Raw genomic sequence first — 144,179 nt, 5'->3', positions numbered from 1 at the left:
TTAATCTAATGTTGTGTGTGTGCTCCTCTCCACTTCATGAGCTGCAAAGACTTCTGGCATTTCTGTAATTATGTGAAATTACAACTTGACTTCTCCTTTTGGCTCCAAACATATTGCCTAGAGATTCTTCTCTGACTCTTGCTTTGAAACTCAGTCCCCACATCCCCTAGACATCTCTCTTAAGGAATACCTACACTGTACTTTACAGAGCTAGCTTTGTCAGGGGTAAGTAAATACTGAGGGCCTGCTTTGTTTAATTTACCCTACTGAGAGGGCATGGCTTTAGTGTGTGCAAGAAATTCAGGATTCCTCCAAAGGGGGTGTAAACCTCCAAATACATGTTCTAATAGTATGGGGGTTGTGGTTAGTTATTCTTCTATCTAGCCTCTATCTGGCCCTTTGAGGCCAATCTGTGGATGGAGTCTATATATCCTATCATAGGTGAAAATTAACTTGCTACAGCAACTGCTCTGTTCAATAAGGATAACAGTCAAAATTATAGAAGAATCAAAATTTCATACACCAAAAAATTATTAGAGTTCAGCTACAAAAGCCACAAACAACTAAGACACTGTGGTCAAGGGCCTAACTTGTATCCTTAGTTACACAGATGCAACTATAAATCAGTTCAGAGGAGCTTGTATGCCTGTATTATTATTACTATTATTACTATTTATCAGAGGGAAGATTTTGCTAAAAACTACCTGTCAGGAAAATGCATACAAGCTGTGGAGCCCTTTGTATGGTACAAGTTCATTTTATACCAGCTTTTAATATGCTTGGCTAACAGGACTGAGTTCTGTTCATTCAGCAGATATACATTCATGCATCCATCTTATTTGCTTTTCTATCTAGGCAGTGGTCTCATACTGCTCTAGGCGATAGGGTGGCCAAAGGACATTCACCAGGAGTGCCACCAATAATTCAGGGATCTATTTTGTAGCCATGTTGGTCTAAGACAAAGAGAGATACAAATCTCTAGTCTAAAACTCTTGGTTTAGAGGTAATACCTTTTATTAGACCAACTGAAAAATAGCAAAAAAAAGTTATTTGCAAGCTTTTGGGCTCATGCACCCTTCTTCAGGCTGAGGAGAAATCAAAGATTGTAAAAGTCCTCTTACGTAGAACATGAACTTCATTTTGCACAGGGGAAGCTGAGGCTAGACATATGTTTCCCTGGGTCTGAGAGAGACCTTTTGTATGCATGACTCTGTGATGTGCAGATAAGGCTGTCCTCTTCCTTGGAGGTGTCAGATGTCAGAAAGGCAAGGAGGTGTAGAAATCTTTTTTTCTTGTTTAGCAGTGAAGTTGATCATATAACACAAAAAACAAGGAGAAAGTTGGCCTTCCTAACATAGCTAAGGGAACTTGTCCACACACTGATAAACAACAAGCAAACAAGCAGGCAAAACCAGGTATTATGGCTTGGTTAACAAATAATCAAGGGGTTATTTAAATTGCTAGCAAATGTGATAACCGAGTATTAACCACATTGTGTATGAGCTACTCCATGTTAGAAACTTGCCTGATTACAACTCTAGAAATTAGTAGCGCACAAGCTAGTATCCTGGTTAATCTCTGTTGCATTTAAAGTTAGTGCAAGAGGGAAAAAATATACCAAACTCTTAGATGTGAGGTTTGTTTATGACTTCTGAAGCCTTTGCTTTGCTTAATTTTGCTCAGGGGAAAAACAGCCATAAATCAACAAAAAAATGCCAAATCAAATACACAAGTTAAAAAGATGGTTGAGAAATGCAGCTATGTTTCATTTTGAATCCAACAGACAATGGAGGCAAGAGTGGAAGTAAATGCTTGGGTATCTCCAAGTGAGCTGGGAGAGGCAGAGGGAAAGGAGGGGGAGGGGAAGGAAGGCTGCTTTGAATCTCTGGTGACCAGCTCTTTGCAGCTATATTCAAGATTCAGCAAGAAAACAGATGGTACACTAGGGCATTGCTTCATGAAGAATAACAGATGAGTAGATAGAGCCTCTCAATCTCAGAGTAGCATACAGGGTGATCAGAATCCCAATCACAAGCATGCTATGATAAAAGACTTTGAATGAAGAATGAATTAAGTTGGTTTGCTGTGTTTTATCAATAAAAGTAATGGTAAGAGATATATTTCTTACAATTCTTAAGCAGAAGAAAGCTCACAAGAGTGATACATTTTGCTTATAAAGCAGTGTGAAGTGGGATAAATCATGCTGTCAATTTAATGGTTCTGTGTTTGCTGCCTCTGTATTATCAGCAAGATTATTCTTTGTATTCAAGCAAAATGGATAGGAATATATAAAACAGATCTAGACTAAATATTTTTTCCTGCTGGCATCTTTTGTCCCTTTGCCATGCAGGCTAGTGCAGGTTAGAAAACAAATTACTTGCTTTATGGTACACTCTTTTATTATTATGATACATTATAAACTTATGCAGGATTCTGTCATATAGAAATATTTGAACAAGGTTTCCATATTTGAAAAACAGTTTCTTGTCAAGGAGGTAATAACAAGTGAAATATCAATATAACTGGAATATTAGAGCAGCCTAAAAGTAACAGTATTGCAGCTTAAGTTATTTGAGGGAAATAGCTTAAATTATTCAGTACATAAATTGTTGCCACATGGTCAATGCGCTATATGCTGTACATATCACAATTTAAATTAATGTAATGACAAAGAGTGCTTATTATTTAATAATGCACAGTTACATAAATTACTGTAAACATATGTCAGATCTACAGAGAGAGCATCTTTCTATCTCCAACCTGCCCAACAGAACTTGATGCCAACTAGAACTGAGCAAACAATTCCTGACAAATATTCTATTTGCCTTTTTATCCAGTTTAGGAGTGGAGATTGGAATTGTCTCACATGTATTTGTTCAAAACTATTTAAGAAAATGTAGGCAAATTTAATTTACTTCATGCATCAGTATTCAATACCTAATATTCAAAAATGTGTTGCTCAGGACTTGTCTATATAAAAACAAAACCAATCAACCAAAAACGTGTTATATATAACAGTTGTAATGAAAGTAGTTCAATACCCTGCTGCGTGGTTGCAGTTTTTCCACTATAAGAGTGTGTATTTCCTATGTCCTAACTAAAAAGAGTTAAATGGACATCATAACTATATGTGGCCCAGACCTTAATTGTTACTGGTCACATAAATCATGTTGCTGTTTGTTACCTAATGGAATGAGTGCAACTCTCATAAGCCCCGATTCAACAAAACCTAACTTTAAGCATGCAAACAGTCCCAGTGAACCATGAATAAATGCTTTGTTGATGAGGGGAAGGATTTACTTATATGCCTAAAGTTACATATACCTATGTTTTTGCTGAAGTGGGATCTTACCTCTGTGAATCGTTTGGGAAAATAAATAAAAATGTATCTGCCTCTCTAATGCATGCAAGTATGCAAACATTTCCAGAGCATTCCTGGCAATGACCACTGAATACAAAAAATAGCAGTGAACAAAAGTGGGTATAAATGTAATAAAGCAAGTTCAGGTTTCAATTTTTAAGCATTTTCCATGTTCTTTTTTTGTTTGTTTTGCATTACTTCTCCAGCTCTGCTGCTAATAGTCTTGTTTCCCTGTCTGGTCAGAATTCCCCAAGGGCATCAGGAACTTGCCACATGGATCAGAAAGGAGAATTCTGTCCTAAATGATGTATGCTACAGAGATGTTAATCCCGAATTGCTTCCCTTCACAAATGATAGCTTCTAAATCAATCAATGTGACAACAACTATGCAAAGCTCTACAGTTTTATGAAAACCCATTTTCACATCAAATATTTCCCAAGGCCTCGACACATGACACATTTACAGAGCTGTAATTTTCATCAGTTTTGTAAAATGATATAAAGGACGTCAAGAGCTGGACACATTCATGGGTGGCCACGTGCAGCAGGTGCTGTTATAGAGTTTTACTATTATGTAGTGAGTTGCTGTGACAGCCTGTTGGCCTTGAACAAATGGCTATGTGTCTGTCTGTTACAAATGGAAGTAGACACATTACACTTACACTAGTATAGTTTTGCCTCTGAATTTCTACACAGTAACTCTACACTGGATTTAAGATGCTTCAGTATAGGCTGTATTTTGCGTGTCTACCCCCTGTTTATAATTTCACAGCATGTCTATACACATACTTTGGGATAGAGTGCGGGGGGGGGGGGGGGGGGGGCGCTTTAATTACAGCGGCTCTCAGAGCTGCTCATACACTGAGTGATGCGCTTTAAAGTGCCCCTGCTGCCATTTTGAAATGCAGGGACGCTGAATACACGTGATGTGAAGGGTGCAGTTAGCACACTTCAGCAGACTTGATTAATAAAGTCTGCTCCAGTATATGCTAATTACCCCATGTCAGAGCAGAGCTCTGTCATGTGTATAGGTGCCCATAAAAACTAACTACATTGGTGCAACTGTACTGTGTACACAAGCCCTCAATCACATTATCTACTGGCGTATCTGCCCTTGGTTGATTGTTGAGCCTATTATGCAGATTATCCCGGTCAGCTTAAAAACAATATAAAGGTGAATCTTATACATCAGGAGCTTGCATCAAAAGACAATATTAGCTAAATAACATGGAAGTCTTTATGGATTATCACACAGAGATCAAACAACAGAGATGGGCTCAACCTCATTCTATTCAAAGCACCTAGGTGGAAAAAATGTTCCTGTAGGACTTGTCTTTTTGCATAAGCCCTCTCATCTTTATTTTTATGTGTTTGTTTTCAACTATTGCAAATTGAAAGCATACCTGTTGAATGTCACCACCCGTGCAGAATTTCATCTCCTGATGTGGTGACATTACTGAGCTCCCGTCATACATTTTGATATTTCATTGTTTTGGCACCATTCCAAACTTGCCTCTTCATCTTTCATGAAGTATCAAAACCATGAGCCCATTAATCTTAGCAATTTATCATTGGGAAAAAAAGGAATAAAGTGGAAAGTGATGAGATGAAAAAGGCACTCCTGCAAAACAAGTTTATGTTACCTTTAGAGGTCAAGAGGCAGATATTTGATCTAAAACAGTGAAAATTTATCTCTGGATTTATAAAAAAAGAAAAAAGAAAACAACATTCAGAAGTTGTAGGTTAAAAAGGAATAGTTTAAAAAATAAAGATTTTGATATATTGTTTATACAGGTGTTCTCAGAGAGACAATTTAGAATAGATACTTGATATGCGTTCATGGCTACTTGGATTTTCCTGATCTCCAACCATGGTGCTTAACTGGGATTTCCCATTTTTCTTGAGACCTTTGTCTAAATGCACTCTGTGCTCATCAGGCATCCCTACCCTGTCTCTTTGAACTTCATGTAGTTTTACCTTTGGTCAGATTTATATGATATGCTTCCACATCTTCAAATAAACTCACAGGCAACAGAAAAGACCCCAAATGAAATATTCATGAAGTTTCATAGCATTCATTACCTTTTTATGATTCTTTTACTTGGCCTAACAACAATGCTTTCTAGCACACTGTTAAATCAGCTAGCAAACTTTATAAATCACTAGCTCAAGTACATCAACCTGTCGCTTTTTAATGTACTATCTGGGCACATGGCAAAATCATACTACTTACATAACTATGTTTGCCATCATTATTCAACATATTGATTTTTCTGGGTAAGCTTTGATTGTAATAGGTCTCTTTTCATGATGGACCTTCTGGGTTCAGTAGCTAGATAAGCAAGGAGACCAGTCAATTCTTCTGTATGAAAATCACAGGTGAGCATATGACATACAAGATCACAAAAAAATAAGTAAAAACTATAGCATTTTTTGTTTTCACATTGATAAAAATGTGCCCATAAGTGCACTGGATGCTATGGATGAATACAAGTGACATCAGTCAGTAAAATAAAGATGTTCTGGTCTATTTAAAGTAAAGTGCTGCTAATAGTGGGAGAGTCTCCTAGCTTAGCTTCAGTGCCATAAGACTTCTAGGGAGTGGCTCAAAGTCTATTGGGTAGACTTCTGTGGACATTACAACCATTGTGAATAGCAGCAGCAAAGAAAAATGATCGGAGTAGAAATTTTCGTGAGAGAAATGGTCCAGTCAAGATATGGGTCCATCAATATTTTCTCACTTCCTGTTTTAGGGCTTTCTCAATGGACATCTTAGTAGCTCCATATAGGAGATTTTCCACTCCTCTCTTCTCACACTAATAGACACTTCTATGCATACTGTTATTGCTGATTTTCTGCTCCTCCTGAATAAATAGTCCTTCTACATTCTGTTTCCAAATGCCACTGTGGTACAACACGTGTCTGGTCTGCTATCAAGCAAATCCAATTGGCTTAATTTTGCTCAAAGACTGTCCTGACTCTCTCTAAAACAGACTTCCAAGAAATTTCTTTTTGAATGACTCTTGCTAATGGTCATTCTAATTAGCCGAACAATGCAAGACACAAAGAGGAAAGCAAAACCCATGATTAAAAGGGGGTGGGGGGGAAGAAGGGACTCTAGGGTTATATAAAAATATATTTATTTTTAATTAATTGGATATTAATTGGATATAATTGTTTTATTCATTTCAGTAGTAGTTACATGAGTTACAAAATTCCAGTTTTCATATTGAAACTGAGATGGTTTTTCAGCTATTGAGGCACAATGCCTCTAAAGCACAGAGTTTTAAAGAGCAACATGACCTATCTAGGTTCTGAAGCTATGTATATTTAAAGAATAAAAGTGACTATTTACTCTCCATGAAAAAACATTGTCATATATGCAGTGGAAATCAAAGATAAAATACACTTGTACACATATAACAATAAAACCTCAACTGACAAAAGAGTAAGAATAAAAGTGAATAGACCACTCTCTATCCATAGATTTCATAGATTTCTAGAATCAGAAAGGACCTGGTAGATCATCAGGTCCAACCCCCTGCTCTAGGCAGGAAAGAGCGCTGGAGTTAGGTAACCCTAGCCAGATGCCTGTCTAATCTCCTCTTGAGCACCTCCTCCAAGGTAGGGGAAAGCACCACCTCCCTTGGAAGCCCATTCCATATTTTGGCAACTCTTACCATAAAGAATTTCTTCCTTATGTCCAATCTAAATCTGTTCTCCTTCAGTTTGTGGCCGTTATTCCCGGTAACCCTGAGGGGCACCCTGGTAAACGGTGTCCCCTACTCCCTGCTAGCCCCCCCCGCCCCCAATGAGTTTATAGGCAGCCGTAAGATTACCTCTCAGCCTTCTCTTGCAGAGGCTGAAGAGATTCAGATTCTTCAGTCTGTCTTCATAAGGTCTTACATGCAGGCCCCCAACCATACGAGTGGCCCTCCTCTGAACCCTCTCAAGATTATTCACATCCCTCTTGAAGTGCGGCACCCAAAACTGGATGCAGTACTCCATCTGTGGCCCCACCAATGCCGCATAGAGGGAAAATATCACTTCCCTAGACCTGCTTATGGTACTCCTGCTGATACAAGAAAGAGTGCATCTATTTCAATGCACTTATAAAGATTCAAATCCAACAAAGTATTTATGGCCATGTGTGCCTGTTTGAAATCAGGAGACTATTCACGTGATAAAGTTAAGTGCTTTGCTGGTTGGGATCCAAAGAATCTGCTACAATGCCTACTAAATCAGCGGAAGACTTCTACTAAATATAATGGCCTTTGGATCAGGCCCAAAGCACTTAAAGTGCCATTCAATTCCATGCATGTCTGGCAGATTATATTATGGAGGCACTGATTATAAAGTCAGAATTATAATCTTATCTATTTTACACAGGTATGTGGTAGACTTACCGATTCAGCCTAGCACATCCTGGGCTCAGAAAAATCTTCATTTTGATTGGTAGAACCCATCCACCAATCAGGTAAGAGGCTACCCCACCTTGCCTGGAAGCAAGGAGTCTCCCAGGCCTGAGTGAAGCCTGCATTTTGCAGGTCCAGCAAAACTTCAGGGGCAGAGCCTCCAAAGTGAATAAAAGGAGCCATGTGCCCAGCACACGGGAGACACATCAGAGGACAATGAACGAAGAAGGGGCTAAGAAGAGCTGGGGAAGAGCTGCCAGTGGGCAAAGAAACACCCAGAAGAGCCCCCCACCCTTGCAGGGACCAGTGCCTCAGCCCCAATGGTGCACGGAGTGGTGCACAGGGCTCAGACCTTGGGGCTGCTTGCAGCAGCCTGGGTTTGCATCCCAAGGCAGGGGGCCAGGGAGCAGTGCATGGATTGGTGCATGGAGTCCAGACCCTGAGAACCGCTTGAGGCAGCTCAGCTCTGCAACTCTGGCAGGGGTCAGGGAGCGGTGCATGGATCAGTGCATGGAGCCCAGACCCTGGTTGCCGCTCAAGGTGGCTCAGGTCTGAAACCCTAGCAGGTGGCCAAGAGCATGGTGCAGATATCTCTGCATGGAGGGTCAAAGTGCTGATTGGGACTCTGGGAGCTGTTTCAAGGCAGCTCCAACCCCTGACATGCAGCCAGGCTGTCATCACGGACGCACGCCCCAGTGAGTCCAGGAGCTGATTGAGCCCTGGTGTTGGATGAGGCAGCCCAGGCCTCCAACTGCAGCCATAGGGAGCTAGCTAAATGGTCCATGGGTCAGTGCACAGGGCCATGAGCAGGCCTCAGGATGGGAGAGAGCCCTGGAAAGTGGCCAGCCACCATGCCAGAAGAGGCACTTATCTCACAGAGCTGGAGTAGCCCCGCATCACCAGGGGGTCACAAGTGTTAGAAACAAGGATGTCCCACAAGGGAGGGAGCCCTCAGGAGGGAGCCAGCAGGGGCCTTTGTGAGGTAGGGCTCCCATCCCAGCCCACAAGGGATTGGAAGGGCCTGGAGAATTGTCCCATTTTCCCCTGGCAGAGCTGTGGCCAGGCTTCCCCTCATTGAATGGGGAGACCCTAGCATAGTAACACCTTCAGCACCTGGAAGGGTGAGCGGGCGCCTCATATTTTGTCACTTGCGCCATATATTTTGTCAGCTGAGGTTTTATTGTTATATGAGTACAAGTGTATTTTATCTTTGATTTCCACTGCATACATGACAATGTTTTTTCATGGACAGTAAATAGTTAATTGTGTTTATGCCTGTTGACCTGCTGTATTTACCTGTGTTTGTTTATACATACCGGTTCCAGATCCACTACTTGCCTGTGTGGGTTGAAGCTATATAGGAGGTATAAGTCATGTATGTAATATAGTCTTGTATCATTGAATAAGTGATTACTTATCTGTAGATATGTATATATATTTGTGTATATAACTTTATTTTATTAATTAATAAACCTGTATATAGTTAAGCAGTTGGGTCTTGACCTGACTATAGGGAACTGAGGGGAAAATGTATGCAGTTGACAGTTCCCTCCCACAGTACCTCTGCTGGCTGACAATCCCCTTCAGTTCAGAGAATGGGGGGTACATACCCTGTGTATGCCTGGGATACTGGTACATACAATACCTATGTATTTATTTGTTTTAAGACATATATCAAGGGTACCCAAAGCTATGGAGTTTTATGAGAAAAATACATAATACACTTCACACATTTTAACTGGTAGTATAAGAGCACTGGTTTAAATGTTATACGATTACATTTAAAATTATATCTCAAATTCAGAAAAAGACTATTTGTCTTTTTGTTACTACTTAAAGTTTCACATCTCTTTATATTTCTCAGTAGCATGTTGCAAATCACAGACAGTGCTTCAAAATAGATTCCAGGACATATAAAAAGACATATTAGTAGACCCTTTGCTTCATACAATCTGGCTGTGTTCAGTCTATGGACATAATGTGGATGAAAACATTGGGGATAAAAATATAATAGCACCACTGAAGACTTACCAAATCAGATTTACCAAAATCTGATGAACATAAATGGGGCTAGGATTTCATCATTGGTGCTTAAGTCCCAGTGTACTCATCACCAAAAATATTTTTAGCATTCATCTGTGGACTCTTTTCTGGATAGATATATATTCAAAATATAGGAGTACCAAGGATGAAAAATCTTGCATCCCTTTAGTATGGTCAGTTCTGATGACAAGTTATTTCGGAAGAATCAGTGATTCACTGGACGTATAGTAAATAAATCATTAATTACACGGTGACCATGATCTTGGGAAAGGTAAGTTCAATTCAAAACACAGTGAAATAACTGATTTTATTACCATAAATGTAGAATAAAAGTTGCTGAATTTAAAACAACCACCCTGTGATATACTGCACAGTGATGGCAGTATATCAATAAACTTTCTTTTGTAAATGGCTAGAAATTTTCCCTCAAAATGGAATATTAGGATTGTGATCAAACAAACATTTTTATTAAAGCACATTCTTTCTGCAAATGTCTAATTTTTCCTTTGAATAGTGAAAAGGTTTTAGGTTTTGCAGATTTAAAAAAAATAAGTCAAATAATTGCAAATTATAAGTCAAATAATAAATAATCAGTTCTTTAATATTTAAATATATTCAGTCAAACCCCTACTTACTTTAATATACTCCTTTGGATAGTAGCCACTTGATTATCAAAGATCCAATAATGTACTTGCAGTACAATGTTTAGATACTATTTAGATATTCATTTCAGTTTGTATGCTTTTTAGAATAGAATTTTTATATTGCTGTGCTAAGTAGTGAACCAGACTCCCCTGATACTTTATTACTTATGTCAAAGAGGTAGCAAAGCTTGTTTGACTAAAAATCTTGTTAGCTATTGTGTTGAATTGTTTTGTAAGGGTCTTTTCCTCTATACAGAATGATACATTGTGTATTTCATGCTTTTTATGTTCCTTTTTCTTAAGAAGGCTAGATACTTGCTAATACCTGTGGTATTTGCCTGGTATTGTGTGCTTGGTATTGTGCTGTTTGCAGCATACTTTTTCCTTTTGAGCTAAGGACATGTAAGTTAGAAAATTCTTCAAGGTGATATGTTGAGAACAAATTGGCTATAAAAAGGATCGTATAAAATCATATGATGAGGCTGCTCCAATTAAATTTCTTCAGCACCTCAACAGAAAAAGGATTGGTAGCATATATTTTATGTTATTGCATGGTTACGGTCTTTCAGAGCATAAATCAATAAACTAGTTATGTTAGATATTTTTTCACATTAAAATAACTAATAGTCAACAACAGGAATATGTCCAAAACATGGCAGGATACAAAAAATGCCGTATTTACTCAAATTCAACATGAGGTTTCTTTTCCCATTGAGCATGGGGATAATAGTCCCTCATCTTGGATTCAAGTGCAAAGTGAGGGAGTGGGGGAAAGTGGAGGGAGGTCAGGTGGCTGCAGCTACAGGCCTGGCTCCAGGTGTGACCCGGGTTTGGGTTCGAAGCTGTGGCTGTTCTCCCACTCGTCCACTGCCTCTGCTCCTCCATGCATCCTGCCCACTGCCTCTGCCTCTTCTGCTACTGCTTACCCTTCAGCATGGCTCCAGCTCCAGCTCCAGCTCCAGCCCTGCTATGGCAGGAGGCACTGGGCATAGAGCACATGGCTAGGGGCATAGTCAGGGCTGGAGCTGCCATCACTGCAACCATGGATGCCTGACTGGGCTGGGGCCAGAATGACCATGTACTTTGTGCCCCACGCTGGAGCGAGAGCCATGCAGAGAAAGACCAAATAGGGAGGTCAGGTATGGAGTGAGAGTAGATGCCAGGGGCAGCAGGGAAATTGTGGGTTGGGCACAGGTAGGAAGGATGTAAGCACTGTGGGGCAAGGTGTGTGTGTGGGGGTGCAGGCAGCAGGGTGGGCAGTTGCCAGGGGGCAGGTGCCAGGGAGTGCAGAGAGTTGTGTGGGGGCAGGTGCCAGTGGGGACATGTGCCACAGGGTGCAGCCATAGCAGAGGGGCAGATGTTGGGGTGCACAGGCACTGGTTGGGCAGGCATTGTTGGGTGGAAACTGGTGAGGGGGCACAGATGGCAGGGGGGGCACTTGATTCCCCCACCACTTGCCCCCCTATAGTGGTGCAAGGGATGAATTGAAGATGATGTTCCAATAATTAGATTCTATACATGGGAAGTTATAATAAATTTATACATTTTCCATGCACAGAATTTAAATAAATTCAAAGTTATTTTGGATTTGGGTAGATGCAGTAGTATTGTCTATAGCTGTCACTACAGAAGAGTGCAGTTTCGTTTTCCTTTATATACATAGGGTGACATCCTAGTTTTGCCAGGACATTCACAGATTTCATATGCCAGTCCCAGCCCATTGGTGAAGATAAAAATGAATGTCCTGGAATCACAGGAGCTTGAGGTACAATCTGGCAGAGAGGTTGGGTGGTACTGTGTGCCAGGAAGACAAGCAGGCAGACACTGATGCTCTGCAGCTGCCTGCCTGCCTGCCGCACCATTCTGCTCCACCTCTGCCTCTGCCTGCAGCAGCGCCATTGACTGGGCTTGGGGGGCGGAGGGAGCAGATGTCCCAGATGTCTTGTGGTTCCATATGGTTACGCTATATATAACGAAAGACAAAACCAGCAAAAACCAGCAACTGAAGTCCATTAACTGTAAAGTATATTCCTGCCTCCTTTGTACAGCACAAAACTGGTGCCATGACTTTATAGCTCCTCATGCTTTGTTCTCTTGGTGGGAAACCAACTGAGTATATTTTCAACCACTAAAGTAGTTGTAAATGCAGTATGGATGGTCTAATAAATGTAGTAAATGTCAGTTTTACAACTTTGTGTAAACATGCCATTCTTTGTAGATATCTAAATTCAGTTTCTGCCATTTGAATAAAATGTGAAGAACACTTTTACTTAGTTCAAGGGGTTTTATGTAAGTAATTTAATTTATTATTGATGCGATTTACTTGACAGTTTTGTAAACTGTCCATTATCCAGACTGACAACTCGATACAAATCACGATAGGCCAGAGCCATGGATGGTGTAAACCATGGGTTGGCAGCTTTTCAAAACAGTGGGCTAAACAAAGCAAGTTGGTCCAAAGGCAGGCTGCTGCTTTTGACCCAGCTACCACAGCTGCCCCAGCCACCAAATTTCCCGGCATGTCCCGACATACCTGCGCTCCGGCCCTCACTTCCTCTGCCACCTACTTCTTGCCAACATTCTTGCTTCTGGGCTGGATGGAATTGCTCAGTAGGCTGCATCTAGTCCATCAGCCATAGGTTGCTGACTATGGGTGTACCTTCCTAACTCCACTGAATTAAAATGAGCTCAGACTATTTGCAGAAGTTGAGAAGCTGGCACCAGCAGCTTAATTAAACAACATCAGAATTCTGACATTTCGCATTTGCGTTCCTAATGGTACCAAAAATGGTTGTGGTCTAAATAATTATATTTTTGTTGCTATGTGTAACATGGTGGAGTCTGAGGAATGGCCCTGATGCCCCCTGGTGTCTCTGTGACTGTGCACACCTGGTGTCTCTGTCCCTAGGGCACTCCTCCTGTTTTGGCTTTCATTCTGGGAAAAGCATGGCTCCCTGGGAGCTCCTCAGGCCTACGTCTTTCTGCAGGCAGGAAAGCAGTCTGATCAGTGCCCCTGGGTGCTTCTCCTGGGCAGGAGCTCCTAACCCAACAGCAAGCAGGGTTAGATTGGCTTGCCAGCTCAAACCCCAGGTTTATATGCACCCAGTGTGCTGCCTGCATCTGGTCATCTGACTGCCTGCAGGTGCTGGCTAATTATTTCATTATCCCAGCTGCCCCAGCAACCTGCAACTGCTGCCCCCTGCCTGCCTGCAGAGCTCCCTGGCTGGGCTGCTTTTCCGCTTAAGGTTTCACTGTGTCAGATAGAAAAGATTTTTGGATGTTTTCTTTGAATTATTTTTAACATCAACAATTATCTAAAGTAATTTTCTATTGAATGACATTTTTCTTTGTGGACTGCTCTTTTATTTTAAAATATACTTTTCTTATTTATAAAAGCATTATTTGTATGTTACCTTATTGGTTTCCTCTGCAAAGAACACCTTACAGTTGTTTCCAGGCAGTTAAATTTGATAAATGTGGAGCCTTATGATAATACTGTAGTGTACAAATTTCTATTGCAATAGTGAACGCATTTTTATGTAAAGAAATGGGGAGGCACCTACTGTACATCATTTATTATTCTTACTCCATATCATAGAATTGTATATAATATAATATAATATAATATAATATAATACCTTCTTTTTTACTGTAAGCTAGCTCTTTTCACTTCTGAAAAGAACTAGTTGCATAACTTGTATCTTGGTTATAGAATTAAATAGTAGAGTGAGATCATCATTCTAATGAGACTTTTCTATGTTAGAAACAGCTGCAATGGCAACTCCAGTTTGAAACATGGGGCCATTTTCCCTTCTTCAAGAATGACCTGTTGAAATATTTCTTTTGGTCTTTTCCTGCATTTTTTTACAACAAAATGATTGTCATGATTGTATGTTATGTATTCCTTTATGCATATTTACATAGCAGAGCTGTAAGGATAATTCTTACTCCCAGAAAACAAGTAGCCTTTAATGTATTATTTTCAGAGTAGTGTAAACCCCTGAAAATGGCCATCTCAGTCCAGAGGGGTCTAAGAGAAAAAAATTAAAACAACTTATAACAAGGACAAGGAATATATTGTACACTTGTGTTTTAATATTTCTGCATAGGGAAACTGCTGTGAAAGGGCTAGCATGGGAGGAAATTATAGCTTTCAGTGTACATATATTATGTTTCTACCAGGAAAATCGCTGCTCTCCCTGTACAAATGTACAAATGAATGTACAAATATTCACTCAATTTCTCTCAGGGAAAACATGCTCCTTTTGGGAGTAATATATTCCAGGTGTTAATCTGGAAAAGTTCCCTTATGAGAGAAACACTTTTGCAAGAGTGAACGCTGGTACACTCTCTTCCCATGCTGGTCCAGCGGAGAGTGAAGCACTTCCCAGATGCGGGAATGAGTGCAGGGCATTGCCTTGCTGCTCCTGTCCTCTCTTAGATCAGTCCTTGAGCAGCAGGGCAAAGCCTCCTATCCACTCCCCAAGCAGGGGTCTCTGCTCTGAGGAACAGGCAGGGGCTTTGCCTTGTGGGTCCCCTCCCCCTGGGGCTAGTTCGGGAAGGCATGGAGAACAATTTTCCTACCATCACACTCCCCTCAGGGACTGGAAGGAGTGGAGCAACCACTGCTCCACAAATCTTGTCACACCGGGATCACTCCAGTCTGGTGAATGCAGAGAGCAGGGAGTGGGGGCTGCTGCAGGTTGATGGCTGTACTGTTTCCTCTCCCAGGAAGTTTTATACCAGTGGAAATTTCCCAGAGATTTCTACTGGTAGACATGAATGCCTGGCTGTGGCCAGTAGCTAATACTATGTCCTTTGCAGCCTGTATTTCTGTATTTAAATACTGTGGCCCTAAATTTACACTCCCCTGAGCTACATTTCAGTTGTACATAAAAGTTACCTGTAACCTGTTTTTATCCTATAGTTTCACTAATTGTTCTATGACATGTTCCTTAGATGGTTTTGCATTCCTGCAAATAACAAGCAGCTTAGGGAACTGATTGAGGTTAGTTTTAAAATTAGTACTAATTTATCCTTGATATGTAAAGTATGCTTTATCTGGGGTGAAATCCCCAAATCAAATAATTCAGTATTATTCTTGGTGATCAGGCAAAGAGGACTTCATATATTCTCTTGGGCTAAAAAACTTCAATTCAGATTATGCTCTAATCTTATTTATTACCTATTGCATCTTTCAGCTTCTATGATAAAAATATTTTTAACCAAATGTGCATTCTATCACACTAAGTTAGGGGAGACTTTCCTAATTGGTTGCCACAAAGTCTCAGAGGTAAAAGATTACTTTCTCAAGAGCTAAATATATCAGGCCAAATTCTGTTCTTAGTTACTCTGGTATAGACCTGGAGTCATCAGAATAATTAATGAAATCACTCAAGGCTCATGTAATTGACCAGAATCAGACATTTAAAGATACCAAAATGGACTATTCAGGTGTTTTAAATAATATTTATAGGATATAATAATATAGGCTGCTTACAGATGTAAAACACCACACAAAAGCAGTGCTTTACTTTTAACTCGATGTGTCCCCAACCAAGTTGGTTTGTATAGATGGAGTACCTTCAGTTTGGCTTTTTTTGGTGCTTTTATCTAATAGCTGATTAAATCATCTATTAGATAAAAATGCCAAAAAGCTCAGCTGAAGCATGTAATCTATAGAGACATTGTGGAGCCGTGTCAAACTAATGTGCTGCCTCTTCTGGTAAAGTATGCTTTTTCACGTTTGTCAGCAGCCGTAATGATAAACAATAAGAAGCAAAGCAATAACATTCACGTTTTCTAATATTTTAGATTTAAGGAATCATAAATTTAGAAGAAGGCTATCAATTTGAAAGTTTGAGGGCTGAGAGACACTGTGGGACTCTGGAGAACTTCAGGAGAATTTAAATGAAATCTATAGTTGATTATAAAGAAAGGAAAGAGAAAATTTTTGGAAGATGCCATTTTTGCCCACTCTTTACGCTCTAATATGAGATAGGCCTTAGAGGATTGGGTAATCAGAATCAATAGTGAAAGAAGAATTTGAGCAAACAGGGATTGGAGGCAACTGGAAAGATAGGCTTTGGGAAGAACTTTGATTCTTTGGTTGTAGCTATGTTTGACAATATAATCCTCAGCTGAGCTCTGATACCTTTATTTTTCTCCGTTCATGGGGACAGTAATTGAGAAAAGTCTCTAATTTATATTTGCCTCAATGGCTCCTTAAAACCCATTCTGCTAGCTGTTAATGTTGAAGCATCTAGGTTACTCTGTTGACTCCAGTCTTGCCCTTTCTGAGCTCCAGAACGTACTGCCCCCAATATAACCAAATGGTAAAATGAGAAGAAAAGAACAGAAGGAAAGGGAGTGAAAGTTCAGTAACTCCATAAGAGCAGGGTTTGGTTTTTTTTAGGTACCTCACAGTGCATCAAGTGACCTTTAGCATGATTCTAGCTTACAGTTCAATCTTCTGCTTTGCAAACATGTTGAACAATATAAAGACTTTGAAGCTCTAAATTTCAGCAATCCACACACCCCTAAACTTGCAATTTTCATTATCTCATTTCCCTAGACATCTAAAATAAAAGCTATTTGACATATACAACACATAGGTTATAGACTGCAATGAATATTGATATTTTGGATAACAGTGAAACCTAACTGACTACAGCATAACCCTGGCTGGAAGATCCCTTATAAAAAAATGTTTCAGTTGCAGTTCTATTTCACTCTTTTGTGAAGTGAGCAATAAAGTGAAATTCAATTGTAGGTAGTGGGTTAACATTAGGACAAGGCATTAGCCAGCCCTATTAATGAAGATGTCAGTTTTTATTCTGCTGACTTCCTGAAGGCAAGTGAATTTCACTTACTGGGAACCTATACACAACCAGAGTCTGCTCTGGAGCGTGGCATTTGCTGCACTCCAGCAGCCTCCTGCATCTCATGCATCAGCATCCCCATGCTTAAAAATGGCAGTGGAGGTGCTTGAACTAAAGCTTATTGAACAAATTTTAGTTCAAGCACCCCTGCCACCCTTTTAAAGACGGGGATGTTGATGCACAAGATGCAGTGGTGTTTTAATTATTGCCACTCTAATTAAACTGCCACCCCCCTCCCACCTACAGAGCACATTTAAAAGTGCCCATTAATGCCAAAATCTGTTTTGGGATAAAATATATTGTATATCCCAATATACAGCAGCACGGGCAACTGGTGCCACCTTAGTTGCAGGGGGGCACATGCACCCACAGCAACCAGTCAGTGACCGGGGGCACCCTCCCATGGTCAATCTTGCCGACTGGGGAAGGCACTCCACCATGGCGAATCTCACTGACTGGGTGGGGGGTTTGCATGGAAGTGGTTGTGGGGCTTCATCCAGTGCTCTCACTCCCCAGCTGGTGCTTGCAGGGGGGGCTCTGGCGCTCCTGCCTTCCCCTCCACCTGTCACCTAAGTAGGAAGTGCGGCCTGTCAGGGGGTGCACCAGTGCTCTCAGGGGGTTCACATGCACCCCTGTGCACCTCCTACATGTCACCACTGTATAGCAGCTTTGGGCTGTGATTCCTACCTTACTGTATGGAGCTGAGATATGGACAACATACAGAAGACACTTCAAGTTGCTGGAGAAGTACCATTAACACTGCTTGAGGAGTATCCTTTGAATCCAGTGGGAAGACAGATGCACCAATATTAGTGTTGCCACACTAGGTGACTTGGCTCCCTGGTGGGTTTCCTCCCTGATGTACCCCTAGTGGAGAGGTAGCAGAGTCTAGCATGGTCTGACGGTTTACTTACCTTCTCCACAGCAGCATGAGCCAGAGATGCTGGGATGTATGCAGTGTCTCCAGCACACTTTAAGAGCATATTCTCCCTGCATGTGTGAGGGTGCACTGCCTGTGACATCATAAAAAGGCTTTCGGGACACAGGCAATCCCCAGACACTGGCTGGAGAGTTCAGGCAGCAAAGGCTGCAGGGAGCATCTCTGCAGACCCAACAGACCCAAGGGAAGGTGTCGGAAGAATCCACACGAGCTGGTTTGAGGGAGAGGCAAGAGCACCTTGGCCCCTTACCATCAGCAACGGACCCCCTGAGGGCGATTGGTGGACCCACCACCAGAGTGCTCCTACTGCTGGACTTCAGACATGTGAGTCCAAGACTGTGAGCATCAAGTTGGTAGTTGCCAGGGGACTTTTTAATTTCAGTCTTCTTTATATACAAAAAATTATTACGAATGAAGACAGGGTCACCCCAGGAGATTTTGCCCAGTATGACCCAAGAAAACCTGGCAGGAAGGGCCAGTAGTAACCAACTTTCCCTTTTAGAGAAGGCAGCAAAAGCAGAGCAGCTTTAGCTGGTCATGGCAGACACTGACACAGGGAAGAGATAGAGTTGTTACGAACACTATAGAAGAGTAAGAGACTAAATTGTAATTGAATTACTTCCAACACTGTTCTGTGCCATGGTGGTATTTTGATTGGTGAGTGGACAGGGTGTAGGGGAACTGGAGCCCAAAGTTACTCACTATTGCACCCAGTCAGCCAAAGGAAGAAGAACATTTTGTCTACAGAGGAACCTCCCACTCAGTTCTTAAAACTGTCAAGCTGTGGTAGGTGAGTAGGAGAGGGATCTAGTTCAGGCATTGAAATTTCGAGTGCCCATCAGACTCTCCGTGGGCACAGTCAGGATCCTCTTGTAAGCAAACACCACAAGCATCAAGGTAATCATCATCCAACATCAACTTCACTAGGCCAGCCACTTTATCCAGATGTCTGACTTGAGATACCTACAGCAAGTTTTATTCTCCCACCTCAGTCAAGGCATATTCTAGATTGTTCTCTATGCCTTGAAAAAATGCAACATTGACATCAACTTGTGGGAGACTATCTCCCAGGAACACCCCAAATGGAAGAAGAGTTTGCTACAAAAATCTCAGTACTTTGAAATCTGATGAGGACAACAGGAGATGGAAAAGTGGGAGTAGCAGAAACAGAGTGTCACAAACTGAATTAAGAATCCAGAGCCACCTACCCTGCACAGAAACGTGTGCCCAAGTTGCAGTAGAACCTGTTGATTCTGGATTGGCCTTGTCAGCCATCTTTGGACCCACAGATAAGGCAATCATGGAAGATGATCATCGCTGTGAGGGATTGCCAATGATGATGATGTGCGTGAGTGTGTGCATGTGTTTGTGTATAGAAAAGAGATCAAAATACGTATGTGTATGTGTGTAGTCTTTCAATAGAAAACAGATCAAACCAAATACCATATTTTCGTGCATATAGCCCATGGGTTATACACATTTTTACAAACTTGATGGATGGGTGTGGGCGATACAAGGGTGCGAGCTACGCAGAGTCTTTAGAACAGCATAGCCCATCCCCAGCTCTGGCTCTGGCGGCCATGCCCAGCAGAGTGTGGCTGGCGGTGGTGGTAGGGACCGGGATTTGCAGCTTGCAGCTCCTCATCCCTCCCCTCCCCTGCAGAGCCCGAAGCCCAGCAGAGCCCACACTTGTGGCCACGTCTCGAGGTGCGGGCAATACATGGGTGTGGGGAATACATGGAGTATTTTACAAAAACACAATTTTCTGTGGGTTATACATGGGTGTGGGTTATACATGAGTGTGAGCTATATGCGCGAAAATACGGTATATTTATCTCTATATACACATGTAATTGGTTTGATCACTTTTTATAGGAGGACTATACACATACATATTTAGTTTGGTTACTTTTCTATAGGAGGACTTGTTTTACCCCATGGACAGTGTAATGTAGTCCAACAAAGATATTTCCTGGATAAAAATGTGTATATATCTAATGAGGTTGAACAATCTTTAGAAAAAATATTAGTTTTTTAGGGGGAATATTCAAAATCATGATAAAAAGGAATGACATAATTGTTAGGAAATGGTAGAAAGGTGATCTGAATATAGGAGATGTGTGCAATTCGATGGCCAGATTCTGTTCTCATTCAAGAAAATCAGCACTATTTCTACTGAGAGTGGGAACAGGATTGCCCCCAGCAGGACTTAAACAGTGAGGAATTCAGGCACAGCTACTTCATATAGCATACAGAAATTGAAGGAGATAGCACACAGTATACTGTGTTCAAGAGCTTATGAGACACTGAGTACTGTGCTCATCACAGGCCTATCACAGCATGATCACATGCTTAAAGATTTGCTTATGTTCTTTGTGAGGTTATTTCCAGAGTGCATAGCAACACACTGGATTGAGTCCACAGTGAACAAAAGTACTTCACAATTTCCATCTAGAGGCTCGTTCCAACCAGTTGATGTATAAGAATCTTATTACAATGCCAGTTGCAGCAGTGACCAAAAGGCCCATCAAAAACAATTAAATCAATTCATATAATGTAAAATTAAAGCCATATCTCCTCTCCCTTGGTACTTGCAGTTTTATTGATTATGGCAGATTATGTTACATAGCCTTTGTAACATATGGTACTGTCCTCAAGGAACTGAACTGAAGCTAATTCTCTTTAATTTAAGGTGCTTGATCTTGGCTAACAGTTTGGTGGTTATAGTCAGTGATTTATGTTAGATGCTTACAAATAAATCACCTCTTTTAAAATATAAAAATTAAATAGATCTACTTCTAAAAATCAAGAGAACTATATTAACTATGTGTGGGGGGGAAAACATTACAGAGTCAAGAATTTGCTGTACATTTCCTTGCCCAGGTGTTCAGCAGATTTTTTAAAAAATCTATAAATAACTTATGTTCCTTGCCCTAATTTGAAAATACAAGGAAGTAAATGAAAACTGAGCATTACCTATATGAAATGAAGCAACTAGGGAAGTGAATGGAGAAAAATTAATACTGTCTCTCAGACAAATAGATCAAATGATATTAAACAAATACAATTAGTGTCTTTCATATTTTGGGACGTCTTCTAAATTCTCATTGCTAAATGGCTAAAAGGCAGAAGCATCTTGTACAAACTCAGGGTAGGAGATGGCACCTTTAAATTAGCTTCCTTATTCTCTGTAGAATGTGTTTATATTAATAAATAAGAGCAGTTTTTGTGGGATGAAAAATCCATTATGTGATGAGTAGGGGAACAAACAGAAACCAAAGGCTGATGGTTTCAAGACTTGACATGTACTAAAAAGTAACTCTGAGGAAACCACAATAACAAAATGTTAACCAGAACCATGAATATACCCTAAAAATGTTGAGGATAACATAGTACAGAAACAAAGTAAGAATGAAAAGCAAGACACTAAACATTTTTTGGGTGCTAGTGTCAGAACAACTCAGTAGCAAAATCACAACAAGCCATCAAAAGACGTAAATCTGTCTAATCCAGGTGCTGAAGTACTTTTTATAGCGACTCACATGCCAATATAGGCTGTCCCCCGGAATAAGTATCCTCTTATCAAGATAAAAACTTCTCTTTCCACTATGATTGCAACCACAGTAAGGTGCTACTTGGAAAATTAATGAAAGGAGAATATTTGATGTACTTTTCATCATCTAATACAATTTGATGGACAGAATATATAAGTTATATTGTTGCTGATATGTCAAACAGTTTCAGATTAACATTATATGACTGCATCATGAAAGTTGATTAGAAAGAAACTAAAGGTTATGATAGATGGATATTGGTCAGATAGGGGCTTTGGTGACTGGAAGAGATCTACGGATAAAACAGTGAAAGATAGTTTTCAGTTACGAATCAGTAAAGTTATTGGCATTTAAACCAACATTTTTATTTCAAACTTTGAAATGAATGGAACAATTCACACCACTGTCAGACAGGAGGCTTGGTTCCATTCTATTCATATTGTCAAAGATGTTCATTTCAGTAACAATTGTTCTTTTTTTTTGTTTGCAAAAACTAAGGCTAGATGTTGAAACATGATGCTGTAACAAATCTATACCTGCAATTCAGGAAATACATGGAGCCTTGCTTAATGCACTTAGAGTGCTTCAGTCTAAAACCCAGCTGTGAGCATAAAGTCTATTCTAGATGAGAGGAAAGGTTGATTTTCTCCTTGTCTATATTGGATGGGAAGTTTTTGTTATTTTCCTATCCACTAAAACATACCTGAGCACTTTACACAGACATTTAAACTGCAGATGGTAGTTCATGCAGAAATGTTGGGTATTCATGCTTGCACCCTTTTTTTGTTGTTCAGTGTTGTCCTCTGAGTTTGCATTTTAAAGAGATTTAAATCATTTCTATTAAAAAAATCAAATAAGACTTTTTTTCTTGAAACTTCACTTTTCAGCAATATTTTCATTGCTTCCATCACTCACACCAGCCTGTTCAGCTAGCTCCTGGCTGTGATCCAATCAGATTATTAGATACCTGAATGAACTCAGAGAAATGCTTTAGCAGTGTGAAGAATTGTGCTTAATCACTTGGGGAAAAATATTCCATTTTGATTCCTAGCTATACTACTTACATTAAATTACCCAGTCATGTGAAAGTATCATTTTACCATCTAGCCATGTATTTCTTTGAAGTTTTGCTAGACAACATACTTTGATTCATCAGCAGTACATAAGATCATCAACAACCACTTAAATGAAAATCATGCAGTACAGTAATACGCACTACGTTTCATTCTCAGTACTTCCACGTTAATACAAGTGAACAACTTATGTGTTCGATAAGACCTGTTTGGGATTTAGAAGTTTGTAACTATGGTTCCTTTCCACTCCCCAAATATCTCTGCATACAAATAATTCAGAACTCTTGGGAAAGTTGGATTCATATCTAAATTTCTTGACTTGGGATTTTCTCTGATCTTATAAGAATATTATGCATTCTTCTTTAGTTCCAAGGATGTAGCTAAATGCAGAAGAGATATTGTAGAAGCAGTTTATTAAGCAGTACAAGAATAATTTCCAAGAGACACACAAATACAAGGAGTCCAGAAGATCAGGTGTATATTTTAGGAACAAATAACATAAGACAACAATGAAAACAAATTAGAACACAGTTACTTTTACTTTTAAAGTTCTCTTAAAAATATAATTTTCTGAAACTTTGTCACCTTACTGTGACTAGCTCAAACCATATTACAGCTCTTACATGAAATGGCAAAAGTCAGTCTGTTGAAGTTTTTCATTTTCAATTGTAATAATTTATTCCTATTATATTTCTATTAAACCACCAGCCATCAGATGTGTTGTGAGCATGACTGTACTGCAAGCTATGGGCAAGAATTGTGAATGGTCACTTGGGGCTGTTTAGTGGCCTGGATATACCACAGGGAAGCTGACAGATCTAGTATTCTGGAAGTGTGTTCCAGGGATAGTTGAAATTGCAGTTTCCACCAATCTCACCTTATTCAGTCAGTGATTCACTTCCTGTGGGTATTAAGGACTAGGAGGGATTTGAAGGAGGAGAGGGGAATGGCTTGGCAGATCAAAACAGAGAGGGCATTCTATATACCACAAATAGTTGGAATAGTCTTGCTGATACTTGGGGAAAAAAAGAATAATCATCACAGCTGGACTCAGTGGCGCAGAGGGGATGGGACAGATGTGATAAGGGAAAGCATACGTGTAAAGGCTGTTATGCTAGCCAGAGAAATAAGCCAACTCCACATCCACATTTAAAGGCCCTCATCTCAGGATCTTCCCTGCTATTTACAATAGGCACAAAGGGGCTCCCCCCTTCTTAGTTGCTAACACTTATCATAATCATTAGGATTCTTGCTGTCAAGCAGCCATGGAGAAAGAGCACTTATCCTTAGACACTATGTGCTGTGCACACGCTGTCATATGATAACTAGGGATCTCTTAACTCTTCTGGGCTGCTACTTCTACTTTAACCCCATAGTCATTGATTGTGAAATGTAGCACTTCTTTATTAGCTTCCACCTAGATACCACTGGGTTTTTAAAGCTGATTTACAGAAAGTTGTAGGGCCTTGAGATTTTTTCAAGTTATTGCTGAAAGCTCTTGAAGAGGGAAACAGGGCAGGAAGACAAACTAATGGAAGAAATCAAATATTTAAATACCACATGTAAAAGACTTCAGGCCTCTTACATGGCATCTTAGGAAAGAGTCAATCATGAAGCATAGAAAGAATCTAATAATAGCCAAAGTAGGCCAAATGCAAACACTGTCATCCTAAAAAATATTTAAAAGGAGCTATACAAATAGCACTGAAGGAAGACAAATATGCAGACTCTGAACACACATACCCCAGAGTCTCTTTGCTGAATCACATGGTGAGAATTTGATCCAAGAAGCTTGGGGAATTCTGAATTCAGACACAACTGAATTTCACCTGGAAAGCCTGCCAGACCTTAGCACTAGCATACTCTAAAAGTACCAAAATAACTTAAGGAACGATTTGCTATTCACAATTTGAATTTCTTCCTTAGATGAACTTGCCTGCCCCTTTATCTTGGCTAAAAGGGTGATAATACAGAATATGGCATTGATAATATTATACTTAAAGCACAGGTAGCTAAAATAAGCAACAGAAAGCATCAGAATAGAATGTCACTGGAGGAGTCGCAAAGCAAGTTTCTGGTTTTCAGGGAGTACCTCTTTAAGCTTAAATTATTTTGTGAGTTTTGGAGACTGGGTTGATGTTTGCTGTCCAATTTCTGCTTGATCTGAAATTTCCTCTAGTAAGGTCACAACTGCAAATCTATGGAATATCAGGGAGAGAGAAGAAATATTTCAACTGAAGAGCAACAAATATATACTTACCACAAATTAAGCTGCAAATGAGTAAGGCTATATTTATCAGAGTGAAGTTCTACATCAGCCTTAAATTAGGATAGTAGGGGGTGAGTGTGGGGGGAATAAAAAAAACCCCTAATTAATTTCAGATGGAGCCAAGGAGTTCATGAGAGGAATTACATGATGTGGTGCCTACAGTAGGCAAGGACTGTGCTTAGTGACCCAGAAGATTCCTTCTAATCCTATATTCTTAGTAATTATTTTAATTTGAGTCCTATTCAGATTACTTTCTCTAAACACATTTTTCTTTTGCCAATAAAATAATATTTTGACTGGGTTATTATGAGCAGGTGGGTCATTTACAGTTAAAAGTTTTGTCAGAGAGGCTATGTCATTTAGGAGTATGGGTGGAAAAAAGGATTACATCTCTAACTGCCATAACTTTGTCAGCAAAGCCCTAGAAGTCCCTTTCCAATATAACTTATTTTGCTTGGCAAAGTGGTCTGAACTCTATTTGGCAGAATAATTCTATCAGAAAATCCTTTTCAGCACAGAAAAGCTCCTAGTTTTGTCTGGCAGCATCCATCACACCTAAAGGCAAACCCCCACCCCACCAAAAACCCCCAAACAAAAAAAAAACAACCCAGCAAAACACTGAAGATAGTAAATAAATGACATCAATATATTTGCCCATTGGATCACAAACCCCAAACACTTTAAGGAACTTATAGTTTTTTGAAAACCATTGGTTTGGGAATCTAGTAGTTTTTCTCTTTTTCTTCCATTTTTCAATCTTTTTTTAAATTAGGCAAATATATATGTGGTTTTAAAGAAATAAGCAGAATCAAATCCAAAGTATAATTGTAATAGTGTGTGGTATTGGCCAAGCTAATAACAGTACCCTTGGTATTATTCAATGATCACTCAATAAGATCTTAATTTCTATAATTAAAGTGTTGATGAAATAGTACAGTTTTGAAGGACAAAGTACTGTCAGTGAGAGACATCAGCTTTATTCATTGAATGATAACAAGTATTTGATAAATTTGTTTCAAAGTCCCATATATAGAGTAACTTGTGTTTGTTTTTGAGGGTACAACTTTGCCACCATTATTTATGCTGGTAAGTATTTTAATAGTCAGCATAGGTAAGAGTAGTAAAATGTCACCCTTAGTAAATATTTAATTGGCCACCAGCCCTTGATCCAGCAAATACTAACCAAGAATTACTTCAGCAGAAGTAAAGAGGTATGCAAATTTTTCCCATATCAGGGTTAAACTATGACAGTCCAGTCAATATATTTGTGCCAACCATGACAACACCAGCAACTTCAAGGATTTTTGTTTTCATTAAAAGGTTATTGACTCCATCATCTCAGCCAGTTCACTGACTTTAAATTTTGCTGAGTTGGGGGTCTGTATATCAAATATGGTGTGGTATGAGTTTTTGAACGGTTTAAGCTATTTGCTATACGCTATGACATAGTCTGAAAAACTTTGAATATAAAGTAAAGGTTATGGACATACCATTCCATTAAAAAGATAATGTTAGCGAAGGGCTCAAAAGTGTCTTTGCTATGTTGACTCTTTTCAGCCGTGCTGGTAAAGCCACCCCAGTCCATATCCCTGTCTGCTCTACCTCCCATCCCTGTGGGGGAAGTGGGGAGGGGGGACTGGAAAGCAGAGGTGCAGGTTACTGCAGCCTCTTTGAGTGCCTGCTAACTTGTGGCAGAGGAGGCTGCAGCATTGTGAAATGTATCAGCTGGGGGGCAGGACTTCTACCAGGACCAAATATATGTCCCCTGACTGAAATGTTTCCTTCTAAAAATGTTTCTTAGTGTGTTTCACTTGGAAGTGTTTCAGCTGGTACACCTGTCTGCATCCTCCCCTAAAGATTAACAATTTACCATTGTCCCTAGTCTGGAAGATACGTGAGCTAGCCCCTGTCAATTGATGGCAGACATACTGAAGCATTCCATGATACAGCAATTCCATAATCAACCAGAAGCTGTAGATTGGATATGGAGAGATTCCTCAAATCACCACATCTTGTCATTGTAGGAGTGAGTAAAAAGCATTCAGTTATTTTCAAGCATGGAAACAATGATAAAAACTACCCCCCCCCCGATGGTGAAAAAAAAAAGGCAAACTTTTAAAAGAGATGTGTCTTGCAGCATGAAAATGTATTTTGACTGCTGTAAGCATTTCAAAAGTACAACATTTCATCATAAGATAAAAAACAACTCTTGGGTGTAACTGCTAACATTCCACTGGCACCTCATATGTTGAATGGAAATTTCATATATGCTTATCTCTTAATGTTCAAGTAGATCTCACGTAGACTAGAGTTTCTGGTTCTGTTTTAAAAGGAGTTAATTTATTTTCAATTAAGTTGGGCTAGTTAACATGATAACCAACTATCTGAGCTCATGCTCCAAAAGAGTTAACAGACAGATAAGAAAAAGATGGGGTACAATAAAAAATAATATTCTCTCTCTTTTGTCTTCATTATCTCATTGTAACCTCATGAAAGGGAAGGCTGGAGTTTATAAGTTTAGTGAAGAAGTCTATTTAAAAGCAGTGTTTATGAAGGACAGTGTTGACTGAAAAAGTGGTTTCCAAGAGCAGAGTCTATAAGGGAGAAGGAAACGAAGGGATTGTTTTATAGGATTGGACAAAAGACGGCATCCAGAGGAATATGGATGAAGGAAATGAAATAGATTAAGCATGTCAGCTATGGGCAGGGGGGTTGGACCATATTTGAGAATATGAATTCCAGTCTTTGCACATTGCATTTGCTATTGCAGGCCAAGTGTGCAGTGATGATGTAGCAATGTGCTGTGTTTATTAAAACAAAGAGGGAATTTACTTGAACAGTTGTTTAAGAAATCAGTCAGACATCACTGTACTCATATTTGTCTGAAAGTCAACGTGATACAAGGTTGTAATTGTACAACAATGTCAGTAATTTAACATGCACAGCATTCTTATCAATTGCTCAAACATTTGTGGTATGATCTTGAGTGTGTTCTAAATTACACGGACAATTTTTTCTTCCCAGCTCACTGTCATGGACTACTATAGTTTGTAACAAAGCTTAATTTATCTTATGTATCTGCTTTCAATTATTTCTTACTTTTTAATGGCAATTTTTAGCTGTTAATATTTATCTAGTCCCTTCATTAACATACTACATAATTAGAATAATTCAAAGGGATCCTTTAGTCATTAATCACACCTGATACGCAGACACTACCACAAAGAACTGCAAAAATGGCCTCTTTTCTAAAAGCGGTATTATTCTGGAGATTTGTTTCATTTAGTATTGTCACTAATGGTCATATTCTCTGTTTAATCCATGCAGAGTTCCAATTAGTGTCAGAAAGAAGTAATCACACACAGAACAAGCCCCTCCTCCCATATTTGGTAGTATGTAAATGAGCATATAATTATGTTTCTTTTTAAACTTTGTCTTGTACTTAAACTTTTTTCTTAAACAATGTTAAACACAATTTGTCAAAGTAGGTGGTTTCCAGTTCCCAGTTAAAAATGAGGGGAGGAATAGGTGAAGTGCCATGTATAGCAACATATCAATTGTTGAACTCATTCTCTAACCAGTACCAAAAAAGTGATGACACTGACAATGTCACCAAGCACCTTAAAAATCTATGAGGGCTTGATCCTGCTAATCAAGTTTAACAGGGCAACTGTAACAAAGGTTTCTATAGTCTAAAGTAAGACAAATAACGCACGCAGATAATACACTTACTGATGAAAGAGTAGGACAGAAGTTTCATTTTTTGGTGATAGGGGTTGTGGAGAGAACTATTAAAATACTTTGCTGAAGAGCTTCATTGAAGTAGAGTATTAGGGTAGAAATATAACGCAAAGATCAGGAGGAAAATGTCTGTTAAGGGTTGATTAGAAAGACACAATTGTGGAAGAAAGATATGAAATAGTGGTGTGTGTGGGGAGGCACCAGGGGTGTGCAAAATGGGCTGTATTCAACTGGGATTCAGATTCGGCCCAAATCAGGGACAGTGATTTGATTTGTTGATTCGGATCACTGTCCCCAATTTGATTTGGCCGGATCCAGATCTGAAGATTTGATGCTAATTCAGAAAATCAGCAATTCAGCCATACACACAGCTTTAAATGTTTTTTCTACATACTTCCAGGTACTAGGCATGGCTCGTGAATGCTGTGATGGTGGGGTGGATGGAGCATCCCACAGTAGCATGGAGGGCCCCTCCACGTGCTCGGTTATAAATCCGGAAGTGGAGCAGAAGCGCTTTCAGTCCACTTCCAGGTTTGCCAGAGAGTGCACTGGGGAGCTCCCTCGCACTCCCCCAGCTCAGTGATCAGCATGGGTGCCCACCCAGACCCAGGAGGCACCAGTTGCTGAGCCAGGGGGTGGGGGGAGGCCCCCCAGCATGCTCCCCGATGGATCTGGAAGTGGACCAGAAGTGCTTCCGCACTTCTGGGTCTGCTGTTGAGTGTGCTGGAGACCCCCCTGCCCACTGCTGTGGGACGCTCCATCTGGCCCAGCATCTCAGCATTCATGAACTGCCTGGTATCTTGAGGTATGTAGAAAAAACATTTAAAGCTGTGTCTATATTCAAATCACTGAATCTTTCCAAATCTCTCCGAATCAGTTCAGAGAGATTAAACGTTCTCCTGATTCAATTTGGATTCAGAGATTTGGCCACTGAATTGGGCCGAGTCTACACTGAATTGAATCAGGGACTGAAGCTTTGCACAGCCCGAGGGGAAACCCAACTCTGATCCATTAAAGTAGGGAAATAATTTAAGACAGCAGAGGTAGAAGTTAATTTACCTGATGTCATTTTAGTTTGACACTTTACCCCCAACCTTTCAACCAAGGCTGCATTTGTTCCTTTCCTAGACTAGAGGTAAGACATTTTGTGCCCCAAATCTTGCCTAACCTCTCTCCCAGCTGTACAGTTGCTCCAATAAAAAGATATTACTTCACTTCACCAGTATTCCTGTTGGCTTATTCCCTGCACCACCATAGCAACACTACCACCACTTCTAGCAATTACTGATGCAGTTTCAGAACACACTGCATGTACTCCTTCAGTATTAGGGGAAAGGAAACACATTGTCCTGGTGTTTTTCCAGAGTAAGCCAGTCAAGGTTTGCACAGAGCAAATAACTTTTCCTTAGTCTTAAAAGACTTCTGTGTAGCACCCTTTGATTATGGCATAGCTCAGGAAATGTATTTTAGTTTCCAAAAGGACTCTAACATATATTTCTTCATCAAGAAATCACCACTTTTTAATGGTGCTGACAGCATCAACATACTAGCATTTGTTTTCTTTAATAGACACTTTTGTGGCTTGGTGATACTTGCAAATTAGTTTCACACAACCTTGTTTATGTTAAATGTCACAAGGAAACTGATAACTGTTGAAGTTAGAAGTTTTGATACTAGGGTGCAGCACATGTCACATTTATTCCTATCTAACTTACATTGGCTTGTATACTGATATAAGTTATAATGGTGGCAGGAATGGACAGACAACCATCTTTCCCTGGGTAGCTCCTTGCAATAAGCTGTATTATAGTGCCTCACCAGTATGTGGTAAGGGAATCAGTAACTGTTTGCGTTGAACAAAGGCCTATCCTGGGATAAATGTGACTGATGCTACAGACACATGTGTACACCTGTGTTATTCACACCAGTATCTAGTTACTACTAACTGCTCAATGAAGTAACTTACATTTTCTCAGATTGGAGTTACTTATTGTATGCCTGATATCTGCTCCACATATATGCTGTTGTGTAGGCAGATTACACCTTTACTCTTTACCTTCAAGATGTAAAGATACTGAGTATCTACACCTCCTATTGCAACTTTGCAACAGGTGGTCTGTAACAGGGAACCCTAGCCCTGTCACCAGAAAGCAGGCTAGAACTTTCTGGGCATAGGGTGCTGATAAGGAAGGGGTGAAATCCTGAGCCTGGCCAGCTAGTCAGCTGACGGGAAGGGGCAGGACTATAAAAACCCTGGGCAAAGTGGCAGTAAGGGGGGACAGCAGTGCCTCTGAAAGCTCCACAGAGAAGCTGGGTGAGCAATCCAAAGGCGGGAACTATGGAAGCCATTGGGAGATGGCAGCCGCACCACAGCAAGGACTGCAGTTGATGGAATGGAGCTGAGGCATGAACCCTGCAAACGTAAGCAGACCTGCTGCTTTGCTGGATCATATTGGTTGGTGACAGTTATTATTTTTTCCTTTGATTATTGAATAACACTGGTGGCTTGGGTGAGGTAGAGGCCTCATTTTGGGGACCCCAGCACAGGGGGGCCTGGCTTTTTGGGGGGCACAGACCCTGGCACCTGAAGGTGTGATCTTAAAAGGGCCAGGGAGGTCTGGTACACCTGGGGTGCAATTTTATTTCGTTTTTTTTTGGACTGAGAGGGTGTGACTTCAGGGTCATCCCCTGGTTTTGAACTTGCAACCCTCTAGCTGTGGGGCTGGAGCTTGGACCACTGGGCCAGGGCTCCAGATTGGAGTAGGAAGGGGGGCCATGAGTCTCAAGACACCAGAAAAGGCTAGAGCCTCAGAGTCAAACCCTGCTTAGTGGGTTTAGATGGGGAGGCCTAGCTAGAGAAAAACAGGGGTCAGGCCCAAATAGGTGAAAGGCCCCAAGTTGCATGATGCAATAGGCAGTCTCCCACTAGCAAGAACATCATCATAATAATTTCCATCAAGACATGGCAGGAGAGTATAGGGCAGGATATAAGAACTCCCAAGAAGGCTCCAAAGGTGCCCTACGTAAAACGTGGATTACTAGGGAAGTTGGTGCTGGGGAGGATGACTTGTTACATGGGCCAAATTAATAAAACTGCTTCAAAAATGGTGATTTCCTTCTCTGACTAGTAGGATTACAGAGAAGTAAAAAAACTTATTTTCAATACATGAGTAAGAGAAACTTTTTGTTAAGAAACCAATTGTATTTATACATACTACTTAATTATACTAGTCCTGATTAACTAGCTCTATACAAGGTAGTTCTGTGGAAATATCTGGACACCCCACAATCTCTAATGTATTTGTCTTTAGACCACTCTTTTGAAGTAGGGCATTTTACAAAAGTGAAATTGAGGAAAAGAGAGATGAATGGCTAGCTTCTCAAAAGGACATATATTGCAACACTGAGCAAGACGATACCTGGTTCCCATAGCAGAATCCATAGCACTGATTTAGGCACCTAAACTCCCTATACAATAGAAGGGTAGAGTCAGTAGCATTGAGGCAAGTGAGGCACCAGCCCCAGGTGTCAGTTTAGAGTGGGTACCATTCTGGTGCTCCCTACCATCCCTAAAGCAGCCTTGCACCACACAGCCAGAGGAGCTGGGCTGGAGCAGATCTGCACCATCCAGCTAGAGGATCTGCATGCTGAGAAAACCCGGGCAGGCAAGACCAGCCTCCTTTCCTTCTTCCACATAGGTGAGTTTTGCCCAAGATGCAAAACTCATTAGTCGCATCTCTGGGTAGGGTTAGACACTTCCTGAGCACAGATTAGTAACAGGTAGCCAATTTAGGCTCAGCTATTTAAGTGAGCCAGTGGAAGCTCTGAAGAAAAGCTGTGGCTTAAATCTTAACCACTGGGGAATTTGTAGACTAACTCAATTCAGGGCAATTCTGCCTTTTGAAAAGGATTCAGAGGAGGAGACAGTGCAGCCTTTCCCTTGTCTACATTTTATAAGTAGTTAGAGGACTCAACCATGGAAACTGGTAAAAAATGGGAGCCTATACATGTGCTCTGATGCGTTCTGATTAGAACATGTTGGAGCCAAGTCTGGTAATTAGAATGCTCCAGCGTGCTTCAGCGTATTGTGTATTCAGTGTCCCACATTTCAAAATGGTGGGAGGGGCACTTTAACTAAAGCTCATTGAACAAGCTTTAGTTAAAGTGTCCCCATGGCCATTTTGAAATGTAGAACACTGAATACACAAGACACTGCAGCATTTTAATTACAGTGGCTCTTAGTGGCTCTTCTGAGAGCCACTCAAATGAAAATGCCCCCCCACCCCCACCCCAGAGCATGTGTATAGGCACCCAATGCCTTCTTCAGACTGGGGTGATTCAAACTCGTATTTCCCTCCTTGCAGGAAAATATTTTAACCAACTGGCTGCTAGCTGTTCTGGAGTGCAGGCCTGTTCTGTTTCTCTTCTTGAATCGGTTCCATTCTGCAGCAAAGAATTCAAACTTCACTGGACAAGAAAGAGCAAGCAAGAGGGATCACAACTCACTAGCTCGATGGTTAGGGTAGGTTAGGTAAGGTTAGTACACTGTCTTGAGTTCTGGCTTCTGCTTACACATTTAACTTAGTCCTTGGTTAAAGTGTAATGATTACTAAGTAGAATAATGAGGGTGATAGTTCTAGTCCCAGATCTGGCACTGATTTGTGATATAAAAATTTGAGTTAGCCTGATTAGTTGAGTAGGTCCCAGGAATAAGTATATGTAGTATTTTTATATCCGTCTAACAAATTGATTAGTGAGCAATTTAACTTATATATGAGCAACTCATACTAAATATAATTTAGGAAACATAAGTACTAATATAGAAAAGAAAACTATTCCGGAGTCGGCTTGACCCAGCTGGAAAAAGGAAGACACCGAGGTCGGCTTGACCCAGCTGGAAAAAGGAGCATGCCCTTGTGATGGTTCCCATTGCAAGAGATAATTATAAACTAACAGAAATATTATGTTATGACTAATCTCATTGCGCGCGCAACTAAGCACGTGTAAAAGGAACCATATAAATATGGGAGTTACAAATTCCTCGGGGTAGCTCTTAAGGCAGGAGTCTGCCCTTCTGCAGAAGCAATAAATTTTCTACTGGCACTCCTGTGTCTCTTGACTTATATTATCACAGCTAGTGCCCATGATGCAGGACCAGACTTTCCTTTCCTGTTTGGGCAGCTAACTCGGGTTTTGCTGACAATTTTGGCGACCCAGATGGGACCCTAGCTCTCCAGGCCTCAGCCACCATCCCCTGCAGCAACACCCAAGCCAGCTACGGGATAAGTTTACCCTAGGGGTCTTGATAAGGGGGGTTGATGGCTCTGGCACGGAGGTAAGGTGATTCCAGATCAGAGACAGTAGAGGTGCCAGTCCTGGGCCTCGAGTACAGTGTTTCTCAGGCAATAATTGGAACAATGCTCACGCTAGTTTTGAAATATTTGATTTTGCTTTGTTATATGTGCTTGTTTGGTCTTGTCTGTGTGTTTTAGGCCCGTCTCTCTCTCAGTTCCTCACCCTGGTGACACAGGCAATCCTAGTGGGTTGTCCGTTTGACCCTTTTGGGCCGGGAAAGCTGTGTGGCGCAGTTTATGTTTCTATTCGCGCACTGAGGAACTGATTCCTATCTCTGCTCTTTCTCTGATAAGTCCCCTTTTCCATTTAGGGCACTGATTGAGTCTAGTTTGAAAGTCGACTCTGGTATTCTGGTTTAAAGGTATAAGGGGTACCCCACCGAGGGAGACAACATGGGACAAACAGAATCTGTCTCTGTCCCTTTAGAAAGTCCCCTCGGAACTGTTCTGTCAGATTGGGCTGAAATCCCAGGAACTAATCAGGTTAAAAAGTCTAAATTAATCCAATTATGCACAACGGCTTGGCCTTGATATACTTATCAGGACCCAAGTTGACAATGGCCTAGTCTTGGTTTATTTGAACAAGAAGTTTTAAGATATCTTAGAGGGTTTTTAGAGAGCTCTTGCCCTCGTCAGATGGATTTTTGGTATGTTTGGGCAAATGCGGCCATTATAAGGAAAAAAGATCGTAACAATAATAATTCAACAAAAACTCAAGGCCAGCACTTGGCACCTCTTCGAGTCAGTCCAGAGAACCCTTTTGGAGCTTTACCACCTCCATACGTCCCAACTGCTCCCTATTCTGAGGAGGATGAATGGCACCCAGCTGGATGGCTGCCTCGCCCTGTCCCAGATCTAGACTCAGACTCATCCCCGGAGTCATCGTCTTCCTCAATAAAGGAGAGTGACCTTAAAGTTATAAGCTCTCCAGTGGATATTCCTGCACCCTGAGCATCGGTTGATAGCTCTCCCGTGTCTACCCATACGAGGAACCAAAATAAGGAAAAGGTGCCTGCCTGTCTAGCCCCATTGCGTCAGTATCCCGTCCCTTCTCAAGAAGGGGTCAGCTTTCCATATACTCGTATCCCATTCAACCCTCAGGACCTCATTCTTTGGCAAACTAATACCCCCAAGTTTAGGGATGACCCAGAAGCAGTGAAACACAGGGTAGAAACTATTATCAACACCCATAATCCGACCTGGACTGATATGAATCAGCTCTTAGGCACTCTTCTTAGTAAAGAAGAAAAAGCAGAAATTATCAATCAAGGCAATTTATGGGCCATAGAAGGCGACGGTCAGGACCGTACTGCCTGGCCCCTAGACCCTCCAAATTGGGACCCAAATGATGATCGACATGGTGATGATGATTTGAGACTTTTACAAAGGGCCCGGCAGACCCTCCTTGAGGGATTAAAGAGAGCAAGGCGGAAGAAGGCAGATTGGACCAAAGTCCAAGCCATTAAACAAGGACTAACTGAGCATCCCAGTGTTTATTGCCAGAAACTTTTGAGCGCTATGACCAGACATGGTGGTGATTGTAATCCTAATAACCCCACTAATCAAACAGTGGTAAATTCCACCTTTGTGGGCCAAGCCACTGAGGATATAGGAAAGTATATTACTAAGCATCACCCTGATTGGAATACCAAGATGCTCCCTCAGTTAGTTGATCTAGCTACTTATGTCTTTGACCGACATCCTGCTTGTGCAATTCACTTAATATTGGTGTCAGTTTCTCTGTCTCTAAATTGAGGACCATCATATATCTCCTAGCTGTTTTTAGTTAACATGTCAAACACTTTCAAACTGAAGTGTTAATATGCCTTCACATAATTCATATGACTGGAGAAGGGAACACATAGCAGTGAGAAAGCATTATATCCATATTACTAGTTTATATAGCAGTTACATTTAATAGTAAGTTTGTGTGATTTTAAAGATTCTGGAAGATTGATGTTAATCTTAAACTTGTTCACACATCTTTGGCCCTGCATTTCTAGTCTAAATCAATCTTTATTATGTCTTCTTCAGTCATCACAACTATAATCTTAGAATGGAAGTTGCTGCTTTTTTATCAGCATGTCTTTGTTATAAAATAAAATAAAAAAGCAGTGACAATACCACGATTTTGATAGTGAGGATGCAAGCGATATTGAAGAGACAAGATCACTTCCAGTTCTTAATATTACATGCTGCAAAATGAAAATGTGATACAGTCTTTTCATAGTTAGATTTTACTATCATCAATTTTATCATCAAGGTCAAGTGGCTGTGTAAAACTAGTTGAGAGCTGAGATGGACATGTGTTAAACTGCACTGCAAATTCAAACATGAATCTGACACTACACCCTTCCAGAGAAACTGATATCCAACATGCTGTTCTCAAGAGTCATGATTCTGCTATTCAGTGCTATTAGGAACTCTCCTAATTAGAATACGTGTTGCTAGAATTAAGTATCTGTCTATATATTTCACTTAATCTTAAATGCTTATTTTTAAGAGTTCATATCTAGAATATAAAAATTATCTTTAAGTTTAAAACATGATATGAAAGGCAAAGGCAGGAGCTGTAATGTTTAGGTAGAAGGTAAGAGGCAGACAAAAGAGAGGTCTACTTTGACTTCTGGAAAATTCCAGTCAATTTTTTCAAAGAATGACTAGTGCTTTTGGGTACCTACCATATACTTAAAATCCAGAGCCCAGCATTTTCATCTCATGGGACTTTCAACAATTTCTTCAAGCCCCTGAGCAGGGCTGGCCAATTTTCTTTTAAAATGTAGAAAGAGATGGTGGTTGTGCTCACCTTTTATGTAACAGAACTTACTCAGGAAGTGGGTACTCAGGTTCAAAGTTCACTCCAACTCGAGGAGGCTAAATCCACACTTCAAGGAGAGTGCTTTAGTAGGGGCACTCTCCACTCTTCCTGATGAATCTGTATCACTGTGCAGAAAGGGGCTAGATGGATAAGGAGCTTGGTTGGGGAACTCGCTGGGGAAGAAGAAATCTTTGTATTTCCTGCTTAAGAAAGTTGGATCATCAGGCTCCTGGTGCAGGCAATTCCCTTGTAGCTTCAGCTGCTTCTGATTGCCAAAAAGAGGACCTGTCCTGCCCTTTTGTAACCTTCCAGTGTCTGCAAAGGTGAATATATTGGAAAGCATGATAACATGACTATAATTCATGAATATTTCAGAAGTATTTTGTTCAAAGATTGCAACAGTCAGACACTTTGGGACTCATGGAATTGCAATAATAGCAGTAACTGACAACATACTATAGTTTGAGCATAGGAAATTACTAGAATTTGCTAAACTGTATGATAGTGTCAGAGTAATGATGCAGCTAGGAAGGCCCAGATTTTTTTTGGAGGTAATAATATCTTAGCATGGTATCTTTTTATTGGACAACAATGTAGATATAGTTGTAGACATAGTTGCCCAATAAAAGTTACCACTCTAAAAATACTTGTCTTCTGTTAAAAGTCATGATCATAATGAGCTATCTAGTCCTAGCTATCCTCAAAAGCCAGTGAAGTAGCTTGAAGTGTAGTATGTATGATGAAGAATTTAAAAACAAACAATGGATGCAAAAGAAGAACTACCTTTAACTTTCACTCTGGACTGTGGAAAGCTACCTGCTGAACTCCTCTGTAACAGACATACAAATACTTGATCTCAAACAAAAGGAAAGGTTGATAAGGGAATCCATAATAGTGAGGAAAAGACTGAGAAAGCATGTGCAAACTATTACAAAAGAACAAGACTACTGCTATAGGTAAAAATGTTGGCTGTGGGAATTTGGCAAGGTTGGCACTGCCTGCACAAAGCTACAGTGATCAAAGAAATCTCCTGGATCATATTATCTTCCTAAATGAAGGCAATAATTGTGCAAAGAATTCAGAAGCATCTGCTGAAAACACCTGAACACTTGGCAGAGACAAGTGAAGTGAGAACAGACACAGAGGCTGAAAATAATTTACAAACTGATCCCATTATTGACTATGAGACTGAACAGCCTGTCACCGATAAGGACCTGCCTAAAGAGGTTTTGTAATATAGCAGATTGGGAAGCTTGCTGAAATGCCTAAGAGACTTATCAAGACATGTTTAGTTAGTGTTAAAGCAACCTGAAAGGTTGTTAAAGTCAGTTATTGTTTTTGTTATAGCTTGTCAGTTCAATTTAACAATGTCTTAGTTGGAAAATTTTGAAATGGATCCAAAGAAGGGAAAGTGTGTGACAGAATAAATCCTCCAGAAACTGTAAAGGTGCCCCACTTCCTGTATGCTGTTATCTAGGCTTTGTGAACTTCCTGTAAGGCACTGACAAGGGGAAAGGCATGTCTACACTGCAGTCACCAAAATGATTGCAATGTAGCACAGAGAAAATGACGTTAGGTAGCCTGGATATCAGTAGCAGGCTGGCTGTGGCACTGTGGAGTGTAGCATGAACTAGTTTACCATGCTGGGAAATGTACCCTCATACAAAAAGACACATAGGCCCCTGTCAGATGTTACACTTATTACTCAATTAACTGATTAATTATCATTATTTTAAGTAGTGACCAGCCACATGTTCATTCAGTTAATGACATGATAAAATGGGGAATAAGCCACAAAGTTATTATACAAAATATGTGTAATAACTTCATGGCTGGTTCCTATCATGCCTTTAATTATACACGTGGCCAGCAGTCCCAGCCTCTGGAGCACACCAGAGCCCTTCAAGCTTCCTGCATGCTCCAGAGGCTGGGACTTCCAGCCAGGGGAGATTTACAAACTGTCATGAACTCCCCTGGCTGGAAGCCCCACTCAGCTTACCAGCACTTCCCTGGGGTCTCCCAGCTGGGGGAATGCATCAGAGTCAAATCCCTGGTCAGGGCTCCTAGCTGGGCGAGTACAGGGAGCCAAGCTTGCTGGAGCAGGGGGAGCCTGGGATCATGGATCCCAGGCTCCCCCTGCAGTAGCAATATGGTACAATGCAATCAGATGCTTGATCCCACAATTGTGCCTCCTGCCATGCATATGTGGCATCATGCCTTTAATTTAATGTTTGTCAGTGGCCCTAGTCATTGGTCATAGGAAGGGAATAGGAAGCAGTTTGTTACCCTTTTCTATATGTATCACTTTGTAATATCAAGCTGTTTTAAGATAAACCCTTTATTCAAAGCTTGTAGTACAGGGGCCACATCCACATTGACCAGTGTTTGTATGGACATAATTATTTGTATCAGCAATTAAGAAAAATACAGAAATCTGTAAAAAGCTGTTTCATAATGGGTGCATCTACATGTGCAATTACTGTACATAAACAAACTCTGGATCTTATTGCTCCAGAGTGTTTTTCTTCCAAGTGCCTGGAGTTATTTGGTCTCAGAAGCATGTTCAAATGTTTATTCACACAGCAGTTGGAGCCCAGCCAGAGCAGCTCTGGCTGGCAGGGGGCCAGCCTGGGGCTGCTCCAACACTGCTCAATGTGCTGTGGAGGAGCTGGCTGGGGCACGAGGGTGTTTCAGTGTGGGGCTAGCCAGCAGGTATCCCTGGCACTGAAGCACACTTTTGCCCCAGCCATCTGGTCAGCTTCTACACCTGCACTACTGTGTATAAATAAACTTAGGAGCAGGGTTAGTACTAGTATTTACAAGTACTACCTTGCAGAGGAGTTTATTAGTTTTGTGCGCCCTAATAGGGATGCATGTGTAAACACTGAGACATTTGCTATGCAGTTAATCAACTATGCAGTAAATATCTCGTATAGACCAGCCCACTGAGGACTAGCTGTGCAATCCAAGGCCAAGTAATTTATCTTAAAAAAATACTACCACATCACTTTGTATAGTGAATATAGATGATCGCTTTTTTTAAGAATTGAAGCTAGCTCAGCCATAAACAGAGGTATGGACATAGGAAGAACTTTTCAGGGGATAAGGGGGTGTAGAAGAGGATGAGGCTTTACCTGTTACTGGTTGCTTTGTGGTAACTGCCTTTGTGCATATTCTTATCCCAATGTAAGTAGAACAAGAACTTAGTTCTCTTAGATTGTGGGCAGGATACGAGCAGCTTCTTCTACTAATGTCAATGAAAGTTATGAGTAACCTGCAGGGCAAAAACTGACCAGTTTGTAAGTGTCATGGAATTGCATAGAAAGAACACTAACAGCATGCTACAATTCTCAGATGTCCCCTAAGCACTAGGCTATCTGCCAAGAGAATAACACATTAGACAGACACATCAATAATTCCTGTCATGGATCTTCAGAAAAATCCCATTTGTTTCTACATCCATTCAAATTGCACCTTACTTTATAGGAATTTGCAACTTTCATTTCATATTTATATTACAGTAGGTTGTAGAGGCATACATCAGAATTAGGTTCCTGCTGGCACTGTACAAACACAAATGTAGTTGTGGGTCCTTGCTCCAAGAAAAACTGAAATATCTTGAATGAACAGAACCACCAACAGACTGGTTCAATTCCCTGGTTGTAAATGAACAACCAAATGAGGTATGCATGTGTATTTATCCACACGATTTAACTGAAGTCATAAAATGTGAACATTAACCAATAAAAATAGTATATTCTCAACTCCAGATGTAGCATTTTAGTGTGTAAAATTAGATGAGCCAAGCTCCAAGCTAGTGACTTGTAATATACCATTTGGATGTGAGGAATTAAACTGAATACTGTTGAGTATGCCATCTAAATTCCTTTTGCTGTTCTGCTGCTAAGGTATTTCAAAGACCTGGGTGGGGGAGATGGCAGTAAGGTCCAAAGGCTAATGTTTTCTACTGAGAATCAAGAAAATTGGATTCTACCTACTGGCTTTGCTATTTAAGCTGGCCATTCTATTATGCAGTTTGGGACAAGTCACAGCACTTCTCTGCATATCAGTTTCTGAGGATTTGCTTAATAATGTATGTCTTACCCAGGTAATCACCTTTAGATTATATGAGAAAATACAAGACTGTGCTAACTCTCCTATTACAGCTAAGATTGACAATGCCTTTCTTTTTAAAGGGCTATTCTTCCAGTTCTCTAAAGCTTCCCTGCTTCTCCACGTAGTACTAAAATTTGCTTTGATGCCTGGGGCTGAGTTAAAAGATTCAAATTTGGCCCTTTGTTTCTGCACCTCAGAAGCCTCTCAGGGGAAAACAGTGTTTCATAACCTCTGTCTCTCAATGCCCCCACCCTGCCCTGCTGAGGTTCACACCATACTCTAATCATCTTTCCAACCAGTTACAGTCACTTACCATTCATATCGGCTAGTGAATAATAAGTTGACCATAAGGAAATCCAGGACACTTCCTTCCTCTCACCTCTGCTCTCCAAAGTCAGTGGTGTTGCTGGAGGCTGCGGTGGGGCATGGTGTGCTGGGCAGGCGGGTGAGCAGGTAGCAGTGTCTGCCTGCCCAATTGCTTGGCATACCATGCTACTCTGCATTGCTCTGCTTTGCTCTGCCTCCCTGCATTTCTGGGATGTTCATTTTAACTCTCACCAGCCAGCCTCCAAAATCTGGGACTGTCCTAGCTAAACCAGGACGTATAGTAAGCAGTACTGAAAACATCATTAGCCAGTCACTGGATCAGTACATTTTGGACAGATTGCAGTGTGGAGAAAGACTATGAGGGATTTCAGCCAGACCATTTGAATGTGATCTTAGAACTAAACCTGAGCTATAACTAGACACTGTAAATTCCAGCTCCACTGTTGGCAAAATAGGTGAATCATCTATAGACAACTTACTATGATCTGCCTGTGATCCTTCTTTTGGGAAATATAATCTGAGTGCAGCTAATAAGCAAAAAAAAGGACCCAATGATCTTTTAAAAAGAAAGCAGTCTACATGTGAATGCCTGTGGGAGTGGGGAGAGGATTACGGGCAGAGGAGTGGCAGGGCAGAGAGAGCAGGGTTTGGGACTTTGGCATGGGGAAGGAGAAGGAATACATGAAAATGGATGGTAGAGTGATAACTGTGTGTTTGGGGGCAGGGGTTCATAGTTGGTAGGGTCGGAAGGGACCTTAGCAGATCATCTAGTCTGACCCCCTGCCATGGGCAGGAAAGGGTACTGGGGTCAAATGACCCTGGCTAGATGTCTATCTAGCCTCCTTTTGAAGATCCCCAGGGTAAGAGCAAGCACCACTTCCCTTGGAAGTTGATTCCAGGTCCTAGCCGCCCTGACTGTGAAGTAGTGCCTCCTGATATCTAGCCTGAATCTACTCTTGGTCAACTTATGGCCATTATTCCTCGTTACTCCCAGTAGTGCTCGGGGGAACAGGGACTCTACCATTGCCTGCTGGTATCCCTTGGCCAGTTTGTAGATGGCCACTAGATCCCCACTCAGCCTTCTCTTGTGGAGGTTGAACAGGCTCAGGTCCTGTAGCCTCTCCTTGTAGGGCCTGCCCTGCTGCCCCCTGATCATATGAGTGGCCTTCCTCTGGACCCTCTCCATGCTGTCCACATCCCTCCTGAATTTCGGCGACCAGAACTGGACACAGTATTCCAACTGCGGCCTGACCAGTGTTGCGTAGAGGGGGAGAATCACCTCCTTGGACCTGTTTGTGATGCATCTGTGGACCTACCTCAGATGAACCTATGTTGGTTGCCCCTAAGCATGATCTCCCCTGCTGGTTCCTCGCGGATGTGCTCCTGGATAATTTTCTCAAAGAGCTTCTCCAGGACTGAGGTAAGGCTAATGGGCCTGTAGTTTCCTGAGTCCTCCTTCCTCCCTTCTTTGAAAATGAGGACCACATTGGCCCTTTTCCAGGGGTGGGGGGTTGGAAAGGGATTGTTGGCTCAGATTCACCCCTCCTATAGGATCTGTAAGTGTTAGGAACTGTAGGGGCCTTGCTGTCCCTGGGTACCTGAACCCCCTCCCTATTCCCCAAATGAATAGGACCCAAAATCAGTTTCTGGAGGGGTCTGAGCCCCTGGCCTTGCCCTCCTGATAGACTCCTGAGGCACAGCCCTCTTAGAAACAGCATTTCATTATTTTATTTCACCTGCCATTGTTTTTTCCCCAATATAGCTGGAGATCACACCTTAGTTCTGATCATCATCAATCACTGCTAGCAGGGTGTATAGGGGGATAATGTGTATGGTGGGCTCTGGATGGTCTGACCCCCTCTTCCAGCCCTTCATGGCTGGCATCTGCAGGGACCATGTCCCTCTAGGTGGGGAGCTGAGAACAGGCGCACTCGGAGCATGTACTATGAACACAGTCCTGTTACTGGAGTGAGAAACTGAGATTAGGTATGCTAGGTCCATAACAGGATTACAAGCATTGACCCTAGGAAGGGGTGATGAAAATCACCCACAGTGAGTTCACACAGCCCAGAGCTATTGTTTCAGGCTCTGTTCATATCCATACACAGTTCTCATTCAGCTGAGAACATCTGAATGCACTGGGTGCAAATGGGTAAGACAAACCAGTCTTCTCTCACACTTAACAAGGAATAAAACTATCAAGCTTTTCAGTCATGGGCCTTGCATGCAGTTTCTCTTCCTTTCACTACCTCCACCAAATATTTCAAAGTGCAGTCATTTCCCACTCCACAATCAAAAGGCTAAAGGAACAGAGAGAACCACTTCAGGCTCCACAGCTACATTAGCATTAGTGAGACATAGTGACTCATTAACTGCAAACCTAAGTGACATCTAACTCCTACAACAATAGCATTTTTATTTCTGTTAAATGTACTAGGACATTCATAGGCAATAAAAGTTCTTGGAAGATTGTCCTTCCAGAACACCAAATTAAGCAAAACTCAAAATCTTCAAAAACTGGGAAACAGTTAAGGTACCTACCAATACAAGTATACTTCTGTTCTATTTCATCAGTGTGCCCATAAATCCACCTCTCTCTCTCTCTCTCACACTCACATACTCTCACACACACACACTCTGCAGATAGTGTATACTAGGTAACAAGTAGGGCACATGACCACTGCAGAAAAGGTTACTCCTCTTCTTTTTAAGGAAATATTTGCATTTAGATGATCTGAATTCAATACTCGTGAGCCTGCTACTCAGGAGCAACTCCATGTCTGCTAAATTTTAAAACCCCTTCACCCAGTATTCTGTCTAGCACTATACTTTCACTTACCCATCAAACCCACAGACTACTCCCACACCCCACCTTACTGATAACAATTTCCATGCCAGGAAACATAAATACAGCCTTCAGAAATAAGTGCTGAAATGACGTACACTGGATTCCTTGAACTATGTAGGCATGCTTCCTTTGAGGACACACATGGGGAAGCGGAGGCAAATCTTCCTAGAGGGCAGAGCCCACACAAATCTTTCATCATGGTCACAGTTCTCCCAAGCAAACCCTCCACCTAAAGCTGAGACAGCGAACCCAGATGGACTGCATGTAGACAATGTCTGGTGTCTGTTGCCAGATCCAGAGGGTCATGTACCTTACTCTATAGATCCTGGGTTTCCAGGGTTGTGTGAAACTGAACTTAACAGTCTAAAAGTGCTGGCAAGGGCAACCTTAACTCTTGGTTACTGACAAAATACAAGAACGAAAGAGGTTAAGAAAGAGGTCAGTGGATCTTTTCCCTTTTTTGCTGTCCGTTTGCTTCATCCAACTATTGCATCCTGTGTTAAGCTACGATTGTCAACTTTTCAGAGTGGGGGCTGTGTTCTGTCATGCCTTTAACAGTGTCTAATATGACTAGGCTACAATCAGGCTGAGAACTCTATGAAATATTATTATTATACTGTATATATCTTTGGAGCACTCAAAGATGATGCAGGTAACAAGCAGTACATGATGTTTAAACTTAGGTTAGGGCACTTATAGAATGCAGTGGAAGTATTGCAAGGTTTTGCAGAAAGGGGGTAACAGAGAGAAAAAATACTGAAAAATCAGGTATCAATGATGAGAGTAACAGGTTTGCCACACTGGACATAAGCTGAGCAGAGATAGCTTGACTCAGATGAAGGAGAAGAAGTAGCCAGAGTGTCAGCTCTGTTTTGTAAAGTACATCTACAGAGACAGATGGAAATGACAAACTTTGTGACAAACTTCACTGCAAATCCATCTCTAATCAACATGTCCTTAGTTGATAGAAAAGATGACAAAAGAGAAATATAAAGAAATATTTAAGCAGGAAAACACACATCACTAGTAAATTAATTTTAAAATGCTGGGATTTTATGAGTCAGTTGCATCTGTAAGCAGAAATGAACTACACTCATACTGAACAAGAGATGATACTGTACTTTTAAAAATTAATTAAATACACACATAGGAAACATGTAGAAAGAGATCACGTTGTTCTTGAAAAGATTTATGGCCAAGTTTTTAAAATCCTCAATCTAACATGACTCCCACTGACTTCAAATGGCACTTTTGTTAGATTAAGAATGACTGAATTTGCCCCTGTGTCTTCAGCAATACTTAGAATTCAATTCATGGTGTTGAAGCTTCAAAAGATATCATCTTCATGTGAAATACGGAGATGATTAGGATTGTGACAAGTGAACTGGTAAGGCTGAAAAGAAGTCTGCACTGAGACTGAGCAGCAAATTCCCTTAGTTTTTGGGATGTGGCAGTAACTGACAATGAAAATGAGCATTTTAAATGGAATCTATACTAGCAGTATTTTCTGTCCTGAGCCTCTGGATCTAGAGAGAATACAGCTTCTTATAGAGCTTTACTAATGATGGGCTACCGGAGAAGGTGTGGTCACCTAGAAAGAAAATTACATATAGTTCACAACCCTCACAGGGAAGTAAACAGGTAGACCTTATCCAGAAGTATTGGTGGTCATAGGAAAGTAGGGCTGGAAGGGACCTCACAAGGTCCATCCCCATGGATTGTTCCATACCAAACCATCCCTGTGAAGTGTCTGTCCAACCTGCTCTTGGAAATGTCCAAGGATGGAGATTCCTTCCACAGCCTGTTCCAACACTTGAACACCCTCACTGTTTGAAAGTTATTTTTAATCTCCAAACACACACACACACACATTTACCTATATCCTATGCAACTTGATTTTTGAAGGGGAATCTAAAGGGGAAAAAAAAAGATTTTTAGTTTCTTCAGTAAAAGTGCATGAGTGACAACAGTTACAGAGTGGAGCCTCTTGCTGGCCCCATGTACTTGCTAGAGCCTGTGGGCTGACCCACTGCACTAGTACCAGGGCCACACACTGACTTCAGAGCCATTTCCTAGGGGGGACCCAGCATACCAAGTCTGGGACTGGATGTTGGGTCTGGGGCTGGCCACTAGCTCTGTAATCTAATGCTGGGTCCAACCCTGAATGTTGTATCTGGGGCTGCAGGCTGAGTCCAGGACTATGCTGTGGTTCAGGAGCCATGTGCCATGTCTGACTTAGCATGTGGACCAGGAGCCAGCACACAATCCTGGACTCTGTGTGCAGGCTTCAGCCAGCACATAGTTGGGGAAGGGACTCCCCACAGGTCCAGCAATTTTGCTGAAAAAGTTGCAGCAATTAATGCTGCCTACCACTCCAACACTTCTGCCAAATTTCTGGACCTGTGGGGATCCCTTCTTTTCATCATATATAATGTGCAGCCCATTTTCCCCCTGCTGTTTTTAGGGAGAAAGAATTTGTTATATGTAAGAAAATACAAAAAATGTAATTTGCTACAACTGTTACTCCTAGTCTGGTCCCCTGTGGCCACTGATAAAAGTCTATCTCCATCCTCTATAATTACCCTTCAGGTATTCTCTTCTCTAGACCAAATAACCCTTCTTCTTTCAGCCTTTCCTCATAAGTCTTACCCCTAATAATTTTCGTTGCTCTACTTTACAATCTGTTGACAACCTTCTTGAAGTGTGGGGCCTGAAACTAGACACAGTACTCTAGGTGAGGCCTCAACAGTACTGAATAGAGTGGAAGAATTACTTCCCTTGATTTGCAAGTGATGCTCCTGTTAATACAACCTAGTATGCTATTGGCTTTTTTTGCAACAGGAGCACAGTGTTGGCTCAGATTCACCTTATGGTCTACTGGAACCCTCAGGTCCTTCTCTGCAGTACTGCAGCCTCGCCACTCATTTCTCAGTTTATATTTGTGCAAGCAATTATTCCCCCTTCATGAAATTATTATGTGCATGCAGTTATTCACCATGCATATGATGCTTTCTGAGGTGCACTTTGCATGTAGCAAACTTTTTTCATCAATATTCACAAATAATCATCTCAGTCTCAGTATTCAATATCACCCATGTGCTATTTTCTGAATGTGGACTCAAAACATTTTGGACATTTATAAACATGCTCCAGGATTGCGTGTGGGGTGGGGTGGGGAGGGGCATCTTAATTACAGCAGCTCTGAGAGCTGCTCTAATTAAAGCTCCTGTAGTGTCACATGTATCAGCGTCCCTGCACTGAAAAATGGTTGCGGGGGTGCTTTAACTAAAGTTTGTTGAGCAAGCTTTAGTTAAAGCACCCCCACCACCATTTTTCAGCACATGACACTGATGCACATGACACTGGAGTGCAGTAATTATCATGCTTAAGCAGACTTGATTAACTGAGTAATTACAGTGCATTGGAGCAGTCTCGCTGCACGTGTATAGGTGCCCTTTTATACCGATACAATGTGCACAAGTCATTGTACTTCGGTGTGAAGTTACCCCGTGGAAAAAGGTAGTAGCCTCAGTGTATACTGCATATTTACAGTGGCACTCCATTTCAGCTATGCCATGGGAACCTTTTGCCGAAGAGATTATCTCCCCCCACTTTTCCCGCCTCGCCCACCAGCATCCAGGGTCAAGGACAACTGTCTACTGTCTGGTACTCTGGGTAAGACACTCATCTGTCTGCTCATGATCCCAGTGTGAATTACACTGGTGTACAAATATCGTTTACCATACAAGTGCCTGCATTCTGTGTTTCTAAAAGAGGGGGAAAAAGAAAATCCAAAGCCAGGATTTTCAGTTGGTTCTTTAATTTCTTTTTGCAACAACCAGTACATAGACACATACAAGTTACTCTGAATTAAATAAATTATCAAAACTTCATTTGACTGCCAGTGCTGGGAGTTTCTTTGTCATCAAGAGCAATGTCAGACCTCTCAGAAAAAAAGCTTATCTAGCATACAGTGGATCTATACCATACAATAGGTTTCCTATCGGAAGACAAAGAGTTAGGCACTGAGATGGAAAAAGGGAAGAAGACAGAAATAAGTATTTTCTTCCTATTCTTGGTAAAGGATTAGCCCATGAGGACAACTGTAATTTGACAATTGCAGTTTAACCACAAATATAGGGACTCAGAAAATAACACATACTTGGTGATTTTGCAGATAACATAACACATTTTTATCAACATCTGAGAAGAGATGTCCAGTGAAAAAGAGGCATCCATCATAAAGCAATATTATATCAGGACAAATGGCATTGGTCTTTTACACTTACAGACCCCAAAGTAATTGTTATGCTTGTGTAGGTGGGGAGAAGATAGAAAACTTGGTTTTTAGCATAACCTACTCTTACTCAAGTCACAAACCTGCCCACAGGGTACTCCCAGAGCCATAAGTTTCTCCCTGCTGTCCTGCTGCGAGGAAGAGATCAAGGTTTGCCCTGGGGTAACACCTTATGCTTGCGATCCTCAGCTCCACTACCCTTACACTAGACCTCACAGTTGCAGCAGGGGAATCTCTGCCAGCTCCAGGTGGCTTTCCTTTGGGTTGTGAAAGAAATCTTAGGTCTGCCTTTCTGTAGAATTAGCATAGCCTAGAATGTCACTTGCCCAGAGATCACTCTTTACCTCAGGTGAACAAAAAGGAAACAAGAAACCAGAAGGATTTATTATATAAGAAAAAAATTATTATACCAGATAAACTGATGATAATTTTGAAGGCAGAACAAAAAGACAAGTAAAGTGTCATAGCAGAGCCACTGGCACAACTGTTTGAGCATGGTCCCAGAGGACTGGAAAAGGGATAATGTGTTCCCTATTTTCAAGAAGGGGTGGAAGGAGGATCTGAGTAATTATAGGCCAGTTAGTCTCACCTCTATGCTTGGGAAAACCTTTGAAAAAATTATCAAGGATCACATTTGTGAGAGCCCAGCAGGAAAAATAATGATGAAGGGCAGCCAGCACAGGTTCATAGCAGGTAGATCCTGCCTGACTAACCTCATTTCTTTTTATGACCAGGTCACAAAATGCTTAGATGCAGGAGACGAGGTAGTTGTCATCTACTTAGATTTTAAGAAGGCCTTTGATATAGTATGTCATACTATTCTCACAAACAAACTGAGAGGCTGTGACATAGATTAGTACATGGTCATGTGGGTGGCAAATTGGTTTAAGGGTCACACCCAGAGAGCCATCACCAGGGAGGATTATACTGCAGTTGCTCAGGGATGCAGGGGGCCAGTCAGGAAGGCAAAGATGGAACTGGGACTAGATTCCCAGATCAAAGATAACAAGAAGTCCTTTTTTAAATATATAGGGGACAAAAAGAAGATTCTGGGTAATGTGGGGCCCCTGCAGGACACGCTAGGAAATTTGGTTGTCACACCAGATGACAAAGCTAACATAGTTAATGATTTCTTTGCCTCCGTTTTCCTCAGCAGGGACCAGAACAGCCACCCCCCCTCTGGGCCCCCCTCAGACCCCAAGGGAGGTGCACTTGGCCAAGGGTCAGTGAGTATCTAGTCAGGGGACTTCTAGAGGGACTGGATGTATTCAAATAAGCTAGTCCGGATGATCTCCACTCTAGAGTACTGAGAAGGAATTAGCTGAGGTCATTGCAGGACCCCTGGCACAGCTGTATGAGCACTCATGGTGCTCTGGTGTGGTGCCAGAGGACTGGAAAAGGGCCAATGTAGTTCCCAGCTTCAAAAAGGGGAGGAAGGAGGACCTGGGAAACTATAGGCCAGTTAGTCTTACTTCAATCTTGGGCAAGTTTTTGAGGGAATTATTCTGGCACATGTCCACGAGCGAACAGTAGGGGAGATTATGCTTAGGGGCAACCAACATGGGTTCATTAGAGGCAGGTCCTGTCAGACCAACCTAGTGGCCTTCTATGACCAGGTCATCAAATCCTTAGATGCAGGGGTAGCAGTGGACAAAGTCTTCCTGGAATTTTGGAAGGCCTTCGACACTGTCTCTCACCCCATTCTCATTAAGAAACTGGGGACAGCGGTGTTGACATCTACACAGTCAAATGGGTCGCCAACTGGCTGGAGGGTCGCACCCAGAGAGTGGTGGTGGACAGGTCATTTTCGACCTGGAGGGATGTGGGCAGAGGGTTCCCCCAGGGCTCGGTCCTCGGGCCTGCACCGTTCAACTTCTTCATCAGTGACTTGGACAAGGGGGTAAAAAGCACCCTGTTCAAATTTGCTGATGACACTAAGATGTGGGGGGATGTTGGCATGCTAGAAGAGAGGAATAGGCTGCAATCAGACCTAGACAGGTTACAGGGGTGGGCAGATGAGAATAGGATGGGATTCAACACTGACCAATGCAAGGTGATACACCTCAGGAGGAAGAGCCAGCACCATACCTACAGGCTGGGGAACTCCCTTCTTGTCAGTACAGAGGCAGAAAAGGATCTTGGAGTCATCACTGATGCCAAGATGAACATAGGCCAACAGTGTGGGGATGCAGTCAGGAAGGCCAACCACATCTTGTCATGCATCTCCACAGATGCATCTCGAGCAGGTCCAGGGAGGTAATCCTCCCCCTCTATGCAGCACTGGTCAGGCTGCAGTTGGAGTACTGCGTCCATTTCTGGGCGCCGCACTTCAAGAGGGATGTGAACAACATGGAGAGGGTCCAGAGGAGGGCCACTTGCATGATCAGGGGGCAGCAAGGCAAGCCTTATGAGGAGAGGCTATGGGACCTGAACCTGTTCAGCCTCCACAAGAGAGGACTGAGGGGGGATCTAGTGGCCTGTTACAAACTAGTCAGAGGGGATCAGCAGGCATTGGGGGAGTCCCTGTTCCCCCGAGCAATACCAGGAGTGACTAGGAATAACGGTCACAAGCTGGCAGATTCAGGCTAGACATCAGGAGATGCTACTTCACGGTCAGGGTGGCTAGGGTCTGGAACCAACTTCCAAGAGAAGTGGTGCTGGCTTCTACCCTGGGGGTCTTTAAGAGGAGGCTTGATGAACACCTTGCTGGGGTTGTTTGACTCCAGTACTCTTTCCTGCCGTGGCACGGGGTCAGACTTGATGATCAGACTCCTACTGCCAGGCCCTTCTTCCCCGGGAACCACAGGGTAGAGCACCGTCTCCCTCCAGGACTAAGGAGGACTCTGGGACCTCCTGCTCTGCCCAGTCAGGGGCATGGACCAAGGTGGTCAAGGGCCCGAAGGCCCGCCGCACCAAGGCCCCTCCCTTGCTGGAGCTTAGCAACAGGTTTGCACCTCTTGCAGCACCAGCAGAGCCTGCTCAGTTGCCGGCTCCCACAGGCAACCCAGGCTCAACCACAGCTACTGCCCCTGCTCTCCCCAAGACAAAATGAAAGGTGTTTGTTGTGGGAGACTCCATCCTACGGGGAACTGAGGGGGCAATCTGCCGCCCCAACCCCTTAGCCCGGGAAGTCTGCTGCTTCCCAGAGGCCTGCATCCAAGACATTGCAGAGAGGATCCCAGAGCTCCTCCGGCCCACAGACCACTATCCCATGCTTCTTATTCACATGGGCACCAATGACACGGCTCAGAGCACCCCCAGCCAGGTCATGAGGCGCTACAGGGATTTGGGAGCAGGGCTTAGGGGTCTGGGAGCTCAGGTGGTGTTTTCGTTCGATCCTCCCAGTCTCCGGCTATGGGCTGAGGAGGGAGAGGAGGATCCACGCAGTGAACCAAAGACTGTGGAGCTGGTGTCATCAGGAAGGCTGTGGCTTCCATGACCACAGCCTGCTCTTTGGTGAGAGGGGCAGCGAGCTGCTGGGGAGAGATGGCCTCCACCTCTCCCCCCTGGGGAGGAGGCTCTTCTCAGCCAGGCTGGCTGACCTGCTCCACCGGGCTTTAAACTAAGCCTGCTGTGGGATGGGGGGACTACTGCCACTGCTGGCCCACTGAGCAACCCTTGCAAAGCCAGCAGACCAAGGCACTTAAGGGAGCCCACCCGTGCCCCAGCCCTGGCACAATCTGTGGGCAAGTCAAGAGCCCCTAAGGGGACACTTACCTGCCTGTACACTAATGCCAGGAGCCTGGGCACAAGCAGGAGGAGCTCATCCTCCTGCTCAGTGCAAAGAATTATGTCATCATTGGAATAACAGAGACCTGGTGGGACTCCACCCATGACTGGACCATGGGTATAGAGGGCTATACGCTGTACAGGAGGGATCATGTTGACAAAAGGGGTGGGGGTGTAGCTCTCTATGTGAAGGAAAGCTACATGTCCCTGCAAGCTGATGTTGGTGACCGGCATGGACAGCTAGAGATCCTCTGGGTAAAAATTTGTGGGGAATATGGCACAGGGGACACAATGGTGGGAGTCTACTACAGACCTCCCACTCAAAGTCCTGAGCTTGACCAGGAGTTCGCCCGGGAACTGACTGAGGCCGCTTGCTCCAGGACCTTGGTTGTCATGGGTGACTTCAATTACCTGGACATCTCGTGGGAAGATCACTCAGAAAAATCCGAGTGGTCGCGAAGCTTCCTCTTGTGCATGGATGACCTCTACCTGCCTCAAGAAGTCTATGGGCCAATGAGAGGCAAAGCGCTGCTCGACCTGGTACTGGCTATGGGGGACGACCTAATCCTAGTGATGGATGGGAAGCTGGGTGACAGCGACCACGAGCTGATCATCTTCACCATCCGCTATAAAGCTGGCAACTCAGTCAGCAACACAGAAGTCCTTGACTTCAGAAAAGCTGACTTTGACAAGCTCAAGAGGCTTGTCGGTCAGGCCCTTAGGGACCATGATCCCAGGGAGATGGGAGTTCAAGAAGAGTGGTTGCTTCTCAAGGAAGCGATCCTCAATGCACAAGCTAAATCTATTCCAACACGGAGGAAAGGCAGCAAGAAGGCACAGCAGCCCTCCTGGCTCTCCAGGGACCTAGTGGACCTCCTACGGCTAAAAAGGAAAGCCTACAAAGGATGGAGGATGGAATTCACCTCCAAGGAGGATTATTCTGCACTGGTCCGGTCCTGCAGGGAGCAAACCAGGAAAGCCAAGGCTGCGACTGAACTCCAATTAGCTTCAAGCATCAAGGACAACAAAAAGTCCTTTTTCAGATATGTGGGGAGCCGAAAGAAAAGCAAGGGCAACGTTGGACCCCTGCTAAACCAGATGGGACAACTGACAACTGACGCCCAGGAAAAAGCCAACCTATTAAATAGGTACTTTGCATCAGTCTTTCATCAGTCCCATGGGACGCTCATGCCTGCTATGGGACAGGCAGATCCGGGTGATGGGGATCCCCTACCCTCCATAAATGCTGACCTCATGAAGGAACACCTTGAGAAGCCGGATACCTTCAAGTCAGCCGGCCCTGACAATCTGCACCCCAGGGTGCTCAAGGAGCTGGCGAGCGTCATAGCCTAGTCCCTGGCACGGATCTTTGAAAACTCCTGGCGCTCTGGTCTAGTGCCCGAAGACTGGAAGAAGGCCAATGTGGTGCCGATCTTCAAGAAAGGGAGGAGAGTGGATCCGGCTAACTACAGGCCCATTAGCCTGACTTCTATCCTGGGGAAGATCTTAAAAAAGTTTATTAAGGAGGCCATCCTTGATGGACTGGCCCAGGCTAACATTCTAAGGGATAGCCAGCACGGGTTTGTTGCGGGTAGGTCTTGTTTGACCAATCTCATTTCCTTCTATGACCAGGTGACCTATCATCTGGACAAGGGAGAAGAGATTGATGTCATATATCTTGACTTCAAAAAAGCTTTTGATCTGGTATCCCATGATCACCTCTTGGCCAAACTGCCCAGTTGTGGCCTTGGCTCCACCACAATCCGCTGGCTGGGAAATTGGCTCCGTGGTTGGACCCAGAGGGTTGTAATTGATGGCAGTCACTCATTGTGGTGCCCTGTGACCAGTGGGGTCCCCCCAAAGCTCTGTCCTTGGACCCATACTGTTCAACATCTTCATTAACGATGTGGACATTGGAGTCAGGAGTGGACTGGCCAAATTTGCCAATGACAGCAAACTTTGGGGCAAAGCATCCATGCCAGAAGATAGGCGCGTGATCCACGCTGACCTGGACAAGCTCAGCAAATGGGCGGACGAGAACCTCATGGTGTTTAACACCGAAAAATGCAAGGTTCTCCACCTTGGGAGGAAAAACCTGCAGCATCCTTATAGGCTCGGCAGTGCTACGTTAGATAGCACTACAGAAGAAAGAGACTTGGGGGTCATCATTGACCACAAGATGAACATGAGCCTGAAATGCGATGCTGCAGCTAGTAAAGCGACCAAAACGCTGGCTTGCATCCATAGACGTTTCTCAAGCAAATCCCGGGACATCATTCTCCCCTTGTACTCGGCCTTGGTGAGGCCGCAGCTGGAGTACTGCGTCCAGTTTTGGGCTCCACAATTCAAAAAGGATGTGGAGAAGCTTGAGAGAGTCTAGAGGAGAGCCACATGCATGATCAGAGGTCAGGAAAACAGATCTTAGGCTGAGAGCCATGGGACTCTTTAGCCTGGAAAAGCATAGGCTCAGGGGTGATCTGATGGCCACCTATAAGTTTATCAGGGGTGACCACCAGGATCTGGGGGAACGTTTGTTCACCAGAGCACCCCAAGGGATGACGAGGTCGAACGGTCACAAACTCCTGCAAGACCGTTTCAGGCTGGACATAAGGAAGAATTTCTTTACCGTCCGAGCCCCCAAGGTCTGGAACAGTCTGCCAGCGGAGGTGGTTCAAGCACCTACGTTGAACACCTTCAAGAGTAAATTGGATGCTTATCTTGCTGGGATCCTGTGACTTCAGGTGACTTCCTGCCCTTTGGGAAAGGGGCTGGACTTGATGGTCTCCCGAGGTCCCTTCCAGCCCTGATGTCTGTGAAATCTATGAAATCTGCTCAGGTCCCTTCCAACCCTACGAACTATGAAACCTGAAGGCCAGGTCTGTTTCACTCCCTCCTGTCCTAGGAGGACCTGACATCACAGTGGGGATGAGAGGGAGTAAGGATTATGGATTTGTCTTCCCACTCAGCATGTTGAAAGGCACGTTGATTAGAGTGCAATCTGCTGGAGTGCAGCTCCACAGAATGACCTATGTATTTACACATGGTCAAGCCTTTGCAAGTTCACATTGCATGAAATTCTTATAGGTTTCTCGTTAGGCAGTACCTCTCCTTGTTTAGCTATAAATCAAATGTAGGGGAGAAACCCACTCCCAAAGTAGAAGCAAACTGAGATAACATTTTTTGTTTATTATGCCGCAGATTCTCTCTCAAGGAGTCCTGCTTCACAGCCATTATTACTGAAGAACTTGGCATATGTTGTGTAGGGCAGATGGACTAGGAGTAGCACAAATCCAGATGACTATTTCTGGCACATGAATGAGATAATGTATTTACTGGTTATGGCACTGACGGCAGACAAATATTTAGAGATCAGTAACATTTGTTAAATATACAAAGAATATTTAATAGCAAAAAGTTAACTGAGCTGCTTCTTTTCAGCCCTTGTGCCCCTCAGACTGAAACAGCTCAAATGGTGAAGCTCTGCCCCTTTCCAGACTAACCATTCTTCTCATATCCGTAAGTCTGAGATGTAAATCTTTTATGAAAAGACTCCCAAGAGAATTTGCCAGTTCCTCCTCAGGTCCTGGCTGAACGTAGCTAGCAATATGAGATAAAATAAGATGACAAGATAATTATGTACAGGGAAAAAAAATCAGCTGTTTAAAAAAAAAGAAAAAAAAGCCACATAGACACATTGAGCTTTGGGCTGATCTGGGGCTTACATTTAGGCTGTCATTTGGACAGTTTGCTCATCACTAGCAGTTGCAAATGCATTTATTTCAAAGCAAAGTAGATATAGACCAATTCTATTTTGCTTAATGAGGCTTGAGTTCAGCGTTTTGTGTTTGCCTGTTATCCAGCATCTTTACTCTCCCTGTGTTGGTGCAATAGTTTCAGTTACCTATGCCCTTCTGAAAGAAGCTTGGGAATGAATGATGGTGAAGTAGCTGTAGTTTAATTTAGGTAAAAATAAGGGGATGTCAGAAGGAATTGTAAAGGTTATATCTGGCTGAGACGATGAGCTCACCATTCATAGCATGTTTGCCATTCTAGAGTTTTTGGATCCTGGACAGTTGTTGGCCGCCAGTGTAGCAGCAACAGGCAAGAGCATGAGGGTGGCACTCCTGCCAAGTCATTTCCTGTGACTGTAGTCTGCCAGAGATTCCATTTGTTATTCTTTTGGGTACACGAAAATGCCTTTAATTTGAGGTGGAGGTGGCTGAGAATTGAGGGATTTTGATGGCGAATTGTGGGTTGAGGATTGCTTGACTTGTTTCTGCTACTACTGAACAGTCCATAAAGTACTGGTCATTTTTAGATTTGTTACTGAACTGTGTGCGCTTTTAAAATAATATGAAATGCCTGTAACTGGCAAAGACTATGGAGGGAATCAACCTAAAAATAAATGGAGTAAGGAAATGGAGTTCTGGCAGACCTACTGAACATGCATGGTCTTCAGGCCAATTCTACTATGCAAACGTTTTCAGTGAAGCATGCATAACTTGCCCCTCCTTTTCTTTTTTTAGAACAATATTATTTTTATTCATCAGACCTTTGTCCAGGCATTGCTGGATATCCTGTGAAACAACACTATATAATCAACAGCACAGTATGTACAATAACAAACCTATCAGAGGAGATTATTGTTCTATGCTTCAGCCAAAGGTTGAACAAGCAGCGTATTGGCCAAATTTAAAATGGCCAGCTACGTAGTTAAGAGTAATGAAGTTAGCTCCCTGCTATGTTTCAGGTATCAGTGATATATTGTCAATTGTTGCAGAGTAAACAGAGAACTCTGAACTAAAGGTCTTGACAGGTAACATGCCTTTCATTTCACCTTTAACTCAGCAAGCTCACTACATTACTAGATTCTCTGGGTTAATAATGAATATATATGAAAGCTCATGTCAACTGTAGCATTTGAATTCTAATCAGATATCAGCATGTCTTTGGGAGCAACCTGTCTCTGATAAAGAAAGACAGTATTTTCAGTATAACCAGTTCTGCACAGGAAGGCAGAAGAAGTGGCAGCGATATAATATATGTATGCAGGGAAAAAGAAAAGTAAAATGGCTGCTCTTTCAGTTCATAAACTCCTTCTTCTATAGTGCATCTATACCACTAATTTTAAACTATAATTAAAGAAATCCCTAATTTAGAGATGAAAACATAGAAATTAATTACATGTTAAGGTCTTCAGGGCTGGATATTCTGCTGTGTGTTTTTACAATGCCATACACAATGAGATCTCTCATCACAGTTTGAACCTCTAGGTGCTCCCTTATTAGAATAAAATGACAAGCATCATATGATACAGAGAGATAGTGATTATACATACTACCTCCGAATTTATGATGTTTAATAGTGAATTCTAAGATTTGCTTTTAGTTAAGTTAGGCCTTTCAATTGGTTTGAATTTATTTTTGCCTTTCATTATTAATAGATTATGAATGGGCATGTGATATGCATTAGGCCTGTGTGAATAGGAAACTATTTGATTCAGATTTGGCCGATTCTGATGCCAGCAATTCCATTTGGCCAAATTGGCTTCAGAAGATTCGGAGCTATAAGTGGGGAATCAATGAAATATCTGTAACTTTGTTGACTTGGGGTCAATTTGGATGAACCTTGCAAGAGTGGTAGCCTCTGCTGAGGGCATGACATCTGCCAAGTTTCAAGGAGATAGGTGCAGGGGTTTCTGGGAAACTGTACATCAAACTGCTGACAAACAAAACTTGTGACATAGGTGACACTGTATGTGTGTGTTAAGGCACAGCGGGGTGAAAACTACAGGCTTGCTAGGCCCTGCTGCAGCCACAAAGCCTGCCAGCTGTCAACAAGATAGGTGCAGGGGGAGTCTGGGTTCTGGAGTGCTGCGCCTCTGGCTGCTAACAGGCAAAACTAGTGACATGGGTGCTTGTGCACCTGTCTCTCTCTTAGGGTGCAGGGGAGTGAAAACCAATTACTGCAGGCCTGCTAGGTCCTGCTGCAGCCATGAAGCATGCCAACTGTGAAGGAGATAAGTGCAGGGGGAGTCTGCGTTCTGGGGCCCTGCACCTCTGGCTGCAGGCAGGCAGGAAAAACTTGTGACATGGGTGGGTGACACTGTGTGTGTGTTCAGGTGCCCCCTTCCTGGTGCTGGGGCCTCTGCACAACATGGCAGTGTGCCCCAGTGAAGTCTCCTCCTCCCCTACAGCCTCAGTCCAGTCCATCACTGTAAATGGTGGCAGGTAAAAATAACTTACTGAGTGAGCAGCAGCACTAGCACAGTTGCACCAGCAGCATCTCTGGTAGCCTAGCCATACTGTCACAGAGCCTTTCTTTTTATAAAGGACTTGAAAGTAAGAAGTAAAGATGTTGTGTTGGATAAATGTTACTCGTGGTGTGTGATGACTTATCTTGTGCTTTTATGTTTATATGTTTATTATGAAAAAAATGGAATAGTTAGAAAAAGATGTCTTAGGAAGCTTTTGGGTTAAAAAACCCTTTGTCAGGCTGAGGAAGCACCTGCATTTGGTGTGTCTCCTGGTCCTGGATGTAAAGCAGCCAAGGGCTGGTCTGGCACACAATGCAGGCAAACGCCAGTCAGTGAAAATGAAAACCTACACCACAGTCTGATGGCTGAGAAATTGGCTCCGAGATCAGACCCAGACAGTAGCAGTCAATAGAAGTGAATCATTATGGTGCTTCATGACCAGTGATGTCCCCAAGGCTCTGTTCTTGGACCAGTTCTCTTTAACATCTTTATCAATGATGTGGACATTGGTGTCAGAAGCGCAGAAGACCGAATACAATGGGAGGATGACATCCTGGGATTTACTTGTGGTCAGTCATGACCCCCAAGTCTCTTTCAGCCATGGTGCTAGTGAGTGTAGCACTGCCAAGCCAATAAGTGTGCTGCAGGGTTTTTTCTCCCGAGGTGGAGTACCTTGCATTTTTCGGTATTGAATGTCATCAGGTTTATATCTGCTCACTTACTAAGCTTATCCAATTTGGCTTGGATCACTAGCCTGTCCTAAGGTGTGGATGCTATGCCCCAAAGTTTAGTGTCATTGGCAAACTTGGCCATTGTGCTTCTGACATACATAAAAGTATGTAAGTTGTGCATCAGGATCTGGTGGAACATCTGTTCACCAGAGCACCCAGAGGGATAACAAGAACTAACGGTCATAAACTCCTCCTTGACTATTTTAGACTGGACATAAGGAAAAACTTCTTTACTGTCCGAGCCCCCAAGGCCTGGAATGGACTTCCTCCAGAAGTGGTGCAGGCACCTACTCTGGACTCATTCAAGAAATGTTTGGGTGCTTATCTTGCTGGGATCCTTTGACCCTAGCTGATTTCCTGCCCCTGGGGAAGGAGGCTGGATGTGATGATCTTCCAGGTCCCTTCCAGCCCTAATGTCTATGAAATGGAGGCAACAGGAGGTGAGGAACAGGCTGGGGTGGAGGAAGTGGGGGTGAGAGGGGGATGTAGCAGTGAAGGTAAGAGCAAAGGTACCTGGGAATTCAGATGTCTGGCAGGTTGCAGGGTGTCAGAATTCCACTGTCTATATTGAGCCCATGAGTGTCTGTACCTAGGAGGTTGATGAAGTGCAGTTCATAGGCCCAGGTCTGAAAAGTGGTTTGTCCATTCAAACAAGCACATAACCTCATTACCAGAACTGAAGCAAACTTTCTAAAGCTGAAAACACAAAACCGGCCAAGTATCTCCAGTACTCCCACAAACTGCACACCAGAATCTATTAAAGACAACATTACCCAACTACCTGTGGGGGCACATTCCTCATCAGAAAAACACTTTGCCTCCAGTCTCTCAGGGCTGATCCTGAGAGGGAACAACTTAAAAACCACCTTTCACAGCCGGGCCTATGAACTTTACTTCATCAGTATCCTAGGTACAGAAATTCTGGTCCATCAAAACAGTTAAGCCTGGGCTTAAAGTTCAGCATCTGAGTTATCTCATTGAAATCTCAAATTTATTTTATTTTGATCATGTACATTCTTGAAAGAGACAGTTACATTATAGTATGAATTTAATAGTGTGATAGTTGCTAAGCATTTGTTTCTGTTTGAACAGAAGCTGCAAAACACAATGGCAGTCAGACTTAGGGCAGTCAGACAGTCAGATTTAAAGCAGACTTGGCTTTGATAGGTTTCATTGCTTAGTGAGTTAAATTGCCTGCCAACTGAAGAGTTCTTCTTTGGAATATGCAAGACACGTTACATGTCTTGATTCTTTCTCCTCTTTTAGTTCACCTTCAGATTTATTACTTTGATACTCCCTGTGATAGAAGGCACCTTAGTTGGGGTTTATGTCAGGTGACGTACTATCCATCTGGTGTGGGGCCCCTCCCCTCAACTTGCCTGCCATGACTTGGTGTTATTGAATGAAAAGGAGGGGTGTCACCACCGGGCTTTCCCTGGCCTCTAGACGGTGGTTTGGGTCTCTCTTATCTGATGTCTCGTTCGGACCCTCAGTATCTGTGAGGTCAGTCTTTCCTCCCATGTTGCCAGTCGCGCACTCTCCTGCCACGTCTTGATGTTCTGCAATGGGCGGGATCAGCTGTTGGGGTCCTCGTTGCCCAGGTCCGACCCGGCGGGTTCATGGGGCTCCACCACCCCTGCACCCCAGCCTCATGCCACCTTGATGGGTCCTCTCGCTGCATTCCTCCAATGGATTATGCTCTCCCACCATGCGCACCCTCACATAGACAGGATGGGGTTGCACACCAGCCTGGCGTCAACTTACATGCCTGACCCCTGAAACACCTCTTACAGGGAATTACCCCAGGCTTCCTTACCCTGCACCCGAGTGCCCTCTCCCCGGCTTACCCAATACTCGTCCTGTACACCCCGTGAATCTCCCAACTTTGCTACGGGTTAAGCTATATCTGCGGGGTCTTCTGGACCTAGTCCATGACCTGGTCCTGCCCACGGCCCCTTCATCCGGATCATCACTGGTGCTCACCTCCTGACAAGCCGTCCTCCATCCTACTGGCCCACCATTCAACCTTGGGTTTGGAGCATCGGTGTCGAGGCCTCTGTCCCTCCAACCACCCCAGCTCTGGATCACCAGTTTCCTCCCAGACGTTCCTCATGTCTGGCTCCTCCGGTAGTGGCTGCATCTGCACCACTTGCCTTCTGGAGGATGTAAGTAGCGCCCACTTGTTTCTCCTGCAGTGTATGCTGCTGCTTGATGTTCTTCCAGCGATGGCTGCTGTGGCCTGGCTTGTTTCTCTGGCAGTGGCTGCTGCAGCCTGGCATGTTTCTCTGGCGGTGGCTGCTGCCATCAGTCTTGCTTCTCCGGCGGTGCTGGCTGCAACTCGGCTTGCTTCCCGGGGGTTGCGGGTCATTCCGAGGCTTGCCCCTGCTGCGATCCCTGCAGCTGCTCCACTCTCAGGTCATCCGCCCTGTGTGCCATGACCGTTGCCATTTTTAGCTTTGCTGGCTGGCGTTGGGTGCTGATGTCACTGTCTGGCTGCAGCTGTACAAAGAGGTGGCTCATGAGCTGCTCGGGTTCCTCCTGCTGTTTCCCCTGTGCGTCGCTCGAGGCTGTAGGTGAGTTTCCTGTGTTACCCCGCTGGTGGGCTAACCTGGCTGTCTCTACGGCTAGCATCTCCACCTCGGATGCTGACAAGGAAGGCTTCCATAGGCTATCATCCTCCTTGCTGCTGGACGAGATGGCTCAAATTTGCTTTTTACCAAAAATAGACCGCTGGAGAGGAGAGGGGTGTGGAACTGCCTTCTCCCTCCAGTCTACTACAGGGGCTCAGCTTCCCCCTGCTCTGGATGCCAGCACTGATCTGGCTGCACTGCTTCTGCCCACCACAAGAGCCTCAGCACACCTGGTGTGCTCCACGCTGGCATGCTCCTTCTCACCCCTCCCCCTGGGTCCCGATGGGGCTTTTAGATCTTCCCACAGCAGCAATTCCGGCTGCTGCGATTGGCTCAGCTTTTCCCTGCCTGGGGAACAGCTGATTAGACAGCCAGAGTAACGCCAGCTCACATGGCTGTATCTCCTGCTTTAACTCTGGCTGTGCCCTGGAGGTGAGTATCCCCAGCAGGGATGCTGCTTGTGTGGCTTGGGGCCCACGGGGACTGCCCCCTCCCCTTCAGGAGCCTGTGGGGGCATCTTGCTGCCACACTCCCCATTATAGTACCATTCCTCTACAGCAGTAGTCCACATCCTTCAAGGCACACTTTGATAGACACAAGGTACCCCTGGGTGAACTCAAGATCCCCCTCAGAAAATGCCAGCTCTTAGTTTTCACTTGTTTTTTGATGACAGAAAAATAATAGAGCAATTCTTCTGCTACACAAGAACATACAACAAGGCAGAATGTTAACACTACAGATTCATACGTGAAGTCTCTGGGTTTATTTTGTGAATCATGTTTGCACACTGTCAGATATCTTGACTTCAAAAAAGCTTTTGATCTGGTATCCCATGATCACCTCTTGGCCAAACTGCCCAGTTGTGGCCTTGGCTCCACCACGATCCGCTGGCTGGGAAATTGGCTTCGTGGTCGGACCCAGAGGGTTGTGATTGATGGCAGTCACTCATCATGGTGCCCTGTGACCAGTGGGGTCCCTCAAGGCTCTGTCCTGGGACCCATACTGTTCAACATCTTCATTAACGATGTTGACACTGGAGTCAGGAGTGGACTGGCCAAGTTCGCCAATGACACCAAACTTTGGGGCAAAGCATCCACGCCAGAAGATAGGCGGGTGATCCACGCTGACCTGGACAAGCTCAGCAAATGGGCAGATGAGAACCTCATGGTGTTTAACACCGAAAAATGCAAGGTTCTCCACCTTGGGAGGAAAAACCTGCAGCACCTTTATAGGCTCGGCAGTGCTACGTTCGGCAGTGATAGCACTACAGAAGAAAGAGACTTGGGGGTCATCATTGACCACAAGATGAACATGAGCCTGCAATGCGATGCTGCGGCTAGTAAAGCGACCAAAATGCTGGCGTGCATCCATAGATGCTTCTCAAGCAAATCCCGGGACGTCATTCTCCCCTTGTACTCGGCCTTAGTGAGGCCGCAGCTGGAGTACTGCATCCAGTTTTGGGCTCCACAATTCAAAAAGGATGTGGAGAAGCTTGAGAGAGTCCAAAGGAGAGCCACGCGCATGATCAGAGGTCAGGAAAACAGATCTTACGATGACAGGCTGAGAGCCATGGGACTCTTTAGCCTGGAAAAGCATAGGCTCAGGGGTGATCTGATGGCCACCTATAAGTTTATCAGGGGTGACCACCAGGATCTGGGGGAATGTTTGTTCACCAGAGCGCACCAAGGGATGACGAGGTTGAACGGTCACAAACTCCTGCAAGACCGTTTCAGGCTGGACATAAGGAAGAATTTCTTTACCGTCTGAGCCCCCAAGGTCTGGAACAGTCTGCCAGCGGAGGTGGTTCAAGCACCTACACTGAACACCTTCAAGAGTAAATTGGATGCTTATCTTGCTGGGATCCTATGACCCCAGCTGACTTCCTGCCCTTTGGGCAGGGGGCTGGATTCGATGATCTCCCGAGGTCCCTTCCAGCCCTAATGTCTATGAAATCTATGAAATCTAAGGCCATGTCCAGATGAGCACAGCTGTTTATTTTCCAGGGGGACAAGTGGCAGCAGCACTCTTTCTGCTGCTGCTACTTATTTCTGGGGAATGCGTGTGCCACATGTGCTCTTGAGTGTGGTAGGCTGCCCCAGGTTGGGTAGGGGAAGCTGGGGTCAACAATTGTGCTGGCTCCAGCAGCCTTACCTGAGGCCCTGGGGACCTCCTGGGGCTGCAGCTGCATTGCTCCTGCAGCTGGAAGCCTGACCAGCAACTGGAATGTGACTCCAACTGGCCAGGCTCTGGTTTTGGGCAGTGTGCACTGCCGTCATGTGTGCTGCCTCGCTTTTTTAAGGCATGGGTTTTTTTTGACCCAGGGACATGCACCACATACCACATGTCTGCACTTGTCTGAATGTGGCCTAACAGTGCTGACATTGTGTGGCACCCTGAGATACCTTTAAAAGGATATCAAGGCACCCCATAGTGCAATGGTACGCTGTTTGAAAATCACTGCTCTACAGTTGGATTTTAGTTACATAAGTTACAAAGGATGCCAACTGTTTATTTCAATAGACCTCTTTAACAGGAAGTGAAAGCCTGTAAGTCAAATTTGTTGTTGGGGAAAATGGATGCAACTTCAGCTGTAGTCACAATGTAAGTAAGATGTAGAGATTATTACAATACTATTTGGTGTGTAATTATCATGACTTGGTTTGCTATTTATATCTCTTCACAGTAAACAGAATTGGATTAAATGAAATTGAGTCCACTTCCAGGCAACTGAGTTTAGTCCTGCTTTCCTAGCACAAGTTTGAACTTGAAAGGCATAGGTAAATCACTGAGTTCATTTTCTGGGAGAAAAGCTAAAACAGCTGCTAAAGAAGTGGATTTAGAAGGCTCTGTCAGTGTGTGTGTGTGCGTGTGTGCATGTGTGCACATGCGCACAGGAGAGAGAGAGCAGAGTTGCTTTACTTGTTTATATCATTTAAACTCTTTTTGTGAGAAATCTGTGATTCTAGTTGCATTTAATTTAGTCTGTCTTGATCACAGCAACACTAATGATCGCTTCATTTTTATTCTCAGTTGGGAAGCATTTCATTTGCACTGTATTTGATCTGGATGATCATTGATCTTATAACACAGCCACAATGTAGTGGCTCAATCCACTTTTTTTTTTAATTTGCAATTTTTCCATTGATCAGTATTTTTCACTACTAGACATGATTATGGGCCTGCAGCTGGAGGTACTGGACCACTGCAGTTCCCACTAGTTTCAGTGAGAATTGCAGCTGCTCAGAAACTTTCAGAATATGGTCTTTTAGTGTTGCATTTGTACCAGAGAAATAAGGCATTTATTTGAATAAGGGGAAATGTGGTCTTATGGTTGAAGCACAGGCTAGGACTCAGGAGAGCAGGATCTATTCTTGTGCAACTCTGGGCAAATGATTTAATCTGTCTCTGTTCCAAAGTTTATTCCCACATCTGTAAAATGGAGATTTTTCTCCCTTTGTTTGTCTACCTTGTCTATTTGGATTGCAACCGCTTCAAGGCAGGAATTCTCTCTCTCTCTCTCTCCCTCTCTCTCTCTCTCTCTCTCTGTACACAACACCTGGCACAGTGAAATCTCTAGAGACTATTATAATACATAGAATCCATAGAAATAAATATCCAACAGCAGCCAATACCAGCAAACCAAGTCCTGATAATCATATTGTACACAGTGTTATAGTCCTGGCTATGGTTGATTTACTTGGTAAGTGCACATGCACATTTTATTTTAATATACTTATTACAGTTTAGTTTTACAAGTATTCAAGGGTATATAGGCTCTTTCTAACACCTCTGCTCATATGAATTGAGGAATTGATTTCTCCAAATGACCTAATAGTCTTGTTGAATTACTAGCATGCTATGCTGCACTTGTCTTGTGCTGTTTATTGGGCTCGGTTTAATTAGATCCTTAAGACACTTAACAGAACACAATGATGGTTACCAATCTTCTTTAAAAAAATGTATGTGGTACAATGTCTAGTTGTATTATATTAAAATCAGATTTGATGGAGGAAGTTTGGTGGAGACAGCTCAATATCCATCCATTTAAAAACAGATTACTTAGAACACAATATATATCAATACCCAAAGAGAAACTGGATAAAAATCAGACACTTAGTCATTGCTTAAATAATAATTGGAAGTAATATAGAGTCTAACTAAGGCTAGATCAATAATACTCTATAAAGAATACATTTCAATGACTGCAGCACAAATATAACTACAAAATATAATCAAGTCAAGGGCATGACATCTCTTCATTTAAACATTAAGAATATCATTCCAAAAACTATGCAATAAAGATCTAGGATAGTAAATGACTGACCTGAGTTACTGTAGCCAATATTGCAGAAAGGAAGCACCCTATCTGGCCTAATTAATGCTTCCGATGCCTGCCTCTAGGATACACACACAATATGTTCAATTATCAGCACCAGCCACTAAAACAATAATCACTACAGCATTGCATCTTTTTCCTAACACAAACATAAAGGATTTATATGGTTTTTAGAAGTGACATCAAATCACACATCAAAGAGTAAATTTTCACTGCCAAATTAATTTGAGCTCTTAGTTGCTTCCCCATCCCCCACCCCCTAAATCTCTTGAGTTTCTACACACCTAGATGTACATGAATTTCAGGTTCATTTAGACACCTAAAATAACTTTAATGGAGGCTCTAACATACCTGCTTTCTGTGGAGGTGACATGGGCTGCAACTCAGATCAGAACACTCAGGTTTGGATAGCCCTCTAGTACTTTCCCAGATTTTCCCAGGAACTGTATTTTCCTTTCTTCTGCCTAATCCCTTCTTGAAAACTGAAAGTCACCTTCCAGTTCCATTTCTGCATAGCTCTTGAAAAGCAATGGTTTCTGAGGGATTTTTATTCAGACATGTTGCTAGCTGCCAAAGACTCACACCAGGGTTGCAATGGTCTTCTGGTGGAGGACAGTAAGAGCCACAGCTCAGGGAGATTATACAAGAAGTCACCACCTACATATGCACATCATCACAAGCCTGGTAGTGGAAGGTGATTAAGCACATGACCATTTACTGCAGGAAGGGTATTAAAAACCTGAGGACAATGTACCATAAAATAAGAGACTAAGAGCAAGCCTGAAAACTCAAAATCATCTGCCCATCCTATGAGAAGTGCTCAGGTTCTCTCAGCAATGACATAGTAGAGGGATCAGTGTCAAGCTGCATCCCAGTATTGTGAGACACCATGGGCTTATTTTGGAAACAGGGCCAGGGAGTCAGAAAAGACCTGAGTGGTAGGACAGGAACACAGCCTTGTCCTGGCCTCTAGAGTCTCTTTGTGGACAGGTCCTTCCAGGGAAACAGCTTGTTTCATTTGCCAAACACATGTGGGCTAGGCATCTCTGCCATTTTTGTTATTTCAAAGGGGAAATTACAATACTGAGAGGTTGTTGGGTCATGATCAATGCAATTGTTGTTCTGTTAGACATGATGTGCTGTGAAGCAATTTTTCCTTCACTTGAAGGAAAAAGACCATTTCCCAACCCCCAACATGTGTGTAATCCAAGCAAGGGGGAGACCAAATAAGAAACTGCTAATTTATTGCAGCACACGTTTCAAAGCTAAGAAAACAAGCTGAGCAATGCTTTCAAATGGAGTGCACATTTCACAAGTATCTGTTTCCCACTCACCCAAACATGTTGCCACTAACATTAACGTATTTGCCAAGACATCCTAGAATGCAAGTCCCACACTATGATCTGAGGCAGTATGAAGTCTTTCAAAGGTGATCTGGTATTTATGACCTATTCTTTGCAAGGTGGGGAAAGGGAAGGAAGAGCAGCTGAGGTTTAAAAGCAAGCAAAATTAACATCCTGCTTGTGTTTACCTCGATTTTTTTTGTCTCCTTCTGACTAAACTTTCTTGAGGACTTTCCCTACAGAAGAAAGTCAAGATAATACATAAAATTCACAGGTAGTGCAAGCTCTTTCTCCTGATCGCCTCCCTCACAGCACCATCCACTCTTCCCTCTTCTCCTCCACTGCCACCAGAGAGTACCAGTCTCTAGTCATTTATTTGCTGGTCATTCACTAGGAGATGAAATACATCCTTGGAATAGTTAACTTTCTACTGGAGGCTTGGAAAAGTTATTTGTTATTTTACTGTCCCTTTGCCCAGAATAATGCTGATACCATTATTGGTCTGTACCACCCCCACCCTTCCTTTCCCAGGCAAAAACTGTTTTCAGTTATGCTTAATATGGAATAGTGGTGACCTGAGATAGAGCTGCCTCTGAGTAGATGATGATGAAGTTATGGAGGGTTGTACATTAAGGTTATAACTACATTGCATAATTCAGTGCTGTCCAGAGATAGCTGATATAGCTCCGAATGAGCTAGCTTGGAGGCAGCATAACCATATTCACATGTAGTGCTTCATTTGCCATGTACATGTAACCCAAAAGATAAAAGTTGTTAGAAAGTGGGTATATGTATACACACATACATGTATTGTCTTTGCAAGGCTTTCTACCTCTGCTGGTTTAGGTCAGATGTTAGATGTGCACCTAGAGGTGCAGGGGCAAATGATGGAGCAGGACATGAAGAGGGAGGGGAGGCTGGTAGTGAGTACTTTGAACATGACACAATGATGAAGAAGCAGGACTGATTACAGAAAAGGGAGTCATTTGCATAGCTATTTAATGTGATGGTCAACAGACATCTGACCAGCACAGGCCAGCCTACCCAACCACTGTCAATGGATTCTCCTCCATGTTACCTTATTACTGCATCTACTGGGGTATTGAAGTTAGGGCGGGCAATGGGGTAGTGCATGCACTCTTGGAATGGAAGTGTGGCTGGAGAGACAAAGTCCTTCATACTACCTCTGTGCAACTTCAGAGAAGGAAGTTGGTGATGTTCAATTCCTTTACTAGTGACATTACTCTGAATAGTTTTACTGCAGGTTTTGTTTACACTTCTTACTTTTTTCAAACATTTGTACTCTACACAATGGCAGCTCAGTGGCCTGTATTTGCTTTTAATATATTATTTGTTTGCACAATCTATTGGTGTGTAAATGCTAGGAAAACAGAAGAGACAGCAGGTTTATACCAAAGCTTTTCCTAAAGTCTAAAAGCTATAACTTATTTGTGTAATACAGGCAAGTCACATTACTCCACATCACTGCATTTCACCATGCAAAGGAAGACATGGAACACCTTTTCCCCCTGATTCTCTTAGACACGACCATGGTTATTCTTGGCACACTTTCTGCTAGTCTTCAACCAGCACTACTTTTAATCACTCCTGGTTAAAGGTCTCCATCTTACCCTGTGTTCTGCAGTACACAGCACGCCTCCATCACACCCTGAGCAGCACTGTCATGTTCCCTTCCAAAGCATTTCACATCGGTGTTCATAAGTCTCCCTTGTGATTTGCCATAGTGTAAGTGAGTGCTATCCTTTCTGGTTGACTTTCATGTGCACTGTGGACTGCAATGGCTTTTCTCATCGACATGGCTTGGTACTGAAGGTTTGCTACAAGATCCTCAGACAAATCCACAAAGACACTTCTCATTACATGCAAGTTCTCAAGCCTTTTCTGCTCCTCAAGGTCTGGACCCTTCTATTTGGTCCTGATCCCAGCTTACCTGTCCAAATTAAAGAGATCCTAAAGCTTCTGGAATCTGCATCAGCTGTTTGCACATTGTCAGGTCTGCTTGATTTATGCTGTCTGCCTCTTTCTCAAGAAGACTAGTCACTGTTAAAATGCTTTACACTGTGCCCTGTGCTTTCCCCCCTCATTGTAGAATAGAGTGTTGCATTATCAGTGCTAGCAGCTGAAACAAACAGGTCATGGTTCTGAAATACGTCTTTGCCATGGTACATCTAAAGTAGAGGCTGGACACAAAGAGGGAGCAGGCAGAGCAAGAAGTTTCAACCTGCCATTTTGCTGTGCTGAAAACTTTTCTGCACAGGACTTGTGAAAGACAAGTTTCCCACAATAGTATGTGGAAGAGTTTGTAGAATGGCACAACTTAATGCATCACTAAGATCATGGGATATGGATTCAGAAATCTGGCAGTGTATCCAGGATCCTGAAGTACTTTTGTGGACATAGTCATTTGGATATGAGCTGAATATTAGCTTAGCAGCTTGAATATTTGCACAGGGGCTTGGGTCCCCTATTCAGGCATCTGGACATAGGTATATTGTATAGTGAAGGTAGGAGAGGCATTACAGTCCCGGAGAGTAGGGGATCTAGGTGTCCAAGATGAGTGGTTGTTCCTTAAGGAGAGTCCAAGGGGTGACAGTCCCAATGCGAGTCAAAGGAGGCAAGAGTGCTCAAAAAACCTTTTGGCTCACCAAAGGCATTCATGAATGCCTGAAAGCCAAAAAGGAGGAGTACATCCAGTGGAAGGGAGGGGCTATCACCAAAGAGGAATATACTTCCATTGCTCGAGTCTATTGGGAGGTTGTTAGGAAGGCTGAGGCGGAGACAGAACTAGGGCTAGCAACAAGGATCAAGGACAACAAAAAGTCCTTTTTTAAATATATAGGGAGTAAAAAGAAGGCACCAGGCAACGTGGGGTCCCTGCAGGATACACTTGGCAATCTGGTAGTACCAGATGAAAAAGCAGACCTTTTTAACAAATTCTTTGCCTCCCATTTTCTGAGCAGGGACCGGAACATTTCCCCCACTGGGATTCAGGATGGACTAAGAAGAGACTCTGCCAGGCCTAGGGTCAGGGAGGACTGAGTTAGGAAACTTTGGGAGGGAGTGGACATGTTCAAATCAGCAGGTCCAGACGCTCTACGCTCTCCACACCAGGGTGCTGAGGGAATTGGCAGGGGTCATCGCAGGGCCCTGGCATGGCTTTAAAAGCATTCATGGCCAGGTGCCAGAAGACTGGAAGAAGGCCAATGTGGTCCCCATTTTCAAAAAAGGGAGGGAGGACCCAGGTAACTATAGGCCTGTTAGTCTTACTTCGGTCCTGGGGAAGCTCTTTGAGAAAATTATCCAGGAGCACATCTGTGAGAGACCAGCAGGGGGGATGATGCTCAAGGGCAATCCGTATGGGTTCATTAGGGGCAGGTTTTGTCAGACCAACCCGATTGCCTTCTATGATCAGGTCACAATATCACTGGATGCAGGTGTCGCAGTGGATATAGTGTTTCTGGACTTCAGGAAGGCCTTTGACACTGTCTATCACCCCATTCTCATTAAAAAGCTAGGCGACTGTGGCACTGATGCCTACACAGTCAGATGGGTCACAAATTGACTAGGGGGCTGCACCCAGAGAGTGGTGGTGGATGGGTCATTTTCGACCTGGAGGGAGGTGGGCAGTGGAGTCCCCCAGGGCTCGGTCCTTGGGCCTGTACTGTTCAATTTCTTTTTTAGCAACTTGGATGAGGGCGTGAAAAGCACCCTGTTCAAATTTGTTGATGACACCAAAATTTGGGGCGAGGTGGGCATGCTAGAAGGGAGTGACAGGATACAACTGGACCTGGACAGGTTACAGGGGTGGGCAAATGTGAATAGGATGGGATTCAATACTGACAAGTGCAGGGTACTGCACTTGAGCAGTAAGAACCAGCAGCATACCTATAGGCTGAGAAACTCCCTTCTCATCAGCACAGCAGCAGAAAGGTATCCTGGAGTCATTATCGATTCGAAAATGAACATGGGCCACCAATGTGAGGACGTGGTCAGTAAGGCTAACCACACCTTGTCATGAATCCACAGATGCATCATAAGCAGGTCAAAGGAGGTGATCCTCCCCCTCTATGTGACACTGGTCAGGCCATAGGTGGAGTACTGTGTCCAGTTCTGGGTGCTGCACTTCAGGGGGGATGTGGCCAGCATCAAGAGGGTCCAGAGGAGGGCCACTTGCATGATCGAGGGCAGCAAGGCAGGCCCTACGAGGAGAGGCTAAGGGACATGGATCTGTTCAGCCAAGGGACATGGATCTGTTCAGCCTTTACAAGAGAAGACTGAGAGGGGATCTAGTGGCCATCTATAAACTTACTGGGGGGACTAGAGGGAAATGGGTGAGACCCTGTTCCCCTGAACACCTCTGGGAGTAACAAGGAATAATGGCCACAAGTTAATTGAGAATAGGTTCAGGCTAGACATCAGGAGGCATTACTTCACAGTCAGGGCAGCCAGGATCTGGCACCATCTTCCAAGGGAAGTGGTGCTGGCTCCTACCTTAGGGGTCTTTAAAAGAAGGCTTGCTAATTACCTAGCTGGAGTCATATGAGCTTAAACTTACCAGGGGCCAGGCCCCTGTACTGGGGTCATATGTGCCCAGCATTCTTTCCTGTCCAGGGTTGGAGATCGGACTTGATGATCTGCTCAGGTCCCTTCCGACCCTACATCTACAAATCTATGAAGCCTTAACTTAACTCAAAAGGGCTAAATGTAGTTGATTTTTTCTGTATAGTATGTGCTGATATTGTTTTATTGTCTTTTTCACAAACTATGCTAACAAAATAGCCTTGTTATATTACACTAAACACAGGCTTTCAGATACAACCCAGTTATTGTGTCATAATAGCCATCTCTGAAGTGAAGTTCCCATTTATAATATTATGAAGTACTGTATTTACACTAAATTACACAGAGAACCTAAACACATGAAACACTTTTCAGATTATTTTCTAGACTTCTAAGAGCTCTATGACCTACACTAGTCACAATACTATAATTTTATTAAGCACATAGGTCAAATAAAGCCTTGGATAGCTGTTATTTCTGAACAGCCTCAACTTGTAGAAGAGATAGACAAGGCACAATTTTAAAATATTCTAGTGTTTAGACATGTGGAGGATGAGTTGGATCTTAAAAGGAGGGACACTATAGATGCATTTGATTCACAAACCCTATTAAAATAAGTTGGAGCATCCACTAACTGACAAGAAAACATGTCTGTTGAAGGCCAAAAGTGAATACCAGCTGAATTGATTTAGACAATCACTTGAGACAAAACTCTGCAGAAACACTATGAGCCCAGTTTAATGAAAAAAGAATAAAACAATCAACCATGCAAGTAAGGTATAGTTCAATTTTTTACATAACAGCTTAGCCTATATAAAATGTCACACAGATCTAAATGGAATAATCAAACCCTCATTGCTGTTCCTGACAAAACATCTCTTAGAGCTGAATAGATCCGCTGGAAAACAAAGTTTAAAAAAAATCTGTATATTGTGCTCTTCTGTTTGCTTCTTATCTGATGAGACTAGTCCCTTATTGAATTCTATATCTTTTTAATAAAATAGAAAACTATGTATATGATATTTGGAAGGACTTCACTTGATGCCTAGTGTAAATATAAATTTAAATAGGGCCTTTTATGTCACTTTCTATATTGCAACATTCATCTCTCTAGGACTATTTGCATGAAGAAGTCAGTAGTTAACAGCTGTATGGTGCCATCTGACAACTCCAACTGCACACTGTATCAACCTAATACATTTGTTTTGATAAAGATTTAAAACTTCCTGTTTTAGACCATACTTGTAAGCATACTAGAAAGATGAGGAGATTGGTAACCAGGGCCCTACTCTCAGCTCTGACTCTACAACTTATCTAGGGAGACTTCACTGTGATACAATCCCTGACATTCAGCCTTTATTTTCTTTTTTGCTCAATTTTGTCTAATATTTAATATCGCTTAGCCTTTCGGCTCAGATGAAATGTAGTTTACCTTATTGGAGGACCGTAGACAGTTCCTCCTTCTTCCAGGAGCATCCATCCCTCAAATATTTGGAATAAAGCCATTCTATCTGTGGACCAGTCCTACATTCCTGGTATACCCAGATCTCCGAATGAGAGAATGTGAGATTTAATGCATAATGAATGCATGATTGGGCTTTTGGCCTTGGCCATTTAGCCAAGCAATTAAAGAATCACAGAACTTTAAAAGACACATGCAAAAGTACCATAATCAGAAATGTAAATTAACCATAGTACCTTGAAGAAGCTAATTAAAGGCCTAATAAATCCATGTACTGATTAATTAATTCCATTAGAACTCCAGAATAAGGAGGAGAAGCAGATTTTCATTTGTGCGGAAAAATGCTTTTCAGGATACCTAGTGAGTCAGACCGACACTCAAATTTAGAAAATTACCTGACAAAAATAGAAACACAAATTATAACCTAAAAATATCTTACAGGGATGTGAAAGGATAGGCTTCAAGAAAAGTGACAGGCAAGAATCAATGAATATTACCTTTTTTTCTAAGTATTTGATTATTTTGCTATAGACAAGTAAGAACCTAAGACATCATGCTTGGTACTGTGCTGCACACTAGCCTTTTCAGAACTTTTGTAGTCACAGAGGTGAACAGAGGACTACCATTTCTAAGATATTCTAGGCTCCTACCTCCCAATTTAAAGAAGGATTTAGCTTAAGTCAAGGGTACATGAGCTACTATAGCTGCTGCATGAAGTAGAGTAGTTTTTCTTCAGATTCTATCCAGTAGGTGGCAGTAATACACAAACCCAAGCTAGTTCATTACTACAATGAATGTGTCACGTCATAATCTATATAAACTGGAAGACAACGTTATTTTATCACACAGCACAACTACCCATATCATACCATTGACAGAAAAAAAAATCACAGTATAACATCATCTATATACACAAATTTAATCACATATTATATCTGGGGAAAAAAATCTTTTAACTCCTAACATACTTGGGGAGCCAAGCTTAAAAGAAAAGAAAGCAAAGGAAAGCAAAGGAAAAAGTGACAGTCCTGTGCTGGCAGGTGAAAACAAGATGACCTAACAGGTCTTTCCCATTGATCACGTTCCCATGCCACTGGCATGATGCTACCTTTTTCTGATCCTCTTCTTCATGCAAGACTACAGTGCAGTTTTTCACAGTGGCCTGTTACCTTGTGATGTAATAAACTGAGCAAAATGTGATTATCGACCCCATGCAAGCATACCTCTTTCGCATCTACCTGATAGGTGCTAAAGACATTGGGATTGGCCAATAAAGATGTATTTCACTATCTCAACAATTCCATTATTATCACTAAATAGCTAATCAGACCGGTTGTTTCATACTGCATATTGCAATCAGGCCAATTTGCTGATTTGTGAACCAAATACATACCACATAATTTTTGTTCCAACTCCAACATAAAATCTTAAAGACCTGCATTTCATCATGGTTTCTACTTCCTGTCCTTAGTTACTAGTAATAGCAGCAGCTAAATAAAGGCTTCTCACATAGCAACAATTTTATATTAGTTTTAGATATAAAAAGGCATTGTAAAAAAAGTAGAATACAAAAGCAGTAGAAAACAGTCTGCATTCAGCTTAACTCTTCCTTTTTCATTATTTAAGGGGAAAAATCTTTTTTGAAGTTTAAACAGACTTTTACACAGAGGGAATGATGCTTGTAAAGGGCCTCAATTAAGTGTTGGAGGCATGTTTTTGCACCTACACACAATTGTACCAGAAACAAGAGTGCCTGATGATATTCTGAAAAACTATGTTTAGTCCTGGATGGCACAAAATAATTAGGCCGAGTAGGTACATTCTGTGATTCGACATTGTACCTTTTGTACAGGAACCACATATGAAACTGTTTGGGGAAGGGAAAAAGGAAAGAAAGGGAAAAAACCAAACTATTACATTATTTCTGGGTTTGATCTCTCCCTAAAGAATATACAACGTTGAAACTCTTTATTAGATATGCCATTAAAATTTCAGTGGTGATCTTAAAGGTTCTAGCTGGTAATGAGATATGAAATAATTTAGTTGTAGGTCACATTTGACTCTTGCCTCAGTTGTTAGTGGCCATTTGATGACAGATTAATACCCTATGCCAAACTCCAGGTGGAGAAATGTGTCCAGCTGGTACAGCAGTCCACTGAGACTATTAGCAGAGAAACTAGACACTGAATAGTCATGGTTACTGGGGCAGCTTCCTTCACTTAGAGAAGGCCCTGCCAAGCATATGGACACACTGACTTACTGTCATTGCTAACCTATCCTAGGAATGAATATAGAACTATACTTTCAAGGATTATATTATTTTGCATAACTAAAGTTGTAATGCTCCGTTTTGTGATCTGGGTATTTTCACAAAGCTCCTAAGGCAGCTTCATTTTTATTTAGATCAAACAATCTGTTGCTTTCTTCATCCCAGCATCAATATCTGTGTAGCAAAGGCCTTCATTTCTTGCTGCAATAGGTTTTAAAGCAAGGAAGAGCAGAACCTTAATTCAGCAGGTGTAGAGGGCACTATACAAGATGCAATGAATAAACAAAGAGTTAGAAGTCTTTTATCAGTCTAAAATACTCCCTAGGATTGTGTCTGATAAAATAATAATAATTATAGTGATGGCTGAGGCTTGCCATCGAAAACCTGCAATTTTAAACAGCTGTGGCTCCCAAACTATGACAGATACCAGCATGTACACATCTACATTATTTTTTGTCTCTACTTTTTTTTTTTTCTAGAATACCATGGGTCAAATTCATCCTTGGGGTAATTCCATCAACTCTAATAATCTCTTATTCCCAAAAGCAGTTTCTCAAATAAAGGAATGTTGTATTTTTTCCATTAAGTGTCTTCAGTTTGTTTAGAAATATATGAAATCTAAAGTACCTAAATATACAATAACTTGTATTTTGAACAAACAGTCACGGAACTATAGATATGTGAGAAGTGTATTATTTCTGTAGAGCATGAAGCAGCTACACAAAAGAATCAATTGCACATAGAATGAAACAGCAAATTATTTATTTAGGAGTGTGAGTAAGCATGCTTCTTTAAAGTTAGTAATTTGAAAATTTTGAAATTTGAGATAAATTATCATTTCAACTTTTTATCGCATTTTGCGATCAAAATTTTGAAATTTTTAAATTTTGGAGAAAAATTTTAAAAATCTCAAGAAATGATTTATTATTTCTACATTTTTTTGAAAAATCAAAATATTTTGTTTTGTCAAAGTGTTGTGGAACACTCTGTTCATTATTATATTAATATATCAGTTCAATAATAAACTTGATTTTCCATTATGGAGCATCAGCCTTATGGGGACTGTAGTTTGGAAAATACCCCCTTTCTTCTTTCTGGATCAGGCCCCTTTACCAGACTACATAAATCAGTTTCCCAAACTTTTGGTACTGAGGACACACTTTTTTCTGGATTAAAAGTGGTAGCACTTGACTCTTATACCTCCCCCAAAAAGTGTGTGTGGGGGGTGTGTGTGTGTGGGGGGGGTATTTCCCAAAATATATATCATATTCCATTCCTCTGTGAGAGGAAATCATACCAGTGCTGAGAGATACTGTTAAAAAAAAATTATGTCAAATAAATCTATACCCATGGTTCTCAACCTTTTTAGCCTCAAAGCAGCCCTCCATAACTTTTCTGAATTTTGGAGCACCCTAGTTGACAATTGCTGATAGATCTAAATTCAGAAAATATATGGAGGGTGTGTTGAGGTTAAAAAGGTTGAATATTGTTGATCTAGCTGGTGCAAGTTAGGCTAAGTACAGACAGTTATGAAGCCCAAGGCTGAATTGATTTAATTTTTCCAGGTTAGTTTAAGCTGTGTAGATTGAACTGAAAAGGTAAGTGTACAGACATTCACTTTTGATTCCAGAAAATGCAGCCACATGCCTGTAATAGCCCAGGCCAGAAGCAGGGGGAGGGGGAGAGGCAAGGGGGAAGGCAGGCACTAGAGCCCACCTCCCTTCTCTGCTGGAGCAGACAGCTTGAATCTGGAGGGGATCTGGGACAGAAGTTCAATAAACTGATTTAACTAAATCAGTAAAGTCTGATACTACATCAATCCAGGTTCATCTTAAACACATTTTGGCCATTTTGAAAGTGGTTTATGTGCACTGAACTTCTGTTGCGTTACAGATTTGAACCAGTTTCCAATCACTTATACCCAATGTACATGTAATTTCTGCCCCTAGCCAAAAAGCCAGCTGAGGCAGGACTTTACCGTGCTGAGGACAACTCTTTCCACTGTCAACCTCCTCATGTCCCCTGGTCTGTATCTTAGGGGGCCAGGGTAGTTTCCTTGCTGAGACTGCTCCTTCAGTTTCATATGCTAGTGACCACCCCATTGGCCCTCTTGCCAGCCCCAGGAGCATGGCAGGAGTGGAGTGGGCAAGCCAAGTTCCAAAACATGGCTCTGTCTGTGTGTCCAATGGTCTGCTACTCAGAGCAGAGCATGATGCTGGGAGTGTGGAAGGGGTCAGCACAGGGGCTGTATATGGGCAGGGAAGGGTAGAGGAAGGCAACAGCAGAAGTGGCAGTCCTCAAAGGATCAGCCACAGGCACTACTGGCATATAGCTGGGGCAGGCTGGGTACTGGACAGGGAAGAGAGCATTTGCTTTCTCACACAGGAGGATCTTATAGCACTCTTACGTCATTCTCATGGCACATTCCTTTAGGAATCAATAATCTAACCTATGAAGAAATTCAGTTCACTGCCTAAATAACAAAAAAAATCCCCCAAAACAACAACAAAATTGTTTTGTTGTGGGGGGAGGGGTGGTCAACCCAGGACTTTTTATTCATGTTTTAAATTTTAGGCAAATTTCAAAGTGTTTTGTTTTAAAAGTGCTAACGTTTCCATTATTTTAATTTGGCTCAAAAAATTGTCAAATTCACCCCCCCCCCAACAAACCAATATTTTTTGCTAGACCAGCAATGGATATTTTGGCTAATAAGCTACTTGTGTAATGCATTGATTTGTGTTCCAGTGCCATGATGCACTACACAGAAATTGTCAGAAAGAAATCTGCATTGCATTATGGGAGATGTAATCCACCACTGAGCTTTCTGCTAGGAGAGAATGAGATTCTGAATTACAATTTCTGTAAAGTTAACAGACTAATAAAGAAATGAAATTTAATGTTTCAGATAAATTTCTCTAAAAAGAAAATCAAAGTTTTTCAAAACTTTGTTCTTCTTCTGGAAAAGTTAAAATGTATGATCTCATTTTGAGTTGATAAGACCCAAAGCTGCACATTTTATTTCAGTTCCTCCCCACTCCCAACAATATTTTTTGGGGAAAACCCAAGGTTTTTTGCACCAAAAATTTAGACCTAGTTCACTTATCGAAAGTAATTCCAGTGGAAAGCTCTCAACCAACCATGCTTAAAAGATGACAGGATCCTGCCTTGATAAGGTGAAAATCTAAGAGACTCATAGAATCACAGAAAATTAGATTTGGAAGGGACCTCAAAAGATCATCTAGTCCAACCCTCTGTTCAAAGCAGAAGCATCCCCAACTAGTTAATCTCAGCAAAGGCTTTGTCTAGCTGGGTCTTAAAAACCTTCAAGTATGGAGAGCCCACAGCCTCTCTGGCTGACCTGTTCCAGTGTTTTACTACCCTCCTAGTGAGAAAATTCTTTCTAATATCTAACCTAAACTTCCCTTGCTGCAACTTGAGACTGTTACTCCCTGTTCTGTCGTCTCTCACCACTGAGAACAGTTTACCTTCATCTCTGCAATCCTCCTTCAGGTAGTTGAAGGCTGCTATTAAATCCCTTCTCAGTCTTCTCTTCTATAGTGTATATAAGCCCAATTCCCTCAGCCTCTCCTCAGAAGTCATGTTCCTCATCCCTCAAACCATTTTCACTGCCCTCCCCTGGATTCTGTCTAATTTCTGTGCATCCTTTCTGTAGTGGGGGGCCCAAAACAGAACACAGTACTTCAGATGTGGCCTCACCAGTGCTGAATAGAGGGGAATAATCACTCCCCTTGACTTGCTGGCAACACTCCTACCAATGCAGCCCAGTACACAGTTAGCCTTCTTGGTACCAAAGGCACACTGTTGGTTAATACTCAGCTTATTGTCCATTGTAACCCCCAGGTCCTTTTCTGCAGAGTTGCCGCCCATCCAGTCAGCCCTGAGCCTGTACTGTGTATGTGTTTGTTCCAGCCTAAGTGAAGGACTTTGAACTTGTCCCTGTTGAACCTCATGAGATTTCTTTTGGCCCAATCCTCCAATTTGTCTAGGTCACTCTGAATCCTATCCCTACCCCCCCAGCATATCTAGTACTTCCCTCAGCTTGGTTTCATCTACAGACTTGCTAAGGGTGTACTCTATGCTAACTTTCAGGTCATTGATTGAACAAAACCACCCCAGGACTGGCCCCTGGGGCACCCTACTTGATACTGGCTGCCAGCTAGACATTGAGCCTTTGATTACTACCCTCAAACCCAATGCTCCAGCCAGTTTTCTATCCACCTTACAGTCCATTCATCCAGCCCATACTTCCTTAGCTTGCCTGTAAGACATTACAGAACAAAGCATGGATAAACTCAGACTCAAGAGAAAGGAAAACATGGCACAGAAGACCACCAGGTACAAAGTGCTTCACGGAGGAAAGGTCTTCAATTGATCATTGCATCTACACTGATGCTTAACTGCTGAGTAGACTAAGTAGCTATGGAGTAAAGCATCACCATCTACATGTGCGACACTATTAGGCTACAGTAAACTAATTTACACAGCCATAAAATAGTACTGTCAGGGACAGCACTATCTTATGCCAAGGTAATTGACTGTGATTAAATGCACATGTAGACATGGGCATAAATTGTGCCTGGTCAGCCTAGCCCAGACTCCTGCCTGCTGCCTAGTCACATAGCTGTGCACTGTTAGCACCCTCGTGCCCCAGCCATACCCTCTGCTACCCACTGCTGCCACCCAGAGCTTAGTGACCCCTCCAGGTCTGCTCTGCTATGGCTCAAATTGCAGCTGTCCTGGGTGCATGTGCAGATGCTACACCCAGGAATAGTTTACTCTGGCTCAAACTGCTCTTGAGTTTATTGCTTCACATTAAATTGCATGTATAGATGCACTCAATGAGAGCTACCTCTGCTTATCGGAGAACTGTGAACTGACTCATACTGTTATTTCAGATGTTAAGGGAGACTTGGACTAAATAAAGGCAACCACATGGTCCCACAGAGGCCAGTCCTGTGCAACTTTGTCCTAGAAGAGGACTTTCATCCATTGATTCCTTCTTTCTCTTTACTCTCAGATATGAGAACATTTCAGTCAAAGGTGCCTATTTACACCAGCAGAAAATCTAGCCCTCAGTCATTAATGAATACATCCCTTGAGACTCTAGGAAAGTCTAAACTAAGGGCCACACCTCTTTGTCCATGAGACCTCTAGAATTAAATGAATTATTTCCTGAGTAATTACCTACATAGCAGGTTTTGTGAGCTAACAAGAAAGAGAAAGATGTGAAAACAACCAATTAAATAAAGGTGTGAAGACAAAATCTTCCAAAGCTCAACAATATTAGTATCAACTGAAGGCAGTGGGTCAAGTTCTCAAAAGTGACAGAACCTTGTTTCCCAAAGTGACAACAGGCATAGACATGCTGATTTTCACTGAGAGTTTCATTTCTAGATGGCTAAAATTTCAAAAAAACTTTTGAAAAAAAGAATGTAGGCATCTAAATTGAATGCTTTTGAAATTTTTCCCAGTTTTTGGTAATATGAGCATGCAAATAGGAGCCAGGAACTCCCAGGTTTTAATTCCAACCCTGGCATTCACTTACTATGTCTAATTATAAATTACATTAAGTATGTTAGATGGAAAAAAGTCTAGAAGTGATTGACTTTAATAAATAAAGGATTCACTTGTCTGTCTGTGACCAGAGACATACGTCAAACATGGAAAACTTGTGTTTTGGGTCCTATCACATTGGGGATCATCATGTTCCTTGGTGTCATGGTTACCCTGTTCCTGTCTTGACTCCATTTTTTAGTTAGGTTTCTTCCCTTATGTAACAAATTATATAGCATGTTTTAAACCTGGTGTGCTATAAATAGGTTACCAAGGCAACGGTTGCAATACACCCTTCTTTTTGGTAGTTACTTGTGTTGACAAACTGCATAGCTCCTTTCCTTATTCTGCTCAGGTTATAATACTTCGAGGATTTCAAACTATTTTACAAAGGTGAAGGGTAACCATTTATAGCTGGGGAAACAGAGACAGAGCTGGATGTACAGCTCCTTGCCTGACTTGCCAGCTCTTCTGCTACTCGGGCCCAAAGGTAAAGGGGTTTGGGACCAGAATCTCACAGGCAGGGGGAAGCCAGAAGCACCATGTCCAAGGGTGAAACATATAGCACTGTTGAGGCAAGTCAGTTGAACAGCCTGTTGTAGTTGCCCAGGATAAATTGAAGGAAGTTTTGTTGTTCCTCCCAGCCAAATTGGGGTAAACAGGTGTGGCCAAATTGAGCATGTAGCTGGCCAATCAGTCTAAGCAGGACCACCTGTTAGAGCTCCTGCTACTAACTATTGATCTTACTGTTACATCATAATACCTCCCTTGTGTTTTTGAAATATGCATGAAGTATTTGGATATACATATGCATCTCAAAATCATTTAATGAATTTTGAAATTACTTACCTGAATCAGAGTTGCCACTTAACTAGCATGGAATCCAAGAGCTAATAGATGATTATTTGATGCTAATAAATGAACTAGTGTGAATTTTCAATCTGACAGCTCTCATGGAGAAATCGATACAGTTTTTTAATACTAATTACCTTAGGGCAAAGAATGAATCTTCACACAGAATTCCTGTGACTTCTGTATGAGGTTGCATAAATGTTTCCATTCTAACTCGGTTTTAAATCACTTAAAATTTTGAGAATATAGTAATCATCTTTGACAGTTGTTTTTCTTTTCAGAATTAGGACTTCCCTGAAAATAATAACATATTTTCTTTAGGAAAAATAAAAACTTCATGCATTTTAAAGTAGGAAATGGAAATAATGCACCTTTCCCATTATAAACAAGTTATTTGTTTTTTCTTAAAGACATGTCTACATCTGAAATAGTCTGAGACAGGAAGCTCATGTCTGACATAGAAATCAAACTACAGTGAGTAGAAAGGCCTAAATTCTATGGTGAAACTTACAGTTGATGGTCGAAAGGTATCAAGGCTGTCCCCTATTCATATACAATTAATATGTACTGGGTTTTATTGCTAACTCCTTTTTTGAAATACGGAGTCCATGCTAAGAGTGGGGAACAAAGTGAATATGGATTCACAGTTCTAATTCAGGTAGGTTTGTGACCTTACACCTAATTTAATTACTTGGCTGAATGATTCTTTATCAGTATTCACTTTTGTTGTGAAATCCCTGAAAGGTTGGTTGGTGGAGAGGAAATTTTTCCTTGTGCAAAAGTAAATGCCCTGTGGAACGATGTGGTAGATAAGCAGAACAATGCCATATAGCCTACACTTTTCCTTTCAAGTCTGTTGGGTTGGTATATGGGGAAATGAAAAGAATGGTCCAGGCATTTATTATTTATAGATAAAATATTGTCTTGGGGAAATACATGCTATAATGTTATTAAATACCACTAATAAAGAATAATGGGAGCAGGTGACTGGCTCTATTCCATATCCTTTTCTGAGGTAACTCATCTTGTGTAGCATTGTTTCAATGCTGTATTTCCCCGCTTTTCCATAGCTCTCAGAGGAGGTTTTTGGGGTATAGGACATCTCAGAAAAGATAAAAATAACCTCAGCATTATTTTATGTTGCATGCTTTTATAGACCTAGATGTACAATGAGACTATATTCACTAATCTTGAAGCACAAAGTTTAAAAAATATTTTTAATAGAATGCCAAATGTAAGTGTTTGAAATATTGTGTTTCTAGCAAAATAAAGGAATGAATTAAAACAATGAAATGGAAAAGGTACAGTGTAACTACAGAGCTCACCAAATGAATAAGCAATCAGTTGGCTAACCTTAAACTGTCATGTCAACATAAACCCTTTCCCTGGCAATCCATCAATTCTTTCCAGCTCTCTTGGGCATTCCTAAAGGTCAGACTGAGAATTTTGCCCTTTGCTCATATTCATTCTCAATCTTCTTTCTAAGGAGCTATCTGACTAAGCTAAGGTCTTTGGCTGGTAAGCGAGGACTTGACAAGACAGGTAGCCTACCTCTGTTAATCCAAATAACCCTTTACATTTTTTTACTACTATGCTCCAGCAATCAGAAGCTTTGTACCAGATCCTTAGCTGGTGCCAAGAGGCTCCAGTGGAGTTGCTGGCATGACATTGAACTTCATCAGTTAATAAAATGACCCCTAATCACTTTAAATATTTCTAATTGCCAATCAGTGGATTATCACAGCATGCTGTACTAAATAGCACATTTCATCCTGTTATTAACTTGTATGTGCTTTTTACTGTGTGTATATATATATAAATAAAGAGGGGGTTTTTTTCCTCACAGGTTCTATGATTTATGTGAAGTCTTCCTCAAATGTTAGGAAAAGCAGGGCTGCTTCCACCTCCCACTTTAAATTCTGGAAGGGACAGAGGAAGTGTTATAGAGAATAAGAACATTTGAAGCCTTTTTAAATGCAGTCATATCTTTTATGAATGTTTCCAGTGATGTATACATTTTCTGAATTAGGATATATAGTGGAACATTGTTATTACTAAGTTCAGTGAAACAGCACTTACAGCCACTATTTCAATAAATATAGGCATGGTAATACACATATTTGTGACATCAAGATTTTATTATTTCAGGTCTCTGTTGGAGCTGGAATGAGGGGGAATGAAGCCACAGGCACTGGAAAAAATCTCCAGCTGGTACTAAATGTAAAAGCTCATCTGCTGAGCAACACTGTTTGCAGTGGGCTTGTCACTTCAGTATTCTGTTCTCTCCATCAGCTCCTCCTTGAATACAGAGTCCAGTTCAAGGTCTCTGTCCCAGCACTCAAGGATCTGAATAGGATTGGGATTGCCCCTCTCCACAAACCTGGCTTCTCATGACAGTTTCTGTTCCATAGAAGCAATGGAGCTGTCAACCAGGAGGTTAGGACATAGCCTTACCAGAACAATTAACAATTACTTCACCCATTCTAATGACAAAAATCACCATAGGACAAGCTAACAAGAATAAGTTAATAAGGGTGCACAAACAATGCAATATTTTTCCTACTATCTAAGAAGGAAGACATAGAAATTATTGTGACATATTATATCTACCTAGGAATCACTAACAGGATGATACTATTGTGCTAGAGTCTGTATAATAAATGTTGGAACACTGCATCATTTCAATGCATTGAAGAGTGGAATCTAAAAATCATATTTTAGGGACTCTCTGGTGATCACTGAAATTTGGTGGGATCCAATGCATGACTGGGTGGTAAACATCAAGGGCTATAGGCTGTACAGGAGGGATAGAATGGGGAGGAAAGGTGGGGTGTGGCGGTTTACATCAAAGAGCAATACACATCCTCAACAAACAGCACTGGGTCAGAGGAGGGGCAGACTGAAGTGGTCTGGGTAAGAATACAATGGGGTTGGGGGGAGAGGGACTTAACGGTGGGGGTCTACTACAAACCACCCAAACAAGGGGAAGAGCTGGACCAGGAATTCTCAGCCCAGCTCACAGAGGCAGTTAAGTCAAGAGACGTGGTCATCATGGGTGATCTGAACTGTCCGGACATCTGCTGAGAAGAGTAGTCAGCCAGGTCTGACCGCTCATGTAGGTTCCTAGCCAAGGACCTCCTAGCCAAGGACCATCTAACCAAGGAGGTGCACAGTCCCACCAGGAGAATGCCTTGTTGGACCTGGTCCTGGCCACAGACAATGATCTGGTGATGGGACTGTGGGTTCTCAACCACCTGGGCAATAGTGGTCATTGCCTACTGGAATTCACCATCCAGCACAGGGTGTCAAAGGCCTGCAGCAAGGCTTCAGCCCTGGACTTCAGGAGGGTGGACTTCAGTGAGGTGAGGAGACTAGTTGGGGAGGCACTGAAGTCCCGGAGGGGAGGGGAGTTGGGAGTCCAAGAAGAGTGGTCGTTCTTTGAGGAGAAAATCCTCCAAGCCCAAAGGGTGACAATCCCAAGACAGATCAAAGGGGACAAGAGTGCTCAAAAGCCCCCATGGCTCACCAAAAGCATCCAGGAATGTCTCAAAGCTAGAAAGGAGGTGTACACTCAATGGAAGGGAGGGGCCATCACCAAGGAGGATTATACCTTCATTGCTCAAGATTGTAGCGGGGCTGTTAGGAAGGCTGAAGTGGAGATGGAACTGGGACTAGTGACTCAGATCAAAGATAACAAGAAGTCTGTTTTTAAATACATAGGGGGTAAAAAGAAGGTATCAGGTAACATGGGGCTTCTGCAGGACACGCTAGGAAATCTGGTGGTTGCACCAGATGACAAAGCTAGCCTCTTAAAAAATTTTTGTCTCCATATTGATGATCTCCAACCCAGAGTGCTGAGGGAATTAGCAAAGGTCATTGTGGGAACCCTGGCACAGCTTTACAAGTACTTGTGGTGCTCTGGTGAGGTGCCAGAGGACAGGAAAAGGGCCAATGTGGTCCTCAAAAAAGGGAGGAAGGAGGACCCAGGAAACTATAGGCCCATTAGTCTTACCTCAGTCCTGGGAAAGTTCTTTGAGAAAATTATCCAGGAGCACATCTGCGAGGGATCAGCAGGGGAGATTATGCTTAGGGGTAGCCAACATGGGTACATTAGAGGCAGATGAGTTTGCTTGGGTGGAGCTCTCAGCTGTTTTTGGTGGATTCATTGATCTCAATATCTGTATTGATTCCAATCTGTCTGAGTGACAACAGAAGGGTTGGGATGAACCTCAGCCTTTGGGGCCAGCAAGGCCCTGGAAAAGCTGATACTTGTGGGAGGCCATGCAGAGAGATGCAGCTAGGAAATGTTTCTCCCAGAGGAGAAGGCTTATCAACCTGCACAGGGCCTCTGCCTGTATTGTGGGGAGCCTGAGCATTTTGCCTGGATCTGCCTGAGGAAAGGAATTCCCATCTTCCTTTCTGGAAACTCCCTGGCCTGGCCTTGCTAAAGGAGCATTGTCCAGGCCTACCACTTATCAGTTAGCCAGCAGTTTCAGTTAACCTTCCAAGTTCCAGTAAATTCAAGCACCACCAAATCCCAAGAGTCACTCTTCCTAATCACCCTTCACCTACAGCACCCATCTGGGGCAGATATCTTTGTTCCAGCCTCTTAGACACAGGAGCCTCCACTAATTTCATGGACTCACCCCTCACAGAACAATATTAGATACTAGCCTGACCAAAGAAGGACACTGAGGTCACAGAAATGGTATATAGATCTCCACTATCTTTGGGCCCCATCACCAGCAAGATGGTCCCACTAGAAGTATCGTTGGTGATCATGTGGAACCTGTTTGTTTTGACCTTGTCTATTCTCTTCACTCTTCAGTTATACTGGGAATTCCTTGGTTACCTCTCAACACCTGCATGATGTTTGGGTTGTGAAGGGAACTTTGTCTCAAGTACACAGGCCAGAAGCAGGGCCAAAAAATATCAGGTTGCTTGCACCAACAATAGAAGATTCATGGCTGACCTTAGCAGAAAACATGTATTCTCCAGACCATGACCCATCTCTCCCTGACAAGTACTGGGATGTAAACAATGTATTCAATAAGAAAGTGGATCAACTTCCCCTGCACTGCTCTTATGATTCTCCCTTCCATCTTGTGCCAGGGGCACAGATTCCATTTGGGTGCATTTATTCATTCACTGAGCCAGAGCTCAAGATACTCTAGAAGTATATTACAGAGAACCTCCATAAGTTCATCAGGCCTTCTATGTCCCCAGCTGGGGCCCGATTCTCTTTGGGGCCATGATAGATGGCTCTCTCCATCCCTGTGTTGACTACAGGCCTTAAACAGGATAATAGTTTGTAATCATTACCTGCTCCCATTAATGAATGAATTGTTTGTGAGGCTCCATCAGGCCAAGATAATTTCAAAGTTGGAACTGTAAGGGGCCTACAGCTTAGTTTGTATACAGGATGGGGACAAGTGGAAAACCATATTTTGGTCTCACTATGGGCATTTTGAATACCTGAGCTTCAAAATATTTTGAATTTTGAACACCTGGGCCCTTTTCAATGCCTCTACGACATTTCAACACTTTGTTACTGATGTATTTTGAAATATGTTGGCCTGATTTGGTATAGTTTATCTGGACAATATTTTAGTTCTCTCTGACAATCCCATCCAGCATTTACAACGTGCATCAGGTCCTGCTCAGGCTCTGAGTAAATCACCTATACGTTAAGCTAGAGAAATGTGTGTTCAATCTGACCTCAATTGAATTCTTGAGTTATACAATTTCCACCAAGAGCCTAACAATGGACCCTCATAATTGCCATCACTGAACGGGCCACACCACATGATGTTAAAGGGGTCTAATGTTTCGTGGTTCATGGGCTTTGCTAACTTCGAGATGTTTTATCATAGGCCACCTAGTAGGCCCACTTACCACCTTTTTAAAAAAAGGGGTACTGTTCAAATGGTCGCCAGAAGCCCAAACAGCCTTTGAGACACTGAAAAGTGTTTTCACCTCTATGCCCATCCTGATGCACCTGTACTCCACAATACCATTTATAGCGGAAGCCGACTCCTCAAACAGCACCATAGGGGATATTCTATCTCAGGTTTCAGACACTCCAGGTTGCACCCTTGTGCCTTTTATTCCCAGGCCCTGACTCACTCCGGAAGGAATTACAAGATTTGAGATTGGGAACTCTGTGCAATATTGGCAGCCTTTGAGGAGTTGTGGCATCTTCTGGAAAAGGATCACCACTCCATCCAGGTAGTAATGGACCTAAGGACCTTGGAATATCTCCAGACAAGACAGAAACTTAATTTGTGGCAAGTCCATTGGTCACTCTTCTTTTCCAGTTTTAATTTCATAATCACATATCACACAGGAGCCAAGAACCAGGAAGCAGACACCCTATTCCATAAGGATGAACCCTCCGCTTTATCATAGGCCATTGCTACCTTCCACCATTCTCCAGCCTAAGAGCTTCATTTGAGGAGCTACTTGGCAAAGCCTCCACTTACCCATCCAAACAGATGACCCTCTTGGTAAGGAATTGCACCAGTCAGTAAGGCCTTCCAAACCCAGTTTTCTGTGGCATGGGGGGTTTCTTTCTTTCTTTTCTTTCTTTCTTTCATTCTGGATGGTCCCAAAAGATTAAAAATATTACAGGTTTATCATGACTTGTCTCCTGTGGGATACTTTGGCTGTACCAAGACTCAGATCTTAGTCTGTTGACGGTTCTGGTAGCCCTGAATGGGCCATGATGTCAAACAGTATGTCTACTCATGAACTATGTATGCCTGAATGAAGAAACCTCAAACTGTGCCAGGTCTCATCCAGCCACTACTCACTCCTGTGCTATTTTGGTCAAGGCTGTCAGTGGATTTTATTGTGGACCTCCCACATTCTGAGAACTGTTCCATAATCATGGTCATTGTGAATTGGTTAACTAGGATGGCCCATTTTATCCCTGCTTAGGCTGTCTCCACTGCCAGAGAAATGGCAACCTATTTTTGAGACACATATTTTGCCCATACAGCTGTCTATCTCAGGTGCTCTCTGATTGTGGTCCTCAGTTTATTTCCCACTTCTGGCATGAGTTTTGTAAGGCCCTGGGTGTGGCCCTCTTCATTCATCTGCATATTACCCTCAGATTAATGGTCAAATGGAGTGCATAAACCAGATCCTGGAGCAATACTTTAGTTGCTTTTTAAATTTTCATCGGATAATTGGGTAACCTTGCTCCCTGTAGCAGAATCAACATACAACAACTTTGTCTATACTTCCACAAGCCAAACCCCGCTTTGCTCCAACTACGAATTCCACACTTAATTCCACCCAGCACTGCCTACCTTCCCACACGTTCCTTCAGTAGCGTTATATCACATCTCCAGCAAGAATTCAAGGCTCATTTTGATGCAGCTAACACTGTATATAAAAACCAAGCTGACTGACACCAACAGTCTAGCTCCACCATTTCAGTCAGTGACAATGTCTGGCTCTCCTCAAAGACTATCAAGCACCCAAGACTATTTGAAAAACTGGATCGCTAATATCTGGGTTCCTTCAAGGTTGTAGAACAAATAACTCCTGTTGCATTCAAGCTCCACCTATCATAGACATTGAAAGAACAACCCACTTTTTTTTTACACGTCCCTACTTAAATCTTTCATTAAGCACCTCTTTCCTGATCACCCGAACCCGCCCTCCCCCCCACAACGTATGATAGTGGAGGATCCTGAGGTAAAACAGATTCTAGGCTTCAAACACACCCAAGGCAAGCTCCACTACTTGATTGCCTGGCGGGGACTACAGCCTAGAAGAACTATCTTGGGAACCAGCCAACCGCATTCAAGCACCCAACTAATACAAGATTTCCATTGAAAATAATGAGAAAAGCCTGGTCCTGGGCTGCTTAGAAGAAGGCCCCATAAGGTGTCAGAAGGGTGGATACCATCAGGGGCCATTAAAGCCTGGCTGGGCCACATCTGCCCCTAATCCATGGTTTATGTGGTTCACGTACTCTACAGCCAGATTGGCTGCTGAATGCATCACTAATCCTTTTTAAACATTCCTGCAAGCCTCAGACTGTGAGCCTGCCTTCATGCAGTCTCAGTCCATTCTGGCAAGCCTTACATTCACAGCTATCCTTTGTTCTCCTGACTTCTGACCTAGCTTTGGCCTTTCTTGACTCTGATTTTAGATCTCCCCTGAAATGTGGTGCTGGCTCTGCTCTCTCTGGTTTTCCTGGCATCTTGACTTGGCTTGGTTTCCTTGACCCTTATCTCAGATGTTCCCTGGACTCAGCACCGGTTCTCTGACTTCTGACTTCAACTTACATTTAGGACTTTGTCTCATGGATCTTCCTTCTCAGCTTCAGTAACCTCTGCCCCTGTCCTGCTGACCTCCTAATTATGCCCCCCACCCCCCCAGGACCTTTCCACAGGCCTGGCTGCATACATTCCAGCTGAATCCTTATACCATATATTGTACATTATAGGACATAAGAACGTTACATAATGTGGGGAAATATACTTACCTGTTAGCTTCAGATTCAGCCACTGCCTCAGTTTCCCTACTGGTAAGGTCATTAAGTCCTTTGGCCAAAAAGAGACTCCATTTCTTCTGAAGTAATGGAACAACCATTCCAGTAATCATTCTTTACACAGTTGCTATATTTGTTGAAAGTCTTAACCAACCTGTAAGTCCTCTCTTCTATCCTAGGTAAAGGAGAATGGAAACGGGTTCTGCTCAGCTTCATTCACCTTCTCTCTTATATGTTCTGCTTCCTCTGAGAATATGTCAGTTTTCTCCAAGACAAAATGTCAACAACTCACATAGTAGTCCCTTAGAAGTACAGAGGGGCTTGAATCCTTGTTCTTCTGTGGAAATCTAGCCCTGAGACCATCTGATATATTTTTCAACTATCCCACTTCATTTCCCTTAGAGAATTAAGAGAATTCCACTCCTGCTCAGACATTCTATGAAACCTTCCCATTGACAACTTCTTGTCTCTCTTCCTTTGCCTTTTTTAAGACCAACAAAACTTCCTCTTAATCCCTTTTTAGAGGCTTTCTCCTAGGCATCTGCGAAGAAAAACAGAGTTCCTTCTCCAGACTTTTTTGTGCTTTTCTTGCCTCATCTATCATTGAGTCTAAGTCCTGCCTCTAAGCAAGAAAAAATGCTAAAGCTCTTTTCCCCTCCATAGTTCTCTCTCACATTGGGCAAAGAAACGTCACTTATGGTCTACCAACATGACGTTTTGTAAGCCTTTCAATTCCTATGTTCTCAGCCTGGGCTGAATTCTGCAAGAGAACTATGTTGAATCTATAGCCTGCTTTAAACAGCCAGCACACTGTATCACTGTTACACATATGTTATTTGTGATAATATACTTACAGTTTCTTGGACCATAGGATCACTTTCTTTATACAATACATTCAATGGTTTAAAATATTCAGAAGAAGGATTAGGAATGAATAGAACCTTGTTCCTATGAACATTTTAGTAGGTTTACTTCATGGTAAATTAATTATGACATGCACTCATGGAAGCCTTTGAAGATTTTTTTTTTCTTATCACTTAAAAATAATTCAACCTCTGCATAAATGTCATGGTCATCAGCTACAGTATTTAATACTGTGGTCATGTAGACTTCACGGTTGTAAACAGGCTGGGAAGTTTGAACCTTTTGGTATAACGCCACATGCTTCTGCCACTATAGCTGAATGACAGTCTCTCTTGTATTAGGACTTATATTTGCTGGGACTTTACAGGGTGATAGGATTACTTTCTTTTTGAGCAGTTTCCAAATATTTCTACTTTGCAGAATCTCAGAGTGGATAGGATACAGTATTTTTTTCTCCCTTTTTCCCTAAACAATTTTTGCTATTCTCTTAATGAAACTATATTTGCTGGTGTCATACAATATTTGCTGTGCTAGCTCTGGCAAACTGAAGGCAAGGTTTCTAAATAGAGGCAGCCCTTGACTTAAGACATTTTGAGTTATAACAAACAACACTTACAATGTTTATAAATTGACACCCTGTTTGGACTTTCTGACGTCAGTTTCAGCTTTACGAAGCTTGATCCAGCGTGACATGATGCCAGAAAACAAGTTAGCTGTATCACCTGTCTCCCTGGAGAACACCTGTCCCAACTTCCTTGGACACTGTCTTTAAGAAAGCAGACAAGACTCCAGAAAAACCTGGAGCCAAGACTCCTAAGAAGACTCCAGCCAAGAACCCTTCAAAAAGTCCAACCAAGAGCCCTTCAAAAAGTCCAGCAAAGTCACCTCAAAGAAGTCCTGTCAAATCAATGATTGCTATTTACAATATAAATACATTAATGTAGCTATATTACTCATCGATCTATAATTGATTGAGTACAAAATACTGAGTTATTTTTGGTGAAAATAGGGTATCGGGCCTTGGTTCAGGAACCAATCCCCCATTTATAACATTGTTCCTATGGGAAAATCAGTCCTGAGTTATGACAATTCAACTTAAGACATGGTTTTCTGGAACCAGTTGTGTTGTAAGTCCAAGGACTGCCTGTATGCATTTTGAAAGAAGTTTTTACTTTGAAGGCAGAGAACTGAGAACACACTTAAAATTTTTTCCTCATGTTTTCAAAGAAAATAAGAGGAAAGTCTGCAGTTTCAAGATCTGTTTTATTCTGACTGATATTTGAGGCTCCTGGTCATTTATTCTGGAGAATACAACCATTACAAGGAAAAGGTATTGATCTCAAGGGGACAAAACCCAAACTACAATTTGAGATTAGATCTGTGGGAGATGTAAACTGTCCTGCGCTTGGGGAGAAAAAACAGATGCGAATGAAATGATACTGGGCCATCCATCATTTTAAACTGGTTTATTTTCATTGGTTCCTTACCGCATCCTAAATATATGTACTAAGGATCTATGGATTCAGGCTCTAAAGAGCTGAGAGTGTGTTTGGATCATACTGAATTTCATACTGAATAATATGTCATCCACTGCAATTAGACTAGCTATAGATCACAACTCCTTATTGAAAGAAGTACTTTTATTTAAAAACTAGTGAACTGCCAGATCAAGAATGACGAGGGGGGGGGCAGTGGTGGAACATCACCACCCACCACCCTGCTCTGCTGCCACCTCCCAGGAGCAGGGGTGGGGTCATTCTTGATGGGCACTTTGATGCAGCACTGGCTGAAGCCACGCCCTGCTGGGAGCCATGCCCCTCTAAGAGCATTACGGACAGACAGATAGAGTAAGTCCTTTATATATATAGAATGATGGCTCTGGGCATTCAGTGGACACAACTCCATTGGACTTTCCTCATCTATCCCAGAAGCATCTGTTGAATATTTAAAAATCAGCACTGTGTAAAGAAGCACCATGATTATTAGAATGGAGAGAAGGGTTTTACTGTGAACCACTAGTAGGGCAGGTAATATCCCAATTTCCTCTCAATTCAGAGGCTCTAAATATAAAATAAAATAGTGGTACAAATCACCATAAAATGTACAGTATAGATCTCAACTAAGCACAGTAAAAGGTTCCCAGCAGACAGTATTTTTTACTTGCGTGTGGGTGTGAAATTCTACAATTCATTCCAAAAGCAGTATTTAGCAATATTTATCTAGTAACCTGCATCTTGTATGCTGTGTCTGGCTTTTACTTTTGTATACAAATCCATCTTCAGGATATTGATATCATAACAATCTATTTAAAAAAAAAATCAGTAAGGCCCTGTATTGTGAGATTCACATTACCTGTTTTCAAGTCTGTTCGCTGTTTCAGATTGCCACTGGATGTAATATGATGTCCGGAAGCCTAGAGGTCAATCTTCAAGCTCTCTATCATCTGAAATGACAAATAGGATTTATTGGTGCTATCACAAGTTATGGACATTACATATTTCTGAGATTACTTTATATTTTACCTTTAGAATGACAATGTATTGAGAATGGAAGTGTGTGTGGAAATAAGACAAAAAATCCGACTTCTAAACTGAAATTCTCTTTCTGTGCATACTGTCTACTTTGTATGGCAGAAAAACAATTAGAACATGCTATCACATAACTAACCTTACTGGATAAACTGGATATTTAAGGAGACTTGATGCTAGACTGTTCAAAACCAAGTCAGTTTTAAAAAGTTGTTACCATCTGATAGACTTCTTAAGGCCTTAGATAAAAATGAAGTATCCACATGATAAATTTGGCTAGTGCCACTGTAAATAGTAATCAATTTGCCTCAGAGGAGAGGCCTGGGTCTGAATGGGCAAAGAGATCAGAGAACCATTTTAATAAAAGAAATGAACGTGAAAAAGTGCATGCCTCACCAGCCTATACTTGTACATACATTTGCTACTACTAATACATTTCATATGCCTGGATATAAAGAAACAATTCTATGTTTCAAACAATGTGGAGGTTTGAAATAAATTTTATAACATATCAAGACAAAAATTGGATCTCTTAAATTTTTTGACAAAAAAATTACTACAAGAGCTCACAGTTACGGCACTCACCGGATAGAGAATACTCAGGTCCCTGTTCCACATTAGATAGAGCAGGCACATGAACCTTGGCCTTAATATCCATCTAACTATATACATTTATTAAAACTATATTGGTGTATAAATTAATTGAGCCAAAGAGAACCTGTTGATAGGGCACTTACCAGACATATTGCAGTTGAAAGCCCTAGCTGTTTTGGAATCTCTTCCTCAAACATATATTCTGCACCCCAAACTTGTTTTGTTAAAAACATTTTTTAAAAAAAAAATATAAAAGGAACATGACAATTTCCTGATGAAAAAATGTTTCACTGAAAAATTCCCACCTAACTCAAGTTTAGTCACTGAAAGACCCATCTGTGTGGAAATACCAGATGTGCATACAAGAGTAACTACATAAGCAAATATAGGCATATAGATTCAAACATGTTTTTGACTGCCTTGCAAGGATAACCTGTTCATAATAATAGGCCTGACATGCTGTGTGACCCTCTAGAATGGTGCATTGGTGGAGTGTTAAGGACAGCTTAGACAAATACTTCATGTGCTATTTCTTTGAAAGACATTATTCTTTAGGAGCATTACACCAACTCTCACAATAATGAGATTTAAAAACATCACCCAGCCTCATCAAAAATAATTGGATTTCTTCAGTTTTATTTTTGTTGGAATGTTTTGTATCCTCATCCTTTCCAGAATGGTGCACCAAAAAATAGTTTATTTTCCATGTTTTTGTACATAAACATGGTTCTCATTTGATAACCATTGTTATTCAAAGTTTGATTTATGGGTATTTAAGGCATCTGAAGAATCACACAGAACAGAAAGTGTATGGTAATAAACTATAGGGGTGTGCGAAATGGGCCCTATTCGATTCGGATTCGGCCCAGATCAGGGACAGCAATTTGATTTGTTGACTTGGAGCACTATTCCCAATTCGATTTGGCCAAATCTGAATCTGAAAATTCAAAGCTGATTTGAAGAATCAGAGATTTGGATGTAGACACAGCTTTAAACATTTTTTCTACATACCGCTAGGTACCAGCATGGCTTGTGAATGCTGCAATGCTGGGGCACATGGAACGTCCCACAGGAGTGTGTGTGGGGGCCTCCATGTGTTCGGTGGCGAACCTGGAAGTGGACCAGAAGTACTTCTGGTTCACTTCCAGATCTGATGGGGAGTACACAGGGCGGCCCCCAACACACCTCTTTCCTTGGTGATTGGCCTCAGGGGGACCCTGGGTGCCCCCTGAAATCCAGGAGGCACCAGGCGCTGAGCCAGGGGGGCGCAGGTGGCCCCACACCATGCGCTCCCTGGCAGACCTGGAAGTGGACTGGAAGTGCTTCTGGTCCACTTCTGGGTCTGTTGCTGAGGGTGCTGGGGAGCCCCCCATGCTTCTGTGGGACACTCCATGCGCCCCAGCATCACAGTGTTCACGAGCCACCTGGTACCTAGAGGTATGTAAAAAAAACTTAAAGCTATGTCTATGTCTGAATTGCTGAATCTTTCTGAATCTCTCCAAATTGATTTGGAGGGTTCCAACTGAATTTGGAGAGATTAAAGAGTCCTCTAATTCGAGTTGGATTCAGAGATTTGGCCACCAAATCAGGCTGAATCTCTGCCGAATCAATTCAGGGACCAAAGCTTTGCACAGCCCTAATAAACTACACCTACTGAACAACCAGTTTTGATTGTAAAGCTCCTCACTTAAGGTCTCTTGCATTTTTGTGGGGGTCTCCAGCATAACTAGCCACACATCTGGAGTTACCCAAATGAATAATTTGAATGTTCTAGAACGTTTGTCCTCACTCTCTTCCAGGCTGTGACTCCAATTCCTCTGCTGCAAAATAAAAGGTGATGTAACTCCTGTTCTCTCAATTTACATTCTTCAGTGGTGAAAAAGGAATCAGAACAATGAATCTGCCAGTCAGACTTAATGGAGCATAATGGCTATTGACTGTATAGCTACTGGTGTATATTAAGCCTGTACCACATAGCAATGCAAACTTTATGATATTCTGCATCTAGCTTCTCCATCATATAATGACATAACTTTTCACCATACATTTCAGCTCCCTGACAGTAGCATATGACTTACCTTTTGACCCTTAGACTGTTAGGTCATAAACCAATTTTTCCTTTAAGATAACTCCATACAATAGAAAATGTAAGTCATAGTCATAACTCCAATTGAAAAAATATGCTTTAGAGAACAATATGTCGAGAAAGAACACAAATTATTAAAAGGACATTTTTTTGCTATCCATGTTATTCATTTCAGCAGTACACTTTTGAAATACACTAGTATTTCAGTATAAAATGTTTGGCAGTTACAGTCTGACGGGGTATGTGCATCTTACACATAGACCATTGAGTCCAATGCTTTTGCATAATAGGCTTTTGTGGGCTATAATCTATGCTATCATAGATTTCTTAGAAATTATTTGTCAACTAGATTTTTGCTATTCTGCCTTCCTATTTTTAACCCTTTAAAAATTCCCCAAACTAGCAAGCAAAATCCCTAACTTCATCTGACTGGCAATATTTTCTCCAGGACAGGGGTAGCTAACTTGCAGCATGTGTACCACAAGTGACATAAGCACCCTTTGTGTGTTGTGTGTGGCAAATCAGGGAACGTGTGGAGAGAATAGCAGCAGATAGGACAGGGAGCATAGCCGAGCAGCAAGGGAATGGAATTGGAGAAGTATTTGATGAGGATGCAGGGCTTACCCTGTGGCATGCCTGCCAAAAAGATTGCGTGTATACCGCCCCCTTCCCCCATCTCCCCCCTTCCTCCACACACACTGCTCTAGGATATACTTGTGGCTTCTTCTTTGATGTTATTATCTGTCACAACAATTACAGGTCTACAACTAATCACTAATTCCATTAGGAGATATACAGAAGCATTATTTAAGACAACAGACAAATTTATTCCAGGCAACAGAGGTTTGCAAGTCAAATTCTTAGCTATGTATTCAACAAAGACAAACTGTAAGAGATTGGTAAAGGGAATACTAAGGCCACTTTGGAAATGTTTAAAAGGACATAAAAACTAAAATGAAAAGGGAGATACAAATTATTCAAATGCAACCAATTGCCATGGTTCTATAGTTAAGAATGCCACAGAATCCCATGCAAATGAGAAGCCTAAGTCTGAGTCCAAAGTTTGGCAACTTGATAACTAATCTGGTGGGGTGGGGCAAGGAAAGGAACAAACTACTATTTATTCTGGAGGCAGACATCTCTCTCTCTCCTCAGACTAAGTCCCTATAACACAGGGTCTATGTATATATGAATTTTAGAGTACAACGGAAAATGGGCTGTCAAGCTGCTTGGAGCATTTACCAAGAATGAAAACAAAATTTATGCTTAGTAGGTTTATTTAGTCTAGAGAAGAGAAGACTGAAAGAGGTTTTAATAGTGGCCTTCAATTACCTGAAGTGGGGTTACAAAGAGGATGGAGCTAGACTGTTCTCAGTGGTGGCAGATGACAGAACAAGGAGCAATGATCTCAAGTTGTAGCAAGGGACGTTTAGGCTAGATATTAAGAAGAACTTTCTCACTAGGAGGGTAGTAAAATACTGGTTACCCAGAGAGGTTGTGGAATCTCCATCATTGGAGGTTTTTAAGACCCCGCTAGACAAAGCCTTGACTGGGATGATCTGGTTGGGGATGGCCCTGCTTTGAGCAGAGGGCTGAACTAGATGACCTCCTGAGGTCCCTCCCAATCCTAATTTTCTATGATTCTATAAGAGGGTAGAGCAGGAGTAGGCAACTTTTTCAGCTGTGGGCCAGAATGGGGAATAGGGGCAAGTAACCTTCTCCACCTGGGTCAGAGGAGGACAGTAGGGAGATAGGACTCTGCTGCTGCTGCAGTCTGTCTCCCTGAAGGCATGAACAGAGTGCCCACAACTGGCATTCATCCATATGGTAGCACAGGGAAAGCTTCTGTAGGTGACCCTGCTGCCAAAACTCCTCATTCATGAGCTGAATCCAAAAGTTCTGTGGGCCAGATCTGGCTTGTGGGCCATAGGTTGCCAACTTCTGAAGTACAGTAATGGAAAATTGTTTCCTTTATACTCTCTATACATGATGAATAGGTTAATTCTTGTTTCAACACAACTCCAGACAACAGATTGAACTGATGCAAAGTTACAAAGTTTACAAAGCATTAAGTCCAATCAGAATTTTTGAGGGTGGGAATTCAGTGTATTTGTTAATGCATCTGGAAACTGGCTAGTTGCTACCATGTAAGGCTCAGGATGGTGAAACCAGCTGGAGAGGGCTTTGTGACACAAGACTGAGCATCGAAGACAAAAGAAATATGGTAAATAAACCTCTGAGTCTACTGCACTGAACAGGCAGTATTATTATACTGCTTAGCAGTTTTGGGTATCAAAAAGAAAGAGAGTAAAGTTTTGTTTTTCATTTTAAAAAATGGAACACAAAAGAAGCTAGAATAGAGAGATATTGAAAGTCTCAAAGCAAAGTAAATTCAACTAGGTCAAAATATCTAAACAATCCATGAGCTAGTTAAGACCAGAAAACTCCATAATTTTTTCACCCTGTTTGAAAATAGGTTGCAACATAGTTTTTAACTGCTATTGAGAAGAGACTTGAGTACATACACCCTGCCTGTTATTTTTTAGTTTCGTTTCAGGTGGCAATAGCCTCTGCTTTCATGTAAGCTGACCTCTTTTGAATTGTCTTATTTGGCTCTTGGACTTCATATATTGTAAACACTAGGTTTCACTTTTTGCCCTTCTCTTTGAGACACACTGGTTCTATGGGTTTGATCCAAGTATCTAATGTACTAGCTGCATTCCCCACTTCCATTATCTTGTTGCCTATTCTGTGACACAACCTAGTTAATTTTTTGACCTTTCTCTACTCCCGTCTCTCTCTCTGATCTGCGCTTCTTTTGGTTGCAGGTCTTTTCAATAGCTTTCATTTCTTTGAACTTAGGTTTTTCCTCATGACCTATTACATTTGTGATTTCACTGATGCTTCTTATGTAATATTCAAAAAGGCTTAAGATATGCCAAGTGTTTTAAAGGTAAGCTGCAGAGCATTCTTTTATTAAAAGAACAGGTTTAATGTTAGATGTTGAATGCCCTAAATAAACAGGCTCAAAGGAGCTTTCACGATATTAAATAATTCAAAACAAGCAGTTTATATTCTCTTGTAAGTTCAAAGAAGTGACAGTGATCAATTTCTTTTTGCTAAGAAGGAAAAAAGGAGAATAAAGACAGAGAAAGAAAGGAGAAATGTTTCCCATTTAAAGGAGTCCCACAAATTGGAAGACTACCCTCTATTTCTTAATTAAGACACTGAAAAATATAAATGTAGCCAATACCATTACTGTTAACTTCCTATGTTCTCTCATGCTTTTGAAGTCTCTACAGTGGTCATCATGAAAATATGAACACTTGTGACTAGCACCAAAACCTGTCAGAATGAGAAAATCTGCGGTAACTATTTGGAAATGGTTAACAAATGTTGATTTCCACTGACATTTATTATTGATTGAAAAATAGAAAATGAAATCTATGGAAAATATAAATATATACTTTTGTTTGCATTAGCTTGTAAAATGGATAAAAATGGAACAGGAAATAGCTATAGTAGGTGTAAATATATGCAACTTTTAAAATGTATATTCAAAACCTGTTAAGTGTGCTTTAGAAAATATGTAACTCTCCAACAAAAGGACTGATAGCTTCCCCTCCTCCAAGTCTAGGAGCCTATAGACTTCTAAATAAAGGGCATCTAATTTTCAGAGATATGGTGTGTCTGTAACCCAAATTGAAATTATTGGGACCAGTACCCATTGTAGTAACTCTGTAAATCAGGCTCTTTTTAATAATCAAGCTTTACAAGTGTTGATCTAATTATTAAAGGCAAGGTTAATTTCAGGGGTCAGTTTATTTGTATTTGAAAAACATAAAAAGATGTCCCTCCCAGGTATAGGTCCCAGAACAAGTATCACTACTAGTGCAGCCTTTAGCTCTCGGAGATCAACAGTTAAACAGAATCACACCCCAAGCTCCTTCTCCAGTTCCATAGGAACCTTCTCCACTCCATATATACCAGCACTCCCCAACCAACTGACAAAAACATGAGTTTTTCAGCATACTCATTATGTCACCAGATTCTGGTAACTGCAGGGAATGAGTGAATTCCAACGTCATGGACAACCCTTTGGAAGTAGAAGCTGAAGTTCACAAAGTAGCATTGTTAACTTAACATAACTTTGGCAGGATGGCAGAAAAAGAAATCTCCCTCTCAAGCAGGGGGTTCCAAATCTGTTTCAGGTTCCTAAGTCAGAACCAACCTGTTCAGCTGAAACCCAGGAACAGCCAATGCAATTAATAAGCATATGTTTCATGGGAATAAAGCTAGCTACTCCACATAATGAGTAGATTATGGTGCTGTGCACCAACTTTTGCTTCTAGATGGATTGCAGAATGCAATGTATTAGTACAGTACAGAGGTGACAATGGTGTGTATCACTGAGTTAATTGCTAGGAGTCCCAGTGCTAGGGGCTTAACAATCTTTCTTCAACTTTTCATTCTCATGGTCTTTATAACACATGGCAGGCCAAAAACTTGTCTTACATTTCTCAGAGAGCTAAAATTATAACTGAATGCAATATCTAACTGTTTACAATACCACCTATAAACTAATATTTTTACAGTGGGCTATGACCCAGGGCTTGATACTTGACTATTGTATTTAGTAGCAGTATGTTGATAGTAAAAAAACTTTATTAAGCACCTCTTCTAAGGTCTCAGTACTGTTAGTATGATACTCAAATCTATGTTTCTGTTTCAGTTGACATGCAGAGAGTAGTTTCAGTTCTGTCAACTTGTCGGACATCAAATCTTGAATGTCAGTCAATACACACAAACTTAATTCAGAAGAGACTGAGATATTGCTTCTTGTATCTAAACATTGTTTAAAGCCATTAGATATGCCTGCAATCCCCTTTGATGGAAATCAAATGGCTCTGAATCTTGAACAAAGAGTCTGGAGGTCATGCTTTGCCCTTGGAAAGGCATATAGCCTTTCTTTAGCGTCCGACACTGTATTTTAAGAGGCATTTTGGGCTTTGTTCCTGTTCTCTTACATTTCGGTTACATGGAGCTTTATTACAACTAATTTTTTCTAGCACAATATAAAACTGCTTGTTTGTCCAATCGCCTTTTCTATATGGTACAAAAAAGGTAAAATCCTGATGCCAGGTTACTGAAGGAAAAACAAAGTCTAAATGTATTACATCAGACCTTAAACTACCACAGTGGTTATCTATTAAACAATGGATTGTTTGTGGATGGGATGGAACCATGTACTCATAGCTGTTTGGTTCACACAAATACTAGTCCTGTTGCTGCACTGTGCTGGAGATAAGACTTGCAGTCTTGTCTTTGCCCTTGGCCTACACAAACTCTTCTATTACTTTGCTTTCTCTCCCTCGGGAGGACAGAGATCAGATTCTCTCTAGAATGTCAGTTAGTTTATACCCTCAGATAAAACAGTCAAAACAAAGTTCACATAAAACAAGTCTTTACTAGTAGTTTAGAGAAGGGCAAGATGACAGAAATAAAAAGATGTTATATGGCAAATGCCTGAAAGGAAGATAAGGGAACAGCCTGCTAAAATATCGCTACCCTTCAGTGTGTACAGCTTTTTACCTGATCCACTGAGTGACAGAAAAACCTTAGTTCTGCTGCAACTCAGAGGTGTGTCTCTGTCTTTCCCTGTCAAATCTGTGAGTGTGACACACAGCAAGAATGTGAAGCATACCTTGCAAACCATCTCCATGCATAGATCTTTTTGCTTTGATGTAAAGTGGTCACAAATTGTACTCCACACCAAGGGCTGACTAAGACTTTCTGTCCTTTAAGTCAGGACAATACATGAGAATAAAACAACCCTCTTTCCCTTAGAAACATATTTACATATGATTCAATTCTGATACCTTCTTTATAATAATTATTTTCTCATTTAACATCAGGATCTGATGCCTTCAAATGAATACACCTATTGTTCCCTAAGCACCTAAGCAAACAAAATTTCATGCATATAATTTAATGAATTGGCCCTTTGTAGAACCAAAAATCCATATTTTATAAATGCCAATTTCAAGTGAAGTAAATAGGTCACTATTTCTGCTTCCTTATACAGCATAGTTTCTGGGTAAGTGTTTGATAACACATGAATCAGAAAAAAAAAACAGGTACACAAGGTGAGATTAAAACTGGGCAAATTTGTTACAAGTTGTCATACCTCCTCCTATGGCATATTAGTTTCAAGCCCATAACACATAGAAGACTTATTTCTGAAAACTTTATATTCCTGGGCACAGACTAAGATTTGATGTGATAAACCAGATTACTGATAGAATCTCAAATGGCAAAAGGCACTTGTAGAATAAGTTTTTTAAATTCTTGCTGATAAGTGGGGAAAGAAAAATAATTTGTATTTCAAAATAAAAGTTAAGGTAAGTTTTATTTGTTTGGTGAATAATAATAATCCATATATAGTGTATTAATATGCATCTTCAAAGTGCCTTGTAAGTATGAACTCAGGTAGGCAGGCATTATTCTTATTTTTGTAATTGGTTTAGTATTGTCATTATTCTGCTACTGGTATGTTGATTTTTTTTTGACTGAAAATCATGATAAATAGATATTATAGTATAAACAAGTAAACTTTGCTTTTATGTATTCTTAAAGCAGACTGGGACTTAAATAGCATATAACTTTCTAACCTAGCTTTCTTTATGTCTCCACATAACAAAAAAGGAATGGCAGGTGGAATTCATTAGGACCTCTGTTCTTCTCTGCCCTGTGTTTGTAGCTATAGTTATACAGCTCCTTTTTCCTTTTGCATACATAAAATAGAAGGTAGCATCCACACAAGGGAAAATATTTTCAGTGTAGAAATAAACCTGACAAGTTCTTCAGCAAATTAAAATGTAGTAAGAGATCTTGCCTAAATGAATACACATTAGTATGAATTCACTTATAGTAATATCCTACGTGAATGACAAACATAATTAAATACAAATGATTTTGTATTCCATTCTTTTCTAACAGATTTGATGAGGTTTTTTCCTAATGTAACTGAATAGCGCAGCTTCCCTTGATCGCTATGGATTAACATAAGCATAGGTTTAGACTGTATCATTTAACTATCAGTTTATTAAAGATGCATCTCTTGTTCTCTCATGGAAATGAAGGCCATTATCAACTGCCTCTGTGAGTTAATTTTGTAACAGATTACAATGTAGATCCATATAACGCATTACTGTAATGAGGGGTTTCCAGTGCTCCTCAACACACACTACAGGCCTGTGAGAACTTATCAGTTCTTATTTAAATAAACCACCAAATTATTTTCCATAGCTACAAGCTAAAACTACTTTTACTTGTTTATTTAGAATTATGCATGAAGCAGTACTAAAGATTAGTTGCATTAATATTGATGATAACATCTTAAGTAGAGGTTTGTGTTTGGTCTACAACCTGCAGATGGCTATATCTGTTTGGTAAAAGCTACAAATACAGCAGAGTTCAATCAAGATGTGATTATTTTAACCAGCAAGCCCTATGACCATGACAATTAAATATTAAGAAAATCAACAAACACAAAGCAAAATTCAGGCTACAAGGCAAGAGCAAACAAGCAGCAACAACAATGTGAAATGAAGCAGTCAGCCCAGTATCACAGAAACAGGATACCAGACATATGAAGCAGTTGAATTCCATTGGGTGAGCTAGTTATTTTCTGCTTAAATTACCCAATCATTGAACACTGCTGCAAAGATCCTATTTATAGGTTCAGCGCTTGCTTTCAATCCTTGCCTGGCACAGATCTTGCTATGTTGGTTTAAAAAAAACCCAATAACAAAAACCTTTCTGGTTCAGGGTTACACAAGTTGTCATCTGCAAATGCACATTTGTGTTAAGCAGGTGTTTGACCAAGTCAGACACAGGTGCACTCATACATCACATATGCTAGTGGTTTCACTTTCAGCAGTTAATAAGCAGTACCTTATAAACAGAATGCCTTATTTCTCTTGTTTTTTGTAGTCAAGACTCATAGATAAGTAGCCAAGAGAAGAACTGAGTATTCATTTCACATAGTAGCATAAGAAGGAACTAAAAACTAGAATCACAGTCAACTGTTTGAGAAAGCTCCCAAATCAAATTATTCAAGAAGTCTACCAAGAATTGTGAGCTGGTACCTCAAGTACTTCAAGCTGTTTCCTTGGAAGTCCTGATTTCGCTCTGTGAGCCCAGAGGTGTACATTAAGCTTGTGATAGCAACTGAAGTTACCCCAATGCTGTCTGGAGAAAAAACCTATGCTCTTAAGCTAGCTGGAAGTTCAAGGCATTCTCTGAACAGGAACTGGCAAAATGACAGCAAAGTTCTTCATGAAAACACTGCACAATACTGAACACAAGATGTTTGGAATATGCTATGTAGTGGTGAGAATTCGGGAATGGATCTCATAGCATCAGCATTATTAACAGAGAGAGTAGAAGAGAAGCATTTCATTGAAAATGGCTCCTAGTAGGAAGTGGGCAAACCATAGAAAGAGCCTTAAATTGCTTTTGCAATACTTTAATTCTAACAAGTGCCAGAGTGAAGCTTTGACCTGAAATTGCCAAATGTACAGATGTAGCTTGTATGAAATAAGAGCTAGTTTATAGTGAACTCACATATCTCAGAGGCAATGTGGTTTTATGGTCTGAACAAAGGAGTCTTATGACATAACCCCAGCTTTGGGAATTTTTTCTCCCATGTCCATAGGCAAGTGAGTAAATTCTAAGATAAGCAGGGAAGACGACATAATACGGCATGTGTAACAATGATACGAGTTGTGAAAGTCATGGCTGCTAGCTTCAGCATAGGGGTTCTCAGAGGCTAGTAAGAACCAGACAGAGGTAGGGGCTAGCAGACTGGTTTGAAAAAAGGTCAAGAAGAAGCAGGCTTGTCAATGTGTAAGAGAACATGCAAATCCTAGACAGGCAGTATAAGTGATCTAAGGGGCCTAAAAAAAGAGAGTAGCAGAGATCTGACTGTCCACTGCTTTGCATCCTGACCCTCATTCACATCTATTTGGCATAAGCATAAATGAGCACACAAGGTTTGAGGCACTGGAGTATTACAACTCTGAGAAGAATAGTAAAGCGAACATAGGGAAGAGAAAGAGCAGTCAAAAACAGTGGTTATCAAAGAGCCCTTAACTGTGAATTTGCTTAGAAGAAGCTGCCTATAGCAACAAAGGCAACGGAGGTTGGAAAGGAACTGAGCAGTTGTTTCATCTCAAGGTGAAAAAAGGTATGGGTGATTTTTAGAAGAGCCACCTGAGAAATTAAACTGAAGGGAAAACTAAAAAGCATGGAAAATCTTTATGAAAAGGCCAGTTATGATTGCACTATCAGTCCATCTTTGGGCTGAGCTGTGAAATCATTTAAAATATATTAATTTATATAAGCTAAGAATCTGGTGTAATATGTATGGGCTTATATTCTGTTTTTAAATCTTCTGTCCCTTTTCTGTTTGCCAGGCATACTCATATTTTATGGGAACTCAGAAGGCCTGCAATTTGGGACAGATTTAGTTTATATAGTTTTGTAGCACTTGTTTTCAACTGAATACTAAGCCTGGCAAGGTACCAGGCATCCATAATAGCTTGATATGACACAAAAGCCTGGTGAGCCAGTGTGGGTTAGTTGCATAAATATGATATAATTATTCAAGCCAAATATAGCACTGAAATAATTGTCTCTCACCAACACCATTTTTAAAAAAATGAGTTTCACTATCATACTGTTCTCTTTCTCTTTTTTTAGAAGGATATACATTATCTTTATTTTCACATCTTGAATTCACTGTAGTTGAAAATCCTTTTGCCTTGTTCTTGCTGTCAAGGAAAGCACAGTATCATTAGTGCTGCAATTATTTCTGATTTTAGGAGTATGAGAAAGAAAGGTACAGATAAAAAGGGAAAGGGTAGTTTTAGATTATGACTGGGAAAACAAGAATAATCCTCATATAAATGAATGTATTTTTCTCAGTTGTCATAGTTATGAGTCCCCATGTATTAACAAATGGAAAATAACACACTCATTACAGCCAATCTAAACTAATCCCAATGTGATGACTGCCAGTAGCAAACCTGCCAAGACGTGCAGATTCTCAGTGTGATCACATAGATTTCATTGGTCACAAACAGAGAAAAGCACATGATTATATTTAAATGATGATAGTACTGCCAGCACTGCTGTACCTGGGAATCACAGTTCATGCTACAAAATAGCAGAATATCACACCTGGAAGTTGACAGGTGTTCACTTGAATTTCTGAAAGTTTCTAAAGCCAAACCATTGTGTTGCTGAAAAGAATGATGGAGCCTTGAAGTCTTGACATATGGTATAGCTTTTCTGGCATATTTGTCTTGAATGGAGTGTGACGTGAAAAAATGGTATGTCTTTTCTTGATCTTAGTAAGCGCATTTGTTCCAAGATCTTATCATGCTTGTGTTTGTTGATTGAGGAGGCTCAACACCACAAATACAATGGTAATCACTTATAGAATATGACTTGCTAGTTTTTAGGCTTGCTGAAATGCACAGATCTTCATCCCAACACTGTTATTGGGAACATCTTAGTTAAGTTTCTGGCTTAACTGTGTCTTGCTCTTTCCTGTTAATAAGATTTCATAACACCTGAGGTTTATGTGAAAGCAAGATTTGCCAGTTCTTAACCCACCTTAACTGTTCAAATTGCCCAAAAAGGATAAGTAATTTAACTAATATATCCCTTAAGCAACAATTAGTGGTATCAGTTTTTCATATATATTTTATAATATAATATATATATTTTATATATTTATATATTTTATAATTCTATTTATATATTATAATTCTATTAACATTGCTGAAGGCCTTTTTAAAAATACATTCAGGTACATACAAAAAAGGTTTTACTCACAGAAACAAAGAAAAGCATGGTAACATATGACAATCTGACTGACATTTGTTGTCGACTCTGTTGACTCCACAGAGAGTGGTTGGTATTCTCTTCTGAACATGCATGCACATGAAGGTGTAACATGGCAAGACAACTGGCTTTACGAGGTAATATTAGTCCCACCGAAGCCAATGACAAATGATTCTGGATCCAGTCCCGTGAGATTCTGGGAACAAAATAAAGGAAAGATTAGGAAGACTGAACATTACCAGGGATCCAGGTTTTCTGTTTGCCATGGAAAAATGAGGCAAAACATGGATTTTCTCCTTTAAAGGAGAAAATTGTGGGGAACCATGGGTTTCTCCTTGCAGGCTGGCAGAGTTCCAGCCTGCAAGGGGCTACTTGGGGCAGTGGGAAGCAGGATGCAGGGGGCACCATGTGCATGTGTGTGTGCACACATGCATGTGGCAGACAGACAGTGTGATGGAGAGCAGCTCCTGCAGCTCCCTCCAGGTAAATCTATAGGGGGGAGCATAGACAAAGTCGGGTGGCGGGAGGGTATAGGTGATGTGTCGGGGGCATGTGCCCCTGCCAAGATTTCTATACCTACAGTGGGGCATGGGGCAGCAGCCTGGTTGGACCAGCTCTGGGCAAAAGCTGCCTCTGCGGCCCAGCTGGCAGGACCTAGTGTGGGAGGAAGTGCCACATTGACGTGGATGCCACAAAGCCAGGGAGTGGGACGGGGCACAGATAGCTGCAGCTGGACCTGCCTTCTGGTGAGCAAAGGGTGTAGGAAGCGCTCTGATTTTCCATGATAAAAAAAAACAAAATACAAAGCCCAAATATATAGAATTAATTTTATTATAACGGTTGAGGTATTGGTAGACATCCAAATTGCTTTAAAATTACAAATATATTAATAAAGCGTTGTGTACAACTGATACCTATATATATGGTGGTGTTTCATTTTAATCGTGGAAAAATATGGGTTTGGGGGTTTTGATCAGAGAATTTTGGATTTTTAAATAGAGAAAGTCAGGATCCCTGGAAATTACTTTTGCACTGTATAAATATAGTTCCATTATATCTTATTTGCGTGATTCTCTTGGCACAACAGAGCAAATTAAATCTCTAGAACCTTATATTGCTTCTGTGGGATTAGATCAATTTGTTACTTAAACAGAAACTTTTGCTCTCTGGTTTTCCTTTCTTTGTTTAATGCTTTAAATAGGAATATTTTAAGAATTGTACTTTGAAGAGCTTTATTATGATGTACCTTAAAAAACCAATGGTGGCTTAGGATCTTGGTGTAAAAAAGCTACTGGAATTTTAGATAATTAGGTAAATAAACTGTTATAGATGAGTGATATTGACTGAACCAAACAAATAAATGCACAGTTAGGGAAGGAGTTTCATGCAGATGAGACTGATAGCAATGGATTGTCATTTTATGATGTACTTGGAACCATTCAAGTTCATGGATCATTGACCCTATATAATGTAAAAGGCTCCATCAGTGCCATTACAGTCTGCTAGGTCAATGTAATTCCCCACAAAGCAATAACAAAATGTGCTAAAAATCTATGGGAAATTTCAAATGAAAGAAATCTGCATGTACAACCATAAATTTTCCTGGAAAAATTAGAAACAGAAGTTGGTAGGTAAATGATGAGGTAAGAGAAATCAAAACTTTAGTTAAAATGAATGTATTGTTAATTTATAAGAGCATGATAACAGTATCAAAATTATGTCTGTCTACATATATTTAGAATTTAACCAGAATTGTAATTTGTCTATGTTAAAAGAATTAAAATTAACTCTTCTGCTCAGAGCATACATGCCATAGCAGTGTTTTAAGTTTGAAACAGTTTCCCTTTGAGTGTTAGAACCAGTTTACAAAACCTTAAAAAGAGAGATTTAGACATTTTATGTAAAAATATTGGATGCTTTCAATCTATTGCAGTAAAAAGTAGGTGCCCTGAAAAAAAAAGGATTTTTAATTTATTCTTCATGCATTTTTAATTTATTTTTAATAAAGAACATGTGGGCAAAGGAAGTTTATCCCAGATTACCTAATGAGGATTTATTTCCTTTAAAACTGTTTTTGCAGTCTTGCCTTTAAGCAAAGTATACATACTCCCTGAGCTTATGCAAACTCTCTTATATGATGTTGGTGGGGATTGGGTAAAACAATGTGTTCATTTGAAAATAAGTCAGTGTGAAGGCCTCCCTCATACTATAAATGCAGTCAATTACTTTCAAATCTGTTAGCAAGAATTTTTCTGTTCAATCTTTTGAGTACATGTTGCCTGAGGTGTCTTAACCCACATGTCAATAGGGCAGCCAATTCTAACCAATTCTTAGATTTGGACAAAAACTGAATTGCTTAATCTCCTTTGGAGCAAACAAATGCTATTCAAAATTTAAGGGATACTGGGTGATAAACCAAATAGCTACTTACCTATATATGTAGGTTAAATTCGTGGATATTAAGAAATTTCCTGGAACATTCAAACTCATAACCAACAGCACAAAGAAGAAAAACATGTCAGGGAGGGAAAATGTCAGTGAGAATGAGAATTTAACTGAGATATGGAAAGTGGTGATATACATCTGTTTCAAATCCCTACTGTAAATTTCTGAACTTTTGACTCAGTATTTAAAAAAACACTTTTTTGGGTAAGATTTGGGACTTTGGATCAGTGTAATATTTTGTTTTTTGGGCACTTTTATACGTGATGATGTCACCATGTACTTGTGATGAAAATTTCCCTTTGTGTTGCTTAATGGCATCGCACTTTATAGTTATGTGAGTTTTTTGAGTTTTAAATGACTTTGTATCATCACAAATGAAACCACATCCAGAAGTAGTTTAATTTGCAATGTTACAACTTGGAAAGTTGCAGTCATTAATCTGTCAGCTCGGCCCCTGCCTGCAGTAGAGGCAGGCAGGCTCCACGGAAAAAAGGATTGGGCCCCTCACCACCTCTGCCTTTAGCAGGCACCTGAAGCCACCAGAACATCTGATGCCACCCCAGAATGGGCTGGCTTGCCCCTGGGGCAGCATGGAGAGGCAAAAGGAGGGTGGCTGGGTGTGCTGGAGGCACAATGCAACAGGGATGGTGCACAGGGCTCTGGAAGTCTGGGCAGGCTCAGGGAAGAGTTGGATCAGGTGCCTTTGAGCTAGGGCAGCACCTGGCCCACTAGCACCCCAGACGGCCAGCACCCTTTCAATTTAGGGGGCATAGAATGCAACCCTGAAGGACTAAAGCCCTGTCACATGTACAAGCACCCTTTGATGTTAAAAAAAATCTAGGGGTGCATGATAGAGATTTTTTGGGCTGATATCGATGGCTGACTTTTAACGAGCCATATCGGCCAATACCGATCTGATTGTCAGTATGTGGTCCAGCAGCTTGGAGAGCAGCATATGGTTGTTAAGTCTGTTGTGGAGGAAGTGGCTAGGGGGGAAGAGATATGGGGAGGCAGATCAAAGCCCCTGTGGTGAGCAAGGAAGTTGGGCAGGGGCTGGGGCAGGGGCAGGAACAGGAGCAGGCACTGCCCAGCCAGGGTGGGGAAAGGTGTGGAATGGAGTTGTGGCTAGTCCATGCAGCTAGTCCAGGAGGGGAGGTGGCTCTCACTGCTGTACACATCCCAGGAGGGCATGGGGGCATGCCGCCTGGATCTGAGTGTGGGGCCAGGGTGGGATGCTGCTGGAGGATGGGGATGGGGCTGGCACTGGGCTCTTCCAAGCAGGGGGGCTGAGCCAGGCTACACTCAGAGCAGGCCGCAGCAGTGCTGGGAGGGGGGCTATGGCAAATTTTGGTGTGGCTATAGCCCCCCACACAGCCCCCCTCCCAGTGCCAACCTGTCAATCCTGAGTGCAGCACTGGCCAAGCCCCTGTGAGGAAAAGCCTGGCACCACCCCCAGCCCTAGCCCACAGTGGGAGCCCACTCTAGCCTTGCCTACAGATCCATGGAGCACACAACCCCCATGCCCTCCAGGGGTGTGCTTAGCAATGGGAGCCATCCTCCTCATTCCCCCGGATGAGCCACTTGTGGCTTCATCCCATGCCCTGCCCCACCCCGGGCTGGGCAGCACCTGATCTTGTCCCAGCCCCACTCCTCCCTCACTATCAGGGCCTTGATCTGCTTCCTCCTCCATACCCCTCCCCCCACAATAGACTTACCATCCAGATCCTGCTTTCCACACTGCTGGGCTGTGCTCCTGGCTGCCTACATGCTGCACTGCAGCTGCACATGCATGGGGCATTTATCAATGACATTATTGGCCACATCAGCCAAAAAAACCCAATTGCCAGTAATGTCAATTGTCCTTATATCAGTGCTGATATGATAGGGGACTGATGCACCTCAAAAAAATCAGATTAACAACACACATTATTTTTCTTCTCTTTGTGTAGTCAAACATGTCAGACTCTATTGACTTCATACTCCCAGAGCTCCGTATTTCTAAAGCCAGCTGAAGAGAAAAAAATGATTCTTCAATATTTGACTTCTCTGAACCTAGTATATCTCACTTCCTTGAGCCTTCTCTTTCCCAAGAGAGGCAAGGAGAATGTTGAGGCAGCCTTCTGGCTGCCAACATGATTAAAATGCAACTCCAATGAACTACACCTTTCAGCACCCACCATACTATCTGAATTAGGGCTGAATAAAGGCATATCTGCCAAGAATTCCATAGTTTCATAGTAGCTTAGGTCAGGAGGGACCTGAACGGATCATCTAGCTTGACCCCCTCCCAGGCAGGAATGAATGCTGGATTCACAAGACCCCAGACAGGTGATCATCCAACCTCCTCTTGAATTTGCCCAAGGTAGGGGCGAGAACCACTTCCCTGGGAAGTTGGTTCCAGATTTTGGCCACCCTAACTGTAAAATATTGTCTTCTGATCTCTAATCTAAACCTATTCTCCATCAGCTTATTACCATTCTTCCTTGTCACCCCAGGTGGTGCTGGGGTGAAAAGGGCTCTACCTATTTGCTGTTGATCTCTCCTGATGAGTTTGTAGGCAGACACCAGGTCCCCCCTCGGCCTCCTCTTGCTGAGGCTGTACAGGTTCAGGTCCCTCAGTCTCTTCTTGTACGGCCTGTCCTGCTGCCCTCTCACCAAGTGTGTGGCCCTCCTCTGAACTCTGTCCAGGCTGGTCACATCCCTGTTGAAGTGCAGCACCCAGTACTGGATGCAGTACTCCAACTGCGGCTTGACCAGTCGCATAAAGGGGGAGTATCACCTCTCTGGACCAGCTTGGGATGCATGACAAGGTATAGCTGGCCTTGCTGGCTGCAGTCTGGCATTGGCAGCTCATGTTCATCTTGGAATCCATAAAACATGTTTGTTCTTGTTTTATTGCAAAAGAAAGAAAATAGACTTGGGCTTTTTGGGCAGGTAGGACAAAGTTCAAGTGGTTCTTTAGTATGAGTAGAAGCATTTGGTGCTTCTGGTTTATCTCAAGCTACACATACTTTGAAATGATCTGTCCTATCCTCTTTCATTCTTGGATCATGAACAATATATTCAGATGGCAGCATCGTATTAGCTTCTTAAATTTAGAACTGAAAATACATGTTGGACAGTTACAGCATGATCCTGGACTTTTTTCTGGTCTCCTGCTGCTCACACTATATCATAACATACTGTAAGTTGCAGCTAATTTTGTCACTAAAATAACCTCTACTGTATTTTGACTTCCATTGTAAACAGCTTGTTCAATAGCAAAGGACAAATAAACATCTGTTCTCCCCATTGGTACTTTCAAATGGGATAATTATTTATTCTGCACCGACTGCTGCTATTTCTAAAGTGTAATTTGATGGACATAAAACCAGTGACACTTTAAAGTAGAAGTGATGACAGTAGCAGGAGAAGTATCATGTTTCTTTAACTTAGGTGCTGAACCAAAAGAAGCTGCCAAGCCTCTGAGACTGGGACTCGTAAGACTGTATGGTAGCTTCTTTTTTGTTTGAGTTTTATGTTCAGTCAACCTGTTATTTCTTAGAGCAAATCCTGTCACATGGCAGGCTTCATAAGGTTGAGGTTAATTGTGAGGAGTGGACAACAGTATACTGCGGAAGCACAGTTCAGAAAATCCAAAGAAAAACATATAATGTTTATAATTGAGAATTTTAAAGTGATGTTGTCAATCAGTGTCATGAATATATATTTTTGTAAAGGAAAACACAGAGGGTTTTAATAAAACATAATATGAATAAAAATGCTTTCATCAGTTAAAAAAAAAAATAAAACACTCAATACATATTTGGTTTGGGTTTTAGTTTCCTGCAATGTAGGAAGTCCAAACCCAGTAGTATTGTGCTGTTATAAAACAAGTGAAAAGGAAAATGACTACAAATAGAAGGGTGTGTACAGACATATGAGGAGGTTATGGGAGGTTAGACTGAGGTAAAATTGGTCACCTGATCTAGGGCTAGCAGAGGTGGCTTAGGGGTACAGGGAAGGTGGGTTTTGCAGAAGGGATGGGAAGATCGGGGGCAAGTGAGGTCCATGGGGTGATTGAGGCAGATAGGGTCTATGAAAGGTATGGGGGAATCAGGAGGGCAGTCATGGTCTGTAGGAGGTTGGAGGGGTCTGGGAGAGTTTGGTGGGATCAGGGGAGTTTGTGGGGTTAATGGGAGAGGGAGATTTGGGGGATCTCTCCTTCATCCTCCAGGACCAGGGGCTATTTTAATGAACAGCCCCCTGGGATACCAGTGCCCCTCTGGAGCATCCCAACTCCCCCTCCCCACACCCCAACTTACTTCCTCAGCTCCTGGCACTGGTGAATGCTGGTAAAACTAGCACAGCAGCTTGTGGAATGGAGGGGTTGGTGCGCTCAGGGGAGGCTGGTTGCTCCACAGTAGGGAAGGGCTGTCTAGGTTTGGGGGTAATGGGCTGGGGGGACTAAAAATAGCCCAGTGCCAGGGGAGATCAGGATAGTTAGATCAGTGTAAAAATGGCCAACCCAGTCTAAATTAAGTGTACCTCAGAGGAAGGGCTAACTTATATTGGGTCAGCCATTTTTAGACCCGCCTTACTGTCCTGAACTTCTGTTCAATTTGCGCTTAGATCGACTTAACCCAGTTAGATTGGGTGGCCGTTTTTAATGTGATCTAACCTCCTTGTAACCTCCCCAAATGTCTGTACCTAGCTAAAATAAAACAAAATAAAATAAAATAAATCTAGGTTTGTTGTCCAAGCTGATGGATATGCCAAGATGAAACTCAGCACATGGAAAGGATATAACACTTTAAAAAAAGAGATTTCTGTTGACAATATCCCTTTAAATGTGATTTAGTGATTTAGTCTTGATTTTAGGCTGATTTTTTAATTTCTAAACTATCTCTCAGCTATGACAATGCTGATAAATGTCTAATGTGAAGTAAAGCAGAAAACAAATATTGTGGCTAAATTTCTAGTGTTCTTACACTAAGGAGTATAAGTAGTGTTCTGTAAGTCATCGCATTGATTTCACTGGAGCTATTTGAGGAGTGATGTGCTACTCAGCAAAAATGTCAGAATCTGCCTGTTAATAATTTGCAGGTAGAAGTTTGGAATTTCTCTGGCATTTACTTTACTTAAGGTCAATATATTCTGTGTCACCCCATTAACCATACTACAGTCACAAAAGGTGAAAATGAGGTTACTGTTTGGTCCTAATAGGATCAATTAATCAAAACTATCTAGTCTGTAGGTCTTATCTAGAGTTCACTGACTTCAAAAGCAAGTGCCTCTCAAATTTCAGTAGTGTTGTGGTGTTTTGAGTTGGATTTAAAATATAAAGGTGTTGACAGTAAGAGAGATGGAACCAGATCCTCAGCTGGTGAAAATGAAGCTGCACCTGTTTCTACCAGCTGAGGATCTGGCTCATGAAAATTAACTGAGATACCATCTGATCCAGGGTGCCAACCTTTTTAGCAGGTGTTCGATCTCCAAATGCCACTCTGATACTATTCTGCTGCTTTGCTTTCTGGTTTCTGCCCTATCTGCTGCAGTACTGCCTGCTACATGCTACACACAGAGGCTGCCTATGCCTAGGGTGACCCTGCATCCAGATTTGGCCGGGACAGTCCTGGATTTTGGAGGTTGGTCCCAGCCAGCTGGTGAAAATTAAAATAAGTGTCCTAGGTGTGGGGTGCAGGGTGCAGGGCAGGGAGGCAGAGCAGCACAAGCTGTGAAATAGGAAGTCCTAGGAGACAGCAAAATTGCCCTAAAATAAGTTAGCTTAATTAGTGGAATGACCATTAAAAGGGGAGATGATTGTTAACACCTGTGAAGTAAAGAACAATAAGTCATCAACAGGCCTTTGACTCCATTAGCTGGCTGAATAGTAATACCAGAGCTTCCCCATGATGTCCTGCCCCTGCCTCTGCCTCTGCCTGCAGCAGTGCTGCTGTCTTGAGGGGGTAGGAGGTGGTTTCCCAGATTTCACATTGTCCTATATGGTCAACCTATCCATGCCCCATGTTAGCTAGGCCTGATCTAATATTTGTTGGTTTGGGAATGGAATCAGAATTCCCCATTTTATGTTAACCCCTGAATTTTTAAGAATTCAAAAAGTCCTTGCAATAATATTAAAAAACACAATAAAATGCAAATAAGCAGTCCCGCTTCAGAAATATTAGGCAAGGAGATTTTAATGATAAAGACAGAAGACAAACATTCATATGGGACCTGACTTTTTTCTGTTATTTTTTCCTGTTACTGGCAGGACACCATCAATATGCCTCTCAGTAGGTTCATTTTAATTTAGTACTTGCTACTGTTTGTCACTATTTGCAAAGACACAGAAACCACTAACTTGTCTATAAGGGATGGAAGCAATACAATGCCCATTTTTTAGGCAGAGCTTCTTGGGAAGGTCAGCCTGAAAATAGAAAGTGAGATTCCCTGACTGTTCTTCTTTAGTCCTTTTTTCAGGAAAGGGAATCTATTTATCTATTTATCTGGAAAACTGTTCATTCAGGGTTATTAAACTTAGGCGTGTAACTATCATTTTATAGACTTTCCATAGCCAAAGACAACTCTAACATGAATACTTCAAGGGTAGGGACAGATATTACATATAAACCAGTTTAAGTGATCAGAAACTGGTTTAAACCTGTAACAACAGAAGTTCAGTGCAAATAAACCAGTTTAATAATGGCTGAAACCGGTTTGAGATAAACCTGGTTGAATGTAGTATCAAACTTAACTGATTTGGCTCAAACCAGTTTATGTAATATCTGTCCCACACCCCTTGCTGGCTTGAGATAAACCAAACACCTCCAGCATCCCAGCATGCTCTCTGGGCTGGGAGGGGCTCTCTGGTCCACAGCAGGGCAGGCTGCTCCCCCAGACTCCCTCTCAGCACTCCCTGCTAAGCAGGAATTCCCCCCTCCCCTCTCCCTTGCTGAGAGGTATCTGTATATTAGCTAGTACACCACATGCTGGCTCCAGTCCATGCTATGACAAAGACAGAATCAACAGGTAAAAGGTAATGTCTCTGTGCTGTTTTCTTAACGGGGAGATAACCACTGAGGTAGGGGTGATAAACTCTGTTATCATTTCTCTTCTGGGCTAATCAGAGTGTCTTGCTGGGGCCTGGCCATACCCGCCCCCCCCAGCTTAATTCTGTGGAAGGGAAGGGAGGGTTGCTCTAGCACCCCTGGGCTTCTAGCCTGAGCTACTGCAGGCATGTGCCTGCATTTCTGGAATGAAAAGGGAATATCTAGCCACCTCCAAATCAGTTCAAGCTTTGCAGGTTAGACTAACCTGCAAAGATGGAATCAATTCAGGCTCAGTCTTTTTGAATGTCTGTCCCTAGCCCAAAAAATACCATTACTTATAATCTTAGACAGCTTTTTTTTCTCTTAGTGGCTGCTGCCCACCTTTAGTGATTACATTTAGCAACAATAACACGACACTGTGTCCAATGTCAGAATCAGTGTAATTGGGTGGAAAGTACTGATAATGAGACCTCATTCCAATTAGGGAGATACAGCACAGAACTTACTGGATCAGCAAAATGTGTCAGGAACATTTCAAGGACACTCTGGAATCCAGTGCAGAGGTGCTTTCACACATACAAAGATTTCCTTTCCTATAAACCCTTAGGCTTTCAAATGACTAAGCTAGTTCAATATTAATGTCAAACTTAAAAGTAAAATGCTCAAGAATAGAAATCTTAAGATTCCTGAAACAACATTAATTTGGTCATGTTGCACACTTAGATATCTGTTTATGTGTTGCACAGAATATACAGGATGTCATCATTGCCTGAGGAAATGAATGTGATAATTTCCTAACTTCTAAATTTCAAATCTGTGCAATTTTAACATTTTTTGGCATTCAACTTATCTTTCCTCTTAAAAGGAAGAGAATCTGAGATTGAGAAGGTTAGCAGTTAAATTTTCCCAAGTTGGCACCACAGCTACTCTTTGCTTAATGTCATAGTTACGTTCTTGAACAATGGGACTTTAAGCAAAACAATGTTAAGTGAATCCAATTTCCCTATAAGACTTACTGTAAAGGGGGGTGGGTTAAGTTCCAGGCAAACTTTATTTCACCAGACAAAAGACATTATATACCCTGGTCTGCAACCCCTTGCCCCCACTACCCTGTGCTGCAGCCTCAGGCGGGGTGGCTTCCCACGGCCACATGCACTCCCAGGGGGCAGGGAGGACCCTCGCCTCCCAGATCATTACACGGGACAGGTGTGGGCTCCTGCCCTGGAACCTCCACAGCCCTGCAGTGGCTGGGGCTTCCCTGCACAGGGATCTGCTCACTGCTGTGAGCTCCCCTCCTCCCCCCACTGCTCTGGCGATATACCTGCTGCTGCTTTGAAGGGTACAGCCCTGCGCTGTTGCCCTCACTGCAGCCCCACGCACAGGAGGCACATTGCCAGGGCACTGTAAGGTGAGCAGAGGAGATGAGACCCCCACGCAGCTCCTCTGTTCCCGCCACTCTGGGTCATGGGGGAGGGAAGCAGGATGGCAGGGAACAGCTGCGAGCAGCTTCTTGGTGCAGGCCTGCTGTTCCCTGACACCCTGCTTCCCTCCCACATGACCCAGCACTAGGTCCCCAACAGAGGACCTGTATCGGTCCTCACCCTGCGCTGCCCTGGTGATGTGCCTCCTGCATATGGGGCTACAGTGAGGTCAGTGGCCTAAGGCTGCACCCCTCAATGAAGTGGCAGATGCAAGGGGCACGTTACCTGGGCAGTGGGGGGGGAGCTTTCAGAGGTGAGGAGATCCCTGCATGGCCCCACTGTCCCCAGCCATACTGGGTCATGCCTGCAGGGTGGTGGAGGTTCTAGGACAGGGAAGCTGGACAGGAGCTCATGCCCACAGCCTGCCCCATGTACAGATCTGGGGGCATGGGCACTTCCTGCTCCCCAGAAGTATGCAGAGCAGTGGGGAGCTGGCCCTCCCTTCCCACAGACCAGCTACCCATGGCCCCATCCTGCTCCCTGATGGGGCTCTGTAGCTAGTCATTGTGGCCCCAGGCCCCAAACCTCACCCTGCTGGGTACCAGCCCCAGCACTAGCCCCAGCCCTGCCCAGTTCCCTCCCTACAGGGGCCTCAATCCAACCCTTCCTCCCCACATACATACTGGAGCTGCTCTGCAGGCTGCCTGGGGACACATGAATGTCCATGCATGTGGCATCTCCAATCTCATCACCTTCCTCCTCCTCCCTTCCAGCTAACTGCAAAATGACAAAATCCATTGGTTTCTCTTGTAAAATGAGTCATATGAGTTTGCCTCTGGTAAGAGGTACAATCCTTGGTTTAATCCATTTTTCCAGTGGCCAAATAATGTTTCATAGATTTCATAGACATTAGGGCTGGAAGGGACCTCGGGAGATCATCGAGTCCAGCCCCCTGCCCAAAGGCCAGGAAGTCAGCTGGGGTCATAGGATCCCAGCAAGATAAGCATCCAATTTGCTCTTGAAGGTGTTCAATGTAGGTGCTTGAACCACCTCCACTGGCAGACTGTTCCAGACCTTGGGGGCTCGGACAGTAAAGAAATTCTTCCTTATGTCCAGCCTGAAACAGTCTTGCAGGAGTTTGTGACCGTTCGACCTTGTCATCCCTTGGGGCGCTCTGGTGAACAAACGTTCCCCCAGAGCCTGCTGGTCACACCTGATAAACTTATAGGTGGCCATCAGATCACCCCTGAGCCTGCGCTTTTCCAGGCTAAAGAGTCCCATGGCTCTCAGCCTGTCATCGTAAGATCTGTTTTCCTGACCTCTGATCATGTGTGTGGCTCTCCTCTGGACTGTCTCAAGCTTCTCCACATCCTTTTTGAATTGTGGAGCCCAAAACTGGACGCAGTACTCCAGCTGCGGCCTCACCAAGGCCGAGTACAAGGGGAGAATGACGTCCCGGGATTTGCTCGAGAAGCATCTAAGGATGCAAGTCAGCGTTTTGGTCGCTTTACTAGCCGCAGCATCGCATCGCAGGCTCATGTTCATCTTGTGGTCAATGATGACCCCCAAGTCTTTTTCTTCTGTAGTGCTAACCAACGTAGCACTGCCGAGCCTATAAGGATGCTGCAGGTTTTTCCTCCCAAGGTGGAGAACCTTGCATTTTTCGGTGTTAAACACCATGAGGTTCTCGTCTGCCCATTTGCTGAGCTTGTCCAGGTCAGCCTGGATCACCCGCCTATCTTCTGGCGTGGATGCTTTGCCCCAAAGTTTGGTGTCATCGGCAAACTTGGCCAGTCCACTCCTGACTCCAATGTCCACATCGTTAATGAAGATGTTGAACAGTATGGGTCCCAGGACAGAGCCTTGAGGGACTCCACTGGTCACAGGGCACCATGATGAGTGACTGCCATCAATCACAACCCTCTGGGTCCGACCACGAAGCCAATTCCCCAGCCAGCGGATCGTGGTGGAGCCAAGGCCACAACTGGGCAGTTTGGCCAAGAAGTGATCATGGGATACCAGATCAAAAGCTTTTTTGAAGTCAAGATATATGACATCAATCTCTTCTCCCTTGTCCAGGTGATAAGTCACCTGGTCATAGAAGGAAATGAGATTGGTCAAACAAGACCTACCCGCAACAAACCCGTGCTGGCTATCCCTTAGAATGTTAGCCTGGGCCAGTCCATCAAGGATGGCCTCCTTAATAAACTTTTCTAAGATCTTCCCCAGGATACAAGTCAGGCTAATGGGCCTGTAGTTAGCCGGATCCACTCTCCTCCCTTTCTTGAAGATTGGCACCACATTGGCCTTCTTCCAGTCTTCGGGCACTAGACCAGAGCGCCAGGAGTTTTCAAAGATCCGTGCCAGGGGCTGGGCTATGACGCTCGCCAGCTCCTTGAGTACCCTGGGGTCCAGATTATCAGGGCTGGCTGACTTGAAGGTATCCAGCTTCTCAAGATGTTCCTTCACGAGGTCAGCATTTATGGAGGGTAGGGGATCCCCCTCACCCAGATTTCCCTGTCCCATAGCAGGCATGGGCATCCCGTGTGACTGATGAAAGACTGACGCAAAGTACCTATTTAATAGGTTGGCTTCTTCCTGGGCGTCAGTTGTCAGTTGCCCCATCTCGTTTAGCAGGGGTCCAACATTGCCCTTGCTTTTTCTCCGGCTCCCCACATATCTGAAAAAGGACTTTTTGTTGTCCTTGATGCCTGAAGCTAGTTGGAGTTCAGTTGCAGCCTTGGCTTTCCTGGTTTGGCCCCTGCAGGACCGGACCAGCACGGAGTAATCCTCCTTGGAAGTGAATCCCATCCTCCATCCTTTGTAGGCTTTCCTTTTTAGCCACAGTAGGTCCGCTAGGTCTCTGGATAGCCAGGGGGGCTGCTGTGCCTTCTTGCTGCCTTTCCTCCGTGTTGGAATAGATTTAGCTTGTGCACTGAGGATCGCTTCCTTGAGAAGCAACCACTCTTCTTGAACTCCCATCTCCCTGGGGTCACGGTCCCTGAGGGCCTGACTGACTAGCCTCTTGAGCTTGTCAAAGTTGGCTTTTCTGAAGTCAAGGACTTCTGTGTTGCTGACTGACTTGCCAGCTTTACGGCGGATGGTGAAGGTGATCAGCTCGTGGTCACTGTCACCCAACTTCCCATCAATCACTAGGTCGCCGATTAGGTCGTCCCCTGTAGCCAGTACCAGGTCAAGCAGCGCTTTACCTCTCGTTGGCCCATAGACTTCTTGAGGCAGGTAGAGGTCATCCACGCATGAGAGAAAGCTTTGCACCCGCTCAGATTTAGCTGAGTGATCTTCCCACGAGATGTCCAGGTAATTGAAGTCACCCATGACAACCAAGGTCCTGGAGCAAGCGGCCTCAGTCAGTTCCCGGGCGAACTCCTGGTCAAGCTCGGGACTTTGAGTGGGAGGTCTGTAGTAGACTCCCACCGTTGTGTCTCCTGTGCCGAATTCCCCACGAATTTTTACCCAGAGGGTCTCTAGCTGTCCATGCCGGTCACCAACATCAGCTTGCAGGGACATGTAGCTTTCCTTCTCATAGAGAGCTACACCCCCACCCCTTTTGTCAACATGATCCCTCCTGTACAGTGTATAGCCCTCTATACCCATGGTCCAGTCATGGGTGGAGTCCCACCAGGTCTCTGTTATTCCAATGATGACATAATTCTTTGCACTGAGCAGGAGGATGAGCTCCTCCTGCTTGTGCCCAGGCTCCTGGCATTAGTGTACAGGCAGGTAAGTGTCCCCTTAGGGGCTTTTGACTTGCCCACAGATTGTGCCAGGGCTGGGGCAGGGGTGGGCTCCCTTAAGTGCCCTCTTAAGTGCCTTGGTCCGCTGGCTTTGCAAGGGCCGTTCAGCGGGCCAGCAGGGGCAGTAGTCCCCCCATCCCCCAGTGGGCTTAGTTTAAAGCCTGGTGGAGCAGGTCAGCCAGCCTGGCTGAGAAGAGCCTCCTCCCCAGGGGGGAGAGGTGGAGGCCATCTCTTCCCAGCAGCTCGCTGCCTCTCTCTCCAAAGAGCGGGCTGTGGTCATGGAAGCCAGAGCCTTCCCGATAACACCAGCGCCACAGTCTTTGGTTCACCGTGTGGATCCTCCTCTCCCTCCTCAGCCCATAGCCCAAGACTGGGAGGATCGATGAAAACACCACCTGAGCTCCCAGACCCCTAAGCCCCGCTCCCAACTCCCCGTAGCACCTCATGACCTGGCCGGGGGTGCTCTGAGCCGTGTCATTGGTGCCCACATGAATAAGGAGCATGGGGTAGTGGTCTGTGGGCTGGAGGAGCTGCAGGATCCTCTCCGCAATGTCTCAGATGCAGACCCCCGGGAAGCAGCAGACTTCCTGGGCTAAGGGGTCGGGGCGGCAGATTGCCCCCTCAGTGCCCCGCAGGATGGAGTCTCCCACAACAAACACCTTACGCTTTGTCTTGGGGAGAGTGGGGCCAGTAGCTGCGGTCGAGCCTGGGTTGCCTGCGGGAGCTGGCAACTGCGTGGGCTCTGCTGGGGCTGCAAGAGGTGCGAACCTGTTGCTAAGCTCCGGCGGGGCAGGGGCCTTGGTACGGCGGGCCTTGAGGCCCTTGACCACCTTGGTCCATGCCCCTGACTGGGCAGACCGGGAGGTCCCAGAGTCCTCCTTAGTTGCGGAGGGAGACGGAGCTCTCCCCTGCGGCTCCCGGGGGAGAAGGGCCTGGCAGTAGGAGTCTATCTCCTGCTCACAGTCCCTTATGGCACGCAGTCTCTGGCCTGTGGCCTGGAGATCCTCCAGCTGGCATGCCAGAGACCCCAGTAGGGAGCAGACCCCGCAAGGGGAGGTGGCCATGCTCCTGGGCCCCAGAGGCTGAAAAAGGGACAGGCAGCCCCCGCAGCCAAGAGCCAGGGACTCTGTCTGCGTGGAGCCCGGAACCATGGGCTCCGTCTGGGCGGCCGTCTCTGCGGTGCCCAGTGGAGGGGCCATAGAGCCCGAGGGGACCCTCTGGGTGCGGCGCGTGCCCATCCGTGTCATGCCTCTGGTAGGCTGGCTATGGCTGGGGCTGGCTATGGCTGGGGGGGGTCGCAGGCAGGGTCTTGTGCCCTCCCACGCCCTCCCCTGCGGAAACTCTGTGCTAACTCGATCGCCTGTTTATGCAGCCTGTTTGCGGGGCTCCCTGGGGGGCTGGGCCAAGTAGGGGCCTGGGCGAGGGCTTGGCCCGGCCTGGCACCAGGCAGCGGCCTGCTCCCAGCAAGCGAGGAGTTAACCCCTTCCCACCATGAGCCCGCTCACCTCCGGCTGTGCTGGGGGTTGGCAGGGGGCTCGGCGGCTGCTGAAGGGGTGTCTAGGGGGCTTCGGGGGAGTGGGGGCGCAGCGGGCTTCACCCACGCGTCTCTCACCACTCCAGAGCCTACCTGAGTGTGGTTTTCTTTTTTTGTTTTTTTTTTCCCCCCCCGGTTGGCGGGCCCTTTTAAACTATGCGCATGCACAGTGGGTTATAACTGGACGTTGCACAACTTTAAATTAATATGTTCTGTAATAGATCAGTGACGTAATAACAAAACAATGTTCCCCAGGATGTCACTAAGTGAGGAGTACCTGTATAAATTTTGCATGATTGAGGGAAAAGAATGCATATACATATTTTAGAAATTCCTTAGAAGTGCAATATAATGATTCCACGCATGCCCTGAACTTCTTCCCCGCCACACTTTTTTTTGTCTTCATGGACTGGATACCAGTGTTTCCAAGTATTGGCTTGTCTAATAAGGCACTTGTACCACATCTATCACTGTGCTTTCTGGATGCCATTGTGTTTTAAGCAAAATAAGTTTCAGATCATCTCTTCCAGTAGGACTGTGGACTGCAAGTGAATGTATCCAGGCTAATTCTGTATAAGTGCAGATCCCCACCAAAATCAGCCTTGCTTTATGGAGGACAGGGTTCTGTCCCATGAAAAGTCACACTTACAGGACTGGGGCCTACATAACTAAAGCAAGTACTACAGAATACCCCATAGGGACCCAACACTACTGAGTCTCTTGTACTTTTTATTGCTGTCTGTAAACAGAAAAATCCCCAGAACATCGTATGTAAAACAATTCTCTAAATGCTATTAAATGGGGTCAAACTGGTTCTAATTAATGTATCTATTCTTGTGAAGCAGAGCAAATCTAAACTTTTCCATGGAAGCTCTAAACAGCCCAGTAAATAGCTATATTACCCTTAGTCATATAAACAGTTACTCAATGTTTCACTATGAAAGTTTGTCATGAATAATGAAACTAGCTAAGCTGGAACCTTTTTTTTTTATCGGTCCAAAAATGTTCAATTGACAATCTTAATTTTTTTTCATAGTTTCTATGCATCTTTCTACTTCTTGGTCATGGATGGGAATTTCAGGACTGAAATACTGTTAGAAAAGTTGTCTTTGTTGTATTGCTTATCCAGAGAAATCTGGAAATCTCCCTCATACAGTCTTGAGAGATTTCTAGTCTGATGTCTGGACCAGATATGCTTTGGGTATACAGCTGAATCTTTTGGCTTCTGAATAAGTTTGACTCTCTGGATGTTTAATACGAGTTCACTGTTAGGTACCTAGATTCTATTATGTTCATATACACAGTTTTCTTCTGTTGATTCCTGAAATATTTGAACCTTAGAATGGTATAGTGTATATCTGTCTTATTGATTAAGCTTTAAAAAAAAGTTTTTTCCATCTCTGAATGACTCCAAAGAATTCCAAATATTCTACACTGATGTTTGTTAGCATGTCTCTTTAATAGAGCTGTGCACCATAGAGGCCATAAATAATGCACAGCTGCTAACCATCATAATTAGAATGCCTGCTGAGAAAGGACTGCTATAAACCAGTGGGATGACAGTGACTAACATTTGAATACAATGGCTCAGAGGGCTGAATAGCTCCCAGGGACTGGGGTGCACAGAGTGTTTAATTGTACTCTAGTTCAATGGATAAGATTCAGGTCAGGTTACCATTGACCAATAGTCATTGCTTTCTGTTGGCTGTTTGATAATCTTGTGATATGATGGTCTCACTTGAATTATGAGGTCCCAGTCAACCTGTGCTTATGTTGAAAAAAAAATTCCATAACAATTGGTGTTAATTGGCTTCCTAATTAGTAAGAACTCTAGGAAAGAATCACACAGCCATCCCTAGAAAGATTCTCTTGAGGTCAGGTTCAAGAAGTATTGGTCAGAATAGTGCCAGGAACCTACCACTACCACTGTCCAAGCCATATTCATTTTGTGAAAAAAACCCATATTACTTCCACAATGTAAGCACTAAATTCACTGTATACAATTAACTAAAGACTCCTTTTGTTGCCCTTTAAAGAAATTATAGGCCAGTCAGTCTCACCTTCATCCTTGGGAAAATCTTTGAAAAGATTATTAAGGATCATCTTTGTGCAGGTCCAGTAGGAAAAATAATGCAGTAGGGAAACCTGCATGGATTCATAGCAGGCAGATCATGCCTAACTAATCTGGTTTCATTTTATGGCCAGGTCACAAAATGCTTATACTCAGGAGTAAAAGATGTCCTTTTCTTGGACTTTAGGAAGGCCTTTGATATGGTATCTCATCCCATTCTCATAAATAAATTAAGAGTCTGTGACTTAGATGTGTACACAGTCCAGAGGGTAGCAAATTGGCTTGGCGGTCGCACCCAGAGAGTGGTAGCAGACATGTTGGTATCAACCTGGAAGGATGTGGGTAGTGGGGTCCTGTAGGGCTTGGTCCTTGGACCTGTACTCTTCAATGTCTCCATCAGTGGGCGTGAAGTGTACTCTGTCCAGGTTTGCAGATGATACTAAATTGTGGGGTGAAGTGAACATACTGGAGGGTAGAGAACAGTTGCAGGTGGACCTGGACAGGTTGGAAAACTCAGTAGTATACAGTTCAACAAGGACAAATGCTGAGTGCTGCACCTAGGGTGAAAAAATATCCAGCACACTTATTGGCTTGGAAATGACCCTCTCAGCAGCACAGAAGTGGAAAGGCGTCTTGGAGTCACAGAGGACTCCAAGATGAGTGTTAGCCTATGGGGATGACCTGGTGGGGGAGGTGCTAGTACAAGGGAGACTAGGGGACAGTGATCATGAAATGGTCCAGTTTGCTATTCAGAGGAAGGTGGAGAGGGTAACTAGCACAGTGCAAATGCTTGACTTTAGGAAAGCCAACTTTGATGTGCTCAGGGCAGTAGTCAGAGAGGCACTTGGAGCCCAGGGGGTAGCTAGTATGGGGGTCCAGGAAAGGTGCTCCTTCCTCAAGAAGGCTATCCTTGGGGCACAGCAGGACGCAATTCCTCTGCACAGGAAGGTGGGAAAAGGGTCCAAGAAACCTTCATGGCTGAACACAGATATCCAGGCTGGCCTGAGGGCAAAGAAAAAAGTGTACTGGCGGTGGAAGCAGGGGGCAGGGACAAAGGAGGAGTACACCTCCCAGACCCGAGCTTGTAGGGATTTGGTGACGAAGGCTAAAGCAGCACTGGAGCTTAGATTAGCTTCTGAGATTAAGGATAACAAAAAGTCCTTCTTCAAGTATATAGGTAGCAAGAAGAAGTCTCAGGGTAACACTGGACCCCTACGAGGCAGGGCAGGGCAGTTGGTGATGGACACACGAGAGAAGGTAGAACTCTTTAACAAGTTCTTTGCCTTCGTGTTCCTGTCTGCTGACAATGAGGTGCTCTCAGGTGACAGCGTAGAGAGGCCCGGGAAGGATGCGAGTCCTCCAACTGTTAGTTCAGACCTAGTTAAGGATTACCTGGAGGGCTTAGATGTGTCCAAATCAGCAGGCCCGGATGACCTTCATCCGTGGGTGCTGAGGGAATTGGCTGGTGTCATAGCAGAGCCATTGGCACAGCTGTTCGAGGACTCCTGGTGCTCGGGCCAAGTCCCTGAGGACCGGAAAAGGGCCAATGTGGTCCCTATTTTCAAGAAGGGAAGGAAGGAAGAGCCTGGCAACTACAGGCCAGTCAGTCTTACTTCTATCCTGGGGAAGGTCTTTGAAAAAATTATCAAGGGCCACATTTGTGAAAGCCCTGCAGGGGAAGTGATGTTGAGGGGTAACCAGCATGGGTTTGTGCAAAGCCAAACCTGCCTGACTAACCTGGTCTCTTTCTATGACCAGGTAACAAAGAGCTTAGATGTGAAGGAGGAAGTCGACATCATCTTCTTGGACTTCCAGAAGGCCTTCGACACAGTGTCCCACCCAATTCTGGTGGGCAAGCTGAGGGACTGTGGCATTGATGAATGTACGGTCACATGGGTGGCAAACTGGCTCCAGGGGTGCACCCAGAGGGTGGTGGTGGTGGACGGGTCAATATCGACCTGGGAGGGTGTGGGCAACGGAGTTCCCCAGGGCTCAGTCCTTGGGCTGGTGCTATTCAACATCTTCATTAGCGACCTGGACGAGGGTGCCAACTGCACCCTGTCATGCATCAACAGGGGCATCACTAACAGGTACAGAGAGGTCTTGCTCCCCCTCTATGCGGCGCTGGTCAGGCCACAGCTGGAGTACTGTGTCCAGTTCTGGGCACCACACTTCAAGAAGGATGTGGAGAACCTGGAGAGGGTCCAGAGAAGGCCACTTGTATGGTTGAGGGCCTCCATGGCCAGCCCTATGAGGAGAAGCTGAGGGACCTGAATCTCTTCAGTCTCCACAAGAGGAGACTGAGGGGAGATCTTGTGGCTGCCTACAACCTTATCAGGGGCCAGCAGCAGGGACTCGGGGATAGTCTGTTCACCAGGGCCCCCCTTGGAGTCACCAGGAACAATGGCCACAAGCTGAGGGAGGATAGGTTTAGGTTACATATCAGGAAGAACTACTTCACTGTAAGGGTGGTCAGAGCCTGGAATAGGCTTCCCAGAAAGGTGATGCTCTCACCTTCCCTGGAGATCTTCAAGAGGTGACTGGATAGGCACCTGGCTGGGGTCTTATGACCCCTGCTACCCCCAGTGCTCCTTCCTGCCCACAGCAGGGGGTCGGACTAGATGATCTGTCTAGGTCCCTTCCGACTCATTGATTCTATGATTCTATGAGCATGAGTCATCAGTGTGACAAAATCATCAGCAAAGCTAACCGCACTTTATCATGCATCAGCAGATGCATGACAAATAGAACCAAGGAGGTGATACTTCTCCTCTATGTGGCATTGGTCAGACCACAGTTGGAGTACTGCATCCAGTTTTGGGTGCCATACTTTAAGAAGGATGTGGATAATCTCGAGAGGGTCCAGAGGAAGGCCGCTTGTATGGTTAAAGGTTTACAGGCCAAGCCCTATGAGGAGAGACTGAGGGACCTGGACCTCTTCAGCCTCTGGAAGAGAAGGCTGAGAGGTGATCTTGTGGCTGTCTACAAATTCATTAGGAGGGTGCAGCAAGGAATTGGAGATGCTGTGTTCAACAGGGTGCCTCTTGGGGTAGCAAGGAACAATGGTCACAAACTAACTGAGAGCAGATTCAGGAAAAATTTCTTCATGGTAAGGGTGTCCAAAACTTGGAATGGGCTTCTAAGGGAAGTGGTGCTCTCTTGGGGGTCCTACCTACCTTGGGGGTCTTTAAGAGAAGGCTGGATAGGCATCTGGCTGAGGTCACCTGACCCCAGCACTCTTTCTTGCTCAGGCAGGGGGTCAGACTTCATGATTTGTTGGGGTCCCTTCTGACCCTAGCATCTATGAATCTATGAAAATTACATCTCCATAGGTCACAAGAGACACCTTAAAGAATCTGATTTCTGGAGTGCTAAGCACCCACCCTCTGACTATCAGGTCCTTTTATAAGGCACCTCAAGTTAGAAGGCCAAACTCAGGTCACTTTTTCAAATATTGGTCCTGTCCTTCAATGGCCCCAACAAATCATTTCAATGAGCAAATCAGAGTTCCTAATGTGATGTATGGCTTTTACAGTGCTCTTGCATTAACCCTTATGAAAATAAACCAGAATTTTTAACTTACTTTTTAAAATCTTCACCCAGATTTTCAGTCCTTTTTTACTCTTTTTCTATTTTCTCAACAGCAACAACAATAACAAAATCAAAGCTAGTTTCCATATAGTGCCAATTAAGCTATTTATATTTCTTCTTTTGAAAACTGCTCCCAGTATAAGCAAGAAGAAATCAATAGGACTTAGGTGCCTGAGGCATGTATGTGCTTCTGAAAAACATTTACCTGTTCATTAAATGTGGTAGCATACTGGGCAAACAGAACAATGCAAAGACACAATATAGTTAAAAATTTCAGACAAGATTCTAAGGCTAGGAATAGAAGTTACACATAAACCAGTTTAAGTGATCAGAAACTGGGTTAAGCCTGTAACAACAGAAGTTCAGTGCACATAAACGGCTTTTAAAATGGCCAAAACTGATTTAAGATAAATTTGGTTGAATGTAGTATCAGACATAACTGATTTAGGTCAAACCAGTTTAAGGAACTTCTATCCCAAGCCCCTTCCTGGTTTAAGTTACATCATAGTCCCCCAGCATCCCAGGATATTTTTCAGCCCTGGGCTTCTGTGCCCCTTCCAGACAGAGCCCAACTGGGGTTCATGCTGGTGGGAGAGGGGAGGGAGGGGGGTCTAAACCCCTTGACTCCACCCTTTGGCTCAGGGGGCTGGCATCTGGCCACACCCCCACTGCTTGAGTAGCAAGCAGGGCGAAGAGGGAGGGAGCGGGATTTAAACCTCCCTCCCCCTCCTTCACTTCAGGGGCCAGCATCTAGCCATGCCCCCACCCCTGCCACTTGAGGGGCAAGTAAGGAAAAGCCTGGCAGGGGCTGCTTCCCCCCTCTCCCTCCAGGCACACTCTGGCAGTAGAATATGCAGGCAATGGTGGGAGTTTAAGCCCCTCCCCAATTATACTCAGTGGCCTGCTGGGGCCTGCTCACACCTCCCACCAGTTCGAGCAGGGAGGGCAGGAAAACCCTGGAAGGCTTCTCTCCAAGCTTCCCTCCAGCCTTACTGTCATTGCTAAAAGGAAGGGAGGGCTTGCTCTAGCTCCCACCAGCTTCTGGCCTGAGCCACTATAGTCATGTGACTGCAATTCCTGAATCAGAAGTGAATGTCTATTCACTTGCTTCTTGGTTCAATCTACACAGTTTAGACTAACCTGCAAAGATTAAATCGATTCAGGCTCAGAATTTTTTAATGTCTGTACTTAGCCAAACTGATGAAACATCTCCACAAATATGAAAGTATGAAGAATTATGCCTTCTCTCCTGATCAAGGAAGAGTTAAGGCATGGTGGAATATTGGGACCCTAAATTTCATCCATATATGGAAGCATGTTGAATTTGAATGGGGGATTATGTGCACACACCAGTGATAAGAATAGACTGACATTTCTTTGCATTTTCCTATCTCTAGTCTCACTGAGCCATACTCATCCATGTTACTGATGCACAGACCTAGGAGGGCTTAGATATTAGGGGCAAATGCTTAACCAGATCTAGGATACAACCCTGCATCAATTAATATCTGATTCCCACTTATTTCAGCTCATATAGGATTGAGCCTGAAAAGTCTGAAAATTTGGCTTATGAGTCTTCTAGGACTGGACTCTTGGTAAATTAGATTTCTATTTGCTGCTGGGCCAGAAATACTGCAAGGAAATCTTTTTAGCATTCTGGGACATCTACTTGGACTTTCTGCAGAACCAGATTATATTGATTGTCTGCTTAAAAATATAAAAAAGGTCAAGAGAAATTCAAAATGTCAGACTGGGGTCCAGTTTGAGTTCTGCATGAAGGTTTGAGATTGTTTTTTCGTATTATATCCAAACTAATTTATCAGTCCTTAAATCACAGCCACAGCACATAATTCAACCCTAAATAGATACAATAGACACCGAATAATCTTTATAAAAACAGCATATAAAAGACATAAAGCTGTTTTGGGTTGGTTTTCATGTAAGAAAAATACTGGTATGCATTGAAAAACCATCTAGATTACCTCCAAAAAACCCAGAGCAATATTACTTTTAGCCTACAGTATGCTTTTTTAGAATAAAAAGTGCTAAGTTTGACAGTTTCCAGGGTAGTGAGGACATGCCACTAATCATAGGGTAAAAATTCTGCTCCCTTAAAAGCCAAACTAACATCAGAACATTCAAAGCAGTTAATTCAGATTTCTTGTAGTGTGGCAGACTAGAATTTGTTCTAATATTTTATATAAATGTGTCAGACATGACAATCAAGCATTTAAAAATGTGCTTCTGTGACATGACAATCAAGCAGTTGAAAATATGATTCTATACTGTATAGGAAAGAATAGCTCTGTACACTGAACAAGAAAAATCTCCCTTCATAGTTACCTGACCTGCAAAATCCTTTCAAAGAACTATTCTTATCATTAAAGTATGAAAATTAGTATTATTAAAGTATTAATTTAAAGGCCTGATCCTTGTGCTCATGATTGTCAATGGTATTATCCATGGGATCAAAATAAAGCATTAAGTCATGACAGTAGGACAAGTACATAATACACATGATATTGCAAATGTTGTATGTACAACATACAGTAATAATGAAATTAAATATACTGATTTGTAATTTTTTTACTCTTTCTACAACAGAAGATTTGTAGAACAGAACTCCTCACACCATCATAAGTAAGTACCATGTATTATCAAAGGCATAAAATGGTTTCAGTAATATTATTTATACTTTATATATTCCTTTAAATTGATTATCAGTTAATTACCATCCAGTTGTCAAACTGTCGTGCTGTTGTGGAAGGCATGAGTACTAATCTTGATAACTGATAATGCATTTTGTGCGTGCAATTTCCAAAATTAGCTTTTAAAATCATCCCTGATGTATGTGCTCTTATTTTCTAGTCTTGTCTTACAGTGAACCAGACAGTGTCCATATGGCCAGAGGAAAACAGGTCCTGACACAACCAGAAGGGGCACTTGCCTTCAACCCTTCATGATGATCTTTCATGGAAATAGGTTCCAAAAGAATGACGATCACGATGAGTCTGTGACTCTGTGTTTGGTGGAAGTCAGACCAATTACATGTACCTTGTCCCTACCAGCTCCACAGAGAATTCCTGGGAAAGATAATATATCCTAGAGACCTCTTGCATTTCCAGCATAGTTCTTTTCTATGGTGAAGAATCTTTTTTTTTTTTTTAAGGGGGCTAACAGTTCTCTCTTGTAAATATTGTTCCACTCAGAGCTGGAGATGAATTTATAGCCTGCGCCCTGAGGACTTCCTCATAGATATCCTTATCATTCTTCTGAGTTCTCTGGTTTCTGGGGCTTTGGACCAGGCCCAATTCATTCCTCAAGAGTGGAACAGGAACTTGGTTTTGACAAAAGGCTTCAGTAGCAAATATTAAAAGATATTATTGTTTTGCATTTCTTCCTCTATTTCTGCTTCTTACATTTCAGTTCCCTTTGGATCACTTTCACTAAGATGGACATGATAACTTATATTATAAACATAATATTACAGTAGTATAAACGTGATGCTCTAGCCATGATGATTCATAAATTATGTGAGAGGCAAGGATTTCTTAGGGTGATATCTTTTATTAGACCAACTGCATAGCTGGGATAGACAAGCTTTCAAAATCAAGACATTCTTTATCAGGTCTGATTAGTACAAATCAGCTCTGCAATTGGTCTACTAAAAGAAACTACTATAAGAAATCCTTGCCTCTGTTGTAAACAAAGATATTTATGGAAAGGGTGGTTTCTTTTATTGCTGGGGATGTGCAGACACGCGTGTTTGTGTTGCACTGCATATACCTGGAGGGATGTGTGTGTGAGAAGGAGTGCATAATGTTAAAATGTACCTCACACATCCTGCTTATTTATGTACTAGGACAGGGGTACTCAACCTCTGGCCCATGGACCAAATGCAGCCCATGGAGCCATTGCATCTGGCCCAGGGGGATTCCCCACGAAATTTGGCGGCAGGAGAGTGGTGGCCGTTAGATGGCCACCCTCCCCCCATACAAATTTCCTAAATCCCAACCCCACATGGCCTAGCTGGTCTGTGGGGCAAAGCCATGCCCCCTCCCCCTGCAGCTATATCAGGGCTATGCCATCCACCCTTCCCCCCCAGGCAGGGCTGGTCATGTTCCTTTCCCCCTACAGGGTCGGGTTGGGGCTGGGCCATGTCTGTTCCCCCTGTGGCACCAGTTCATGGCCAGGCCACACCCTGTATTGCCAGGCCCATGTCTCCTTTCCCTGGGCAGGGTCAGGTTGGGGCCAGGCCACACCTCCTTCCCCTTGCAGGGAAGAGTCATGCTCTTTTCTCCTTGTGTGGGGCTGGGTTGCCACCCAACCCTCTTCCATGTGTCTGGATGGTCCTGCTGCACCTATCCTGAGCGCTGAATGTGGACCACTGGCCAGATCTGACCTATGGACTGACTGGGCGCTACCCATCCAGCCCTACCAAGAAAAAAAGGTTGAGCACCACTGTATTAGAGAAAACCTCTTGCTACTCTCAATGTCCCCCTATAGAGCACAGAGGGAGTCTCATTACCTTAGGATAGTTAATTTTAGAGAGGGAGTGTATATTGAGTTCCTGTTCCGCATCGTTATTCCCAGGTGTGTTATTTAGCTGTAATAGATCTTCCTCTGAAAACCACTTTATTCCATTGTCTCTGGCTGCAAACTTGCTGTATTTTCATGGTATCTGAAAGTGCTTATCTTTGGAAAAGTGATGCAATTTATATCTAGATCATGGATGGCACATTCCCTTAATTACAACAGCAGAAACTCAGTATGGACTTCAGCTAAGATGATCCCAGCTGGGAATCTAGCCCTGAATACTCATACTTGGTACATGTACAGCACATGGTCTCTTAGCTGTGTACATTAATCCCCATCTGTCAAGATGGAATGGTGCCTGCTCTCAAGTTGGTTGGATTCTTGCCCTAGAGCACAGGTGCCTGGCAATGATGTGTTTATATGGTCAGCCTGTAAACACTGTGAGTGACATTTCCTCTGCAGGAGGTTCTTCCGGTGTGCCAGCAGTGAAGCATAAGCACCATGTCTGGAAGGCACTGGGTAGCTGGAGAGAGAAAAGTGACTAATGTGGGTGGTCATCTTAGCTCCCTATGCCTGTCTTACATTCTCTGGGATTTAGACAGATACAAATGTATTTTGCAGAAATGTAATGTATATTAAATCTTCCAAGGACAATAGGCATTCTGTCTTGTTAATTCCTGAATATGGGAATGCATACGGTTTATCCCTGAAACACTTATGTCAAGGTGATCAGCTCTCCCCATGTATATTAGGGCTGTGTGAAGCTTAGGTCGCTGATTCAATTCAGCAGAGATGTGGCAGAGGCTGATTCTCCGAATCCGAATTGAATCAGGAGACCCTTTAATCTCTCTGAATTGAATTGGAACCCTCTGAATCAATTCAGAGAGATTTGGAAAGATTCAATGATTTGGCCATAGACACAGCTTTAAATGTTTTTTCTACATACCTCAAAGTACCAGGCAGCTTGTGAATGCTGAGATGCTTTGGCAGATGGATCATCCCATGGAAGTGTGGGGGATTCGCAGTGTGCTTGGCAGCAGGTGTGGAAGTGGACCAGAAGCACTTTCGGGTCCTCTGGGAAGCTCGCAGGGGATCTCCCCCCACCTCTCAGCTTGCCAATTGGTACCTCCTGTGTCTGGGGGGGCACATTGGGCCCCCCCATGGCCAATTGCAGAGCTGGGGGGCTGTAGGGTGGCTCCCTGAATGCTCGGTGGTGGATCCAGAAGTGGACTGGAAGTACTTCCAGTCCACTTCTGGGTTTGCTGCCAAGCATGCGGTGTCCCCCCACCCCCCAACTCCTGTGGGATGCTCCATCTGCCCCACTATTGCAGCATTCATGAGCTGTGCCTGGTACCTCAAAGTATGTAGAAAAAACATTTATAACAATGTGTCTATGGCCGAATCGCTGATTCTCCAAATCAGCATTGAATCTTCAGATCCGAATCAACGAATTGAATCACTGTCCCTAATTCAGGCCGAATCTGAATCTGAATTGAATACGGCCTGTTTTGCACACCCCTAATGCATATGTCCTTCTGTGCCTAAATTATTGTCCATTGTTATATCCGAACATCCTGTTATTTGTATATACAGCAGTGCTTCTGTAAGTACTTAAAGATGTGAGTAACTCATCTGGGGAGATTGACAGCACTATTTACATACAAATGTTTGCAGGATTGCAACCCAGTTCAGGAGCTTGTAGACTGTATTTGGATATTTGAGGCACTGTCAGTATACCATTTTCTCAAAGCAGGCTGCCTTCATGTTTGAAGATGGTATAATTGGGACTGATTTTATAGCAACACTGTTTTGCCAGTTATTGATTTCTCTCTAACTTTGCTTTATCTGTCAGAAGATATTAACCAGATCATTCCAGCCCATCTTGAGGAACACCAACACTCTAATGATTTATATGACAGATACTTATATCAGTCTGATTTTTGTTTAGCTTCAAATGCTGAGGCAGTCATTGTATGGCTCTCTAGTGAAATCCATTCTTCTGCAAACCAAGGATTTGCTTTTTTCTGGTGCAGCATGTTGTTGGGTATTTAATAAAGGTGTCAATTAGTTTTTTGTCAGTGATGTTTTTGTCTATTGAATTTTGTAGCACAAGTCCATCTTGGTTTAGAGTTCATCTTTCTTTAGAGATGCAGTTTATTGGTTTTAGATCCTATGGTTATAGAGTCACTGCACTTTAACCTGAAATCTTTAAGAATCTACAGCATTGTTATACCTCAGTTACAGGGATACTTGCAAGAACATGAGAGAGGTTCTCTTAATGGCTTATGTTAACATTTTTGCACATTTCATTCATTTGCTATTGTCTGAGTCTTTACACAAAGAGCTTCAGGCTTCTGGTAACTCTCCTAATGGTGGGCATAGTTAGATGTGCATATGAATGCAAAATAATAAACTCTGGTGCATATTGTGCCAGAGTTTAATTGTCCCCGAGTGCCATGTTTACACATGCACTCAGGACCGCAGCATGTTGAGTTGGGTTGGAGCGGCATCAGCAGTCAGGGGCTGGCGTGTCAGCCTGCCAGCCTGGGGATTCTCCAACCCAGCTCAGTATGCTGTAGTGGCGCTGGCTTGGGCATGAGGGTGTTCCAGTGCAGGACTAGCTGGAAGGAAGCTGTTAGTGTCTACATGTGCAGTGTTGCAGACTAAAAAAAATGCACATGTAAAATGTGGAGTATTTACAAGTACTACTCAGCTGTGGCGTTTATTCATTTCCGGTGGCCTAATAGGGCCACACATGTAGACACCAAGATGTTTACTGTAGCGTTAATTAGGCAACTCAGCAGCAAATGTTTCATGTAGATGTGCTGTGCCCATCTCAGCTTGGACAGTTACTTTTGAATGGCTCGTGGCCTTGTGACCCAAGTTTGGACACTTGTGGTTCCTGGCACAACTGAGCTGATCACCTAAAGGAGCTTCCTGTTGCTTGCCTACCATGCTTTGGTCTTAAAAGGAAATGAGGGAAGTTTTTTGTATGTCATCAACTCCCTTGGGCATGCTCTGTATGGATCCTTCTTGGAGCTCGTCCTCCCCTATACTTCTTCCATGAGGCAACTTTCAGATGGATAGTAGTGCACCTGCTGGGCTGGACTTATATCCACCTAGGACTGCTCTATGACCCCAGCTGTGTTGACTTCCTTCCCAGGATGGGGATGATTGACTGGCTATGAAGTTACTGGATTCTTGAAATTTGGAGAGGTGGCTTCTTGGCCCTGCTCCATAACCAAAACACAAACCCAAATCCTCTGTATGGACTGTTTTTGTCCTGAGACCACAGTCCATCCCCCAAGACTGCCCAGCCTGGCAGGGCCAGCACTTGGCCTTGCTGCAGATTGGGTCTTTCCTTCAGGCTCTCTGGAGGCTCCCGGGCTCCTTGCCTTGGTAACTGGAGGAGTGTGAGGTGGGTGTCTCCAAACATGGAGCCAAAGAGAAGAAGAAAAAAAAGAAACACAAAACCAGGAGGTTGCTCCCATCCTCCTACTCACATGGACCTTTGGGTTTGCCAGGGTCCCCCAATCCTTGGCTCATCCTCCTCAGGGTTGGTGTTGTCCTCACGGTGGGGGCAACACCCCTCTGGGTAACCCTTCCATGCGTGCCTGGGTTTGCATGCCCGGACGCGCTATCTGGGAATTTGCACCTGCTGTGCCACTACTCCCTGTCTCACCATCCCGTGATTGTAGTTGTAGCCAATTTCTGGTGCTGGCAGATGACATCAAGTGCTGGTGTCCCCTCAGCTGTACTGACAGCATGCTCAAAAACTATGTGGGTGGTGCTGGCCACCCCTCCACACCTCCAGCTGCTGCACCTGTGGCAGCTAAGTTGACTCCATTTTTGGCCCTTCTCAAGCCACTTGCTGGGGCTTCTGGCACTCTTATGCCCCTCCATCCCCAGCATTAGGGTTTCCAACCCCCTGAGCCTGTCACTGTGTGACACGTGCCTTCTGTTTACTATGTAATACAATAGAGTGTTATCCTACAAATACACACTTCCTGTCACCTGTATAATAAGCTCCTGTGATTTTTATTTTCCCATTTACATATGCAGCTCAGAGATGTGTTTGTTCTGAAGACTGTGTTAGTTCTACCTGAACAGTAAGCTTGCTTTTTGATATACTGATTTTAATATTAGAATCAGAAAGAAAACAGAAACTTTAACAGGGACAAAACTTCTTTTAAAGGCATTTACTTAAATATAAGATGACTCTGAATGTAAGACGATCCCCCAATAATTATATTCTTTATGTAACCTGGGCGGTACTCCAAGAGGTACCCCCTCTCCAATTGAAGGGATCAAAGCAGGTGCGTTGTGGGAGATGTAGGGACTCTCCTCCCCTATAGAGCAGAGCCAGACCACCAATGGGGACTTAACCATATATCTTTTAATACTGGAAACATAACAGATATAAATCAGAGGGTATAGTGGACACTACAATGCCCCAAGGGTGCAGGATTCAACAAAGGTTAGACACTTACAATCATCGACAAAAACAGGGTTAACAAAATATAAGACACAAACAGCAGAACAAACAATATGGGTTGGTGAACTATAAAAAGGCACAAAATGTACAAATGTCCAATGACAAGGAAACATACCTGGAGGGGGAGAAACGGGGGAGAACACAATGGCCCCTTTCCACTGCAAGAAAATTTGCTTCTTGTTATCTCACTCACCCCAAGTCACCTCTGCTGAGACTTGTACCCAGATCTCCCATGTGGTAGGCAGGAACACTGCCACACAGCAACCACTGGTAGCACTGCTTCAGCCTTCTCAGAAACATCTTATTGGAGGTATGGGTTGGGGCTATGGGGATGGAAGAAGCTCCAGGTCCTGGGCATGATCTAAAACTGCACCCTCCCAGGATAGGGATGCCTAGTGGGGCTGCTGGTGGTGCAGCAGCCCTATGAAATGCCAGGACCACAAATCTCCCTGGTGAAAAGTGGGTAGGGGAAGCCTAATAACCTCCAGCCTCTGCATAGTCCTAGCTGGGTAATACCCAGACCTGTCAGAGCATGGAGAGGCCTGTGGCTCAGTTGTTCCAGTGCAGTTGTGAGGGTACAAGCAGGTATGCAGCTTAGACCTGACCCAAGGGACCTTGACTGGCCAGGATCCAGTGAGGGGCCAAAGGGCCAGGGACCCACCATGAGGGATGCCCAGAGATCAAGAGGCTTGGGAACCCGGCTGGCCTGAGATGGGGCCAGGGCCTAAGGGGGAGCCGAAGGTCCCAGAGAGGGGACCACAGCTAATGGGGTGAAGGGTACTGCTGAGTTTAGCTGCCTAGGATGCCATCTGTGAGGCTTGGGCCACAGTGTAGGGATGTAACACAGCTGTGGATATTCCCCTAAACACAGGGGTTCAAAATGGGCAGCCTCTCACCTGAGTAACATTGTAATCAGTTATCATCAAGGCATGGCAGGTTAGAGAGGTGCGTGGTTAGCCCAGAGACAGGTGGGTGGGCCAACATGAAACTGGCTCCAGGAAGGCCTCCTGTTATGCTACACTTGTGGTAGGTTCCCATTAGTTTGTTAGCCCAGTATGGGCCACATGTTTTATAGTCATGCTCAGTGTTGACTGCATTTAATCAATGTCATAGTAGGTTTCCATTACTGAGCACATGCTGCTTTTGGCAGCAGTTCAGTTATAGACACTGTAATTGATGAGGTTTCCTTCTATGTACATATAGGACAAGAAGTTTTTCTTACCATGCCAATTGGAGAAAAAGCCCTCATGTTGTATTTGAATAAATATAGAAATTTCTATCTCCATTGCTTGTTTCAGCACAAGGGTAGCTTCTTTTTTTCCTTCCTTTCTTTCTTTCTTCTTTTTTTTTTTACTTTATTCTGTGAAGTTTCATGATCTTAGGATCAAACCTGCCAGAAAACAATTTTAGAACCGTCTCTACTCTTCTGCCTCCTTAATAATGGAGCCCATATTATGCCCCATCTATATAACTAATTCATACATAGGGGGGTCTTTCTGCTATTACTTTAGAGACATTTGTAGCTTGTGCAGAATTTTGCTGCCAATATGTTAACTAGAGCCAAGATATCTGCATGTATTCCAAACTGACAGAAGTTCATTGCCTTATAGTGGATCAAATGTAATGTTCTGCATAGTTTTGCCCAATCAAATTTGTGAAATTTTCTGTGTTCATATTCCCCAAGGCTTCTCTTCCACTTTAGATAAAGGAGTGCTAGTTCCTGCTCAGGACAGAATTTTAATATACACAGTATTTATTTTACCCCATTATTTCCTAAACTTACTCCCCAGCTTTGACAGCTTAGCTGATTTTATGTTTTCTGAACAGTTGAGTTATTCATATGAAGGAAGCTATCTAAGTTTGATCTGACTGATGGAACACATGCTTCTTCATACTTTATGACACCTGTTTGCACTTGTGTGCCAAATAACACTGAGTTTATGGACACTTCTGGCTGCCACCAAGACAGATTGTATTACAGCAGGTGCATGGGAAACCTGGGAACATTTTGGGGAGGGAAATGTATGCAACAGGAACACACTTCTTTGTGAAGCCTGCGTATGCTTGGAAAAACTGCCAGGGGACAAAATGAGCCCCAGAGATTGGAATCTACCAGAGCATATGAAAGAAGTGATACTACAACACATGCTGAGTCACCAGCTGAAGGATTGTAAGTCTGTCTAGTCAGAAATAGGATATTAGAGTCCTTTTGTTTTCAGTCAAAGGCTGAAAAGAAGTTCATGTTTGCTTTATTGAAGAAATGTAACTATGCTGTGGTTCCACTGTAGTCAAGTGCAATCAGTCTTGTGTGACTTGGAGCTGGCCAGGACTAGGCCCTACAGGGATGCTGTGGACCATGACATGGGACATCGGCAAAGCTATATGCAGAAATTAGTCATCATGGCTCCTTTGGAAAGCTATCAGCTCTTTACCTTCTTATTCTCTTAAGAACTTCATTCTGATAAATGCAATGTTTCTTTCTGATACTGGTATGCATAGATGCCTGCCTGAAAAGCCCTAGGCAGAGACGGATCAACAGCAGAAGTTTTTTGCTCTAATTGTAGCTGCCCATAAACAGCCCACTACTAAGGCAAATAACAACAAGAATTGCAGAGTAGCATTCCTGGGCAGGGATTAAAGATCAGGGTAATGGAAACCAGCAATGGGAATACCACTGCCATGAACCATTGCCTGTTGATAGCAGAAAAAAATGACAGAGTGGGGGGTGTGGTAGTGATGGTAGTGAAGACTTCACAGACAAAATATGTGTATAGAATAATGGAGTCACATATGCAGTGGAACAGAGTTTGGCCCAGGGCTTTCAAAGCCAGGATCACAACTAAGATAAAAAAGACATGAAAATGACGGATGAAGCAATAGAGGTACCATATAGCAAGTAAAAAGGCAAATAAAAATGAGGAAAATGGAAAGCAGCAGATGGCATGAGCCAAAATGTCTTGTTTCTGATTTTTTTTTAATGTATGCAAGAACATATTTTCTCATGAGGGCCTTGGTACTTACTGAGCTTTCAACAAGCTTTCAGATTCACATTTAATGTGTACAATTATTATTCTTTAAATCAAACTCATAATAAATAATCCTGTTTATGTCAGGTCAGCCAAAGCTTGCACTATTACATGTTTTCTCTGTTGGGCACAGTGACTGATGGCACTCTTTACTGAAGAATTCAGTTTAGTAAAAACAATCCTTGCAGGTACCTTAGGTTGCTCGTGTTAGGGAGATTTAAATTTTATCATTATTTGTAAAAATGAGCCACACAGTATGGAATGTAGCAGAGCATATGAAAGAAGTTTTACTATACCAGTTGCTGAGTCACCACCTGAAGGATTTAAGTTTGTATTGTAAGAAATAGGACAAAATATAAAGTAACTGTTTTCTTTATTGCAAAGGACTATTTGTAGCCATATAATATTTTCTTTTTATCATCAAAACATTAGCAAACTGAATAAGTCATTTTCATGTAAATTAATGTGTTTTTCCTATTTATAACTCCTTGGAGGTTTGAAACAGATCTATTTCCTCACCAACTCTCTGTAAGAACACGTACATGGTTAACTTAAGTACATGTATAATCCCCCTAGGACTTCAATAAGACTACTTATATTAAGTAAAGGTTAGCAGATAGGTAAAAATTCTGTGAATTTTTACCTATCCGTTAAAAGTCATGCAAACTTTTTTCCTTTGCTGAATTTGCACTCTCATTTGCCATCATAGGTATGCTCATATGCACTGGATGCTGTTTGTTTGTGATGCAAAGATGTTATTTGTTGTTAACAATCAGAGGCTTCCAGGCCAGAGTCAGAGATTCTGAGTTTTTCCAGCTTTCCAAGCACTCAAGTGCTAAGTCAATTGCTTTATCTCTCTTTAAAAATGATCAAAATGTCATAATGCAAAATAGGTAGAACATTTTACTGTTACATCTCAGAGTAGAAGAAGCTTATAAACCTAATTCCTGATTTACAATAAGAAGTAAAGGGAAGATAGATTTAAAATATAAACGATCCCTTATGGGGAAAGTCCTACAGAGTTTCTTGAACTGTCTTGTAGAAATTAGCAGATAATTATACCTCTACTATTGAGTTTTATCATTTATTTTTTAAATACTGATGGGAAGATAACATTCTTAATTATACTGACTAAAATAATTTCTGTGGAAACAGATCAAGTTAATCCATTATGTTTTAAAAGACATTTTTGAGTGCTAGGAAAAATAGCCATAGGGAACCAGATGTGGAGCACTTCAAGAGGGAAGTCTCACTGAGAATGTTTAAAAGGGGTTAGTAGTTTTGAGATAAAGGATCTATGTAAAATATCATAACCTCAGTTATATAGAGGAGTCACTGTATGAAGATTGCTTATTGACATTATCATATATTAGTAATTGGCTCATTGACCTTTGAGTTAATTTGTTAATGTAGCAGTTTATTTATTTGTCTATCTTTAATGTCTGCTCCCTTCTTCATACATTGCTACTGATTGGAGCTAGTGTCATAATTTATTTTTTTATTGTAAATTATTCTTCTGGTGTTCCTGAGATTTCAATAATCAAAAAATTAAGTTTTATTTATCAAGAACACATTTTTGATACTCGCATTCTTAGTTTTGTTTTATCAAGTATGCTCCTTTTATCCCTGGTTTTAAAGGGGAGAAACAGTATAGAAGAAAACTTAGGAAGGTATTAATGCTAAATTATTTTTTAAATAAAGATTCCTTTTTTCATATCCAGGAAGAAAAATCCCTTTAAGTCTGTAGGGGAAAGGAATTAAGCCAAGTCATATAGAGCTTGAAGAAATAGAAGCTTTTATGATAGCCTAAGATATTAGAAGGGACAAAAGAGCAGAGCCTGTTCTCAGATTGAGAAGAACACAAGGTAGGAGAGATAAGCATTAATTCATCATACAAGACAGAGTACTTAATATGATTTTTGGAAATCAGAGAAGGGCTCAAGATTCCCTAGTCACTGACTAAATTACCCAGGAAGGTGTTTTCATTTATTTTTCTCAAAGACATAATTGGGGGAAAAAAGGAAGGGAGAGGAGGCAAGAGTACTTTACTGGATATTAAAACTAAGATGATGATGTTTTCTAATATCAAACAACCATTTAATGTAATGGTAGCAGGGCCTATCACAGCGGGAGCCAGGAGGGCCATTTCGCCCGGGCCTCTCATTCACGGAGGGCCTCATATTTAGACTTTAATGTTATCTCCAAATGGGGTTATACATACAGACACAGTGATACACTGACAGGATTGAAAGAAGAAGACGTTCATCATCCAGTTTAAACTTGTGTCCCATTACCAGGTCACACCGCCTTGTAGTGCACTATGAATTAATATTTTTTT

At 42.7% G+C, this 144,179-nt stretch overlaps 1 long non-coding RNA gene across 3 annotated transcripts; it reads right to left on the bottom strand.

The window, feature by feature from the left end:
* Nucleotides 1-23,363: 23,363 nt before the first annotated feature.
* On the bottom strand, nucleotides 23,364-139,143 carry LOC149867404 (uncharacterized). Of its 3 annotated transcripts, XR_016442030.1 has the most exons (8): nucleotides 139,009-139,143; nucleotides 107,928-108,132; nucleotides 94,167-94,257; nucleotides 90,945-91,125; nucleotides 88,927-89,041; nucleotides 40,228-40,367; nucleotides 37,082-37,408; nucleotides 23,364-25,109 (listed from the first exon to the last, which is right to left on the bottom strand). It is a non-coding gene; the product is annotated as an uncharacterized LOC149867404 (long non-coding RNA). The 3 variants fall into 3 exon arrangements; XR_016442031.1 differs by lacking the exons at nucleotides 88,927-89,041; nucleotides 90,945-91,125; XR_016442029.1 differs by lacking the exons at nucleotides 37,082-37,408; nucleotides 40,228-40,367; nucleotides 88,927-89,041; nucleotides 90,945-91,125.
* Between the last annotated feature and the right edge of the window lie 5,036 nt (nucleotides 139,144-144,179).

This window comes from Crocodylus siamensis, chromosome 4 (assembly GCF_052110815.1).
Source record: "Crocodylus siamensis isolate JL-2025a chromosome 4, ASM5211081v1, whole genome shotgun sequence".
NCBI lineage: Eukaryota > Metazoa > Chordata > Crocodylia > Crocodylidae > Crocodylus > Crocodylus siamensis.
Note: the sequence above shows the minus strand (reverse complement) of the source record. Positions and strands in the feature narration are given on the sequence as shown.